This window comes from Phyllostomus hastatus, unplaced genomic scaffold (assembly GCF_019186645.2).
Source record: "Phyllostomus hastatus isolate PE091 unplaced genomic scaffold, TTU_PhHast_1.1 phas_scaffold_114, whole genome shotgun sequence".
NCBI classification, from domain to species: domain Eukaryota; kingdom Metazoa; phylum Chordata; class Mammalia; order Chiroptera; family Phyllostomidae; genus Phyllostomus; species Phyllostomus hastatus.
This window is the reverse complement of record NW_025334006.1, coordinates 497,057-610,345: the sequence shown is the minus strand read 5'-3', so window position 1 is coordinate 610,345 and position 113,289 is coordinate 497,057. Positions and strand designations below refer to the sequence as shown.

General features: G+C 51.5%; 2 protein-coding genes across 5 annotated transcripts; one reads left to right on the top strand and one right to left on the bottom strand.

Annotated features, from left to right (window-relative positions):
* The first annotated feature begins 250 nt into the window (after window positions 1-250).
* AGK (acylglycerol kinase) lies at window positions 251-72,235 on the top strand. Of its 4 annotated transcripts, none has more exons than XM_045855703.1 (16): window positions 251-292; window positions 5,275-5,378; window positions 30,305-30,344; window positions 33,199-33,278; window positions 39,745-39,820; window positions 45,735-45,827; window positions 47,425-47,457; window positions 48,773-48,867; window positions 53,905-53,974; window positions 56,791-56,870; window positions 59,476-59,533; window positions 60,842-60,989; window positions 61,423-61,520; window positions 67,212-67,282; window positions 69,202-69,286; window positions 70,303-72,005. In XM_045855703.1, the coding sequence occupies exons 2-16, from the start codon at window positions 5,278-5,280 to the stop codon at window positions 70,438-70,440; spliced, it is 1,266 nt and encodes a 421-aa protein (XP_045711659.1). In that variant the 5' UTR covers window positions 251-292; window positions 5,275-5,277; the 3' UTR covers window positions 70,441-72,005. The 4 variants fall into 4 exon arrangements, with proteins under 4 accessions (XP_045711659.1, XP_045711661.1, XP_045711662.1 ...); XM_045855705.1 differs by having other exon boundaries at window positions 272-292; window positions 5,275-5,363; window positions 70,303-72,235; XM_045855704.1 differs by lacking the exon at window positions 251-292 and adding an exon at window positions 413-431.
* Window positions 72,236-73,540: 1,305 nt separating this feature from the next.
* On the bottom strand, window positions 73,541-108,663 carry DENND11 (DENN domain containing 11). The gene is given in 10 exon segments (XM_045855597.1): window positions 73,541-79,490; window positions 81,594-81,662; window positions 82,269-82,419; window positions 82,620-82,751; window positions 83,798-83,936; window positions 85,461-85,538; window positions 85,540-85,615; window positions 95,336-95,494; window positions 96,415-96,514; window positions 108,270-108,663. Coding segments are annotated over 10 exon segments (1,368 nt in total). The 5' UTR covers window positions 108,538-108,663; the 3' UTR covers window positions 73,541-79,294.
* Window positions 108,664-113,289: the final 4,626 nt, after the last annotated feature.

Sequence of the window (113,289 nt, the reverse complement as noted above, 5' to 3'; positions counted from 1 at the left end):
CCCCTCCCCCCAGCAACCACCTCACTGTCGTCCATGTCCATGAGCCCTTTTTCCTCTTTGCTGATGTGGTGCTAGGCCCTAAAATAGAGTTGAGTGATAGATGGAAGGTTGAGTAATGAGTGCGCGAAAAATGAAGGCAGCCCCCAAGTGGCGGCCCCTGCATACCGCACCACCCTGGCGCGGCGGGAACCCGGGCCGGAACCCTAGGGCGACGGCAGCGGTTTCCCTGAAATAGGCGGAGGACGCTTGAGGGAGCACACAGGAAGGCGGGGCGGCGAGCCGACCGGCGGTGGTGAGTGCGGCGGGGCCCGAGCGGGGAGCGGGGCGCTGGGACGAGACGGGAGCGACGAGCCCCGGGCCGCGGAGCGGAGTCGCAGGGGTCGCGCTTGGTCGTGGGGACCCGGGCTCGGAGACCGGCGTCGGGGCCGCGGGTGCGGGCGGAGCCTCGAGGGCCCAGCGCCAGTGTCGCGGGGAGGACCCCGTGCGGATGGCGGGGTCCCTAGGGTCACTGAGGGAGTCAGCTGTCCCGGGTTCTGGTCCCAGAGCTGTCGCTCACTTGTGCGACTCTTATTTTATTCCTTTGGGCTTCCTGTGAGTCATTTGACAAACGGGGCGAATAGTGTCTGGTCGATTGATTGGGTTCATTCATTCCAGGTGTTTTACCTGGTTCTGTTTGCTGCAGGCGCCGTAGACAGAACCTGTATGGTGAGGGGTTCGGGGTCTAGTGAGAGAACCCCCACCTGACTGGTGAGGGGGCCCAGTACCATTAGATTTTGGCAATTCCTCGAGGGGAAAGAACACCCTGCTTTTCAGGCTAGAAATAGTCATCAAACATATACAAGTTAGACTTTTACTGATGTTGGGGAAGGAGAATTCCGTTGGGTACTTAGAAGGCATATACATTGTTAGCTGAAATATTGCACATTGGGACGACAACTTAAATGCTTACAGAGAAATTTACAGCGTGCGTTCACAGCCCCATCAGATGTGATCCTTGCAGCCTAATGAGTTCATCAAGCAGGTGGTGTGTCTTTGTTTTACTGACGAGGGAAGTGCATTCACAGCCCCTTCGGGTGTGATCCTTACAGCCTAATAAGTTAGTCAGAGCAGGTGGGGGGGGGGGCTCATTTTACTGATGAAGAAGTAGAGGCAGAGGCTGGGTGACTTGCCCAGCCAGCCACCCAGCCAGTGAGTGACAAAGCTGCAGCCAGAGTCTGGGCCTCAGGACCTTTGAACCAGCGCTTTTTACAGCACACTGGGTAGGTAGCCTGTATGTTTCCACTGTTCTTAGAACATATGGATTATTCGTTGGGTCGTGGTGACCCTTAAACAGACACACGGACTCTTAGATTGTTCTCGGACTTACTGGCATTCTTCTCGATCCCTACCCTTGGGTGATCTTATCTGCACTCACACTCGACCTCCTTCATAGCCAAGAATCCCACATCCGTATCATTCTGCATTCTACATCTTCCACCCTGTTTCTCCCAGCTTCAAATTGCTAAATTTGGACCTTCACTGGTCGTTTCTACTTGGATGCCCAACAACCATCTCAAGCTTAGCATCTCCTAAAGTGCACACACTGAATTTTTCCGGAAACCGACACTCCCAATCTAAAGATTGAAATCATTACCCGATCAGTCGCCCAAGTACGAACCTGGCTTGGTTCCTGTTCTTTCATCTTCCACAATCCATTGATCACCAAGTGCTTCCAAATTTCCTCTCTCTTTTTAAAGAGAGGGAGAAAAAACCCTTTTTAAAGTTTTTTTTTTTTTTTTTTTTTGACAGAGGGGAAGGGAGGGAGAAAGAAAGAGAGGGAGAGAAACATCAGTGTGTGGTTGCCTCTTGTGTGCCCCCCACTGGGGACCTGGCCTGCAACCCAGGCATGTGCCCTGACTGGGAATCAAACCAGCGACACTTTGGTTCTCAGGCCTGCGCTCAATCCATGGAGCCACACCATCCAGGGCCCACATTCTCTTTTATAAGGATCTCCCAATCCATCCTCTATCTCCGTTGCTCCTTCCCTTCTTCCTTCCTTTTGGTGACTAGAAGTTATGGTACTAACGTCCTACTAGTTCTCTTTAGCTTGAAGCTCAGCTTCACCCAGTCTGTTGTCCATCCTGCTAGGAAGTGATCTTTTCTATAGTTCAGATGTAATAATCATATCACTCACTCGCTTAAATCCCTTCAAGTTTTTGTAAACGTCAACATAATATCCAAAGTCCCTGGCGTGGACTCAAGGTCCTTCCTGACCTTTTCCGGGCCTCCCCCTACCTTCCCGTCCTTCACCTCTTGACCACTGTCGCTCCAGGCGTGGTGTAGTGCAGACCTCAGTTAGAGACTCGGGTGTACTTGTTACAAATGGCGATGACAGCCCAGCCAGAAGAAATCAGGGTCTTGGGGGAGTGATGCTTAAGAATCTGCATTTTATATACGTTCTCAGCATTTTAGCAACTTTTTTACTAGCGTTGGTGAGGGCTTGTGCTAGATGCTCCCTCAAACTGACCCTGTTCTCATCTACACCTGACTACCCCCTGTGTTGTCCTGAGTTCACTTTGGCTTCTTTTGTGCCTTTGTACACATCAGTCTCGTTAGCTCCTTTTTTGGTAACTCCTCCTCATTCTTCAAGACTCAGTGTCACTGTAACTCCTGGGAAGGCTTCCCCGACCGTGCACAACCGTGCACCTCTGTGTCACCTCCAGTCTACTATTAGGTGTGCCTTTGGGTTCCATTGCTGCCAGCCTGGACGGACTGGGCCCCTGGTTCACAGGAAGCTGTACTGTCTGGTACTGGTCTCGCTGTTGCTGGTGATAAGGATGTTTCTTGCCTTGGGAGGCATTTTAACCAATGGAAGTGTTAAAGAAAACAGTTATCTTGTGACACTTGTTAAAGAGTGGTAAGGTGGACTTTACTGAGGGGGCAGGGGAGAGGCATCCATCTCCATGGATGTAGAGACCACTGCAGCGGGCGTGTTGGCATAGGAGCAGGAGACGGGCTCCGACCCCACCCTGGTTCCCAGCCAAGAGCGAGGTGGAGGTCAGTGGGTGAGAAATTAACTTACAGAAAATACCAGGATACAGGGGATTCTTGTTAGAATGGCTCAGCCTGGCAGGGCGGTCAGAAAACCAAGGGTGGGTTTGTGTGTTTGCGTGTGCGTGCGGGAGTGTGCTCGCGCATGTGCTAAACCTACTCGACAGGATTCTTGCCTGAACTGGATTCTGTTAGGACAGAGCGAAACCCATGGCTGGGCTCAGACCAGCAGAGAGAGCTCAGAGGAACCTGATTACACTCAGGGCAGAAGAGAGCCTTTGTCTGCGGTTCCAGGGAGTAACAGGAGAAGTAGCATCTTCAGTGAAAGCAGCTTTTTTTTTTTATTGGTTTATTTACCGCATGCACACATAGTCATAAAAAATTCTGTTTAAATATTTATCTGTTCAGAAAATTATTTCATTTTAGAAAACTTAGAAAATACATTGTAATTTAATAAATAAAATAAATGTCGCCCATTATCCCACAAGCAAGAGGGAACTGCTTAAATTTTTGTGTGTTTATTTCTGTTGGTGTTTTTCCCATTTATATTTGTGTTTGGACATAACTGGGATAGTACCAATTATATACGGCTTTTTCGCCTGCTGATTTTACTTACCATTGTAGTTTGAGTTTTTCCCACATCAAAAATCCTTAGTGAAGAAACAGTTAATGTAGGGGAGGAAAAGTTTCACTTGACCCTCGTGTGGTCCGAAGCTGGGCCTGCAGACTAACCCGACAAAGGCAGATTAGCAGGAGCAAAGCACGCACGTTCATTTGGAGTGAGTTTTACGTGGTGACGTGGGAGACTTCAAAGGAAGTGGAAGACCCAGACAGACCAACCTGAGTATTTGGTGCTAGGTTTGATGAAGAGTGGAGGAATGTGATTGAGTAAAGGGTATGAAGTGACTGTCGCAAATGGAAAGCTTAGCAGGGCCGGCCAGCTAGGGTTCTCCTTGGCATCCCTTTGCCCAGGGAGGGAAGGATGCTCTCCTCTAGGTGTAAACAGAGCATCTTTCATGTGAGGGTTTTTTTTGACCCGTTTGAGGCCAGTAGGTAAATTGGGGAGGAGGTCAGACTGGTTCTGCTTAAAATATTCAGTATGCCAAGGTGTCATATTTTGGGGTAGCATGTCCTGAACTTCGTCACGTTCAGCAGTTAATTATTGCAAAGATGTTACGCACCAGGTCTTATTTTAGGCACAGGGGACACAGCAGTGGCCAGAGCAGTCCAGCTCCTCCCTCTCATGGGGTTGACATCCCAGTGGGAGGAGCTAGTGAACAAATTAGCAGGTGAGGATCATCGAGTGATGAGTGCTGTGAGGAAGGCAAACAGCGTAACAGCAAACACATGTGCTATCCCTTCGTATTTTAGAGAGGGGGAGCTCATTTACCTTCCACGTGGGAGTGTGCCTCTCTCATTTCATTTTGTGATCGGTGAATGTGAGCACTGAAAACATTTTATTTTATAGGTGACTATCGATAGCTCTTTGTAGTTTGCATGTCTTTGATTACTCAGGAAGCCAGACTTTAAAAAAAATTATTTATTTTTTAGAGGGGAAGGGAAGGAGAAAGAGGAGAGAAACATCGATGTGTGAGAGATACGTTGATCTCCTGCACTCCCCCAACCAGGGACCTGGCCCACAGCCCAGGCATGTGCCCTGACTGGGAATCGAACCAGTGACCTTTTGGTTCACAGGCTGGTGCTCAATCCACTGAGCCACACCAGCTAGGGTGAGGCCGAATATTTTCACGTAGCTGCATACATCTCCTCATCATTGAGTTTCTGTGCCTGTTCTCTGCTTATTCTCCTCTTGAGGGTCTAGTGTTCTCCTCTATTTTGAATAAGCTCTTACATTACTAATTTGGCGTTGAGTCTTTTATGCACACACAGCAGATTGACATGCACCCTTCAACCGTGTGTAGTGACTGTAAGAACAAAGGAAAAACAGGAAGCCTAGAATTCCCTTCTTGCCTTTCTGCACCCGCCCCCCCCCCCCAATGAGTACAAGTGATCAGAGGGGGGAACATGGAGTTTAAGTGCAAAGAAGTGGAGAGAGGAACTCCAGAAGGTGGGTGGGCAGGTGAGAAGGTCATGACGGTGGGACTGGAAGGGCGAAGATGAGCTGGGGCCCGAGAAGCCTCAAGGAGGAAGCGAGCGAGGGAAGGGACCGTGGAGGAGCCCCAGGGGCACCCCGTGCTGGCCTGGGATGATCGCGTGTGTCGTTTTTTCTTTCTCTCCCTTTAGAAGATGACTGTGTTCTTTAAAACGCTTCGAAGTCACTGGAAGAAAACCACGGCTGGAGTCTGCCTGCTGACATGGGGAAGCCATTGGCTGTACGGGAAACACTGGTAACTAGCTGAGAGTCCCCAGCCCACCTTCACTCCCACAACCAAACTGCCCCAGGAGGCCTGAGGGTGAAATCTTGTTCAGCTGTGCTTGTCTCTGTGGGGGAGCTTTGCCGGCAGAGCCCCCCGCCCCCACCACCGTCTGCCAAGGTTGAGAATAAGTCTACCAAGACATGATCTGCTTGGGGAGGAGAGGTGGCTGATCTCTCAAAGGAGAAGGGCCAGGAGCCCGTTCCTCAATGGCTTTTATTGGGTTCAGTTTGCACAGGAATACAGGTAAAGCTCATCAATCATTGTCAGGCAGTAAGGATCAAACAACAGGTAATGTTCAAAGAACTCTGAGGGCTTATTCTGAGTCAGGGTCAGTTAGCTAAAGGGCTATAACACTTTGGGAAACCGACTCATTTTATGCTTTGGACCCTTATCAGAAGATTGAGGGCATTCTTAGCAGAGCAGGTTTCACAGGATTTTATGCATCCTTCCTTAGGCCTGATCTTCCATGGGAACCTCCCAGTCCTGCCCAGGCCTGTACCGCCCTCCAGCATTGTTTCAGGCTGAAGTCAGGCAGGGGAAGTAAGGCAGCCAAGAGATTAGGAGACTTCTTGCAGACAGAATGAGGACTCAGGCTATGTCAAAGTTGAGGGGCAAGGGTCCATCACCCCCTTTTTCTGTAGCCCTGCAAGTCTTTCCCTGATGGCCCCTGTCATGACCTTGCCTGTCTTAGGTCGTCCCTCCCTTGAGGAATCTTACCTATCATTGGCTAACCGGTCATTTGCCCGGGGCCAAGCAGGGTGGGGTAAAAGGGTGCAGAGGAGGTGCCGCTACCCAGAAGATAAGCTTTGTGTCCTTAGTGGATTATGGTCCCAAGGCCTCTCTGCTCAGCCTTAGCCACAAGGGGTTACAGTTTCTGAAACCAGGGAGGGTGGTTCCCAACACGGTCTCTATAAAATGCTGTGGTGTAGAAAGAAAAATAAGTCTTCAAACCACAGACAGAGGCTTCTTGTGGCAACCAGGTCTGTAAAGTCGGAGCTATGCAGAGCTGCTCACACTGATGCTGCGGAGGATGTGCGTTGCAGCTGTGGGTTGGGGAGGTGAGCGGTGGAGCCCAGCCTAGGGAGAGAAGGTCACCTGCCATGTTAACAGTGGACTGGGACCGGGACCAGGACGGGACTGGTGTCCCCTGGGGTTTCACTCCTTCTGCTTCGTACTACAGCCTCCTGATCTACCACTCTGGTTGCCCGGCCAGACTGGTCTGCCTCCTGCAGCCCCTGGGACTGTCCTCCTGCGTCCCTCTAGCTTGGGCTCATTTAAATGAGACAAAGGCTGTCAGACCTTTTGTTTGAATAAGGAGTTCCACAGGGTCCTGGGTTTTATTAGCCTGCAGGCCTGGAGGGCGGAGAAAGCGCGGAGCGCCTCTTCTGATTTAATAGGCTACTAAGATTTAAATACACAGAGTTTTTGCATAAAAATTATACAGGTTTTCCAGAGAGCCAATCAATTTGCAGGCTTCTGGGGGATTAAGGGCTCCATCCTAAATATATAGCAAGTTCCTCTGCAATCCGGTGTCTTAAATGACTGCTTTGTCAAACAGAAGACGGGCCAGGGAGGCCTCCTGACAAAGCCCCCACGTCGGGAAGGAGACGCGTGCTGATGCTCCTGGGAGCGTTCCGTGTGCTCCGCTGTCAGATGGTTTTACGGTGCAGCACGGCGTCTAGCTTTTTGCAGCTACAGAGAAGATGAACTCCCCCCGCCCCCTACCCCGCTGCTTTCTTTCTAACTATCCTCAATGCTAAACTTGAATTCCATTAACTGGTATATAAAGAACAGACGCAAGAAGCTTAAATCTGGTAATATATAGAAAAGAAAAGGGTGGAGGAAAGGTTTTAATAAATGGAATATGACAGCCATGGTGTTTGCCTTTTCCTCCCTTTTCTAACTGTACTTGAGTCCTCAAGGAAAGGCTCCGTTAAAACACACAATTTAGCAGTAAATGTGGAGATCGAATGGGCGCTATGCAGAGATTCAGGAATCAGGCAGCGTCCCATCTCGCAGCTGAAAGGATGCGCTGAGGGGTTGTATTCAGTGGAAGGTTTTGATAGGAAGAGGGGTGGGGCAAGGGAGCAATGAACAGCAGAAAAGAGAGGATTTTTCTTGGTCCAGGATATTTGGGGGAGGGGGTGGGAGAGAAGGGGAAGGGTGTAATCCTGCCTTTTCTGACTGGCGAAGGGAGGGGCCGTGGGACAGATTGCTGGTGCCCGACCAGAATACCCCAGGCTGGTTGATTAAGACGGTGTTTCTGGGAGAGGTGGGATCTGCAGTTAGGTCAGGGGTTAAATCTACAGTTGGCATCATGGGCACAAGTGACGCTGTTTTGGACCTGGGGACACAGCTCCTCCTACCTCCTGGTAGGTGGGAACAAGGGTTTGCCATGCGGGAGGGAGCGCGCAGTCCAGGCCAAGGCAAGCTCAGTCGGGGAGAACTCCCCACCCATGGAGGGTTGCTGCTGTTCCTGTTACCAGGTGAAGATCTGAGGAAACAACCGAGTCCCCTGGTCAGGGTGTCTTTAGAGGCCCCATAATAATCTCTTGTCAGTGTGGTCTTGGCCACGTCGCTCCCTGGGCTGGAGCGTCATCCCGTGCACCGGAAGACTGCTGGTTGGATTCCTGGTCAGGGCGCATACCCGTTGGCGCACCGGTCTGGGCACGTGTGTGAGGCAGCCTGTCACTGTTTCTCTCTCACGTCGATGTTTCTCTCCCCCTCCCTGTTTCTGTAAAATAAGTAAAAACATGTCCTCCGGTGAGGATTAAAGAAAAAAGTTTGAAAAGTTCCATCATGTCTACTGCACACCAGGGGCCTCATTCTCTTTTTTTGTACAATTTTTATTTTGGTAAAATACACGTAACATAAAATTTAATATCTTAATCATTTTTTTAAGTACGCAGTTCAGTGGTATGGAATACATTTGCATGGTTACGCAACCATCACCCCCATCCATCTCCAGAATGGCTTTCATCTTGCAAAACAGAAACCGTGTGTTCATTAAACAATAATCCCTCCCCTCTACCCCCGCCCCCCCCAGTACCTGGCAGCCGCCACTCGACTCCCCGCGGCGGCCTCATGCTGAACTGGGTGTGAAACAGCTCAAACCAGACGCGTGGTGGGAGCCTGGAGGCCTCGCTTTGCCGTCTCCCCCTTGACGTTCAAGGTCACTGCTCCAAATGCAACCCCATCGTCCTGCTGCTCTTCTTGTCCTCAAACTTTCCTGCTGTGTGCAGTGGTACTATTTTGCCCTTTTTAAATTTAGCCCCCCTTTTTAAACAACAGTAAAAAACACAGAACATAAAGTACCCCCTTACATTAACCATTTTTAAGTGTGTGGCAATTGCTGTTAAGTTATTCACATCATTACCCAATAGATCTCCAGAACTTTTTCATCTTGCAAAACTGAAGCTCTCTACCCACTAAACAATAACTCCTCACTTCTCCTACCCCAGCCCCTGGCCACCTCCCTCCTGCTCTCAGCCTCTTAGTGAGACTGCTGGAGATTCCATCTATGAACCGAATCACGTGGTATTTGTCTGTTGTAGCTGCCTTATTTTATTTAGCGTGATGTCCTTAAGGTTCATCCATGTTGTAGCATGTGGCAGGATTTCCTTCTTTTTTAAGGCTGAGTGATACTGGTTATGTGTATGTCCCACATTTTCTTCATCCATTTATCTGTTGGTGGGTATGTGGGCGGCTCCCACCTCTCGGCTGCCGCGAACAGCGCTAACACAGTGCCCCGAGGTGTGCGGCTCTGTCTTCGGGGTCTTGTTTCCCATCCTTGCAGGTGGGCACTCAGAAGTGGGATTGCTGGGTCGCATGGTGGTCCTATCAGCAATTTTCTGAGGACCCTCCATACTCTTTTCCATGTCGGCTCTACCACTTTCCGTTCCCACCAGGTGCACATGGGCCCCAGTTCCTCCACGTCCTCACCGACACTCTATTTCCAGGCTCTTGATAGCGGCCATCCTAATGGGGGAGACCGGGCATCTCGTGGTTTTGACTTGCATTTCTCCAGTGATTGATGATGTTGAACATCTTTTCATATGTTTCTTGGCCACTCATTTATCTTCTTTGGACATTTAAAAAAAATAAGGTTCCTGGTATTTGGTTTTAAGTTGTTGAGTTGCAAGCATTCTCTAACCCCTTATGAGATATATAAGTCTGCAAATATTTTCTCCCTTTTCATAGGTTGCCTTTTCACTCTGCTGATTGTATCATTTGATGCACAGAAGTTTTTAAGTTTGTTGTCATTCCATTTGCCTGTTTTTGCTTTTGTTGCCTCTGCTTTTGGGTCACACCTAAGAAATTATTGCCAAATCTAATGTCATGAAGCTTTCGCCCTGTTTTCTCCCAGAATTTTTATAGTTTTAGGCCTTATATTCAGGTCTTAAATTCATTTTCGGTCTCCCCGCCTTGTGTTGTTTTGGCATCCTTGTTGGAGGTCACTTGGTTGTATGTGCACGGATTTACTCTGGGCCTCTGCTTTGTTCCGTTGCTCTGTCTTTATGCTGGTGCTACATTGTTTTGGTTACTGTAGCTCCGTAATGTGTTTTAAAATTAGAAAGTGTAAGTCTTCCAACTCTGTTCTTTTTCAAGATTGTTTTGACTATTTGGGGTCCCAGAAGATTTCATGTAAATTTTAGGATTTTTTGCTATTTCTGCAAAAAATGCCACTGGGATTTTGATAGGAATTGCATTGAATCTGCAGATCACTCTGGACTGTGTGGACATTTTAAGTGGTCCAATTTATGACATTGGGATATCTTCCCATTGTGTTTGTCTTTAATTTCTTTCAGCAGTTTTTTGTAGTTTTTAGTGTGTAAATCTTTTGTCTCCTTGGTTAAGTTATTCTTAAATATTTTATTCTATTTGATGCTATCATAAATAGGATTATTTTCATATTTTTTTCAGATTGTTCATTGTTAGTATATAAAAATACAACTGATTTTTTGCGTGTTCAACTTTGCTGAATTTGTTTATTCTAACTTTTTTTTGCATGAAATCTTTAGGGTTTTGTAGATATAGGATCATGTCAGCTGCAAACAAAGATAGTTTTAGCTCTTACTTTTCACATTGGATGCCTTTTATTTCTTTTTCTTGCCTCATTGCTGTGTAGGGCTTCCAATACTGTGTCGAATGGAGGTGCTGAGGGTGGGCATCCTTGTCTTCTTCCTGATCTTAGAGGAAAAGCATTAAATCCTTCGCTGTTGAGTGTGATGTGAGCTGTGGGCTTGTCACACGTGGCCTTTATTATGTTGAGGAAGTTCCCCTCTGTTGTCTTTTTACAAATATGAAGAATGCGAGGACTGCTGTATGACAGTGTTAGGGATGTATGCATTCAGCTGCTTACTCAGCCTGTCTCCTTGGGTGCTTCACAGGTGCCTGGCCTCAACAGACTAAAAAGTAAAATCAAAAGCTTGCCCATCAAACCCGTCCCTTCTCAGTGATTAGCACCGCTCACCATCCGACTGATTTCCCAAACTAAAAACTGACCATCATCTTCCATTTGTCCTTCATCCTTATTCCCCACATTCAGACTGTACATTCTAAGTGACTTTGCTTCTTTTAAACCTCTTACTTTGTTTGACTTCTTTTGTCTGTCCTCACTGTCGCCACCATTGTTTGTAGTACCATCACCCCGGCCTGGATTCTTACTGAATGGCTCCTGACCATCCTCTTTGCATCCGCTCTTGTCTCTTTCCAATCTGTTTTGCATACCATTGCCAGAACAGTCTTATGAAAAGTGCAGATTGCTATTGCTTTTGAGGCTCAAGTCCACAATTCTCATCAGCTTTATATGCCGTGGTCCCCTGTGGATACATCCCCACAAAACGTGTGTCCCCTTGCCACGCTTTACCTTTTAGCACGTGGGACTTCCAGGTCTTGCTGAGTGACATGTTCTTTCTGTTTCGGGGTTCCCTGGGGGGCCTTTGCACGTGCTGCTCTCTCGTGGAATGCTCTCCCTGTTTCTTCCTCCCGTTTCACATAGCAGTCCTCTGCTACTTCTCCAGGTCTCAGATCGCTTCTGCCCTCTCCAGGGAGACAGTCTCGGTTAGGCAGTTCCTACCTTCTCTTCATGGTGCTGTAAACTTCTCTGTGTAATATTTACCACCACTGTAAACTTTTTTGTTCCGTTTGTTTCTTCTCTTACATCATAAGACTAAAAAGAGCAGAAGTCCTGTTTGTCTTTTTTGGTGTTGTTCCCAAATCCCCACCCATAGGAGACAGTTGTCGCACACTTTATTTACAGAGGAAGGCACCAGCGTGAGGATGCAGGTCTGAGTCCCCGGAGGGCAGGATCCCAGTCCTGCTGATTGGCCTGGCTGGCCGGTGGTGGGAAGCCCACACTCCCAGGCCGCTGAATGCCCCTGGGGGGGATTGAGCACGACGCCCACAGCCAGGTGACTCTCTCGTGCTCCATGCATTTATTCTGAAATATCTGCAGATTTCCCGTTTCTGGCTCCGCCTTCTCCACGCTCACCCTTAGACAGCTGGAACTCCTGTTGCAAAGGGAGAGTGAAGAGCACCAGCCAGCTGTTCGTGTGTGCAAGCATTTCGTTCTTTGTCTCTGGGTGTGGCCCTCCACCCCGACCTGCATCCCGTCCCTAGCCCCCGCCCCCACCATGGTTACCCTTTTCCTCCCTTGCATCTTTAGACTCATCTTTCCCCCATTTCTCAAACTCCTCCCAGCACTCTCTCCACTGTGCATCCCCATTTACCGCTGCCCTGCCTCTCTCCGGTGTGCGCCGGTCCTGAGAGCGCGCCTCACGCGCACGGTCTCTGTCCCCACTTCAGAATAGTTGAGTGAGATTTGGTTTCTGTCCTGTCACTTGAGGGAACCTGCTCGACAAGGTCGGTGACAGCCTCCTGGTCACTACCTTGGACGGGTGCTTCTCCGTCCGTAGCGGCCACATGTGGTTCTCTCTGACCGTGTCCCCTTCAGTTTCCTGTAGGGTGTCTTGGCTCTGCTTGTCCCTTCAGTAAGTGCTGGTGTCCCCAGGTTCCGTCCTCATTCCCCGTGCTTGTCGGGTGACGGTAACCACAGCAGCATTCCCGGGTGTGGTGCTTAGGTTCCGGACTCACGATGTTGCTCCAGTCCACATCCTGTGTCTGTTGACATTCTGACTTCACAGTGTCCCTGGAGTTGTACAGTGCATCAGCCATCAGGATAGTCTTTCTTTTTTTAGATGTTTTGGGTTAAAAATTTAGATTTTTAGACAGAGGAGAAAGGAGGGAGAAAGAGAAGGAGAGAAACATTGATTGGTTGCCTCTTGTTCGCCCCCAAAAGGGGACTCGGCCCGCAACCCAGGCATGTGCCCTGACAGGGAATCGAACCAGCAACCTGTGGGTTCATGGGCTGGCGCTCAATCCACTGAGCCACACCAGCTGGGGCAGAATATTCCTTCTAAGAGACAACTCAGACCAGGTCGCTATTCCACTGACAAGCTGTAAGTGGCTCCCCCGTGCCGGGAAGACAAAGACCCGATTCCTCGGCGTGGCGGGACAGGCCCTGCCCGATTCTGCCCTTGTCTTGCTCTCGCTTGTTCACATCCCTTCTCACCCTCCCTGCGTGACCTCTAAACCCGACCTCCATGCCCCAGCAGCCTTTGAAAGAAGGCCCCTCTCCTGCTGGCCTTCGTACCTGTGTCTCTGCCCTCCCCTCCACCTGCAGCACCTTTTCTCTTCTTCCTCTGGCCCATACCTCAAAGTGTGTCACAAAACTCTGTAAAGCAATGATGGCATTATTAGAATAAGAGGAAAGAAAAACAGTATCTAATGAAGAATTGCTGGGTACCTGGTGCCGGGCGAGTCATTTCCATGTATATGGTCTCACTGAATCCTCAAAATCACGCTGGGAGAGAGGTGATACTATTTCCATATCACAGATAAGGAGATGGAGGGTTAGAGGGATTAGTAACTTGTCTTAAGTCATATGGCTGCTTATTCACGAAATTGGGATTCGGACGCAGGTTAATCATGCTCTAAATCTCCCATAATTTCTGTGCTTGTGACAGCTTTGGAGAGCAGGGCTCACTTCAGCATACAAATTGTGCTGTACTTATTAATGGCATTACCTTTTAAATGCCTTTCCTGTAACTTTATTAGAATGTCATGTTCCTATTACATTTTCAGCCCTCAGATTGAATGAGGTTCCTTTATGAAATGGAACATATTTGTTAGAATTTATTTTTTATAAAGATTTTATTTATTTATTTTAGGGAGGGAGAAAGAGAGGGTGAGAAACATCAGTGTGTGGTTGCCTGTTAAGCGCCCCTTGCTGGGGACCTGGTGCTCAACCCAGGCACGTGCCCTGACTGGGAACTGAACCGGTGATCTTTTGGTTCTCAGGCCAGCACTCAATCCACTGAGCCACCCCAGCCAGGGCGGTTAGCATTTAATATAGGTTAGCGGTAGGAACTGGACACGTGGCCCAGGGACCAAGGCACTCATCGCAAAGCCCCCTGAGTGTTTCCGGTTCTTTCTGCATGCCCTCAGTTTTCTGTATGTGTTTCAATTTATATTTTTGTCTGACTCCCCTTCTAATTTTTTCTCCTTTTTACTTACTGTTCTTTCCCTTACACTCTGCCTTTTACTTCTTTTTGTCCTTTTCTTAGTCCCCTGTTTAATATATAAACAAGTATATTTTTCTTTATTTCTATGAAAATGTTCAAATGTACAGCAGAGTTGAAAGAAGTTTACAATAAACACCTGCTTATCTGCTACTTGGATTCTAGATTTTACCATTATATTTGCTTTATTGCATATCTGTATATCTCTGCATCCCTTTCTCATTCTTTTTATTTTTTTTTATCCTCATCCACGGATATGTTTGTTGATTTTGGAGAGAGAGGAAGTGTGTGTTAGGGGGAGAGGGAGAGGGAGGGAGATGTGAGAGAGAAACATCTCTTGGTTGCCTCCTGTATGCGCCCAGACCGGGGATCAAACCCGCATCCTAGGTGCGTGCCCTGACCGGGGATTGAACCTGCAACCTTTTGGCGCTTGGGAAAATTCCCCAGCTCACTGAGCCACCTGGCCAGGGCTCAGTCTTACTTTTGATGCATTTCAAAGTAATTTGTAGACATCAGTGCCCTTCCACCTAAATACTTGACCGTGCCTATCAGTAACTAGAGTTCAGCATTTGCTTCCCTGCTTGTAAAACTTGGAGTACGGAGGATGAATCCCAAGCTCACATTTGCTAAGTTTTGTCAGACGCGCACACCTGCGTGACTGAGGTCCCCACGCAGTGCAGGTCCTGCCATCACTCTGTGTTTTCTTCACGGCCCTTTCGTGAGTTCTCGTCCTCTCAGCCCAGTGGCTTTGGGCTTCGTCCCTGTCGTCGCATTTATTTTAGTTCGTTCGTTTGGTCCTTCTGCTGCTGAGTAGTGTTCTAGGAGATAATCACCTGCCACTTATTTTAAACGTACAGGATTTCAAGCTCCTTGATCTTGATTTCAAAGATTAGTGAACATAATAATTTACATTTCTCATTTCAAATAGCAAGCGAATTGTCTTATCGTATGTATTTGACTTTTCTGTGCTTTGAAAGGAAAAGAACATCTCCTGATATAGGAATCACATGACAATAATGATAATTGCCTGTATTTTAATGTCGATTTTAAGATTTTAATAATGAACATGAAATAATAGTGTAAAGTATAGTTTGCTCTTAAGAAAAAAAGTTTTTTTTTCAACAGATTTGTAAAAAAAATTAATGTATTTATTTATATGTCCTGGCTTTATTCCATTGTTACTATATTTGTAAGTTTTCTTTTCTATTGGGAATCCTCTTGCCTTTTTCTCCCTTCCTTTAAGGGAGGAAAAACCTGGGATATGTCCCCCTCTGCATAACCCCCCTCTGTGTCCGGGTGGTGGTTGGCAGGGGCAGCCCGGACCGCCCTCAGGATGCGGTGAGGGGGAGTGAGGGGAGGAGGCGACCCATTTGCCCAGAGCGGAGAGAACTCACGTGTTGCTCCTTCCTCTTCACCTGCTGTTCCCGAGCTTGCCGGGCTCCCTAGGGGAGGTTGTGCTCAGGTTGCCTGCAGCGGTCTCTCCCTCATTCCCAGCCCTGTCAGGACACAGGCCTGCTGACAGAAGGCAGCAGAGAGGAGGCAGTCTCTGGAGTCCGACAGAACCACACTTGTGGCAGCGTGACTGTGGGCTCCTCGGCCACAGGTCCATCTGTGAAGTGGGGATGGTTACAGCACCTCATGCATGGCTGAAGGACCAGGCGAGATGACTATAAGCTCCTAGCACAGTGCCTGATGGATCTCAGGCTTCGGTAAATGCTCACGATTGTGGGGGAACGGGACGCTGCCCACGCTGCGTACGTGGGGAGTTAGAGTGAATGCGTGCTGGCAGCGGGGCAGTGAGTGAGCGCAGAGACGCCAGTGGGGAAGGAAGGAGGGGGCTGGCAGGTGGCCCAAGAAGATCTGGGTCCTTACTTGTTTCACCTTCTGTAGCAGGACAGCTCGGGGAAGCGTTGTGTTAGGACCGACAGAACTTAACTACAAAGAGGGCAGTTAAAACCAGCAAACCCAGTCAGAGCCCTCTCACCACTGGGACCGTGCCCCCGCCCATCCTGGCCTGGCTCTGCCCATGGTCCTGGCTGGTGCGCCTTGGTGCACGCAGCCCCTCCACTGACCCTCTGGGCCCGGCCGAGGACAGCGGCTCTGTCGCCGCTCAGCTCTGGCTCCTGGCTCTCAGCCTCCTTCGTTTGCGCGCTGCTGGCACCGGCTCTGCCCCCCACCTTGCCCTTGACCCAGGGCTCCCTGCTTATTTTTGTGGGCACCCGGCCTCTCAGCTTAGCAGGAATTCCTGGTACCTCCTTGAAGATTTTTAAATCCTATAAACACCATGAATTCCTCGACCTTAAACTTGCAAAGCAGAGATACTGTAGTGATGGTCCTGGGCCCACTGTCTCTACGTTTTTACTAATACTGGTTTTTTCTCCCCTGAATATAGGAACGTTAGTCTTGATTACTGTGCATGGGCTTTCATAAACGTTGGTGGCAGCTCACCTTCCAAGTCCTGTTGCTTAGAAGACGTAAAAATAAATGGCTGGGAGTTTGCCTGAGGGTGGGTTCAGTGTCGTTCAGTTTTATTGAGAACTCAGTAATAATAATGGTAATAATAGCTCACACTTAATCAGTGCTGGCCGTGTGTCACCCATGATTCAAGCACTTCACATTTATTAACTCGTTTGATCTTCCTAACTCCTTTATAAGATGGTAATTAATCTCCTAGTGGTGTGAGATTAATAGTCCCGTGCAGATGAAGGGACTGAGGGACAGCGGGAACTAACTGCCCCAGGTCACACGGAGGGTGAGGGTTAGAGCCACGATTCAAGGCCAGGTAGTCCTCATCTTAGCCACTCAAGACGGCTCCGCCGTTCAGGTGCCGGGAGAGGAAGGGACTGCAAGCTGAGGTTGCTTAGCAGAGGTTGCTTATGCCGTAAGCCCCTCGAGGTGTCCCATAGATGTTTTAATGCATGGTGTCAAACCTGGGCTCCAGCCTCCCGTGACTTTGGGCGAGTTATTCCAGCTTGCTGAACTTCACTTCTATTCGTGGCACAGTCACTCACTGCCGTATGGTGGTGACACCTCAGTGAGATCATCACAGCGCCCGGCACGTGCTAGAAGGAGTGGCTGCTTTTATTATCTGGATTAGTTACTTTTCATTCTGGAAATTTTAAGTATAAACATTAGAGAGAATGGTATAATGAATCCACACACACCATCACCCACCTTCAACAGATAGCAACATTTTACTAATCTTGTCTTACAACTTTTTTTTTCCTGGAATATCGCAGATATTCCCTCTCATGTCATTTTACCCATAAATACTTCAGCACCTTATTTCAATGAGTAAGGACTTTAAGAAACCTCAGTGCCCTTATCTTGAACCTTTCGGAGTCCACAATCTCCCGTATCACCGAACATTCCATCTGTGTGTGTTTCCTCTGGCATCGCCCCGTTTTCTGTGGCACAGGTGGGTTCTCACCGGTGTCAGAACAAGTTTCATACTTTGCATTTGGTGTCGTCTCTGAAGCCTCGTAACGCCTCCTCCCTTTTGTAGGACGGATGTGGTGTGGAGACCACACGGGTCTCTGTTGCCCCTGGACTCTGCCGTGCTCTGGATTCGCCATGCTGCTCATGGCATGCGGTGCTGTGCCGCCGTGTTGGCGTGGGGACAGGAAGAAGACTCAGTAGTGCTGATCGTCTTTATTTAAACCCGTGGCATTGTGTTCATCATGGGGCTCTCTTTGCATTTATTTTAATTTTTAAAATTTTGTATTAGAATATTTATCTTTTTTACTGTTTTGTTTTTTTTTAAGATTTTATTTATTTATTTTTAGAGAGGGAAGGGAGGGAGAGAGAGAGAGAAACATCAATGTGTGGTTGCTGGGGGTTATGGCCTGCAACCCAGGCATGTACCCTGGCTGGGAATCGAACCTGGGACACTTTGGTTCCCAGTTTACTGTTTTTTTTTTTACCCTTAAATTTTGTATCTGAGGCGTGTGCCTCGTTCCCCTCATTCCAGCCCTGGCCATGAGTTGTTTAATTTGTTCCTCTGTCTTTCCTGTGTCTTACAAACTAGGGGTCAGGTCCAGATGCTGGGCTTCGCTGGTTGAAGCATGGGCGTGGGCCAGCAGCACAGGTTACTTCTGGAGGCTTCTGAGAAATGCAGACTCTCAGGCCCAAGCCCAGACGTGCGGAGTCAGAATCTGCATTCAGCCAGAGCCCACGGGAGCTGCGTGCACGTTACCATTTGAGGAGCACCGCTCGGGCGGGGTCATTAGACTCGGGTTGAGTGGCTTTGGCGAGAACGCTTCAGAGGCACGTTGATTTCCCCTCGCTGCACCCCTCAGGAAGTCCACGTGCCTGGTTGTCCTGTTCTGGGGACGCCGAGACTGAGCAGTGGAGTCAGCTGTGGTCAGCCTGGTCCACCCGTGAGAAAGTTAAGAAGGGGGCTCCTGAGAGTTCACTAGAGCGGCCTGGTAAAGAGGAGAGCTGCGGGCGTGGATTGGAATGTCGACTTCACGCTCACCAGCCGTGCCGCCCTGGATGCGGCGCATACCCCCACGTGCCCGTCTGTCTGCCAGTGGGGAGCACAGCAGTGCCCACCGCCCTGGGCGCCCATGCAGGCTTCCCACAGAGGAAGCGCTCCCTCAGGGACAGCGCTCCTTTTCCCTTCTTACGGCTCTTCCCTCCTTGTCAGAGAAAGTGTCACAACACAGGTGTCATTTGGATCGGGCCTTGCAGAGTGAGTAGGACAGCGCTGTCCTTGGTATTAATGACTTCAGTGTAGACAGGAAGTGGAAATGCGGAGTGTGTCTTTGGAGACTGGCCAAGAATTGGACTTCATTGTAGAGCTGCATTTTTTTTTTCCAACGGGAAGTGTGAAGGTGTAAGGGTGTCTGGAGTTTGCATAGAAGAAAGGCAGGAGCCAGCGTGGCGGCCTTAGGAATAGGACGAATAAGTGGGCAGATGTGAGGTCGCGATGGCGTGAATGCCGCGCGCCTGAGCGTGGCGTGTAGGCAGAGAGGCTGCTGTCGGGCTTGGGTCTCGCTGCTTATTGGCTGTGTGACCTTCATCAAGTTTCTGAACTTGGAACCGCGCCTCAGTTTCTTCGGAGGTGACTGGGATGCTGAGATCCGTTTAGCAGGTGGTTTTGGAGTGTCTAGTGCCTGGCGAGTAGTTGACTTCTGGAAAAACGCTAGCTGTTATTACTACTGCTGGCCGAGTGGGTGTTCGGTTGAGGGAGAGGGAGGCAGGGGAATCTGTTTTTGGCGTCAGGACAAGGATGACTGGCTGTATGGAAAGAGGAAAGTTGCCAGGAGAATCGGTTGAAGGAGACAGTATTCTGTTCCCTTTTAGAGATGTTGGTTTTGGATGCTGGCAGGCTCTCCAGGGGAATTGTTAGATTCCAGGGGGAAATTAGGAGGGAGCCACACTTGACTGGACTTGTATTTTGCGGGGAGGGTTATAGATCATGGTTTCAGTAATGTCTTGTGCTTCATTTGTCAGTGTCTCTGGGATTTCAGACAAAGCAGGAGTTTTACGTGACGTCAGCCTGGAGAAGCCCCTGATGTGGCAGTCAGCGGCCTGGGCCTGGCTGGTGCAGCCGCCGCAGAGGGTAGTGAGGGCTTGCCCCCTCATGGCTTCTCTTCATTGCGGATTGTGTTATAACTTTTTAAAAAGATATTTTTTAATTTATTTTTTAGAGGGAGGGGAAGGGAAAGAAAAAGAGAGGGAGAAAAACATCAGTGTGTGGTTGCCTGTCCCACGCCCCCTACTGGGGGCCCTACCTGGCCCACCACCCAGGCACGTGCCCTGACTGGGAATCGAACCAGTGACCCTTTGGTTCGCAGACTGGTGCTCAATCCACTGAGCCACACCAGCCAGGGCTATGTTATAATTTTAAGAAAGCAGTTTGTTTGACTTCTTAGCCATTTCAAGCTTCATGTCTGTCACTCTGTGCCCAAGCAGATGCTGAGATTTGGGGTATTAATAGTTACTATTTAAAGAAGCTCATTTATGGACAGTTAAATGATATACATGCCTGTCAGCCCCGATTTGATTGGGAATCGGGGAACCTTTTTTATTTTAGAAAGATGCATTTTATTTTGTTTATTGATTTGAGAGAGAGAGAGAAAGGAAAACATCAATTTGTTCTTCCACTTCTTTATGTACTCATTGGTTGATTCTTATATGAGCCCTAACCAGGGATTGAACCTGCAACCTTTTGTGCATGGGGATGACTCTGTCCAACTACGCTGCCCGGCCAGGGCATTTAGCACAATGAAATTTCATTATGTTCCCTTTCCTTTCAACTCTTTTGTCAGATTACTTAGAAAACAGATGTTTGTTATTTTTAAAAAATCTGTATCATTGTTTTGTTTCTTCCTCATGTTTATTGGTGTGGGGGGTGCTGAGATGGAAGGGCAGGAGATACATTTAAGTTATAGTTTGTTTTGTTGATTTTACATCATTTTTAGTGATATTTATATCAATGGTTTTAGCTGCTTCCAGCACTGCAGACAGTTTTAGCATCAGCTGCGATTGTTCTAACCCCTCGCTAGGCAATAACTGGCCTCTCATATATTTTGGGTCATGGACCAACACAGATCCTGACCGTGTGATTTGAGCTTACAGGTCAGAAGTTGTCCAGATCTGCGCTGCACCCTGGGGCCCACAGTAAACATCACTCTGTGCACAGTGTTGATACAGAACAACTTGCTTGGGCGGGAGGCACCTCGTCTTCCTGAAGAGCTCTCACAACCCCTGTAGACCGGAGTACCTTGTATGTAATGGACACTCAGTGTGTGTGTGTTTGTGCCGTGTGTGCCAACGTGTAGTGGTCAGTAAAACAAAGAGCCAGGTTTTGATTGCCTAGTAAAGTTGATGTTTTATAGCAAATGGAAGAAAACTATCTGGCATAGGATGTTTAAATTGAGGTGCTGGGTGTGAGTGAACGGGCGGAGAAGAGAGCAGGAAGGAGGAGTAAATGGGCCGTGAAACATGCCAGTGGAATGCTGAGGAGAGTTATGCAGGGGTAGGAACCATCGCAAAAGCGGCTGGTGGTGGCAGCTCAGAACAGTGGCCTTTAGGGGCAGCTGGAGTCTCACCTGACGTGGTGCCGTCTGGACTTGAACGTGAACCCAGGAGCCCACAGAGACGAACCCAGCAGCCCTCGGAGATGGTCCACAGAGCTCTGCCAACTCCCTTTGCTCCTGTGAGTGTTGGGATGTTGGAGCAGGAGCAGAAACTGGTGTTTCTGCGGAAAGCTGAGGCTAGAATAAGAGGGTGAAAATAGGATAATTATGTGTTCCGGGAGGAGAAAAAGAGCAAGCTGTGAGGATAGAGGCTTCCTCCACTTCCAGTTTTCTCCACGGAGTGAGGGGAAGCCTGCAGAATCCACCTCCACCTCGGTTGCTGACAGCTTCTCTAGCACAGACCAACACGATTAGCGGGGCTGTGTGAGGGGACCCCTCAGGGGATGCCGCTTTCATTAAGTAATTTCCCGTCCTGAATCGGAGGGAGAACACGTTGTGTGGAGAAAACCTAAGAAGTTTGGAGGTGCTTACCATGTCTACAGGTAGTGGATTTTCCCGCTGAAGTACACCTCAGTCCAGGGGGGCAGATGCCGGCTTACCGTTGTGAGCATGTGAGACACAGTGGACTCTTGTATTATTGTTTTTTAATTATTGTTTCCCATAAGACAAACTGCAAGCCTACTTTTACCCCACCCTGTGTAGACTAAAGTGGTTGGGAACTAATGAGACTGGGAGAAGGGGGGTGTTGCATTTCTGTATTTCAGAGAGTAGGAAAGAAAGGCAACACATTAGCGCTTCACTGTAGCTCTTACTGAATTATTAACTATTATTATTAGCGGAGTTTTCTCATTGAGGGGAGATTGAGTCTTTGGCTTCTAAGTGCTTTTGAGTGAATGAATAGAGAGCGGGGTTGGGCTTAGTTGGGCTTTTTCCTGAGCGCACTTGCAGGAAAGAGAACAGTGCACCACTATGGTGATAACTCACGAATTGAGCTGACCGCAGATGGTGGCGTTTGCCTGTGTGCATGAGTAAACAGACCGTGGACAGACCCTTATCGGTTGCACTTTTGTCATTGGGGAAGGCCCTCAGAGAACAGAGTAGACGCAGAACCTCGAGAGAAAGAGGCCAGGCTGAGAGTCAGGAGACGCGACTCCCAGGGCCGTCTTTAGTAACTTCTGTCCGGCGCTGGACAACTCCCCAGGCGGGGCGTCTTCTCAGACCACATCGGTTACTAGTTTCCAGGCGCTCGAAGGAGAAGGCACTGCTGGACAGCACCCACCCTCCCGCACGGAGCACCCCGGACCCCTGGGGCTTCGGGACTCGGGTCGGAGCTGTGGTGCCTATGCTGCGCGTGTGTGTCCCTTTGCCCAGATGAGAATCACCGATGGCAGAGCCTGTGCTGCCCCTGGGGTGCTGTTGTGTCCTGCGGTTGGCGGGGATCCGCGTGTGCGGGGCGAGGTTGGAAACGTGGGACTAGACGACTTCTAAGGACTCTTCCAACCGTAACACTCGAGGCTTTCAGGAAGTAGAACTTGGGCTTCGGTACCTTTGATACAGGCATTTTATTTGCCTGGCTGCCGTGGGCTTTGATACTTCGACAAGGAGGTAGACAGAGGTAGTGAAAACAGGGGTTCGAGACCTGGAAGTTGCTGTAGACATTAGGAAGCTGTGGTTAACAGCGGGTAAGTTCATTGTCGGGGGTAAGTTGCACATCTCATGCTGTGAGCAGGTTAAAATGTATTTCGGCAAAGGCCCGCAGGGAGGATTGACTTTTCAGAGACGTGAGATACTGCAGTTCTTGTATCAGCTCACTCCTCAGTAGCGATTTTTACTAGATTTTCAATTTCAGTGCTCAGCCATTCATTCTTGTTAACCAAGAATAAGACTCCTCCCTCCCTCCCTATTTTAGCAAATTTAGACTTGGGGAAATGCTCTTGGCTTGCTTTATATTATTAAAAGTGTTTTTTTTTTTTTTTTGTTTTTTTTGGTGGCCTTGCTAAACAGACCAGCAACTAAAGACACCCATTCAGAGACACCATTTGACCTCAGAGCCCCGGACCACAAGGGTGGCGCACTTGCCACTTGTCCAGAGGGAAGCAGTGCCCTTGTCCTGTGTGTGTGACGGTGGGCACCGTTCGCTCGGTCTTCCTGTTGCTGCACTTTCACCATCAGCCACTGAGACCGTGGCGTTTTAATGCCGGTGACGGCCCAGGGCCCCTGTTTTCACTCCTCTTGTATGCATGCTAAGGGGCGCTGGGATGAGGGGCCGGCCCTTACTCCACAGTAATCAGTGGGTTCCTTCCTGGCCCTTTGTGCTTCCACGACACTAGGGAAGGTCTCCAGGTCCTCACGCTCAGGACCGATAAGAAGGTACAAATTCCGTAAGTAGCAGGTAACACATGATGGGGAGGCCTGGGGAACGAGCAGAGAGGTCATCCTTAGGTTGCTGGAAAGGCCAGGCCAGAAGGCCCTAAAATCCTCATAAGAACCGTTAACATTTTTACTGTTCTCTTAGAGTTTCCGGCCTCGCACACTGCCCTTCGTCTCCTAGCCATATGAGCCCTCTTTAGGTCCAGAACCCCAGGCTTTCTTCCTTCGCAGCCGGCGTCGCCCCCTCGTGGTCACGTGGTCCTGTCTTTCTCTCGGGCAGACACGATCCGCACTCCCCGCGCCTGCGGGGCCGCACTGCCCAGGTAGACCAGTGTCTGTGTGGGTGGGGAGTCGGGTGAATGGGGGGGGGGCAGTGTTCATTTGAAGAAGCCCTTTCCCTGCGCACCAGAGACTGCCTCCTCTGAGCTTCCTTTTCGTCTGTGCTCCCATCCCCACCCCATCCCCACCCCATCCCCACCGGTACGGGGGCCCCCAGTGGGCACTGCCCCCGGCGATGTCATGATGAATTATTCTGGGGAGCTCGGATAGGCTGAAGTGATTGCTGTAAGTGTGGAAACCTGAAATCTGTTTCACGTGGAGCAGAACTGTGCTTGCGTGCACCGAGGGGAAAGGCTGGTGGTGGAGACGGCACGATGTGCCTCGGGCCCGTGGCGGGAAGGACTGTGTCTAGAGAAGCGGGAGGGATCGATGGGATTTCTCGCTCCCTGTGAAGTTGTTACCGAAGTGAGAACTTAGCTCATTCTGCAGTCCTACAGCAATAAATAAAACATTTACGGCACAGAACGAATTGAGAGCATCTCATTTCCCGTGGTAGCGGGCACGTTCGTATTCTTTTAAAGCCTGGGGCTGACTGACGTCAGATTTTTTTTTCCCATTTTATAATCCAGGAGCTTCTAATTTCTTTCGGTGAAAGAATACCTGCATTTCATAGTGAGCACATCTTCGGAGACTCTGTTTGATGCGACTCCATCTCACAGCACCGCTTCCAGGTTGCGTTTAGCGTCAGCTCTCCCGGGAGACACCACGGGGTAGTGGGGAGAACACGGGCTTGGAATGGAGGCACCGTAGTTGTGTGTCCGTGTGTCTGTGTGTCCGTGTGTGTGAGACAGGGTTTTCAGCTCACTTTCAGGTTCTTGACCGTTAACACTCCGGGATTTCTCAGCTGGCCAGTCCCAGCCACTGGGATGTTTCTTGGGGTTCATCACTGAGCTGGTTTAGAGGGAACCAGTTCCATTACCTCTCCCCAAACACACACATGCGCACACGCACACACCCCTTGGGTCGTCTTGCTCTAGTAACACACCGGTGACTGTTGTAGGCTTTTTGTCCTCTTCCGTACTCACCAGGGTGATTCTTCCTCTTGCCCCTGGGGGTCGTCCCACTGAAGGACCGGCCCCGCTGATCTCTGGGTTCAAGGACGCGGAATACTCGCACAACCAGCCTTTCCTGTAGTGAGTCTGTCTCTCCTGTTCAAACGTTTGCTACTTACTACCATGCAGGTGTTCACTGAGGACCACTAGCTATACGAGTCTGTGCTCTGGAAGAGAACATGGTGACTTCTCCATGACTTGAGTTACAGTCAAGGAAGAAAGCTAAGACACTCAGTTTTGTGTGCGGCGGGGTGAGGGCGCGGGCGGTAGGTGTTTGGCCTTCTATGTCTTAAAGGCAGAGGGGATAAAACGATCAGATCCTTGGAGGGGCCCATCATCGGCACTTTTAGAAACAGCAAAACCTGCAATTTGTCGAGCGTCGAGGCAGCGTCCGGGGATGCTGGGGGATCAGGAAAATGGCGCTTACCCTGCCCCTCCCGTGTCCACCGTTTCTCCTTCGGCTCTCAGAGGCGGAGCAGTCTCCGTCCACTTGAGCCTCTGCTGGCTCTTCCCGCCTGTGCCCAGCGTGGCTCCTCCCACCGCTCTGCTCCTAAGCCGCTGTGCATCCTCCCCGGGCCCCTCCCTCTGATCACCGTGTGCGTCTTTAGCCAGCACGGCAGACTGCTGTTCCAGGGGTGTGTCTGGCTGTCCCCTAGACACGCCGCCTGGGGTCTCCTCAAGGTCTCACGCCCACAGATCCAGTTCCTCCTCGCCTGCACCTCCTCGCGCCTGTCAGCTCTGCAAAGAGCGCCACGTGGCCGCGGCAGAAACGCAGGCGCTGTCTTTGACCCCGCCCTTTCCGTTCCTTCCCACAAGCCAGCCCTCAGGTTTCCTCCTGAATATCTGCTGAGTCTGTCCTCTTCCCTCTGTCCCCGCTGCTGCCGGGGTCCTGGGGTCCGTCGTCGTCGCTGCCATCACTGACCTGCAGTCCCTGAAGGGCCCTGCCTTTCCTCTCTCGGTCTAGTCTTTCTCTGGCCAGTGCCATCTTCACCCTGCGCCCAGGAAGGTCCTTCTAAAATGGAGAGGGGGTTACTCCATCTGTTCTCTTTTTTAAAACCTTTTCACGGCCTGTCGGGTAAAATCCAGACTTTTTAAATAGCTTGAAAGGCCCTTGGTGACCCTCCTGTGCCTGACTCCTCAGACCTCCTCTTCTGCTGCCACTGCCGTGGCCGGCCACCCCCAGCTGTCCCCACCCGCCTTCAGGCTGCTGTGTCGGTCACCTTCCAACACTTGCAGGTTTTCCACACCTGGACCAGGGTTCGAACTTGCAGCCCAGGCACGGGCCCTGATGGGGAATCGAACCCTCAGCCTTACGGTTATGGGGTGAGGTTTAGCCAACTGAGCCACACCACGCAGGGAGGAACTTCTCTTTTGAAATAGTTTGCAGATAGACCATCAGAATACCTCAGTGGGAGAACTCTTTTTTTCTTTGAGAATGTTTGATTTTTAGAAATAGCTTGGTTCACAGAGTAAGACCAAGATGGTTAACACCATTTTTGATATTTAATAAAAGTATGATCACAATGAGATTTTCCTTTGTAGTATCTAAATTGATACATATTCCGGCTTTCTTACAAGTAGTACTGACAGCATATTCCTTTTGACTCATTAACATTCAGGAAACTATCAAGAAATCTTGAGTTTTGAATAGCACTCTGATAAAATCAAGCAGTGTTAGTAAGCTCAAGAGAGACATCTTTAATACTATTCTTAATCACCAGTCGACCATCAAAATGTTCCTTCTAGCAAAGAAGAATTTAGGAAAAAATGATCTGAGGTGCTGCCCCATATTCTTACACAGATTTGGGGCTGTTCTCTCTCCAGCGAGGCCACAGTGTCTGTGGCCGAAACGCATTGTGGAAGGTGGGCCCACTATGACGCAGAGAACCTGGCTCCTTCAGGGGCCTGTTCCTCGTACAAGGGAGGAGCCGCCGGGGGAAAGGACAGGGATGTAGACAGGCACTTGGCGTCTGCAGAAGCACAGAGGATGTGCACAGTGTAACCCTCAGGATGTGCTTATAGGTGCACGACTGGAGGCACAGGTTAATCCCTGAACGAGAAGACACATCCAACCCAGTGGTTGGGCGAGCAGCCGGGCAAGGTTGGAGGCGGTGAAACCCCAGGCTCGTGGGGGAGCTGGACCGGGGGTTCCAGTCCACGGGGACCGGTCACAGTGTGCAGGTCGCTGCACAGAGCCTCGTTGCAGTCTGTAGCCCAGCGGTTGCTGAGGGTTTGGTGCATTCCCTCGTCATTGTGTAGAAGGTTATGGATGTGAGGTATCGAGGCAGCTGTAAAGGGTTGTGGACACGTTAGTTATTTTAAACTAGTTCACTAGTTTGTACCCTGGACTTACCTCATCCTGTGTGTGTGTGTTTGTGTACATATGTGTATGTGTGTGTGTGTATTTGTTGATGCTACAATGATGGAGAGGGATGGGGGTGGGGAGAAGGATGCACGGCTCTCTCTGAACCCTGGGTGAGGGGGGAGAGGGGAACTTGTACAGCTAACTCCCCCTTGCCACAGGGTGGTGGTGGAGCAGTGTCACTTGGGCACGTGGGGACTGAGCCCGGCAGGAAAGGCCTTGTGAGCCGGACCTCACGAGGCCTGGTGCCCGTGAAGTCTTTGTCACAGTGCAGCAGGCACTTTGGGGGAACTGGTGTCATTATGGTTTTACCGGCACCTCGATCGTAGGTTTCAGCTGGGCGGTGTTGGTATGTGCCCTGGGACAGGGTTTTCTGGTGGAAGCTGGCCGCACGGTGGAATCTGAGGCCGCTTCTCCAGCCTGGCTGTGGAAGGAAAATCACGGAGCAGCCTTAGACGACACCTGTGGCCAAAAGCAAGTGGTTGGCTGTTTTCTCTTAGTTCAACCTTAAATATCAAAAGTCAGTTTAAATCACTATAAAGCTGCAAAATTCAAGGGCAACGATGTTATGAAAGAGGTCTAGAAAGAGAATTTAAATGAAATGCCCATTTCTCCTTTTAGTTCTTTTCTGTAAATTGTGTGTTGGTCATCTGTTCTGGGTACTAGTTTTCTTAATTTCAACCTGAGTACCAGCAGTTGTCTTGGCAGTGCCGGCAGCAGGCGTCACACGGAGAAGGTTCTGGGGCCCTGTGGGCAGTCCGCCATTGAAAGTGCTCTTACGGTGTGCACAGCAGACGCATTCTAGAGACCTTTATGCTGAATAGATACTTTGATCGAATGTTTTTATTTTTGAAAGGCAAAATTATTTATTTATTTTTGTACTTCTTAAGCCCCTCCCCTCTCACCCATTCTCCCATACTCACCCTCCCATCTTTTTATCTTTAACCTTTGGCATTTCGATTATGACGTGTGTTGGGGTGGGCCTCTTTGTGTCTGTCTCGTTTGGGACTCCCTGTGCTTCCTGGACTTGCATGTCTATCACCCCCACCAAATTAGAGAAGTTTCTTTTCATTACTTTTCAAATAGATTTCCAGTTTTTTGCTCTTTCTCTTCTTCTGGCACGCCTGTGAAGTGAATGTTGGGTTGATTAAAGTTACCCACAGGCTGCTAACACTGTCCTTGTTTTTTTTTTTAATTCTTTTTTCTTCTTATTGTTCTGATTGGTTGGTTTTTGCTTCCTGATGTTCCAAATCATTGATTTGATTCTTGGCTTCATTCACTCTACTGTTGTTTCCCTGTAATAGTTATTTATTTCAGTTAGTGTACCCTTTGTTTCTGACTGGGTCTTCTTTATGCTGCTGAGGTCCTCACTAAGTTCCTTGAGCATCCTTATGAGCAGTGTTTTGAAATCTGCATCTGATATGATTGCTTATCTCCATTCTCTTCAGCTCTTCTCCTGGAGTTTGGATCTGTTCTTTCATTTGGGTCATGTTTCTTTGTCTCTTTGTTTTGGCAGCCTCCCTGTGTTGGTTTCTATGTTATTAGGTAGAGTTGCTTTGACTCTGTGTCTTGGTGGTGTGGCCTAATGTAGTAGGTGTCCTGTAGGGTCCAGTGGCACAGCCTCCCCTATCACACAAGCTGAGTACCCGAGGTGTGACCTTTCTGTGGGCTGAGTACACCTTCCTCTTGTGGTTGAGCCTTGGATGCTGTTGGCAGGTCAATGGGAGGGATTTACCCAGGCTATTCAGCTGCAAGGACTGGCTGTGACCACTGACCACCAACCTCCTCCCTCCATGGAGGATCAGCTGTGTAGGGGCAGGGTGGTGGCGCTCCAAAATGACCTATATTGCTGTCCACTGGGTGCTCTAGCCCTGGGGTTTCCTGGGTGGTGCAGGCCCAGGTCAGTCCCAACCTGTGTATGTTGCTTAGTTTGTTTTTTAGATTCAGTTGTTAATGGTTGTGAATCTCTCGCCATATTAATGTTCATAGTTGTGATCTTCTTTTCTTAAACAAGTCCCTTTAACATTTCATGTAGTAATGGCTTGGTGATGATGAACTCCTGTAGTTTTACTTTGTCTGGGAAGCACTTCATTTGCCCTTCCATTCTAATTGGTAGCCTTGCTGGACAGGGTCATCTTGGTTGTAGGTCCTTGCTTTTTGCTTTTCATCACTTTGAATACTTCTTGCCAGTTCCTCTGGCCCGCATCAGCTAACAGTCTAATGGGAGCTCCTTTGTAGGTAACTGCGTTTTTCTTGCTGCTTTTAAGATTCTTTCTTTATCTTTAACTTTTAGCATTTTAATTACGATGTGTCTTGGTGTGGGACTCTCAATGCTTCCTGGACTTGTATGTCTATTTCATGAAAGGCAAAATTTTGCCTCATGCCACAATTTGCCCGTTAGGATATAAGTGGGTGTCTGACAGTGATACAAAAAATAAGAGGTTTAGATAAAACAGCAGCAGAAGCAACTAAACATCAGATTTGTTTCTGGTGAGTGACCTGAGCAACTTCCGCCGGGTCAGAAACATGCAGGATGGGCGCATTACCTTTCTATTGTGCCCTCCCGGACGATCGCAAACTGAGTGATTTAGCAGCACGGAGATTTATCACCTTACAGCTCTGTGGGGGAGGCGGCCAGCGCGGTCCCGCTGGGCCCAAATCCAGGTTTCGGCCAGGGCTGCACTCCTTTTGGAGGCTGTCAGGAAGAGCCCACGTCCTTGCCTTTCCAGCTTCCAGGAGGTCCCCGCGGTCCTGGCCTCCGTCCTCAGAGCCAGCACGGCTGCCTCTTTCCCACCATCCGTCTGCCGTAGTCAGACTTGCTCATCATCACAGCCACGAGCGTTTCTCTCTTCTGAGCACCCTGGAGACTTAATTCAGCTGCCCTCACAGACCATCGGAACGTGCCCGTCACCAGGTGCCACACGTACTGCCATCTGTGACGCCACAGAGCCTCGGGTTCTGGGGGTTCGGATGTGGCCATTTCGGGGGGTGTTATTCTGCCTGCCGTTATATGGAAGTCATTAACACCGTATGTCATTCGGAGGAAGTGTTTTTCGGACACGGTCGTCATTTGTCACAGGTCTTCAGGAAACCTTCATTCGGGTAGTGCGTAGGGAAGAGTTGTACATATTTAAAAGAACATTTTGTTTGGGTTTTAACCTGCTTATTAAAGCTAACATTCGTTCTCTTCTGTTTTCTCTGCTAGTGATAACCTGCTGCGGAGAGCGGCCTGTCAGGAAGCTCAGGTAAGGCCGTTCGCTGTGAACCAGTGGGAGCACCTGGTTTCCACAGTGCGGGAGATGTGCACTGTTCGGGGCGCACGCGCTGTGCCTCCCGTCCCGAGGTGCGGTGTTTGCCCACTGTCTCGGGGACGGGGCCGCGTCAGGTGGAGGGCGTGAGCCGCCTGGCACAGAGCAGCGCCCACCTCCGGAGGCCTGTCTACCGCGGGCTGAGTCCCGGGGCGCGTGGGCGGGGCTCCGGGAATTTGTTCCCTTCCACGGGCGTTCCTGAGGACGAGGCTAAGCCCTGACTCATCCCGGCCCGAAGAGCCCCCCACAGGCTGTCAGTTCAGAACAGGTGTTACTTCTCAAAGACAAACCTCCTTACAGCTGTTGGTTCCTATCTCTAAAGCTCCGCTCCCTCATCGCAGCCAGTGCGTACCACGTGCGCCCCACGTGCGCCCCGTGATAGTGCGCTTAAATCTCCCAGTATCTCGCTGTGCTCGGGACAGTGCAGTTGTGAATCCTCTCAAGGCCGAGACCGCATTTTGGTTCTTTTCGCCTCTCCAAACCTGTGCATTATACCTCGCAGGCAAATTCTGTGATTGAGTTGCCTTCTTGTTGTGTGCCATTTATGTTTATTATGGCAGAAATACCAGAAAAAGAAACAGGAAAGGAAAAAGGCATGAGGTCTGTAGTAGGAGACGCGGGTGGCAAACCTGCTGTTTGTTCCCGAAATGCTTCCATGGGTGACAGTGACAGTAGGTACCGTCAGCAAGTAAGTTCCTTTCTTTTGTGATCCCCTAACCGTTCTGAGTCTGTTTTCTGAATCTGAGCACTTGGTCGCTTGTTTTACCTCATAGGGCTCTAAGTGGTTTTGGAAATGAACTCGAACTTTGTATTCAAATCGAGGTGATCCCCTCCACAAGTTAACTTACCATTAGCAGCTGGAAAATCATAGAGGGGAACCTTTTCTGTCTCTCTTCAAGACAGGCCGGTCATGGGGTCCTCCCTTGTCTACGATAAATGCCTCTGCCTTCGTTTGAAAGTCCATTCCCTCTTACTTCTTCAGAGACTGTGTTCTCGAGTTATTTCCACCTTTTCATTTATTTACCTCTTTACGCTCTTCTTTTCTTAGAGATTTTTTTTTATTTTAGAGAGGGGAAGGGAAGGAGAAACATCAATGCGTGGTTGTCTCATGTGCCACCTACTGGTACCTGGCCCACCACCCAGGCTTGTGCCCCGACTGGGAATCGAACTTGCAACTCTGTGGTTTGCAGGCCAGCACTCAGTCCACTGACCTACGCCAGCTGGGGCTCTTCCCACTGTTCGAATTCTCTTCTTCCCAACACACACACACTTACCTTCTGTCTGATAAAAGTGAATTCATTCTTAGAATGTCCTCTAGTTACATTTCCTATTCATGCCCTTCTCTCAAGTCTAAATTTTTGAAAGAATGTGAGTTTTTAAACTTCATGTAAACTTAGCTCATCATAGTCTTACATAAACTCCTTAACCTGCTGTTGACCTGAAAGTTGAGTTGCAAGTAAGTGTTCCGGAGAGCAGAACAGAAACCAGGACGAGGGGGAAGAGTGTGGAGCTGTGGACCCGGAACTGGGTGGGCACGAGAACTTGTCAATTATATCATTTGTGGCCACACTCCAGAAAGAGTATGGATAGAACAAGAACAAATTGTAATATTTAGAGATTTGGCAGCCAAATGTTAAGGTCTAATTCAGTAAGACTGAAAACAGTAGAAATTATAATGCACCAGAGTGTCATTTTTTTTTAAACAAAGAAACAGTATGTCTTTCTGAACTATTCAGAAAAAGTTTATTTTTTTTAAAGCAAGAAATCGACAATGGTAAAAAAGGCTCTCCAGTGGACCTCAGGCAGGAGGTAGATGTAGAGTCAGCTGTTTAATGAAAATCTAGTTATTACCTCTCATTCTTCCCTTTAGGTGCTTTGTGCACCTACCCTGGGATCCTGCCTTCTGGGCCCAGACCTGCTCCCCACCGTCTGAGACGCGGAACTTTGCCCTCTGTGCCGCGTTCCTCCTCTCGTCCTTTTCCTGGACCTTGCGCTCCTGGTGGTCGCGCCCTAGATCTCCAGGCCTCGGAATCTGCCTCGTCCTCTCTCCGCGCTTTAGAGCTGACAGAGAAGGAGAAGTCAGGATTTTGGAGCTCACCGATGTAAATGCTAGGCTGTACTTTATTAACAATGTGACGTGGATTCAATCTTTCTGAATGCTGTCTTTCTAATCTCTTAAAAGGGGAAAGTTTAAGACAAGACCTCCTAGGTTTCTCAGAACGAAGAATAATGCGTGTGAAAGTGGCAAATACTAAGTACTTGGAGAACATTAATTACAGTCCTTTTCCTGTCACAGCTGATGCTACTTAGTTGTCATTCAAGGTAGCAAAGCAGCGGAGGCAGGTAGAGTATTAGTTCAGATGTATGTAAATATATGAAGATTAATTGGTAACACAAAGATTCTTCATAAATAAGCTTTAGTAATAAGTTGAAGTGGGAAAAGATCACACTCTGGAAACGAAAGACAAATGGATTAGAATCCCCTTCTGGCAGCTGTTGTCTCACTTGTGTGTCTGTGATAAACCTGGCCGTAGCTTGTGGAGAAAACACAAGTTACCTCTTGTGGGTAAAGCAGGGCTTGTTTTGTTATTAAATAACGGGACACTTTTGTGTTGTTGCTTATGGCGTTTGTGTTAATGTGAAATCATGAAAGAACATTTTTTTTTTCCTCCTAGAGTAACTATTATATCTTCTGGAAGTAAATTCTTCTGGAATGAAAGAATATATGTGATCACTAACTGAATAAAAATAAAAGGACATTCACTTAAACCTTTTCTTTGTCCCGTTCTAGGTGTTTGGCAATCAACTCATCCCTCCCAACGCGCAGGTGAAGAGGGCAACCGTCTTCCTCAACCCCGCCGCTTGCAAAGGGTAGGCGACTCGTTAAGTACGCGTTGGTGGTCTGCTGCGTGCTCAGTCTTTATAGGGGGGGAATAATCATGGGATGGCAGGCAGCTAGTTGGGTTGTTTGGAACTGGAAGACTAGGTTCAACACTCTCCCAGCAATCAGGTGTGTGTGTGATGAAGAGAGAACGGGTAATGAGGTACACCTGTAAAGCTGACTGGTGCTTAGCAGGCTTGGCTAATTGAAGTTCACTGACCATTCCAGAATTAACACCCGCAAGTAAGTCTCTCCTGCTTGGCAGCAGCCCCCTTGGGGGAGCCCCTGCCGCTGTGACGTGGGTTATTAGACCTTCTCTGTTGCAAGGCGATCAGGGATGGCCAAGCGCCCTGGGCTGGCACGGGCAGCAGCGTTCTTCCCTGGAGGAGGGAGCCTCAGCCGGGCCGGTGGGGTGGGGGGCACCCCAGGGAGAGCGCTCGCTCTTCTGGGCTGAGGAGACGGTCCACGGACAGGGGCCTAGGGCAGGGGCGACTAACTGTGTTTCTTGCTGTGTCGCAGGACCGTGAGCGGTCTGGCGGGCTGGCTGGGTCAGGTGAGGGACTGTGGGAATCCAGCTGTGAGGGATGCTTGGGACCCTGGGTGATGCTCACGTGTCCCTGTGCGTTACTGTAACAGACGTCCCACACACAGGTGTCCCACAGACAGGTGTCCCACACTGGAGTGAGGTGTCGAAGGGGGTGGGCTGTGTGTGCAGTGGGGCGAGGAGTGTGCGGGAACTCTCTGCACTCTTTTAGACAGTTAAATTTTGGGGTGACGTTGGTCAATCACAGAAGTGTCAAGCGTACAGTTCCCTCGTACCTCACCTGCGTGTTGCCCTGTGTGCTCACCACCTGAAGCCCTGTCTCCTTCATCCTCCGCCTCTCCTTCCCCTCCGGTGACCACTGTACCGTGGTCTGCGTCAGTGAGTTTGTCTGTCACTTTGTTTTATACCCCACACGAGTGAAATCAGACAGTTTTTGTCCTTCAGCATCTGACTGACTTCACTGAGCCTGAAACGGTCCGCGCCCGTCTCTGTGGTTGACAACGGCAGCACTTCATCACTTTTCGTGTCTGTCGTGGATGCCGGCGTGTGCCGCCTCCCCTGTGTTCCCTCGGCTGCGGGGGGCCGTTCGGGTGTTTCCAGCCTCAGCCGCTGTGAATGATGCTGCGGGGACACAGGGGCACGTGTATCTTTACCAATAGATGTTTCCGCGTTTTCCAGGGAGAGACCCCCGAAGAGGGCTTGCTGGGTCATGTGGTAGCTCTGTTGTTCATTTTTTGGGGAACTTCCATACTGTTTTCCACGATGGTTGTACAAATGTACATTCCCACCTGCAGTGAATGAGAGTTCTTTTTTTGTCTGTATCCTCTCTAACACTTGTTCTTTCTTTCTTTTTCCTTCTTTCTTTTTATTAATGTTCGAATACAGTTGTCTCCATTTTCCCACCACCATTTCCCCCGTGTTATTTCTTGTCTCATTGATAACCCTTCTAATAGGTGGTATCTCGTGGTTTTGGTTTACATTTCACTCATTGCTAGCGGAGTTGAGCATTTTTTAATGTATCTGTCGGCCACCTGTATGTCTTCTTGGGGAAAGTGTTCAGTCCTCTGCCCGTTTTTAATTGGACTGTTTGCTTCTTTGTTGTTAAGTTACATGAGTTCATTTTATATTTTAGATATTAATATTAAACTCTTATCAGAGGTGTCATTTGCATGTCTTCTCCCCTTCAGTTGGTTGCTTTTTTGTTTTATTGATCGTTTCTTTTGCTGTGCAAAAGCTTTTAGTGTGATGTAGTCCTGTTTACATATTTTTGTTTTTACTTCTTTTGTCTTTGGGGTCAAGTTCTTAAAAACTTCTCTGAGACAGACGAAGGTTCAGAGGTTTAGTACCTATGTTTTCTTCTATGTATTTTACTGTTTCAGTTGTCTTTAATCCATTTTGAGTTAATTTGTGTGTATGGTATTCAACAGCAGCCTAGTTTTATTGTTTTGCCTGTGGCTTTTCAGTTTTCCCAGCACCACTTATTGAACAGGCTTCCCTTTCTCCATTGTGTGTTTTTGCTCCTTTGTTGAAAAGTAGTTTCCCACAGGTATGGGTTTATTTTGGGGGTCTCCGTTCTGGTCCATTGGTCTGTGTGTCTGTTTTTCTGCTGGTACCATACTGTTTTGATTATTGTAGCTTTGTAGTGTAGTTTTATACCAGGGAGCATGATATTTCCCACTTTGTTCTTTCTCAAGATTTATTTTGCTGTTTGCGGTCTTTTAGGTTTCCATATAAATTTTAGGGTTATTCTAATTTAGAGAAGCATGCTATTGGTATTTTAATAGGGGCTGTATTGACTCTGTATATTGCTTTAGGTGGGAAGGACATTTTAACAATATTAATCCTTCCAATCCGTGAGTAAAGTATATCCTTCCATTTATTTGTATCTTGTTCAGTTTCTTTCTCCAGTATCTTATAATAGTTTTGTACAGGTCTTTTATTTCATTGGTTAAATTTGTTCTTAGGCGTTTTATACTTTTTGATGCCATTGTAAATGAGATTTTATTTTAACTTTTTCTTGTAATCATTCATTATTGGTGTGTAGAAATGCAATAGATTTCTATGTATTGATTCTGTATCCTACAATTTTACCAAAGCCATCTATTAGTTCTGACAGTTTTGGGGTGAAGTCTTCAGGGCTTTCCGTGGTATATGTGCTATCACATCATTGCAAGCGTGAGTTTCACTTCTTTGTTTCTGTGTTGGATGCCTTTTCTCTCTGTCTCGTCCGGCTGCTGTGGCTGGGGCTTCGGTGCTGTACAGCACACAGGTGGTGGTGACGTCCATCCTGGCCTTGCTCCTGGTCTTAGAGGAAACACTTTCAGCTTCTGAAAGAAGTTTCTCTTGTAATTTCTTGAGATGAAGTGTGGCTTCACAGATACAAGGACAAGGCGTGCCCTTATTTCTCTTTAATTCAACAATGTAAGATACTCACCTGCAGATTATTTAAATCGTCTCCGTTACTCTGCCTAGTTGATCCTGTCTGCACAGCTTTGTTAAAGCCACTCCTTCCCCTATAAGCACCCAGTTGCAATGCCTGTTGATCACTCTTGTTTAACAGCATCACTGCATCATAGCAGCTGTGGAGCCTAACACAACACAGTCAGAACACCCAAGATGACTCGGTAAGCAGTGGTGGTCAGTGCAGAAGTAGCACAGAACTCCTTGGGCTTCCAAGTTTGAAGGACCAGTCTGTAAACTCTTTTCTGCTCTGTCATATTGTGGGAGCTACTTCACTTAAATGCTCTGTGTACTCTTTCGTAAAATGGGAAAAGCAATAGCCCATAACCTTACAAAACTACCACTGTAACAGGTGCCTTTAGGATGCAGTGAGATCCCTTCGGAGCGTCACAGGAAGGTGGGGTGAGGGCAATACGAGCGGCTGTCACTGCTGCTGTTCACCTGTGGGCTCACGAGATTCGCCGCTGTGCTCTCCCGCCCGTCCCGAGAGTGCGTGCACCCTTCCTGCCGCCTCCTTGGCCTGTTCTAGGTCCTGTTCCTCTGGAAACCGGTAATTCAGCAACTTGTTAATTCTGATGAAGAGAAATAGACGGCAGCTGGTCTGGGCTATAATCAGTTATATTGAGTTTCTACTTCTAAGAGATACGTTTTTAAAGACTTTGTTTTTTAGGTTTGGTCACATCTGTACACGTAAATGTATTTGCATTTTTAAAGATAAATTCTTGCTTAAAAGCACACTGTCTTTATCTAAAGGCGAGGCTCGGGAAAGGCTGTCCCCCCTAAAGTGGTCGTCCCCTGAGCAAGGTGAACCCTGCACCACGCTAGCAAGCAGCCGCTCTGAGACGCTCCAGCATCGCTTTTTAAAGCTTTCACTATTTACTGCTCTGTTTTTCTCGTCTTGACTCTTCCCTGACACACAATTTACTATTTATTGTGTTGCTACATCATTATGTAGTGCTGGTTTAAAACTACATAAGAGGCTTTAAGAAATAACATAAGTGTGTGTTTATCATGAATAAATAATGCATTAAGGAGTAATTATTTTTGTGTGTGTGTGCATGAACCTGGAAATTGCTACAAGTATATACAGTTTTTATTTCCAGTGCTGTCTCACCCTTGATTGTGTAATAAATAATGCACTTCTTACTATAACACCCGGTTTTTAATCTTTTACACGGAACATTAGAAAGGAAAACAGTGTCTTCACTTTCAGAAATCTTCTGTACCCGTGGCATCACACAAAGCCATGAATAAAGACCCAAATGTTCAAGTCTTATTTCTTAGGCTCACTTAAAGGAGCTTCCAGATTTTTCTAAGTAGTTAATGTGGCGGATTGAGACTTCTTCAGAGGTTTGCTTCTCGGAGATAGATCCTATCCACCTCCAGCAGATCCTGCCTTCTCCGTCCGTCCATGATGACAGCGTCCGGGAAGGAGGGGTGCGTGCAGTGTGACTGCCCCAGCCCGCTGCCGTTGGGGCTGAGCCGCAGACACGGCGAGCTGCGAGGAGACCCCTCCGTTGAGCCTTTCGTGTTAATTCTGTGACGCGCTCAGCGCAGTGGGAAAGGCAGGGGGTGTTTGTGTAATGTGCTTATCACCCGCTCGGTTAGGCCCTTGGCTTGGGATGGTCTCTCAAACGGTTCTTGGGAACATCTATCCAGGCTTCTCAACTTCCATTTTAATTCACAATAAAGGTTCTGTGTTTTGTCTGCCATTGGTGGTGGTTCTCTTCCGTGTAGAGAATGTGGAATTTGGTCTGCACGTGTTTGTCATTGGCTAACCTTGCATCTTTCTAGTATACATCATTCTCAAGAAAGTCAAAGCAGGCATGACTGTTTAAAAAAAACTTTTTGAAAGAGAGCTGAGTAAATGTGGATGTAACAGTTAGCTGTTTGGCCAGTTGACTGTTTCAGAAGGACTGGTTTGTTTCCGACGTGATAGTTGAAAGTAGTTGGGCGAAAAGGCGGGTCTCCCGGTCGGTATGTTTCACACGTACTTGTTCAGCTTCGAGACTGCGCCGTTGGGGACCTTCGGCAACCTCTGTGTTCCTTGATTCCTAGGCTTTTTTTTTGCATCCTGTCCTGAACTGGACAAGAGTCACTATCAGAATGATGTGTGTTTTTTATTTTTTAAAGATTTTATTTATTTATTTATTTTTGGAGAAAGGGGAGGGGAGGGAGAAAGAGAGGGAGAGAAGCAGTGATGTGTGAGAGACACATCAGTCCATTGCCTCTCGCACCCCCCAACCGGGGACCCGGCCCTCCACCCAGGCTTGTGCCCTGACCGGGAATCAAACCAGTGACCTTTTGACTCACAAACCGGCACTCAGTCCCCTGAGCCACACCAGCCAGGGCTGATACTTTTAAAACACTTACACTTTTCTAAGGGCTTTTTAACTGTTTCTCTTGTTACATCATAGTCATGTCATTTCCTCTCAGAATGCACAGGTCCACATTTAGGGTGGGTCTATTCATGCGTTCATTTGCGCATTAATTCCTTAGGTTTTTAGTAAGTGTGCTCCACCTGCGCCAGACACACTCCTAGAGGCCAGGGGACGCAGGGACGTGCTCGGGGTCTGTCTCCGCAAGGCGTTGGGTCTGGTCCCGGACCGTCTAGCAAACCCCTCATCATCCTGCTGTGTGCAAGTCCCTGAGGGAGACGCAGACCCGGTGCTGGGGCAGCTCAGAGAAGGGCGGGCCCTGCTGGGAGTTTGGGAAGCTGCTGATTATCCCGTAGTTCATTTCTAACTTCTCTATCCTAGCAGACATTTGGCCGTCATGGAAAAGAATATTGCTCTCTCCAGGGATTTTACTGCAGGTTTAAAACTTAAGAAGTAAAGATAGCATTTGGAATAGTTACAAATGACGTGTTTCTCCCGCAAAGGTTGTGTTCATTGGTTAGAATTAAGCGATAATCTGTTTGGTTCGGTCTGTTCCCTGGGGCCATGTGAAAAATGGTAAACAGAGTAAATACATTCTCTCCTTCTGCCGCTGGAATACAAATAAGTTCCTTGAGGAAATAACTCATTATACTTAAATTGCAAGTATTTTTTGTCTGCTTTGTCGTGTGGTCTCTCCAGCTCCTACACCTGCCTAGCACATAGTAGGTGCTCAACAAATACTTGTTGGCTGAATCAAACATTTTTGTTTGAGTGGCTCTCTGTGTGGTGTATGTTCTTCCTCAGGAACTGCACGGGGAGCTGAGACATCCCAAATGGACACGAGCTCACTGTATCGGACAAAGCCTGAACTCCTGCAGGCCCCCAGTGCGGGCTCTGCGTCCCTGGCCAAAGACGCTCCTTTCTCATTGTTAAACTTCCTGCACGTGAACTCGTAGAGGGAGCCTGTGTGCCTTGGTCTCTTTCTTTGTTCTGTGCTGCAGAAGGTGCTTGGGCTCTTTGTTCTCCCCTTGAGAACCTGAGTTAAAATGTTTGTGTTTTTTCCTTTGTCTACAGCAAAGCACGGACTCTGTTTGAAAAAAACGCTGCCCCGATCTTGCACTTGTCCGGCATGGATGTGACCGTCGTCAAGGTGAGGCCTGCCGCGGAGCGTCGGTCTTGTCCCTGCTGCTGCGGCTTGTGACGCAGCCTCTCCTCTCGGCCGGCTCGCAGAAATCAGAGTCCCTGGAGCCACGGTCAGAGAGGTCTACGTTGCGTGCTGGTTCTGACGGTGAAAGCGGTTTTGTTTCCTTCGAGCATTGCCAGTGTCTCATTGTCAGAGGAGAGTTAGACAAGAGGCAGAAACCTGTCTCCCTCATGTGAAAGTAGGACGTGGAATTGCTATCTCTCGGAAGATGAAAATTGCTGTAGCTGCAAGAATTCCTTTTTTAAAAAAACAAAACCTGCAAGTTTGAGTAATTTCTTGCTAGCGCCACAAACCAGTAAACAGTTTTTCCTCTGGTGAGGAGTTATCTCTGGTGAGGAATTTTAAACGCTAAAGCTTCAGAGTTTGCAAGATGTAGGTAAGAAGAAAAGGTGATAAAAAAAGTTCAGGGGCATTGTGCTATCTCAGAAGATGCTTCAGGGTACCACTCTGTTGGCTTTTAAGTGACGTGTGCGTGGTGTGTACGTGGGTATGTGTAGTGGGTGGAAACCACTGCTACATGTTTGTGAGTCTGTGGTTAACCAGTTTTTAATGTTACACACTTCCATTAAATAGATCATAGCGATTAAAAGGTCAGTCAGCCCAACTTACCGTGCAGTTTCCACTCTCTCCCCCAGCGTGTCTGAGAGGTGGGGTTTCAGCTGTCTGCCTCCAGGACGGGGCGGCGGGGGGGTGGGGGGGGGGCGGGGTGGACTAACATCTGTGTAGGTTCCTGAGGTGCAGATGCCAGGCTCTGTGCATTAGGGATCGTAGGCTGGTTACTTAAGACTGATGCTGTTTGTTCTCGGGACGTTTGGTTGAACTCACAAGTAAAACAAGTAAAACCATCTGGGCCTGGAGCTTTCTTTGAGGGATTTTTTAAAATGTGTATTAAATTTCTGTAATGGCTCTGTAGATACTTAAGTTCTAATCTTCTTGAATTAATTTTGGTAAGGTCAGTTTGTCAAGGAGTTTGTTCATTTCATCAGTGTTTTCGAATTAATTGTTCATGCATCCTCTCCTGACCTTTTAGGTTCCTGTAACATCTCATGTTCTTGCTTAGTCTAGTTTATTTGTTCCCTCGTTTGTTTTTTTTCTTCCTGTCGGTAGTCTTGTGAGAGCTGCGTCCTGGCCGGGAGCCGCCTGTGCTCGGTCCCCACGCATGTGTTTGTTTCATGAATTTCCAGTTTGTCTCTGTTGTTTCTTCTTTCTACTCTCTTTGGACTTTGTGCTCCTGCTGTCCCTTTCCGACGCTGTGACGTGGGTCCTGTGTCGTTAACTCGCACCCCTCAGTCCTGCTGTGTGCGTTTAAAGCTCTGTTTCACTCCCCTTCTTCAGGTGCATTCTACAAGTTCACATGTGTAAGTTTTTCATTTCCCAATATTTTCCAATTTTCATCATGTTTCTTGTTTGACCTGTGTGTTATATGGGCATGTTTTTACATTTCTGAATTTAAAGTTTTTTCAAATCTTGATCATAATGATTTCTGATTTTCCTGTGTTTTGGTCAGAGAGCAAAATACTGAATAACTCCAGTATTTTAAAATTCACGGAGCCTTGGTGTGGCCTGCTCGGTGGTTTGTTTCCTCCGAGTCGGCTGTTGGAGATCCGGGTCTGACCGTGTCCGTTATGTGAGATCTGTCGTGTGGCTCATATCTTCTGCGTGCTCGCCGATGTTTTCCTCTGTTCTGACTACAGGGTGTTCAGAGACAGAGGTGTCAGAGATCCTCCATGTGGTTGTGGGCCTGTCTGTTTCTCTGCATAGTGCTGTCCACTTTCGCTTTTGACACCGTGAGGTCATTTGCACTCGAGTCTCTGTTTCTCTTGCACTTTGGCTCCGGCATTGAGTGACTCTCCGTGGTGCTGGTCCCGAGTCCATCTTATCTGTTACGGTTAGTAACCATACCAGCTTACTTTGGGCAGTTTTTTGCCTAGTGTAATTTGCACATTTTTTTACTTTCAGCCTTTTGTATTTTTATTTTATTTTTTTAAAGATTGTATTTATTTATTTTTAAAGGGGAAGGGAGGGAGAAAGAAAGGGAGAGAAAGATTGATGTATGAGAGACACGGATCAGTTGCCTCTCACACGCCCCCAACTGGGCACCTAGCCCACAACCCAGGCATGTGCCCTGACCAGGAATTGAACCAGAGACCTTACAGTTTGCAGGCCGGCGGCGCTCAGTCCACTGAACCACACCAGCCACGGCAGGTATTTTTATATTTTAGATGCATCATTTGTCAAGGCATGAAAACAGGACATTTTAAAAATCATTCTTTTTTTTTTTTTTTGTCTTTTGACTGGACCACTTAATCCATGAGCACTTATTATAATTGTTGATATATTTAGATTTATATCTGCACTGGTTACTATTGCCATATAACAAACTGCCTCGACAACTGTCTTCCTGCTTCCTGCATCTGAGTCTGAGCACGCGGCAGGTGGTGCTCAGAGCTGCCCCTCCACCGGTCTGGCCCGGGCTCCTCAGTGGCATGTCTTTTCATGGCTTCCTAGCTCATTATTTTTCTCACTGAGTAACATTCCTTCGCACAGGTGTACAGCTGTTTGTTTGCCTTTTTTATCTCTTGGTGGACATCTTGGTTGCTTCCAATTTTGACAGTTATGAATAAAGCTGCTATGAATATTCATGTGCAGCTTTTTATGTAGAGATAATTTTTCAGCTCATTTGGATAAATACCTGAGAGTGTAATTGAGTGTGCTTAGCTTTGTAAGAACCTGACAGGTTGCATTTGAGGTCATGCTTCCCAGCATGTCATCAGTTTCACTCAATAAACTTATAAAAATTAAAAAAAAAATAAATAAACTGCCAAACCACCTTTTCAAAGTAGCTGTGCCATTTTGCATTCCCACCAGCAATGAATGAAATTTCCATTGTTCCACATCCTTGTCAGCACTTGGTGGTGTCGGTGTTTTCGGTTTTAGCCATTCTAATGGGTATATACAGGGGTGGGCAAAAGTAGGTTTGTCTGCAGTTCTCTGGTGACATAGACTGTTGACCACCTTTTCATGTGCATGTTTTCCATCTGTGTTATCTTCTATGTGAGGTGTTTGTTCAGATCTTTGCTCTTTTAATTAGGTTGTTTCTTGTTCGTTTTCTTATTGTTGAGTTCTAAAGTTCTTTGTATCCTTTAGCAGATATGTGTCCTGCAAATATTTTCTCTTATACAGTCTTTTAAAGCTCTTTTAAAAATTATCTTAATGGTGTTTTTCACAGGGCAGAAGTTTTTAATATTAAGGAAGTCCAACTTATCAATTTTTCTCCCATGAATCTTGCTTTTGGTTGATTTGCCTAAAAACTAATTACCAAACCCAGGATCTAGATCTTCTCCTATGTTATATTCTAGAAGTTTTGTAGTTTTTTTTTTTAAATTTACATTTAAGTTTATGACCCATTTTGAGTTTGCAAAAGGTGTAAGCTTAGTGTGTTGATTCATCTTTTTGCCTGGTTACACCACTTCTTTATCCTTCCTCTTTTGATGCATTTGGAATTTTCATCTGAAGATCAGACAGAGCCTCAAATGTGTTGTGTCTGTTAATGCAACCTTTTAAATTAGGGTCTCTTAAATTGGTCAAGATCTTTTCAAATTTTGGTTCTTTCCTCCATGCACTTAATTGCATTGATTAATTTTTTGCAAATGCTTATTGAGTGCCTACTGTGAGGTATACCCTGTCTAGGTGTTGGGGATACAGTCAGAACAAAACAATCTTTTCCCATCTCTCCTGATAGAGCTCCCATGCAAAGTGTGAAAGGAAGGGGTGCAGAAAGGAAGCTCACGGATAAACATTTGATTTGTCCAACGGAGATGAATGCCAAGGAGAAAAATCAAGCAGGGTAAAGAGACTGAAAATAGGGGGGGTGTTAGTTTAGTTCCAAAGGCCAAGGACAGAGACCAGAAGGGACTGAGTGAGCGATGGGGCTGCTCCAAGACAGGAAGAACCCAAGCCTCGCACTGCGGTCAGGGGTCAGGGCGGGAGTGCACTTGGGCGTTTAGGGGGTGGGGCAGTGTGCTCGGAGTGGAAGGAGCCAAGGGAGACCACAGAGAGGATGAGGCTGGGAAGGAAGGAGGGGCAGGATTGTTGCTGTGTCTCCATGAGGTGAGCAGTAAATCACCTCCTCCCTCCGCTGTTGGTGAAGAGGTGTGTGGGAAGAGGCTGCAGGGGGGAGCCCAGAAGACAGGTCACTGAGAACCGGCCTGCACGCTGATGTCACTTCACTGAGCATTGCGCTTTGAGCCTAGACGTCGTTACTTAATTGGTAACTCATGTCATTGTACTCCAACCCATTATTTCCATACTTTCCCACCTGGTCCCCAAGAATATTATCCAATAGCTGGGCAGGTGCCTTGCTGAAAACCGGATGCAATGTCGGACTGGTCTCCCAGACGCGCCGATCTGGTCATCTGTCAGAGAGGAGGGGGAGGCGGCTTCTGAGGGGCTTCCTTCTTGGTGGCCCCATGTGGATTCCCAGTAATCATCCATTTCGGGGGCTCACAAACCATTCTTTTGATTAGGATAGGCACATCTTTTTAAAGGAATATTTGAAAATATATAAAGCCAGTCATTTCAATTTTTAGAATAAAAGCAGGACCATTGACCATAGAGCTAAGTGCTGTTAGTTCAGGGACTTCTCTTCCCTTTGTGTGAACGGACCTGCTGGCCCAGACGCTGCAGCCTGCCTGAAGTCCAGGTCTTCCATCTCTGCCCACTAGTGTGTCCGCTCTAGTGCCGGCGGGGGGAGCGCTTCCTTCTCTCAGCGTCGTCAGTCGCACCGTGTCTGTTAAAGTTCAGCGTTTGGTTTTAGAGGCGGCGGCTCAGGTGGTTCATTTACTTTACACACATAGCTGAGATGCAATATCACTGATAAAAATGGTGATGCCTCGGTACGTTTTGACTAATTTCAGTCGTCCCTGTGGTTTATGTACAGTATTTCTGTGTGCACTGGTGACCTTCTTTGATTGAGTACAGTGCCAGTCATGAACGGTTACCTTGCTCACACACAGCCGAACAGCAGCATAATGGGGGAGCTCTGATTATCCGCCCCCCAGCATTTAAAAAGTACCGTATTTTGCCACGTATAATGTGCACCCATGGTTTTGGCCCAAAGTTTCAGGAAAAAATCTTTTGTTTTAATTTTTTAAATTCATGATTTATTTATATTCAGATACTTGTTTTTTGTATTATAAAGGAATTTTAGCACTAACTTTTGAACATACTATGGCACAAGAAATTTTATGTAACAAGTAATTACAAAACACAAGAAGAGATGTGAGGTATTTCAGCTACTACCCATGTATAATTCACACCCTTATTTTCCCCTCAAAAATTTGGGCAAAAGAAGTGCACATTATACATGGCAAAATACGGTAATTTTGTTGATAAGGAAATTAAGATCCCGAGAGTTTAAAGCCACTCAGCTAAAAAAGTAGCAGAGCTGAGACTTAATCTAGGTCTCTTGGGCTCCCAAATCTTTGCTCTTTTCCTTCTGTTTCTCTTTCTCGTCTGTGTTTCCACCTGACTCCCTGCCTTCGGAGGAAAGCTGCCGGTAAGTGAGGTCCTGGAGTCCACGCTGGACTGGGGTGGCCCTGCGATGAGCCCACGGTGCGACTGAGACAGACCAGGAGAGGGGCTGATGGGACGGTTCCGGAGGTCCCTCCGGCTCTCAGGGCACAGAGCCGTGAACACCACACACACTGCTTTGTTAGCTTTCAGCGGTTCGTGTCTGTCATTCATACAGAATTTAAGAGAAGACTCAGTGTAAAACTTTACAGAAAATAGCCTGTATTTTAAACCTGTCACCAGTGGCCCCGGGATGATACATTTACCAGAGGCGTCCTTTGTGTTCCAGACAGATTATGAGGGCCAGGCCAAGAAACTGCTGGAGCTGATGGAGAACACGGACGTGATCATTGTGGCCGGAGGCGACGGGACGTTGCAGGAGGTGCGGCCCCCGTCCTCCTCTCTGAAACCACGTTGGGGGGGGGGGGGGCGGGAAGTTGGCCACAGACCCACGGCACACAGTGGGCATCGTTTAAGAAAAGGGTTCCTTCCTACCCAGGTCCCAGGATCCTTTCCCAGACAAGCGCAGCATTACGTTTTTCTCAGGTGCCCTTTGTTTGAAGTCTGATGAATTTGAGAACAACAGGAAACCAGCTGGCGGTGGGCGCGATAAGCCTCTCATGGTTTGGAGACCGCCAGTCCTGGGGATCATAGTTTCGGTTGCGAGGGATGTTCCTTGGGCAGTAAACCAGGTTCCCCTTAGCAGAGGCACCCGTTCATTCTCGCCTCACTTCCATCCCACGTTCTCTGCCCCCCGTGTTCCGATGGCGGCCCCCGCCTGTGTTGTCCACTTCCACACCCTGCTGCTCACTCGGGCCGGCGAGGCTGTGAGCGTGTTGCCTTGGAGAGCTCTTTTCCGAGCAGTAGACTGGAACCTACTGGCCCCCCCGCCCGCCACCGGATGTGGGAAACCAGCGAGGGGTGCAGCCCCCGGCGCGGGCCGCCCTCCGCGCAGTCTGTGTCCTGTGACCCCGTTCACACCGCACCTCGCTCGGATGCCCTTTTGCCTCCGCGTGGTGGTCTCCCCGGTGTTCAGCCTTCAGGAGCTGGCCCTGCAGACAGCGCACTGTTCTGTGCTTTGTTCGGCTTAGCAATCATGTGAGCCTTAGTACGCTGCTTTTAAAAAGTCTGTGCTAATGGTCTTGTAATTGTTTTAATGGCTTTTTAGTGAAGTGTGAAGACTGATGGCATGTCAGCAAAGAATGCAGCAGACCTCATGACAGCCCCCTCTGACCCTAAAAGGCACTGAGGCAGGAGGTGAAGGGAGGAGATGGGCATCAGCCTTGACTTCACAAAGTCTTCTTAAGAAAGATTCCAGTTGTGTATTCGATATAATCCAGCCATAAAAAAATATGTCCTCATGAAAAGGGAATTAGAGGGAAATGTACCCAAGTATCAACAACTGATTGATGATGGTTACTCTGCAGAGCAGGTTTATGAGGAAGTGTTTTTTCTTCAGGTAGTGTTCGGTTTTTACAAGACACAGTGGACTGTATTTTACATGTAAAAATAAGTTGTGTAAGAATGCCAGTGGAACGTATCCTTGACCAGAGGGCCCGCGGTCCCCCGTCTCTGTGCTCGTCGGTGAGCGGCGGTCTTCTCCCAGGGTAGCAGGGGCGGCCCTCTCCTGCGTGCGCACTTGACCGTGGCGCACTGGGGCCTTTGTATGATTGAGGTGAGCAGCGCGTGTGTGCCCATCTTCTAGGCCTGAAAACGTGATTTTGCTAATATAATGTGGAGAGCTGAGAATTCTTCTGTCTTCGTTTTTATTGTACAAGGGGCCTTCGGTCAAGGATAAAATTTAGTTTAGCTCTGACCCCGTTGGAGAATCCTGTGCATTTCAAGAGCCAGTACAGCTTCTGCCATCGTTTCCAGGGGGAGAACAGGAACAAGTCTGTGGTCCATGAAAATCGAATCTGGTTCTTTTATGACCAAGGAAATACATGCTGTCCATACATTTTTTTCTTTCACATTTGTAGGTTATTACTGGAGTTCTTCGGAGAGCAGATGAGGTAAGCGTTTTAAGAAGAGTCATTGCATTTCAGCTTTTATGTTTCTGTTCTCTCTTCGCTTCCTCCTCTTACCTTTTTGCCCATTTCCTGCTTGACATAGGTTGACATAGGTTGTGCGCCCGTGGATTTTGGAAAGACAAGCACGGCTCCCGTGTCCCAGGGCACCGGGTTCACCCGCGGTGGGCTCTTCTGCCTTGGGAATCCAGGGTATCCAAGCGCTTTTACCAAGAGTTGTTTAAAATACAACTTTTCTGTAAAAATCTTTTTCAAAGGATTCCTTTATAAGTAAATCGTGGCACATTCATATACTGGAAGGCATACAGACGTTAAAATGAATGAACTGCATTTATAAGTATTTACACGCTGAAATCTAAAAAATATTAAGTAAAAAAAGCAGGTTCCTGAAGTATGTTACGCATTTCTGTGAAGTTTTAAAGCTGAGAAGACAAGCGTCCTGGCAAGGATGCTGTACATGGGACAGCGAGGACGGAGAGACCCCCATGGCCTCCTCGGGAGACCGGCCCCTCTGCGGTGGGGGGAGGGGAGTGGGAGGGGAGGGGGAGAGGGGGCCTCAGGTGTATCTCCATCATTTCATTTCTCGCACCATCAGAAGCAAAGGGGTAACGTTTGTTAGATGTGGGCTGTGGATGTATGAGTGTGACATTATTTTAAACATTTTTCTGCAAGAATTTAAAATATGTTGCAGATAAAACAAGAAAGAAGACCCTTCCCAGTCCCTTGGGTAATAACAGTAGCTTGTCTTCAGAATAGTCCTCAGGGACCTTACAGTGTCTCCTTATTTGTGGTCGCTCATTCCATCGACGGCTGTGCCGTCCCCTCCTCCTGCTCAGACTGGCTGACTCGCTGCCATGTTTGGGCTGGAGATCGTTTATAAGGCACTTTCACCTGTCGCCAGTGACTGTGCATTCACTTGGGTATTCGTGGTTGGATTTTATCTGCAACCTCGTCAAACAGTGCGACAACATAATACAGCCTCTGTCACCATTGTCTATTTGTCTAATAACTTTAAGATCCCCATTTTTTTTAACCAATATTTTTTCAACCAGTTGTTACCGACGAGTACCAGAGTATTTCTTTCAAATTCAAAGTCATGTTGTCTTCACGGACCCCCTGTTTTAGAAACCGCTTACTCAGGGTTGCCCGATGGCCGGTCTAGGGGCGGGAAGGGAGACCGGGAGGTGGGCCCAGGGTCACTTCCAGTCGCTTGTCAAAGGAGGCACCCCTGTGCCTGCCTGTCCGGCATGATTGTCTGACCATAACAGTAAAACCCGCCTCTTTCTCCCCACCCCCGCAGGCCACCTTCAGTAAGATCCCCATCGGCTTCATCCCGCTGGGGCAGACCAGCAGTTTGAGCCCGACCCTCTTCGCCGAGAGTGGAAACAGAGTCCAGTAGGTTGTCGCTGCGGGCGGGGGGTGTCTGTGGCCGAGCGAGCCCGGGAGTGGACGGTTCACACGCGGGATGTGATAGTGGTTTTGTGCCTTGATAGCCTGAAACCTCCAGTCACTGGGGACCTGGACCAGAGGTTAGCCTGTCTGTTCCCCGGTCGGGCTGTGGGACTCATGTGCCCTAACCCAAGTCCCCAGGCCAGGTACGGAGATGTCGCCGATGTCCTTCTGCCCTTTGTGAGAGGGTCTCTCACAAAGAGACCCTCCCCAGACTGTGTTCACGCTTTTGGGTTGTACGAGTCTCTAGTGAAAAACAGATTGGCACTAATCATTTGTCTGTTTTAACTATACACGATGACAAATAGCAAGCTCTCTGAAAACGGAACCAGTAGCCTTGTCTTTATTATCTGGTAATATAAGTAGCTGAAACAGCGACAGGGAGTCACACCGGTGGGGCAGTGCCCACGGAGGAAAGCCCGTGGAGAAAGCAGGCAGGCGGGGCAGGGCGGGGCAGCACGGACGCCCAAGTTCAGCTGCTGTGACTCCAGCAGTGTCCTCGGGAGTCGGGCAGGCTGCTCCTGCTGCTGCTTTGCTCATTTCTGTCCAAAGCATCAGTACACCAAGCTCTGGGCTTTCCAGTAGATAGGAACCTTGAATTTGAGTCTTGAATTTGACAGTGATGAATAATATAATCTTGAACAAATTGTTTCCAGGCTCACTGTCAGTTGCCTGACCTTTAATGAAAGCGTGTTACACCTGAGGGGGGGTTAATAGATAGATGAATAGTGAATTTGTTCATTATTGAATTAATTGTTGAATAAATTAATCAGAATCTTAGGATTTCTGGTTATAACCTAGAATCAATAACAATAATAATTCTCAGGTGATTTTCTTCTTTGAAATTCTTTTCTTTGGGAATTTGTTTCGGCCAGTTTTGTGGTTTTATTTTTGCTGTTGTAATTTTAGGAGTCATCTTATATGTTTTAACAATTCTACATTAAAAAAAAAAAGCCTGGGGGGTCCATACAGCAAACACTAGGCACACACGGAGCTGTATAGCAGACCTTCCTTAAAATGCTTCTCCCACTCCCAGCCTTCATCTGGCCGGCCCAGCTCTTCGCCAGTCACCCTGAGGCCGTTTCGGGCTGCCAGACTTTCCGTTCCCAGTGTAGGCTTTCCAGGGGGCAGCAGACACGACCATGAATCACTCAGTTTTGCATATCTAAGATGAACCCTATCCGGTGGGTCCTGGTTGCTTCAGAGAGCTCGTCTGTCCCTTGGTGTGAATACAGGTGTTGGAGCTGCGTAGCCAGCACTCCCAGACGCGTCTGTGATCCAGGAGGCGGTGGACCTTGCTCCTCGGAGAACCCCTCGCCTTTCCGAAAGCCAGCGTGTGCTCAGTGTGGCCCCCTGAGGTCTGCATGGCCTTCGGTCTGGGGGAAGCTGGTTTTCCTCTGAGTTACACTAACGCTGTTGCTGCTTCTGTTTCCAACTTAAACATTTAGAAAACTTACTGCAGAGCGCACCCCAGGGCTCTTAGGTAATTAGTCTGCCCTGGGTTCGGAGCTGTGCAGACCTCCTAACATGGCCGGTGCCCGAGGCTATTGTAGGGAACAAGGCTTCGCTTCTTGTACTGCTGTCAAGGTCTGTGGTGCCAGGGTCAGTGGGGGAGAGAAGGGGATCGGGGATGTGCAGGGAACTGATCACGGAACAGTAGCTGTTCTGTGCTGTAATGCTGATTGATTTAGAACTTGCAGGTACTGCTGGAGAGTGATGAATTTAAGGTTGCATTTTAGCCGTCTTCTGCAAAAACAATTTTGGGGGAAAAATGACTATGAAAAGGCTTTTTTTATTGCAGCATTTGGTTTTAAGGTCCGTCTCTCAAAAGCACTTCCTAAGCCTGTAGCCGTGCTAGCCACTCCTCAGAGCGAGCACAGAGCTTCGGAACCCGTTCCCACGGCTTCCTCGCAGCGAACACGCTCGTTTCGGCCACACCGGCCACCGTGCTTCCTGCGTTTTCCTAACTGAGTCTCGTTTTCTAAAGGGCTGCCCACTTCACGGGTAGCATCTGTATTGGAAGGGAAAAGATGGGGTAAAGGCGTTTCAATGAAGAAGCATGAGAAAGTAAAAACAGGTGGTTTCGTGTGTTCCAGCATGCTTACTGAGCAACCCAGAACGTTACCTAAGTATTTGCATTAACGTGTATATTTGGGGGTTTTGAAGCATCTGAAGTTGTATGTAACTTTGTTGGCAACACCCATTCAAGCGGATATGACTCCTGACTCGGGTGTGCACATTTTCAGCTGGGCCGCCCCGATGGGGACGTCTGTGGGGCACAGGTCTTAGACGTGGGCCTGCCCCTGGGGGTCCCTGGTGACCCGATCGCTGTGTCTGAGGCGGCCTCACAAGGTGCAGGGAGCGCACCTTTGGGGTGAAGATCTGGAGTCAGTGTGGTCTTGCCACAGGCTTGCTCAGGATTTTAGGAATTTTATGTAATTTCTCTGAACCTCACTCCCCTCCTGCCCCCCGTATTTGTCAACTGCACAGTAATGGTACTTATCTCAGAAGATTGTTTACAAACCAAAATAAAGACTAGCCGGGTAAATATGTAATCATGCTTAGGATGATTCGCAATACAGTGAAGACTTTATGCCTATTATTGAAAACTTTTTTAGGATGGAAAATAGTAAATAACAAATAGGATGACTATATAATTACTGAGATTAGATTTTATAATTAAATTCTCTTGCAAACTGTTTTACAAAACAGTTTTTTTTTTAGTATTTTAGAAAGTATTTAGTTTTTAGGAAGTATTTTTTTAAAAAAGGAAAGAACAGCCCTGGCTGGTATGGCTCAGTGGATTGAGCGCTGGCCTGCAAACCAAAGGGTTCCTAGTTCAATTCCCAGTCATGGCACATGCCTGGGTTGTAGGCCAGGTCCCCAGTAGGGGGCGTGTGAGAGGCAACCACGCATTAGTGTTTCTCCTTCTTTTCCTCTCTGGAAATAAAATCTAAAAAAAAAAAGTACTATATTGAAATAAAAAAAAATTCTGAAAAAAGAGGAAAACATTTTATAGGTATTCCTGTCACTTACAATGAAGATGTGACTTGCCTATCAAGTTCACATTATTAATCAGAACTGTATAGAGCAGCCAATGGTGTGGCTCATTGGATTGAGCATTGGCCTGCAAGCCGAAAGGTCGCCAGTTCAGTTCCCAGTCAGGGAACATGCCTGGGTTGTGGGCCAGGTCCCTAGTTGTGGACATGGGAGAGGCAACCCATTGATGTATCTTTCCCTCTTTTTCTCCTTCTCTTCCCCTTTCTAAAAAAATTAAAGTTAAAAAAAGGAACTGTACAGAGCAGAATAAACTAGGAAGGGCTGTATTAAGAGAGAAGCTGCTCTTTTTTGAATGGAAACTAAAGTAATTTCTAAATAACTCCTGTCTGGCAGCTGTACTTAAACTCCAGACACAATACATTTTTCACTTTAGTACTAATAACAACTATATTTATTTTTCTAAAATATATATAGCAATAATAAAAGCAATGGAATACTAATATTGCGAAGCTTTTAGAAAAACCTGGACTGCTTAGGGATGAGTCCGACAAAGCATGTGTAAGATTTATATGGTGGGAACTGCAAAACACTGAAGAGAGAACCGAGGCCCACATGCGTGGGAAGACGCCTGTGTTCACGCCACTCACCATTCACGGCTCGGTAGTTGGCTGTTGGCTGTTTCTAAACGGACGCGTAAGGTCAGTGCAGTCCCAGTCAGAGTTCCTGGAGACTTGTTGAAGAAACTGGCAAGTAGAGTCGAAAATTCATATGGGAAAACAGAGGACCAGAGTAGACAGAATAATTTAGGAAAAGAGTAAAAATTTTTGAGGACTTATTTCAAGGTTTACTCTGAAGCTACAGGAACCCAAGGCAGCCTGGTGTCGGCATGAGAGGAAACAGAGAGATCAGTAAAAGAAAGTGTCTGGAATTAGGCCCACACGTATGTGGACACTTGTTTTGTTTTGTTTTGTTTTTGACAAAGGCCTTCAGGCAATTCAGTGGAGAAAGTGAACACAGCTCCGTGGTGGAGGATTACAGGGAAGGACCACGTCTAGGCTGGTTAGGGCAGGAGGAGATCCTGAGGGTGGGAAAAGGTGGGAAAAGCCAGCGATGCGGACGGTGGGAGGCAGGCTGGGCCAGGAGGGGCTTGATGTGGGTTCCCTCCTCCTCCCGGCTCCAAGGGCAAACACCTGCTTGTCCAGCCACGTGGTGATCTATGGTTTCTTTTGCCGACTGTCTGTGTGTATTAATGTGTGTCTGACCCTGGCTCGAATAGAGTATAAACTCGGGAACGGTTTCTAAGCCTGGCATAGTTTCACGTCCTGCGTCGATGTCAGTAGAACATGCCTTTTTCATGTGTGGATTTTCAGCCGACTGTCAGAATGTGGAAAGGAATGGTATTGTGTCTTTGAACAAAAGAGTCAGCAATTAAAATGAAGTACATCCTAGTAATCTTGGAAAGTAAGAGAACTGTGTTTTGGGTTCTGGACTATATTTTGCTGAGATAACTCCCATATGTCATCTCCTTTAGTTACCCTTGGGTTGTTGTTAGGGCAGTAAGAAATACTGCTTTGTGAGTTTCTTAAAATGATTGAAACACATTCTGTTGTTACCCTTTGGAGTAGCAGGGCGTTTTCCAGTAATCAGGATCAGGTGTGATGTGGAGACGCAGTGAATGTCAAGTAATTAAATGATTGGTGCCTGGTATGAACTTCTCTTTGCCAAAGCCTCCCCTTCGAGTCTGGACCAGAGCCTCCCACTGTATTTGTTGAGTAATTCTTTCATACGTCTTGGTTCTGTTTTCCCAGAGTGTCTAGAAGGACTGTGTCTCCTTTTCCTGAGCCAACTATTAGTGCTGTGGGCCGGAGTGTGTGTGTGTGTGTGAGCGTGTGTGTGTGAGTGAGTGAGTGTGTATGTATGTGTGGTGGGGGAGGTGTTGCTTATTCTTCACAACACAACCACTTCCTCCTTGGTGTCTTGCAGACGTATTACCGACGCCACACTTGCCATTGTGCGAGGAGAGACGGTCCCACTTGATGTCCTGCAGATCAAGGTAAAGTCCTCTCCTGAGTTTGAAAATGTTAACAAAGCAACACACGTAAAGAAAACAAAATGTTACCGTCGAACTGAGATGATGAAAACGACAGTCCCCCTTACCCTTTCCTACCCCAAGTACAGCTCCCCGGAGAAAAACAATTTCACCTGTTTCTTCTACTTACCACCAGTAAGTGTTTTAGTGATGCTACTTCTGAAAATCGTGGTTAAAAATACACATAGAATTTACCGTTGTAACCATTTTAAAGCATACAGTCCAGCGCTGCGAAGTCTGCGATACTAGTTTTTGATTTACCCATTTTTGACCTTATCTCCTAGCCTCTTCGTCACATCCGAGACTTTGTCTGTGTTTTCCTCCCAGTGTCGCTGTGTCACTGTTTTCAGTTCCCCTGTTGATTGCCTGTGGGCCCCGGGCGTACCCCTGCCTCGGTGGCTGTTCTGAGCACTGGAAGCGCCCGGGTGCTCTGGACCAGACCGGGCTGGTTTCTCCTCCCCCTGCCCCGTGTGCATGGGAGCTGCCTCCGTCTCCCAGGTTCCGCCGGCAGGGAAGTCCCTCTCGTGTCCCGTCTGTCCTTCGCCGGGCCTTGTCTTCCTTTGGGATTCAGGTCACTGGGTTGTCTTACAGTCTCGGCCCCCTGACGGGCATGAGAAGGGGTTTGATTCTGTAGATCATCTGGCTCTTTCTCATGTTCAGAGAGCGCTGTTCTCGGGAGCGCCCAACATCCCTAGATGGGAGCTGAGCTCCCCCTTTTCCGCCGGGTGGTCCGACGTGCTCGGGCTGAGTTGTTGGCGAATGCATGAGTTGCTTTAGGGAGATGCTCACCGGCTCTGCAGCTGCGTTGCTGAGAACCGGCGACTCCCCACAGCCACGGGCCTCCCTGGCACCCGGGCCTCGGTCTTGGGAGCCGTTCTCTGAGCTAAGGGGCCAGGACTCTCTGAAGGGCTGGTCTTCAGAGGCGGGGCGAGGACACGGCGGGGAAGTACTCAAAACTCCGAGAAGTACTCAGTACTCCTCGGGGGTGTCTGTAATGATGCCCGCCCACCTCTCACAGACTCGTGAGAACAGCTGCAGTAAACGTGACCCGCTAAAACCAAGTAAGCTTGGTATTTCCCAACTTACTACACCACCGACTCGGTCACTATTACTCTTAGCAGCAGTTAGTGCCACGTAATAACAGCTTACAGGCCGTCGGGGGAACTGCTCCTGTGGTCCGGGCAAACGCACACAGTGCTGCCTCTCACAGGCGAGAGCGCCCTTTCTCCTTCATTTCTTTTCTCTCCACGCTTCCCCTGGCTCCCCCCGATTCTTCACCGTTTCATTGGTTTTGTTGTGAATTTTATGTGCATTTCCCCCGAAGGTCCCTTGCCCCCCACACACTTGCTACACAGTCATGTGCAGCTGCTCCGCCCTGTCGTGATTCTCGATGCTGTTGGAACCTCCCGCGCGGTATTGTAGGTACTGTAGGTATTGTAGGTATTGTATCGGCTGTGTCTGACCCCCACTGCACCCGGGCGCCTTGAGAGCAGACGTTTTGTTATTGCTGGCCACTAACATATAACATGTATCTGTTAAGCAAAGGTCTGTGTGGAGCAAAAATGAATGAACGATTAGCTTAGTCTGGTGGGAAGACTCAAAGCCCTGCTCTGTCCAGCTCTGCACTTGGCCCCAGGAGACGGGTGTGTCCCGCACTGCCGGCCAGAGCGGCCTCGCCCACCCCCTTCTGCTCTCCCGTCTCTCGTTCCTTCCCTGTGCTCTCACAGGCACAGAAGGTAGAGAAGCAGACTGGCTGCTTGAGCAGGCGCACAACCAAGGACTCAGCGGCCTTGACTGTTTGTGTGTGACTCTCCCAGAAACCCCTCCCTGGGTTCGGGTGCCGTGGGAACAGGCGTGAGGGTGGGACTGAGGGCGGAGCACGCCCTCCCTGAGGACTGTTAGCCGACCGCTCCAGGCCGGCACCTCCGGGGTCAAGGATTGTCCTCCAGCTCTGAATGTCCTGCTCACGTGGCCTGAATCTTCCGCTCACACTGGAAATCGAGCCCATTCAGCCCCGTCCCCCACCTGCCCTGGTCTAGGAAACGGCGGCGTCATGTCTGGTGCTGGGAGGCTCCGGCTGGAATGTGGGGTACTCGGGCTTCAGCTGTGATTCGGAGCTGCGGAAGCCCCCCGGCGGGTGTATGTGTTACTCAGACTTGAAGGGAGGGCCATCGCGGAGCAGGAGCGCTCTGAGGTGGTGGCTGCATCGGCGCATGTTCCCTTACTGTGTATGTCCACCGCACATCTCACGGGTTTATTAGAAACTCGCTGGTTACAATATGTGTGGGCAACATTTCACCATGGAGTGTTGGGCTAGACCAGGCCACTCTGTGTTCTGACCCATGAGGATGAGTGTCTGACTGCTCTCACGTTCAGGTGACGCGTTCTAGAGAGCCAGGGTGCTGCTCGCACCTGACAGTCCTCGGCCTCCGAGGGGCACGCAGGCCCACCTTACCTGGGCCTTGGTCAAGTGTGTGGGAGCCGACATCGGTCTGAAAACCAGCCTCGCTGGGTCCTCCTCAGTCCTCAGCGTGAAGTGCATGCAGGTTCCCTCGCAGCCGATTCGTGAGGCCCAAGCACAGAAATCACTGTCACGTGGAGTGTGGTTTACTCGCGCACTCTCACTGAGCATTCACCGAGTTGATTTCTTAAATTGCGAACATCCTTTTGGATTCTGATTTGATGAAAAGGAGGTCGAGACCCTTTGCTGGGTGCTTAACCTGCGCAGAGCTCCAAGCTGCCGTAATCACTAATTCCAGTGAAACCCCTTTGTCTTCCAGGGCGAGAAGGAGCAGCCCGTGTTTGCGATGACCGGCCTCCGGTGGGGGTCCTTCCGAGATGCTGGCGTCCAAGTTAGCAAGTAAAGACTTCCTCTGTGGATGCGTGACGGTTGTCGTAAAAAGTTTTTGTCTTCTGTTCCTCTCCTCGATGTGTCAGTATGCATTGATCTTCTGGGGATAGATGTGGCGGGTCTGGAGTTGTGTGCACAACTAGTGGAGATAAAGTTCGTATCTCATTGCACAAAGGCTGGGGCAGCTCCGGCTTCCCCACACTGGCGTGGTGGTGGCTGGCGTGGTGGTGGCTGGCGTGGTGGTGGCTGGGGGGACAGGGGTGCGGCTCTGTTTCCAGACAGACTGCTGGAGGCTCAGGCTAGACTGCAGGGCACCCGGATGGCCCATCAGCCTGCTTGTCTGGGCGCCAAGTGAAAGGCACCGCTGGGGACACAGCCTGTGGTGCTGTGACAGCCCCGGGAGGTGCTCTTGGGAAGGCCCAGCGGCCTGAGAAGCCCAGGCTGCGTCGCAGGGCAGAAGGAAAGGCAGGTGCTGGCCGCATTGTGAGGTGGAAGGAACAGGCCAGCGGGGGCGGCGATCACAGGGCTGTCACCGCTGGCCCCTCACGGGAACAGACTCATTTTTGGAGACTTCGCTGTGGGACAGGAAGCCCCTGGCCTGGCCAGAGGGGCGTCCTCTTGTGTTTGCTGTTGGGAGGTCCTGGGGGCCAAGACCCCCGGGCAGGACCGAAGGGGTCCCTGGCTGAGTCTCACTCCCTCCATGGTGGATGTTCGCTTTCGCCTTTCCTTACAAACGGGGGCTGCCCATTGTAGTGCAGTGTGAACCAGCTGGGATCGATCTCACGTGTAGCTCTTAGCAAGAAACCCCTCTGTCACGTCGGAGGCCTTCCCGCCACAGCTTCTCCACGGAGACTTCTCTCGCCGCTTCACCCCGTTCGTCCTGCTGTGACGTTCGTCCTGCTGTGACGTTCCCGGTGGTGGACCGTGCAGAGAGAGAGAGAGAGTGCTGGTTTGTGTCCACACGCTGTGTCATTTGGGGTTCCACCGTCTCTGGTCTGCAGTGTGCAGGGTCGTCCTGACCCCACAGCGTGCCCTGCGCTGCATCCGTAGTGTCGGACCGTCCCAGCGGCTCGCCGAGTGGGGTCGCTCCGTGGTCCCCAGAAAAGCCTGCCGAGGACAGACGGCCTCTGAAAGGCGCTGACCAGCGGTGAGGCACCAGCACAGGCCAGGCCCCGGTTCGGAAGACCTCACACCCTTGCCTGTGTTCCGGTGGACTTCAGAACGATGAATTTTCAAATTCCGGTTACTGACACCCCAGCCAGGACTGCCCGTGGGGTTGCTGTGTGTGCTGGGGAGAACCGGTGGGCAGGCAGCGGGGGACTTCCCAGCTGTCGGCATTTGCTGTTGGCAGAGATGCGGCAGCTGCGGGCGGTTTAGGAACAAAGGTTCCAGCCGGGACGCGTTTCTCTCTGGCTGCCTCGGAGCCGGCCGTGACGTCGGCTGATCGTCCAGGTGCCCCCGTGCCCCAGGTCCTCCTGAGCAGCAGCACAGTGCTCACCTGAGCAAGAGGTAGACCGGCCCCACAGTGCTGCCTGGGTTGTCGCTGGGCTCCCAGTGCTGGCGTCCAAGGCCCCTGCTGAGCCCGCCACCATCCCTGAGCACGCAGCCACAGGTCCTTCCTCTGGGGCTGTCACCCTCAGGGTCTCCTGCGCCAAATGGGCTCTTTCCCTCTGTCCCGCATCGAAACCCCTTGCGTCGCAGCGAACCCCACGCCCTCAGTGCGGGCTGGGCTTGAGCCACGCGCTGCACTGGCGCGTCCGGCCCAGGATGCTGGGCCTCAGTGATCCCTCGGCCTTCTTCACGCTCCGCACCAATGAACAGTGGTCCGCCTAGGCCGTGTCACATGTGTTTATACAGTCTTCACTGTTTTCTGTTTCTCTTTTGGACCGTATTTTATAAAACGATCGCCCTCAAAGGCAGGAACTTGATACTCTCTTTCTTTTGCTGAAGAAGTGCAGACCGGTCAGAATCCGGGAGGGGGCGGCTGAGCTGGGCTGGCTGGCGGCACAGACGGTGAGGAGGAGTCTGCCCCACGCCGCTTGTCCCGCTCCACGCGGGCGCCTGAATCTCCCCCCAGCGGCTTCTGGGCAGCAGCTGGCGGCACGAATGGACCCTTCGTCCCGGATGTTACGTTGGCCACTTTAAAGCTGCGTGACACGAGTCGTGTGAAAGCACCTGCTTTACGACGACGTTGACCGCGTGCTGGTGTGTGAGAGAATACTCCAGTGTGTTCTGGGTTGCAGGTGACACCTCAGGGTCACCCCGCTGCACCTCCCTGTGGCCGTGTCACCTGTGCTCTGCTCCCTTTGAGTGAGGGCTTCGCCCCCGTCGGTGGCTGGAAGCTCACGTGACTGCGAGGCTGATGGAGGTGGGGATTCCAGGAGACCGATTGGCTGCCCCTGGCACAGCACGAGGCTCTGTCTGCGTGGCACGGCATTGAAATGCAGATGAAAAGCTGACTGTGATACTCTTTTATGCTAAACCAGGGTCCTCAGAGCAGCCGCTAGTGGAGGTGTGATTGATTCCAGGGGCGCCTCTGTCACGAATGCTGTCTGCTGATCGATCGATCGTTCCGTTAATATTCTAATTAGGTTTTTGTCTTCGTCTTTCTCAGGTACTGGTACCTCGGGCCTCTGAAAACCAAAGCGGCTCACTTCTTCAGCACTCTGCAGGTAAAGGCAGCTCACAGCAAGGGGCTGTGCCCTGCCTCGTTTTGTTGTTGCTCCATGAAGTAACGTTTGAGAAAACGTGTTGAAAAAATGCAAATGTTGTCACTTCGTGATGTCGCCTCTCATGCACCAACTGATCCCCTCCAATACCAGTCCAGCAGTTAATTTCTTTTTAGTATTCCCCTTCCCTTTGCCTGTTCACTCACACGGCTGCCAGACACACCTGGGACAGAACGACCTATCTCATCAGTCATTCGCATGTCTGTACCAGCATCTAGAAATGGATGGGAGGTTTGTATCTTATCATACAGGCTTACACGTGACACAGTAGGTTTCAAACTGTGCCAGCCAAATACACGCAGCGGTTATGGTGTTGGTCGGTGCCGACACAGAACGTGGCGTCGTCAGGGGAGGTCCCGTCTGTGAGTCGGAGGCGTGCTGGGTCCCTGCCGTGGTCCTCTGGGCCTGGGGAGAAGGGGCAAGATGGAGTGAGGAGGGTCAGAAGGTTACTCTTGGGTCACGCACCCCATGGAAACTTGAGAACAAGGGATCAGTCTGCCCTCAGAGGCACGTAAGCCGCAGATAGATTGGGACAAACAGAATGCGGGACGTGACGTCCCAGATGGAATGGTTTCGGTGGCGGTGGGGACCAGATGGGGCTCTGGACGTGAGTGGCTGCCGTGAGGCAGGGGTGACGTCCAGGGCTGGAGGGCAAGGCCGTTGTTTTAGTGACTCCTGCGGACAGTGGCGAGACCCAGGATGACACTGGACCTGGGCTGCCAGGTGGTAGAGACGAAAAGGCTGGAGTGTGGGCACCTTTGTCCGTGAAGCAGCCCCGAGAAGCCCCGAGCGGGCGGGGTCCGAGACACGGCGAGACCGTTCCAGCCTCCGTGTGGAATGTGGTTCCGGACGTGAGCGAGGTGTTAGATGCACCTGAACTTCGTCGGTGCCTTGTCTGTGCCACCGTCAGTGTGCCAGCGACACGTTTATCACGGGGCGGACTCTGCCTCTTTGTATCGGGGGGTTTAGACAAGTACAAGCCGTGGTGGTTAGTCCACTCCTCTCCGCCCCACCTGGCGGAGGTCGGTGGGGGCAGCAGCCCTGGGGGCATGGTTTTCAGGACAGACCCTCGATGGGGAACGAGAGCTGGAGGGTCCCCCGCTCCGCATCGGAGATAAAGCCACCCGGTGAGAGACTAGTCAGCTTCCGGCAGGTTTAGGGAGAGCACGGACCGGCCTTGGCACAGGCAGAGCTCCGCGAGATGGGAATTGTGGGCTCCTGACGGGTGTTTTCCCCTCTCCACTTTCCAAGGAGTGGCCTCAGACGCATCAAGCCTCCCTCTCGTACACGGGACCTAAAGCCAGACCTCCCAGCGTCGCCGACGAGACCCCCCCGCGGCCCTCTCTGTACCGGAGGATCCTGCGCAGGCTCGTGTCGTACTGGGCACAGCCGCAGGACGGTGAGCGGCCGGGTGGCCGAAGGTCGAACGCGCTGGTCAGGTCAGAGCCGCCCAAAGCAGACCCCCGAACCCGCGCTGGGCCTCCCCAGAGCAGGGGCCTTTCAGGGACCACCGTCGGCAGCCTCCCGTGTGCCACCGCGCACAGACCAGCGCAGTGTCCCGTGGTCACGACCACCCCGCGTCATTTGAGACAGACGGTGGCTCCCTCTCTGTCACCACCTTTCTGTACTGCCGGCTGCACTGGGAGGGTGTTTCCGGCACAGAGGTTCCGCTCGGAGCCTGGCCGTTCATCCCACGTGTGGGGGTGTGCCGTGAAGAAACGGGTGGGGGGTCAGCAGATGCGCGGGGGGGACGGAGCTGAGCCGCTGGCCGCGGGTGGCAGGCGGGAGAGGCTACCGGGAGGAACTGACCTGCATCTCGTGCCCCCACACAGCCCTCTCCCAGGAGGCGAGCCCCGAGGTCTGGAGGGACGTGCAGCTGTCCACCATCGAGCTGTCCATCACAACACGGAACAGCCAGCTCGACCTGACCGTGAGTGCACTTTTCTGTTGGACGAGCATTGGTGTCTGGGAAAGCGGACGGAGGAGGCACGCTCTCCCCGACTCAGTGCTCTCACATTTGCCCTGTGGGGCCCAGAGGGAGGTGGTGGCCCAGAAGCTCGTGGGGCCTGACCCCGGGTCTGGGCGTTGCTGGGGAGGCCCGAGGGCAGGAGGCCTTCAGGGGTGAGAGGTGAGCTGCTCTCGTTTGTCACAGGAATGAAAAATCGTGGAGCTTTCACTGGAGAAAACATCCCTTCTTTTTGTGACTATGTTAAATATGTAGGGTTAGGCCCCCAGGGAAAAACACTATATATGTTTTTATTTACACGTGTGTATGTTTACATAGTATCTGAGTCCAGCCTATTAATATGCCCTGTCCAGTGTGGTAGCCACTAGCCGCATGTGGCAATTTAAACTTAAATTAATTAGACTTAAACAAAATTGAAAACTCACTTCCTTAAGCACACTGGCCACCTCATCTGCCGGTGTGGGGGGGGGGCGGGGGGGGCTGCAGACGCCGCTCCAGCGGACGTGGAAACAGCGGGGGTTGGCCGTCTGGCCCAGCTGGGAATTGACTTTACGTTTCTAAGTGGTTGGAAGAAAATGAAAATAATTTGCGATACGCGAGAAGTACATGAAATTCAGGTTCAGTATCTGTAAGCAAGGCTGGGCGGGAGCACAGCTGCATCCCTGCACATACATGTCTTCTGTGGCTGCCTTCACGCTGCGGGGCGGAGTCGTGACGGGCTGGGTGACCCTGGAGCCTCCAGCATCGCTGTCTGGCCGCTCACGGAAGGTCTGCTGACCCCTCGGCCGGAGAAACCCGCAGCAGTGCGTGTTAATGGGAGTGCCGTAGGAAGCGCATCCTTGACTCGAGACTCATCATTGCAATCGGGCTCTATGCAGTCGGGGCAGTGTGTTCACAGTTGACCTGGTCACTCTGGAAACTGGCCCGTGGACGTGACCGTGGTGGTGAACGTGTGCGTGGGCTGGGGTGAGTGGGTGAGGTGAGCGTGCGGCACGTTTGGATTCCAGCGTTGGTATTGAGCTGTCTCCTGATGAGGAAAGGGACGTGTGTGCATTGTGTAATACAGCTCCCTTGTCTTCTGAGTTACTGCCAGCTAGACTCAGAATTAAATGTACGAAAATAGAACCATTAAAGCCCTAGAGTGAAATCTAAGGAGTAGCAATTGAAACTTGGGGAGGGAGCCTAAGGCAGAACTCATATTTTGATGCATTTACGTTTGTATAATTAAAAAAGAACCATAGGCAACATTTTTTAATGACAAGTTGGGGGACATAATCTATAGAATGTGGTAGAGTGGAAGTTAATAGCTTTTCTTTATAACTAACTCCTTAGGATAAATCCATAGGAAAATGGGCAAAGGACTAAAATAAAGAACAGGCAAAGGGCAAGAATAGGAATTCACAAAAGAAATAAAAAATGAGAAAACTAGCTGATATTTACTGAATACATACTACATGCTGTGCACTAAGAATTTTACATATCAACGCATGTAACCTTGATGTCTACATTAGTAGACAGATGTAACTCTTACCTGTGTTTAAAGGTAAGGAAACAGGCAAAGTGTTGAACATGAAAAAATGCAAACTGACACAGCAACTAGCAGGCTGCGGTAGATCAGAAAGCCCGCCGGCGTTAGGTGCTGGTGGGACAGGGCAGGACGGGCAGTCCCAGCACTGCTGATGGGCGCAGAGAGCAGTCGCCCTCCCTCAGTGGCTCCTGGGCTGCGTGTGTGAAGCACCGAGACCACAGTCCTGCCCTGGGCCGGTTGCGTGCGTTTCTAGAACGGATCCTGCAGGAATCACCAGATTAGTGCACAGCGTAGTCAGCCCCCACTTCCTGCATCGTGGGATTCTGGAAACACTGGTGCAGGCGAATGTATTAAGGTTACAACAGACAGATTCCGTTCTAGAAGAATGTCAGAAAGATACGATCTCTGATTACACACTTCCCTTTGACCCAGTCTGATCACACGTTGCTGGTGTTCTGGAGCACCGCGCCTTTCTCCGGCGGTTGGACACCAGCGGACGACTGCGTGCAGGCGTAGGTGACGGTGGCCCAAGACAAGCCCCGTGCAGAAGGCGCAGGGCTTTTGCCTCGGTGCCAGTTTTGAAAGTTGATGACACTGTGCTGTAGCAGCACATTCATTTTCTTCCTTCCACACCCCTCCGTTAAAGTAAAGTCAATAAAATATTCAAAGACAGTGAAGGTGCCAAGTGCTAGCTCCAAATGTTCATTTATCATTCAAAGCAGCGCAGGCAGAGTCTCAGAGGCGTCGGGTGTGGAGCGTGGGACGTGAGGCTCCCGGGCAGCCGTGTTTGCTGTCGTCACGGCGGCACCACACGCGGACAAGCTGATCAGGGGCCCGACTCGGCACAGTTGGGTGCAGCTGTTTAAGGCGTGCCCCTGTAGTGACTGCAGGGAAAGGCGCTCATCATGTATTGTCAGACGAACAACCGGGTTAAAGTGATTTGCACCAAGTGAACTCATTTTTATTTTAAAAAGAAGTGCTTCCACCTGTAATTGAGTTTTGTGGATGACAGAGGTAAGGCCCCAATTTTCATTCTTCCCATGCAGAAGGCGAGTCGTCCAGGCGCCACATGCTGAAGTGCTCTCTCCCCACCAACCCCGCCCTGGCTGCGGAGCCTGGCACACGTCCGGTGTCCGCACGTGCGGAAGTGCCTGCGGCGCCTCTGTTCAGTTGCGCTATTTGTCTACAGTTGTTCTGGTTCTGTGCGTCTCCTAATTAGCATTGTTTTGCAAGTCTGTTTTTTCTTATTTTTGAAGAGTCGCTTGGCCGTTCTTGACTCTTTGGCCTCTATAAATCCCTGGGAATGTTCATCTTCTTAAGTTCCACATAAAAATCTGCTACATTCATCAGAATGACATTGAACCTGCAGATCAGCATGAGAGGAAATGACGTTTCTGCGGTGCCGACTCCCCTGTCAGATGGCTGTGGCCTAGCGCCGTCTTTATTGAGACTTGTTCGTGTCTTCAATGAAGTTTTAGTTTTCTCTATAACATTTTGCCTTTTGCCGGGTATATATGCCTGGTTATCCCAACTTTCGATGTCACTGTAAATAGTATCTCCTGAAATTTCATTTTCTAACTGTCTGATTCAGTAGAAAAATACGTAATTGATTTTTTTACATTGATGCTGAATCAGCGAACTAAATTCATATTAATTATATGAAGTTCGTGGCTCCCTTTGGATTTTCTATTGACTCGGTCATATTGACTGCAAGTAGTGCAAGTTCTGCTCTTTCCTTTCAAACGCTCAGCACTCTGATCTTCGATCTGCCCTTGCTCACCACAGCGGCTGGGGCCTCAGCGCGGGGTGGAGTGGAAATCACTGTCTTACTCCCGAGGGAGAGGGAGAGCGTTCATCGCTTCACGCTTGAGTTTGATGGGGCTTTCTGTAGCTGCCCTTTGTAAGGCTGAGGAAGTTCCCTCCTATCCTGTTTTGCTAAGACTTTATCGTGAGTGGGTATTTAATTTTACCAGGTACCTTTCCTGCTTCTGCTGAGATAAGATTTTCTCATTTAATCTGTAAGTGTAGTACAACACGCTGATTTTTGCGTTTTCACTCTTTGCAAAAGACAAATCCTAGACTTGTGTGTATAACTATCTACTTATCCTCTTAGATGTCTCCTGTACATTTATTTCAGTCTCAGCCTGTCCCGAACTGAGCTGCTGACTCCGCCCCTTGAAACCTGCTTTACCCACCCTTCCCCCACTGCTGTGAACGTCCTTCCGACCTTGCATTGATTCAGGCGTCTCAGAGCCACTCGTGGCTGCGTTCTCCACACATCTGATCTTTGAGGAAGTCCTGGTGGTTCCCCCTTCCAATATGGCCAGCGCTTCACCGGACCTCCGCGCCGCCTGATCCACGTGGTACAATAGGTTCCTGCGTGGTCTCCCCTCTCCCCCGCTCCCCCTCATTCTACCCCCAGCACAGCGGCCTGCAAGGCCCTATTCAAACAAAGCCAGGTCTCCTGGCTCGGCCTGGAGCCCTCCTGGGGCTCCCAGGTCCCTCAGCCTCCCGGCCGCATCCCCCGGGATGGTCTGCGGGGCCCTACTGCTCGCTCTCCTGTCTCCCCCGGCTTCACCCCGTGGTCCCCTCAGCCACCCTGCGGCGGCCACTCTGGCCCCTTGCTGCCCTCGCGCACGCCAGGCACGCTCCCGCTGCTGTGTAGGTCGCCTGTTCCCGAGACCAGTGGCTCCCAGAGTGCAGGCCGTGGATTGGCAACAGCAGCCTCGGTTGGGGACTTGTTGTCAGAGACAAGACCTCTCGGGCCTCCCCTGTGATACACAAACGACCACCTCAGGGTGGGGTCAGAGTCAGGTGTACCAGGCCCTCCAGGTAGCCCCTGCGGGGGCTCGAGCACTGCAGCCCTGGACACGTCCGTCCGGCTGCTACTCCCCTCACCTCCTGGAGGTGTCTGCTCGGAGGCCGCCGTCTCCCCGCGGCCCGCCTGGGCCCCTCTTTAAAAAGCCACTGATGCCCCCGCTCCGTGTCCTTGACCTGGTTTGTCCCCTGATTTTTCTAATAGGCTCTGGCATAGTTGTTTCCTGCAGTACTCTGTGATGTACCATTTATGCCGTATACATCACTCCAGGATTGCTGTTTTTGTACTGATATACTCTAACATCTAATATTCTCTGTCATTTATTGTTTTAGTGTGATTGTTGTTTTGTTTTGTTGTGCTTATCCCTCAGTCTCCCTGGTAGAATGTAAGTTCTTTGTAGGCAGAAATGGTTGGGTTATTGGTTCGTTGATGTAACCCAAGCACCTGGAGGAGTTCATTCAGTAAGTCAGTGTTGAAGGGGAACTCGGAGCCGAGGCCCCTCCTTGGTGCACTGCAGCTCCCCGTGGGCAGGGAGAGCCTGCTGGGTCAGCCCTGTGACCCTCGGCAGTGCTGCCGGCTCTGGGAGGCCTGTGGGTTAGCCTGGGGAGACGGATGCCCTGCCTGTTGGTAGGGAAACAAACCTCCATTTGAAGCAGATGCAGAAAGAAGGGTTGGGCTTGAATTACAGAGGGCCCAGCTCTTACCGCTAGCCACGGGCTGCTGGTAAATCGGGGGAGCAGGAAGCATTAGAACCAAGTCTGTTTTTGTAGCTACTTCCTTGTCGCTCAAAGCTTTCTGTGGTTGGGAGTGGAAAGCACCTCAAACATGGCCTTGGCAGAATGGTCCGCTTCTCCTAAGCTCTGGCTGCACACCAAACGTGCACGTACAGCTCTTTAAAACAGGTACTTGGGCCCTGCCCACCGAGAGCCCGCTGTAGCAGGTGTGACCCCGGCTGGAGAGGCGGGGCTCAAAGCCTGGCCCGCAGGGAGGGACTGCTGGGGCCTCAGACGGCGCTCATCATTAATGCCAGAACCTCACAGACTCCCCACTCTGAGTTCTGACAAACCTTCAAACCTGAGTTTTACTTGCCATGTATAGGCAGTAAAAACCAAACAATGGAGATGAATGTTGTGGTATGTAAATTATACCTCAATAAAGGTCTTAATGTAAAAGGAAAAGGTTAAGTTGCTAAAAGTCCCCTGCATAATTAATACACAGCTTTGAAATGTGAACCTGTGGGTCTCAAAGGCGACAGCAGGCTGCAGTAGCCACAGTGTAGAGTATTGATGTTTATCTTCCAACCTCTCAGAGCACAGAAGACTTTATGAATATCTGCATCGAACCCGACAATGTCAGCAAAGGAGACTTCATAAGTATAGGGTAAGTGGATTGCAATTTCCTAACTGTGGGGCGAGTGGCCTGGGGCTTGGAGGAAATGAGGCTGAAGTCATTTGAATTGAATTGTATCGACTGAATTGTATCGTGTTGTATCCTGTTCCGAGTACCCGTGAAGTCTCTATATGTATAGGGGACTCAGCGAGGGACGCGCCTTGTTTGGGAATCACAGCTTTCTTGGTTGCATTTGGGTTGACGCGTCTAGTGCTCCTCTCTTGCTCTGGCCTTCCCTGTTCGTTTTGGGGGGATCGGAGGGGAGCAGTCGTTGCCTTTCTACGGAAGGGACCCAGTGCAGCGGGGCCCGGGGCCTGGAAGGCTGGCGTCAGGGCCCGAAGTGCTGGGTCCTGCCTCCTCCTGGCCTCCTGTTTTGGAGGCACCCTCCGTTCTCTGAGTCCTTTTCCCTGGGTGTGGCCTGGAGTGATGTGATCACCTCTGACTCTCTCGGGGTCATTTTCGGGTCTCAGGTGAGGGAATGTGCAGGGAGGGCCTTTTTCATCGTGACCTACTCCCCAGTGTCAGCTACTGTGGGTCAGTCCCCCCTTGCCCTGCTCTCCGGGTGTTTGTGAAAAACCCGAAAAGGGGCTGAGTACTTGGGACATTTTCCAGGTTTCCCTTTTCCGCTACAAAGTACGCTTTCAGGTCCCATCTGATTTGTTCAGCCCTCCCTTGGCCAGAGTTTTATTGGTTAAGGATGCTCTAGGCCCTCCCTCGGCATCATGGACCCCTGTTACCATGCCAACAGCCAGTCTGCTTGGCTGCGTTCTGTGCTCTGGCTCAGAGCTCCCCCTCGCGCCCACTGCGGGGTTAAACATCTCCGCTGGGGAGGCGGGTCTCCATGGCAACCTCATTGTCTGCACCAGCACCCTCACTACACTGTCTGTTTCTGGTGTGTTTGCCGGGTACAGAGTCTTCAGATGCTGAACAGCTGCGCCTGCAGCCATTGGTTTGTTTGCTGTGTCTGCGGGAGGCGGGAGGGGAAACACCTCCCTCCCTCGGAACAGTGTGCAGACGCCTCTCACTGTCTCAACTGGGAGTCCGACCAGTGGGGCCCGCTCTACCCCGGGCTCCTTTGTAATTCGACATCCAAAAATAGAACACCGATCGTGGTGCGTAAGTGAAGTCATCGCGTTCCTCGTTATTTTGAGCATCGGCAGCAGTGACATGGTCCCCTTTGGTCTCTACAGGAAGTGAAGTCAGGTAATGGCTCCTCTGGGTATCTGAAGGCCCCCTGAGAAGCTGCTTTAGAAAATGGATGAGGTTTCACTGATGAATTACTGTTGTCAGTCGTTGAAAAAGAATGGGCTAACTTGGATTAGCTCTTGCCCTTCCTGTACTTCCTGAGACCAGCAGTGAGGGGTGGGCTGGGTGTGGGCAGTTACTCCGCCAGTGCTACTCCAGCGCCACTCAGCGAGGGCGAGCACGGGCTGCGCCAAGCAGGCCGCTGCCATGGAGAGTCGGCAGGGAGCCTCGTGTGGAACCGGTGCTTCACGCGTGCGTAGAAAAGAAACCTCTGCCTTACACTGACATAAGTTTCTCCAAGGGTTGCCTCACTCCCAGGTACCACCAAGTAACAAAAGCTTAGTACTTCTAAAGGATTTAATTTCATTCTGTTAAACGTGGGGTCTTTAACCGCCCAGGACTTGGGCCCGTGTGGACGATGTAAAACCAGGCAGTCTCGACTGCAGGCACAGCTCTCGCCAGCAGGTCGGCCCCTCCCTCTGGCACGTGTCCCAGTGCTGAGTGAGGGTCCTCGTGGGAAAGACTACGCACAGGTCCCCATGCTGTTCAGTGGATCGGGAGCCCTCTGCTTAACCTCATCAAAAACAGAAAGAACTTGCCATGTTCTTGCCCCCCAATGCCATGGCTGGCACTGGTTTACAAACTTGTTTTTCCTCTGCTAACAGAAGCAAAAAGGTGCGAGACCCCAAGCTGCGCGCCGAGGGCACCGAGTGTCTCCAAGCCAGCCAGTGCGCCCTGCTGCTGCCCGAGGTAAGTGGGCGGGCCTGTCCCGCAGCTCTTGGGTCTTTCTCGGGTCTCCCTCTCTGTTCGCCCCCCTTCCTCTCCAGTAACAGACCCTCACTGAGGCACCTTGGATGTGCTGAGCACACTATCAGCCTCTGGGTCAGAGGAGGCAGACCTGAGAGATGACAGGACCCAATGTTCTTAAGCCAAGGTTCTCTAAAGCGAGCTTTGGGTCTCCTAAGCTCCCCCGGCCCCAGATGTAAATTGCGCAGAGTTCCTATATTATCACACAGAAAATTCTCAAATGTTAACAATGGACTCCACCTTCACACTTGTTGTGAAAGATCTGGGAGCAGTTTTCAGAATGGTGCTCCGTTTTCCTGTGCTGTGAAACGCCAGGCCTAGAAGAACAACCTGTATCAGTGGGGCAAGTTGGAAATAGCATCTCATTTATAAGGTTAGTTATTCTATTAGCAATGCCTCAGGAACAGGGTTACTCCAGGTCACCTCTGCATACTCATGGCCACTGTGTCACCGTATGCAGGAAAGGACCTCGTTGCCCCCACAGGGGTGGCACCGGAGTCTCAACACAGACGTGCCGCATTAAAGGCACAAGTTCCGACCAAGTTTTACAGGCTCTGCAGTGGGGCGTGCTCTGCCTGCGTGGGGAGCTGAGCGTGTCCTGAGGAAGAACCTTAGACGCAGGCAGGCGGCCGTCCTGGCTTGCCTAAGTGTGGGATGTGCGGTCTTGCTCACTGAGAAGGACCTGCAATGCGCTATGTGTACGAATTCCTTCCTTAAAGATGTGGCAGGACCCCTGTCTTTTAATATTTGAAAATTATAACCTTGCTTCTCAAGTACCCAAATACTCTGGTAGGAGATAAGAGGTCAGAGAAATAACAGAACCTTTTTCGTGGATGGGATGTTTCCAGAACCAGCACCGAATCAGTGACTTAGAGGGACAGAGACTCGGGCCGCCGAGAGGATGGCGGGGAGGACGACCCCGTGTGCGTGTGGCCCCCTGAACGCTGTCTCCTCCACAGGGCACCGGGGGCTCCTTCAGCATCGACAGTGAGGAGTACGAGGCGATGCCCGTGGAGGTGAAGCTGCTGCCCCGGAAGCTGCAGTTCTTCTGTGACCCTAGGAAGAGAGAGCAGCTGACGCCCAGCTCCGCTGAGTGAGCGCCCGGGGAGGGGCACCCGAGACCATGCTCGAGGCCACCGTGGGACCAAAGGGAACAGACCGGACGCCTCACCCGTCCCCACAGGGCAGTGGCTTCCCCTTCGCGCATGCTCTGACTTCCGTGAGGCAGCTGCTCCCTGCTCAGGCTAGTTCAAGGGCGTTCTCTCTCACAGCGGATGGGGAAGGGCTAGACCTCGTCTCCCGCACACGCAGCCGCTGGGGCACGCGGGACCCTAGCCTCGCCCCTCCGTCCCTGTCTGTTCCCCACGGGTGCTGCTGCTTGGTGAGCTCTGACTCTTTCTTAGCTTGTTTCCGTTCGAGCCTCAGTCCAAACAAAAGTGTGGGTGAGGTGTTTCCCTCTTCAGCCATGGCTGAAATTCTGTCAACTCCTAGTTTGTTCGAGTAGCGGTCCTTAAGTGTTGGTTTGCATGCTGAACCATCCAGGGTGCCTGTTGAGAACTGCGGGACTCGGGGTCCAGCCCAAACCTAAACAACTCAGTCCAGGTGGAGCCCGGCAACCTTCATCTTCCCCGCAAAGCAGCCGCGCTCCCCAGGCGACTGCTGCGGGCCCCGCCTCACCAGACGGCAGGGGCGAGAGGGGGGCTTCCTGGGGTCTTCTGGAAACCGCGCGCCCCGTCACGCTTTAGAGCCGGCGTCCGAAATCTGTCGAGGGAGTCAGCGCTGTCCAAGCATGTGCGTCCTGCTGTCCTGTAAATACTATTTTAAAATAAAAACTGATTCACTCTTTTAAACATACTCAGTGTAATTTAAACACACAGCAATTTGACATCACCCATGTACCAAAAAATAAACACGTTCTTCAGTAGTTGAACATTTTAAACGGACTTTCCTCCTCGTATGTTTCCGCACCCCCTTCAGCGGAGAATGCCATCGTGGTGCAGGCTGTTTTCACGCGTAAAACTGTGTAGTTCTGTGCTGACTGTGGAACATTACGGCACTGTTCTCATCAGTTGTGTGTCAGTAATCACAAGGTTTGGGTAATTAAACGTTAACTGTGTTAGAATGTTCTTCATCCTCCTTAGTTCATCTGCGCAAGAGCACGTGACCGTTGCAGCCAGGTGCCGCAGAACCCGACGCTGCGCTCCCGGTCCCGCGGTCGGTGGGCGTGCGCACGGGACGGGACGGAAGGAGTTCCCTTGCGGCAGTGTCTGCGGCTCTGTGAATCCTTCGGAGTTAACTGTCAAAAAATCGGCGATCTCAAAAATTATTAATAATGATCCCTCAACAGCCTGATTACACCTTCCCTTAGGTTGTCGAAAGCCCGGAACCTGAAACCGCCGGCCAGCCGGTCTCGGTCAGGGTTCACTCCTCACCCCGCCAGCGCCAGTCCCTCAGTGTGGGGCCCGTGGGGTGTCTTGCGCTAGAGGGGCGAGCACACGGTGGTCGGATGGGCGGGACAGACGCCTCTCTGAAGAGGCAGGGACGGTGCGAGGGGGCTGGCCGGCCATGGCTCCGGGCTCGGCTCGGCAGGTTGGCGCTAGGGCAGTAAGGTACGCCTGCGCCCACCAGCCGCTGGCAGAGTGCCGACCGCCGCCTACAGGGTCACAGAGCAGCTACGGAACGCCCGCGTGTGAGCTGCACGGAGACCGGGCTTACCTGTGTCGTCTTCGGAGCGGCATTGGAGGCCACGCTTCTGCCAAAAAAAAAAAAAAAAAAAAGGAATAAGCAGGTCCAAGCACACGGTGTGAGGGTCGCCCACTCCACACCGCCCACGGAGCGGGGAGGGGACGCGGCGGTCTGGGAAAAGTTTCCACGTGAGCCGAGCCCAGAGGATTGAGCATGTCCTGATTCTAGAACAGACTATAGGGGGCCACCCGGCCCAGAACCGGCAGCCTTGGTAGGGTACCGCACACGCGTGTGTGAGGGACTCTCATCCTCCCATTGAAACCGCGGAACTTAGGATCGGGGAGGGCTATTTAATCCAGGTGAGTACTTTTACTCACTCCAAATGTACATATGCCCTGGTTCAAACTGTTTTCCTGATTCAGACTGTTTCCTGTGAGAATGTGGTTTGCCCACTCTCACCGACTGCCCTGTGCACAGCACACGCAGGCGAGCAGAGGCCATTTCTAGGGCTGCGGGGGTAGGGGGCGGGGGGCGGGGGCGGGGGGAGGTGGGGGGGGGGAGGCGGGACAGGGGCGGGGGGGCGGGGGGGGGGATGGGCCCTCCCAGCAGCAGCCGGAGAATCCCGCCTGCCTCCTGCTGACGGCTGACCTCCCCTCCCACGGACTTCGCTCACAAGCTGAGACGGTTTCTATTACAAACATAGATGCTTTCCATTACATACAGTTTGACAGAAAGCCTTTTGCTTAACCTGTGGCCGATTTGCATGCACAGTTACGATTACTGTGTGTCTGGTGCTTTATACATGCCATTGCTTCAAGACCTGTTCTAACGACCCTGAGAAGCGGGTGACATCACAGGGGTCACGCGGCCCAGGGAGTAGGAGCCTGACTTGGAATACACTGCAGCCACCTCGGCAATTTGCTGCCTGAAAATAAGGTTAAAAATAAAACAAACTTCAGTGTCTATATACACACACACTCTATACAGGGTCCGGCACAAATAACGCCCTCCCCCCTTTTTTAAATCATCTATCACAAAATCTTCCATTACAAAATCATAAGCATGTGATTCTGTAACACATCACACTCAAGCACACCACATGACATTTTAGGTGAATGAATTAAAACCGCACTCACGCAGGCGTTACTTCTGCCGCACCCTGTATGTATTGTCATACACGTATAAAATACAGTAGATCGTCTTAAAGTTACCTTTGATGGGAAGAGACGTGAATGGAGAGGGCTCCGGTCCCCGCGGGGTTCTTTGAAAGTCGTTGATGGGACGGAGGGTGGGCCGTCCTGGCCTCCTGGTGGCACAGTCGTTCCGGCACCGGTTCCCGCTTCCTGGAGCACGTCTGTCCAGACCTGGCTCCCGGCAGGACGGGCGCCAGCAGCTCCTGGTTCCGTCCTCCTGCCCGTGGGGGGGCGAGGGCGGCGGGCTCGGCTCCGCCCCTCCTTCCTACCACAAACCTCACTCCTCGGACTCGGTGAAGGACCGCACGCAGCACACGGGTTCATGTTAAAATGTGAATTTTAATTGTAAAAAGTGTCGTCTGTAAATATAGTTATCTCCGCCCCTCTGCACACAGCTGGGTTCGGGTATATACAGACACGATGTACACAGATGGTGCTGGCGCCACGGGACAGAATCGCCGCGAGAAACATCCACTCGGAAACTCAGGCTCACCCCAGCTTGAGGCCTTTGGCGCTGTCGCCGTGGAACACAGAGCGAGACTAACACGCTTGCGAGCACTAGCACTCGGGGTAAACCCTATCAGCTGACACTGGTTTCGTAATGTGAGGTAAGGACTGGAAACAAAAATAGATTCCGTTTCTCTTATTGCTCGAACTCCGACACCGGGGCATCAGTCACAACAGAGGCGTGACATTTAAGGCGACCTCGACGCGATGCTTTTCCTGACTTGGAAATACAGGGAAACCTTTGTTCCACAGCTGACGCTGTTTCTTTTCAGAAAAGGCTTAGTTCCCAGACCCACGAAAAGTGTAGCTGGCCAGCGTGGGGTAAGGAAGGAAGTTGATTCCGTTCCCCTGTGCTCTGTCCCCTCACGTCCCCTCCTACCCTGTCTGCCCGAACGCCCAGGACCTGCACCTCCCCTCACCGTGGCTTTAGCGGCTCCCTGGACTGAAACTCTCCCCGCCGCCACCTCCGAAACTCTTTAATGCTTTTGTCTCAATTCTCCCAGAGGACGTTTTCCCTCTCACGTGAAGAAAATCAGCAATCAGCTCACTGCCCTCTGGGTAGAGTTTCCTTCTTTGGGTCTCTGGCCAATTTATAATCATGCCCTACCCCACCCCTTGCATCCCCAACCGTCCTCAGAAATCCTCAGGAAGCAGGTACGTGGATCCTCAGTCCAGACGCGCATTCCACAGCAAACGTGGTCCCACTAACCGCCTGTTACAGTGATTCAGCCAACTTCTGAATTTAGATCCTGCTACCTCTGAGAGGCCGTGCTGTGCTGAGCTTCTAGAATAAACTAAAGACATGAAGGAGAGCTTACCTTCTCCATCATTACTTACAGATTCATTAGCACTGGAAATTTCTGATTTCTTTTCTGAATGGGCAGCTTCATCCAGCCACCCGTTTTCCAACTCCAAAAGTGAACCAAAGTGCCAGTTATAAAACTACTTCTCGCACCTGCCCCCTTCTGTACGAGAGTCTCACTTAAGGTTGGGGACGCGACGTCGTCCTCCCTAGGAGGGTCAAGTGCGTCTCCTAGAGAATGCTATTGTGATTTCACAGTCTTTGTTCACTCTCCAGAACATTTAAGTTGTAAAACTTTTATGGGGGTCTCAGTTGCTTCCCAATTCCAAAACTGCCCATTTCTCCTAAAATTACAGCTTGGAAATTTCTTTCCATTTCAAGATCTGCATACTCATTTTATCACACAGTAATAATGATACAAAAATAAACTTCCATTTCTTATAAGAAAAACATGAACTGGATTCACAGTTAGCCTTTTCCCATGCCGCTCTGCGCTCCAACAGCTCCTGGGAACGGAGGTATATTAGTAACACAAGTGGAATATTAAAAGTCCATGACTTGGGAGTAAAAGGAGCCTGTGCCTCCTTGTCTTCCCCTACCTGAATCAGAAAGGGCCGTTCCTGTCCTCCGGTCCCAGGGTCCCCACACACCCCAGCCACCAGCACACTAAGAGCAGAGAAGGGCAGGGGGGAAGCTGCGGCCTGGACTTCTCTTGGATTCGCAACCCACCAGGGAGGAACCTCATGGGGAGATGAAGCTGGGCGTGCATGCTGGTCCCCAGGTGAACCGTCTTGCTCTTTCAGAACCGTCATCAACACTAAGGCAAGTTCACGGCCCGTCAGAACGCTGTCTTCTGATTTCCCCTCCCTCCTTCACCCCTGCAAGGATGAGCTGCTCCGGGACTGGAGAAAGCATCTGGAATCCATTCCCTGGGCCACGCGGTTTCATCAGAAAACAAAAACAAAAACAAAAACAACAACAAAAAAAACGGTCCCTGAGGTCCCAGCCTCTACCCAGAGTGTTCCTGTACTACCACTAAAAGGTTAATTCTTTACTGCCCTTTGCAAAAGGTTCCCCAAAGGCCTCAGTTTAAAGGTGAATAATCTCATCTTTTTATTGTGTTTGAAGGGCTTTCAGTGTATCAAGACAAATAGCCGGTTCGTCCTTGCTGCCACTGGGAGGAAAAGCAGCCGCTCGGCTAGGATTTAATTGATCTTTATCTTCTCGCTAAAAGATCACAGGTTGTTACACTGATGAATGAATCTTCCCAGGTGGTATTTAGAACTATCTGCACCCGGTGCTACAGTTCAATTCCCACCTTCATTCCCGCGGACAAAAACAAGGTTAAGCTACAGATGCAGATTCCTGTGATAAATGATTTCCACCAACACCTCGGTGAGTCCCATCCCTTCCCCGGCCGAACGGAAGACGAGGTGCCACAATGGATGACGGGTGTGGAGGCACACTCCTCCCGGTTCCCGGCCAGCACAGTCCCCAGGGCACTCGGCGCCCCACCTGCGACGCCCTCGCTGGACCAGAACCGCCCCCCCCCCCCCCCCGCGGCCTCAGCAGAGCTCCACGCTTGATGAAAGCCAAAGCTAACTCTCAACCAAGAACTTGGTGCTAATCGGCAGGAGAGAAGCCCTACTGTTTCAGACTCCTTCCAAAGGAAGAGTCCCAAGCTAGAAGACCCGCAGACATTGACAAAAAGGCTGAACGCTACCATCTGCCCAGCCGACAAACTTGGCAAAACCCACTCTACCATCAGGAGGCCCCAGGGCTGGATTCCAAGCCTCCCAAGGGCTCCTGCCACCAGACCTTCTTCCAGCATGGCCTCAGGACCAGAGGGCAGCCCAGGGGTCAGGTGGGCAGTGTTCCCAGGTGGGCACACAGCCCCCCGCAGGGCACTGGAGCAGGCTGAAATCCCCCAGGGGCACCCAGCAGCTGGGGCAGGTGGGGGTGTGCTCCAGCAACACCCCTCGGTCAGGAGACCACACCCCTCGGGAGGTCTCCAGCCCCTTCCAGGAGGGCAGTGCTCACAGTCATCATCGCTGGCCCTTCAGAGCTTACGGACCAGAAGGTAAGATCTCAAAGGATGCTCACCAGCACCTCCCAAACCACAGCGGATGGTTTCTCAGAACGCATTTCAACAGTGACAGGAAACCACATCCGCGTGGCTGCCAGCTTCTGCTGTCACCCCGAAGGGACTCCTGCCTGGCACCTCGCACACTTCTTCCCCTTCTAGAAAACCTGCGGCCAGCGATGCTGGGCTGGGCTGGGCTGGGCTGCCCCCCTGGGGCTGTGGGGAGAAGGCTGGGGGATGGGAGCGTCGGGTACAGAGGCAGCCTTCAAAGGCGACCTCCGTCTCTCAGTCAAGGCAAGAAGCACTCGGGAGTGGACAAACCCGGACAAAGGTCACCACAGAGCCAGCGGGCAGTCTGGGCAGCCAGGCGGAGGGGGCGTCACGCTGGGCTGCGGGCCTCACGAGGAGGCTGCAGTGCAGGGACGGAGCACAGGGTGGGGGCACGTGTGTTCTGCTTTGGGCGTGCGTTCCCCACCAGGGCACCTGGACCCCGGCCCTCTGCACATGGGTGAGGGTGGACGCACGGACATGCCAGACAGATGGCTGCCTGCAACGGTGTGGAGTTCAGAGGAGCCCACGATTCAAGGGGAACCACAGGAAGCCCATTTTCACCCCACGGCCTGCACCGCAGCACTTGCGAGCGCCGGGTCACACCGCCACAGGAGCGATGCGTCCGCACGCAGACAGACCACAGCAGGAGAGCTTCAACAGAGAGTTCTCCCGCCAGACTTCCCGATTCCGCAGCAGGGGGGTCGGCCTGCATCCCCCGAGAGAACCCGACCCACCCTCTCACCCCTACCTGCTCTGACCACCCACCCCACCCACGTCGGAAACCCTGGAACCTCTCGGACACCACCCCCGGCAGCCCGGACCCGGCCCCCTAAGGAAGGCCGCTCTGAGAGGCAGGAGGAGGAGCTTCCTTGTCCAGGCAGAGCGCGGTGAAGCCTCGGCCTCGACACACAGATCTTCTTTTGTAAACCAGCGTGTCACTGACGGGGCGCTGCGCCGCCCCGCAGGGGACAGAGCGGATCGGTGGCACGGCTTACACTCCAGCGGCTGGACCTGCTATGGAATCCGTGTCTCCGTGCAGTTCCACACGTGACCTTCCGAAGTCCTGAAGTCCGTGCTATGGGGCTACCGTGGAAGTGCTTCTGAGTAAAACAGCAAGCCCCACAAGGCTGGTCTCTGAGATCAGACATGGGATCGGCCCGTTCGAAAGTGACCCCTCTGCTGCGCCCGGTGGCCTGGCAGGAGCGTGCTCAGGGACCTGGGTACAGTGACGGCTGCTCCGGGGACCACTGGGCAGGAAGGGTGGGGGGAGGAGTTCTCTGTCAGCAACAGCCTCGCGCCCCAAGTCCAAATCCTAAGTGATGGCTCCCTGTGCGCCGTCTCCCCTGCCCTGACCTCCAGCGATCGCCCAGCCGGAGGGAACAGGCGGGGCCTGTGGGGAGCTGGCCGGGCCACCACCTTTTGGGGGAAAGCAGACTCTGGTCCCTGTCGCTGGGGGGTTCCCAACCACTTCCTGGGTGAAGGCACTGTCACAGTTGCTCTCTGGCAGACCTGCTGGGTCTCTGGCCCAGGCGCCCAGCTCAAGGAACGCCCTCGCTGCCGAGGAGAGGTGCGTGCGGGCCTGCGCTGAGCTGGCGCTCGGTCCCGTCAGCGCACTCAGAGCTCTTCGCTAAATTACAGCATCAGGGACTCGGCGGTCACCCCGAGGCTCTGCTAGTAACACCTCCCGAGGGCTCACCCAGATGGAGAAACACCTCCTCTGCCCTGCACCCCAATTCCTCATCTTCGGTGGCAACAGATGCCGCTCTTCAGAAACCCCCCAAGGATTCCAAGAGCATGGCTAGCCCTTAAAGGAGACGCATCTGGAAAATGAATTTGCTCAGAAGCTCCAGGGCCAGTGCTGGCCCTCAGCAGTCAGCCAACCCATCCCAGGAGGCGGGGACTCTGGGAAAGAGGGACAGCACACGGAGCGGCCGCCAGCGACCTGGAGGCCAGTCTCAGGGCTTCACGCTGCAACTTCAGCCATCAGCTGACTGACAGGCAGCCCCTCCGTGTCATCCGGCCCTTGGGGAAGCTCGTACTTGGTGTCGGAGACACCCCCTTGTCCCACCTTGAGGTCTCTCCTCACACGAAGACACAGACGTGTCCCAATGAACAGGAAAATGGATCTGATCCCAAGACGGGACTCCCAGAACCGATGAAAACCTTGTACGGTCATGGTCTGGCTTCTGCCATCGAGCCGCCCTGGCAAGGCGGCGGTCCCATTCTTGAGTACGTCGGGGGACGCAGGCCACGCAGGCTGCCTGAACAGCCCACCCCAGTGTTCCCAGAGCTCAGCCACTCCCAGCGAGCGACCTGGGGCCTCCGCCGCACCTCAGGTCACTCGGGGGGAGGAGGTGAGAGAAGAAACGTCGATGAGGACGCCGAAGACCCAACCAGGCAGACTCCGCGGGACGTGGCCGGTTCCCGAGTCCCGTGAAGCAGGACACGGAACCATAGCCGCCACCTCTCACCCTACCTGTCCGGAGCACGGGAAGAACAGAGACCGCCACAAGTACATCTGATGGGAAGTATACACAGGATTCCTTGGTGTCCACTTAGTAAAAACCGAGCGCCCCGGGCCTGGGCTGCAGTCCCGCGTGACAGCGGCTCACCGGTCCGGCCCGCCCGTCCTACGGGCAGCAGGGGTTGTCGATGACCAGCATGACGTCGATGCCGTAGGCCTCCAGCAGGTCCATGAGGAAGCTGCGGTCCCCCTGGGGGTCCAGGCCCATGCCCCGGGCGTGCTCGGCGGTCAGCGTCTTGTCCTGACTGGCGGACACCTCCAGCAGGGTCTGGAATATCCGGTTGTTTTGCTCCAGGAAAAACCTGCGTTCAAGAGGGAGACGGGGGAGGGAGGGAGGGAGGGAAGGAAAGACAAAAGCTCAGAACACGGTCCGCACGTGGGGACCACGCGACGCTGTGTTCTGTTCAGTGCCTCTTGAACTGGCTCCCCAAACCAGAAACCTTTTTTTTTTTTTTTTAAAGAAAACACGATCAAAGTTAAATGGAAGGGCTATTAAAATGCCACTAAGATTTGCAAAGAATCCACTAGCATTAATCAAGGTATAATGAGCAAAACCTCTCAGCAAGCGATGGCCTGACTGCCAAAGAGCTCCTTCTCTGTCGAGGGGTGACTAGGGGTTTAAACACAGCCTGGGGAGAGGCCCCCCCAGACTGTGTTCCCCTCTTTCTGCTTAGTCATGAGGGGAAGTTAAAAGCCAAACACCCGATGGAGCAGTTCTGCGGTCAGGACGTCAGGTGAGGAGCTGAGGGCGCCTGCGAGGCTGCCACGGACGGACGTCCACACTCCAGAGGCGGAGCTCCCAGGAGCAGGGGCGGGGCTGCAGGCACCAACACTGCCCTGGCTCGCCACCGTCCTTGGGTGGCTTTCTTGGATTTTTTACTTATGCACAGAGCATGACCTCAATGTCACCGATTGCCAGCACCACGTGAGTGGACGAGCCGCGTTCTGAAAAGGCGTTATTTCCCGCCGGGTCCCACAGAGTTCTGGGGGCTCCACAAAGGTGCCCTGCACGCACCCTGAACGCTCCGGACGCCCAGGAACTTCAGGTGCAGGGGAGGGTGTCAAACCTTGAGGAGACCGCTGGCTCTGTGCCTGATTCCCAGACACTTATTATATCTGAGGAGCTTTCTGAGTGTGCATCCGAAAGTACACTGTCTGAGAAGCCCAGTAGGGCACTTCGTACAAGCATCAACAGTAAGTTTTCAACATCAAGGCCAGAAAAGGTGCTGACCGCAGCTGCAGCTCCCCACCCCCTCCCAGGAAGGGGCCGGAAGTCCAAGCAGGAAGCCACTGCAGTTCCGAGTGCTGTGTCATCAGCTGCTTGTGAACGAAACCAATGTTCTAAGGGATGAAGGCTGGGCTCCCGCCTTGACCGCCAACAGGTCTCGGGGAAAGATCCCCGGGGGTGCAAGAGCTGAGTTTCCAGACTATTCCATAATACTCCGTGCAAAGGACCGCTCTGTTCAAAGGGAGCCACGGATGAGAAGTCCCCGAATCCCGAGCGACAAACAGAGCGTCCGAGCCGTGGACAAACCCCAGGGCCTCCCATTTTCCCTGAATGGCCTCCCCCGCTGCTTTTCCTCACTGCGCTGTGTCCCCTGCTGACAGCATCTCAGGCTCTGGGGCTGGCGGCAGGGGGCCCAGCTCCAAGTGCCCTGCGCAGTGTGAACCCAGGTGGGACTGAGTATACACCTGGTAACCTCGGGAGGGGGGCCCCCAGCGGGCCTGCAAAGCTCAGTGACCGAAAGGAACTGCACAGGATGCTCCGATCACCTCACTGGGCAGGTCCGGTGGGTGGTGACACCCCAGGTGCGTAGCTCCTGTAGAGAAGGCCAGTCTTGAAGATGGCTCTGCCCACTGTCCCCACGCAGCCAGGATAACCTACCTTTCAAATGTCAGAGTGACTCCTTTTCCAGACATACCCCTCAAAGGCACGACTGCGGCACCAGAGCACCAACCACAGAGCCCCTCCCTCCACGTTATCTCAGTCACCCAGCTCCGTGCTCTGTAAGTGCTCGTGACTAGCTCTCCGCACCCACCAATGAAAAAGAAGTATGTGCTTCTCCATTTGCCTTGTATCCAATCCCAGAGATTTCCCTGCTACGCTTTGTCCCGCCTCCTTAGTCTGCCACCAGTGGATTTCACGTAACCTTCCTTGTGTCGATTCTGATGGACAAAATAACCTGCAAACTGCCATTCTCTGGAGCACTTGAGATTTGGTCCCCAGCCATTGTTGTCACTTTGGCTCAATACAGCCACACAAACGCTCCACAGGTGCAGGCATGTCTCACACCGACCGCAGCGATAAAGGACCCCCGGACTGTGGCGTGACACGGGAGGGCTCCAGGCCCACAGCACCTAAGGGACCCTCGGGGAGGCCCCGTGGCCCAGCCCCAGCGACTTACAGCACGAAGAGGTCCTCTTCACACGGGCTGTAGTCCTCCTCCACCTCCTGGGAGTACAGCAGCGTCTGCCTGTCATGGGGAGTCCCCATCAGACTCTGTGAGCTGTGAGGACCCTCATCCGCCAGGTCATCATGCAGGCGTCTGCACAGGCCACGCCCTCCCGGGAGGGAGAGTGACCCCGAGGAGCACCCCCACCCCGACCCCGTCCAAAGGCAGGGCGAGAAGGGACTGGAAAATAATAAACAGGGCTGGTTCTGGCCCTGTGCCCACTGAGGCAAGTGACAACCCTTCCTCACCACCCATCCAACAGGGGTGAGACTGAGGCCATTTGTTCCCCAGGAAACCAAATGCAGGGACTCGCATGAGAGGAAGCACGAGCGAGTGTTCGGTGCTGCGGCGCCCACAGGAGACGTCCGTCAGGAAGGAGTTCTCCCCGCCCCCCGTGGGTCTGCTGCCCTGTCCAGTGCTCCAGGGGGATGCGGCCTCCTCACCACCCATCGCCAATGCGGCGGGCCCACTGCCAGGAGTGAGCCGTGAGGGAAGGCGCGGGTGGCACGGGTGGCACGGGCTAGACCGAGGCCCCGACTCAGAGGTCCTACCTGGGGGACGTCGGTCAGAGCGTGCGCTGGCCGTGCCTGCACCTGCCACTGCACGCCCCAGCCCGGGCCCCGCTACCTCTGCTCGTTGAGCCGCCGGTACTTCTCCCGGTCGGCACTGTTGATCTTCAGCAGGGGCTGCAGGTGGTCGTGGTGCGTCTTCACGTTCTGGTTGTCCACGTAGACGTCGTACAGCTCCCGCTTCTCCTCGAAGATCTTCTCCGTGGTGCCTGTGGGACCCGAGGTCAGGAGGTGGGAACCCCGAGGCTGTGGCCGAGGGCACCGGCCCGACCTGCCGGGGAACCCAGGAGCCGGGAGCCCGAAGCCCGTGAGCAGGAGGGCCCGTGGGGAGCTGGGACGCTGTCCTCTGCGCAGGGGCATGGGGGCAGGGGGCGGGAGGCAGCCGGGGGGTGGGGAGTGGCGTGCTCACAGGCCACATAGGACACCTCCACCTCCAGGCTCTCGATGTCGGCCACGTTCACGTAGAAGAAAGGCTTGGACTCGGGGATGGTGCCCCCGATGCCGGGCAGCGAGACGTTGGCCAGGCAGCAGCAGCAGTACACTGCGGGGGGCGGGGGGCAGACAGTGATGGGGTCAGGGGTCAGGGGTCTGTGCCTCCCAGCCCCTCCCCCTCCTGCAAGGCCCGCAGGCCACCTCGTGGCAGCCAGCCTCCCCGGATGCTACCGAGGGCTTGGCTCTGAGCCGTCCTGGTGCCAGAGGAGCAGGGGCCCTGCCCTCTGAGGAGACGGCGGGGGGCACTTTCAGGTGCCACGGCAGGCCCTGATCCCAAGACCGCTCCGCGATGCCCCACCAGACCCAGTGGGCGGGTCTCAGCCCTCACCGCAGCTGGGCTTGCATCGGACGCGGCACCGCCGACCTTGTCCACACGCTCGCCTCCCATAACCCTCCCGCCTTCCCGTCCCCGCCTCCTGACGGACATTGCACCGCAGTCCCCCCTGTCTGCCGCCTTCCCAGTTCCCGTCCCGTGCCTGCACCTTACACCCTGGCGCGCCTCTGCCCACTCCCTGTCCCCACGGGACGCCATCCGTCCCGGGGTCACCGGTGCAGCGTGAGGCCCTCTCCACTTCTTCCCCAGCCCCGCTGCTCCCCCAGGGAGCTGAGCCAGCAGCACCGGTGCCCAGTGGACACTGCGAGACGGCCTCACCGGCAGCACACGCTCACCAAGGCCAAGGTCAGCCCTCACACCACCTGCGCCTCCCTGGTCCCGTCTGGTGGCCCCACCGTCCTCGTCGTCCGAGACCGGTCCCCCATCACAGCCTCACACCCGCCAGAGTCCCACAGCCCAACCACAGCCCGTTTGTGGTCGAGCTCACCCCTCAGACACGAGGACATCTAGAGTCCACCCCCTCTGCCGGAGCTCCGACCCACCCAGACTGTCACCAGACTACGGGCACGTCACCCAGCCCGTCTGCATCGCCACCACAGCCCACGTTCGGAAACACAGATCCAGCCACAGTACTCCCAGGCTTGCAACCCGTGTCCCCCCGATAAGGCCCCAGCTCTGCTGAACTCGGTCAGCAACAGAGAGACGCAAGCAGCTTCTGCCCCGGGACCCAGGAAGAGCCCCCGGCACCAGCCTCCATTTACCTCGGTAGCACACGACGCCCACAGGAGGGGGAGAAAATATCAAAATGCGCTTTCGAAGTAAGGCGAATTTCCAGAGGATGAGGATCTGCTCTCCAAAGAACTTAATGAACTGAGACATGCAGCCAGCTGGGTGTGTGATCTGGAAGGAATCAGAGGGGAGGCGGGAGGGAGGGACAGCTTGTCAGAGGCATCCCCGCGAAAACTGTTCAACACGGGCGCGTGCAAACCCCCGCCCCCGAAAATAAGAACCCCGGAGCTCAACCAAACAGATGCAGGGATGGTTGCTACCACACAAAATGGTATTTTCCTCTTTCGGAGTCTCATCCTGAAACCAGATTTCTGTAATGCAACAGCTCCCCTGATGCTGGAGTTCAAGTTCAAGGACTGTTAACTACTTCACGCAGGAGAGAGAGGTGCCGGGGAAACAGGGCTGGACATAACTCCTTGAACGTCAGAAACACAAGTGCCTGTGAAGCCACAGGACCCCTCACCGAGGCCATGCAACGCACGGACGTTGCTGAGCACTGGGAGGAACACACAGACGAGTGAACCGTCCCAGGCTGGGGCCCCGAATGTACCGGGACCTGGCTTTTGCGCAGAAGCAGGCGTCTGTCTGCACAGGGGGCAAGACCCACGGGGCCTGCTGGTGGCCGAGCAGCCCACCGCACTTCAGCGCCTTCCGCACTAAACTCGGGGGCTGCCAGCTCCGTCAGCGTGGTACGGAGGCCCTCCGCCCGCCCGCCCGCCCGCAGGGAACTCGGAGCTCCCAGCAGCTACGTGAGCTCGGAAGTGGATACACTTCCCCAGTCGAGCCTTCAGGGGAGACCCCAGCCCCGGCTGACACCTTGGCTGTGGTCTCACGAGAGACCACGAAGCAGAGGACCCAGCCGAGCCGTGCCTGATGCCTGACGCACGGAAACTGTAAGACGACAAATACGCACTGGTTTCAACCGCAACGTCAGAGCACCCTTGGCCATGCCCTCCCTCAGTCTGAGGGCAGCCTCCCTCACTTTCTGCCGCGCCAAACACTTCAGGGGCCGCCGCCTCTTCCAAGAGGCCCTCCCGGGTCTCTCCCTTGAACTCATGGCCTAATTTCTCTGCCAGGGAGCCGAGGTGTCTGCAGAAGTATCTTAGGAAGCCCTACATGGGAGGCGGGGAAGAGCTTCGAACTCATAGTCATCTTTGTTCCCTCCCAACATCTAACACTTGGCCAGGTGTTTCGTTAGCTGTAAACAAACTTACCATAGTGCAAAGGCAAAGTACTTCAGGAAACAATACACAATAAAGCAATATCCAAAATACTGCAACTAATTAATATCAGACCCGTGTTAATGCTTTATCGTTAGCTCAAATGTCTGACCTTAAGGCATCTGAAGCAAGAATCAACAAAATCAAATCCACCCTTTCCCCCCGGGAACCCACCAGGACTGCCTATGAGTGCAGCTCTGCAAAATGATGGTGAAGTATCTAGAAGGCATATTGTTTCAGAGAACCTGCTTGATGTTTTCAAAGAACCCAAATGCTAAAGTTAGCAATGCTACTCTATCAGAAGCAGACTTTGGGCATGAGCCCAAGACATACATTCCTTATTAATTAAGAAAATAATTAAGCGCCACTGCACGCAGACACGAGCCTCGGGCGCGGGAGGGGCGGCAGACCTCACCTTCATCTCAGGGTACATGTACCGGTGGATGGATGGCAGCCAGTAGACGGGGGGCAGGCTGCCACCTCCCCCGGGACCCTGCACGGAGCACCCCCTTCTTGTCCTCGTAGAAGGCAGCCAGATGGGAGTAGTGCCCCGGCGTCTCCAGCTGGTGCCTGCAAACACACAGGTGCACAGTGAGACGGGCTGCTGCCACGGCTCGGTCCCTCGCCAGCCCCTCTCCCCCGCCCGACGGCCCCGCCATGTAGGGGCAGAAGCCCGGATCCACTGAAAAGACCCCCTTTGAAGGTTGCCCGGGATGCCTCCTCGGGAGTTACGCAAGATTCTCGGGAAAAGTTCCAGCGTGGGGTCCGATACCGCTCTGTAACTCATTCCCCTTCTCGTGGGAAACGGGCAGAATTAACGGGCTGTGACTAATGCCTTTGTTTGCGAGCGAGGTAGGCTGGGGACTGACCCTGTGGGCCTCCCAGAGCGTGGCCACGGGCCAGGAGAAGGGGTGACTTGGAAGCCCACCGATCCCCTGTTTCAGGCCCGCCTTTGTTTAGGACTCATGCTGGTCGGAGGGCTTTGTTGTTGTGAAAGAATACGAGGAAGCTTACCCCACAGTGTCTCAAAGAAGAGGAAACCATTATTGTAGGATGTCAGTCAGGACTCAGAACCTCTGCACCAAGTTATAAATAAAACGCTCAGAATCTCTTCTCTTTCCACCCCCCGCCCCCCGCTTGGGGTGGCAGGGCCTTGGCGGCGGGAGGCCCTGACCCCTGACCCTCAAACCAAGAAAGCTGCACTGAGGCCCCGGACCATGTGTACAATGGAGAACCCTGCCTCCAGGGTGAAGGCAGGGGCGCAGTGAATACTATTTGGCACTATGGTTAATGGGGGTGTTTTAAGGGTAGAACAGTGTCCCCTCCCCCACAAAAAATATGTCGGAGGCCTCAGAATGTGACCTTATTGGGAGAGAGGGTTTCATGGTGGGTCCTAAACCAGTAGGACTGGGATCTTTCTAAAAGGGAAATCTGGGCACACACAGAGACACACCCACGAGGAGGACGGCATGAGAAGATGCAGGCACGGGCCAGGAGGGATGACCTACAAGCCACGGAGGTCGAGATCGCCCGGAAACCAACCGGCCATGCGGGAGAGAGGCGAGGACAGAGCCCCCGCAGCCCCAGAGGAGCCAGCCCCGCCCAGCGCACACGGCTTCGGGCCCGGGACCCCGAGGAACCACATTCCTGTTGCTGTAAGTCACCCAGTGGCCGGTACTCAGTTTCAGCAACCCTAGGACACTAACGTAGGCAGGAACTCAAAAAGGCACTTAAAGCTTTTTATTAGTCCATTTGCATTTTCGCGGCACCCTACAATCTCCATCACGTGGAGACAAGAAAAAACCGAAATCTAGCTTTATTGGGCAAGGGGAGGCGCCCCTGCTCATAGCCAGGCCCGGACCACCGAAGACTAACATGAGCAAGCCCCCCAAACTGCTGCTGTGGCACAGACCACTCCGATGGGAGATTTTCACCACCCAGCCGGCAGCCCGCCACCCCTCACCCCCCGGAGTGACTCAGAGCTCGCGGGGCCAGGCCCTGCCGGCCCCTTCGCCTCTGCGCGATCTCAGGCAGCTCACTGAGCTTTTTGGAGCCCACTCCTTTCTCTTTCCTTAACGTGCCGACACTGCATTTCAGTGGACGCTGGCACCGCCTCGGTATTTTTCCGAGTTGTGAGCCCATGGCTCGCGCCACGCGTGACACGTCAGTCTCTCGGAGACCGAGGTTCCGTCTTCCCAGCTCTCCTGCGGCGCCCAGCCCGGGCGCTGGGAGGGCTCGGGGCCGAGGTAAACAGGGACGATTCTGGGCGAGCCCTGGGACAGACCTTCGGGCAAACTTACATTTTAGAAAGAAAGAAACCATCAACTACGTTCCAAAGACGGTTACTAAAGAGGGTTCTCCCCCAAGAGCAGCTCCCTGACTCGGGGCTCCTGCACATTCCGCCTTCAGCTTCGGGCAAGGAGGCTGGGATGGGCAGGACCCTGCAGAGGCCGCGTACTCCACTTCTCCCTTTCTCACAAAATGCTCGGGCGAGGATGGGAATCCGTGGTGATTCAGGCGTGTTTGTCCGTCCGGCTGAGCAGATGGGAGATTTCAGGTACTTTTTTGGGGGGGGTGGGGAGGGGTGTCAAATCAATGCAAGTTTGATTCATACAAAATAACACAAAGATGATTAAGTTCAAGGATGTTTTCCTTGGGACCTAAATTCCCTAAAAAGAACAGTGAGAATCATTTCACTGAATTTTTTAATTATGCATTTTCTGCATCAAAGGGGGCTGCGTCAGGGTAATTTATGTGATACTCTGTCATTTCCCAGGTTTGCTGTTGATTTGCTGTTCCAATGACCGTCTTCTGTTTGGCCACATCAAACGCTCGGCCACCAGGGGTGTCCAACCCATGGCCCTCGGGCAGCATGCGGCCCAGGATGGCTATGAAGGTGGCCCAACACAAAATCGTAAATTTGCTTACGTTTTTTTTCTGCTCATCAGTTTGTGTTAGTGTTTGTGTATTTAATGTGTGGCCCAAGACAATTCTTCTTCTTCTTCCAGTGTGGCCCAGAGATGCCAGAAGGAGGGCCTCCCCCTTGAACCAAGGTTCTAAAGGGGAGCTCTCAGTTAGAGTCCTGTAGACTCTCTGTAGACTCTAGTCCTGTAGGGTCCTGCAGTCCTGCTGCGGGACCCTGACCCCTGACAGCAGGACCTGTCCCCTGACAGCCTACGACACCCTGACTGGCAGAGCCGAACGGGAAGAACGTGAAGTGCAGACTGTGAACACACACATCAACACGGACTGGCAGTTCCTGCGTAAGTGCTGAACGACTGTGGTGTGACAGCCTCAAACTTCAAACACACTATAGATTTTGCAATAAACAGAATCGATCATCAAACCGTTCTACGAAGATACACTGAAAGGCACCGAAGCAAAGCTGAGAGTGCCAGGAGGTAAAGTGGGCGTGAAAGAGGACGCAAAAGGAGACCTTCCTGGTGATCTTACCTGTGAGGAGGCACAGATTACGACACCACCATGTGGACATGCAGGCCGAGCACCTATGGGAGATGTCCAAGAAACTTGACATTGTAACTGACGTAACCTAAGCTACTGATCTGGGGTGCCGCTTCCGGGTCACATCGAGGATCCCCAGCAGGACCAGGGACGCTGGTGGTCTCCTTAAACCCACAGCCCCTTCACTGATAACACACTTGTGTGACCACGCAGACGCCCACTGCAACTCTCCCTGCCACACCCCGCAGTCAGCCACCTGGCGTAAGAATGAGAGGTGCCCCCGTGCAAGGATGACACTCCATCGCTCCTGTGCATCCGCCCCCGGTGCCAGCCAGCCTGTGTCTGGGCTTTGCAGGTACAGAAAAGGACGCATCCCCAGGGACTGCTGGCGCAAGTCCAAAATGGTCCCACCTTCTGGAGGATCACTTGCAACTTGTATTAAATCGTACGCTGTAAATAGCCTTTGACCCAAAGATGCCATTTCTAGGAATGTGGCCAAAAGAACTGTATATGTGGATGTGAACAATCATTTGCCTACGGGGTGCTCATTTTAGACTGGTGAGAAGTAACATACCACCTAGAAGCCCCCCAAACGGCGAAGTAGTTAAATACATTGTGGTCGCCTGTGTGCTGAGATGCTATGAGCCCACCCAAATGACGGTGAGGACTGTCCATCACGACACACTGAAAGACTGACGTATCAAGTTAGAAAACTTAAACATTGAGTGATGGATTTTCCAAAAAATTACCGTGTGCATATTTACACACAGGGAGAAGACTACAAGGATATAAATGTTAACAGTAGATACAACTGGCTGGTGGGATCATACTCTTGTTTGAGTTGTCTTATTTTTCAAAGTTTGATCACTATATGTTAATTTTGTATTTAGTCTGTTTAAACATTTCATTATGGAAATTTTGAATTATGCTCAGAGTATAGAAAGAAGACAATTAATAAAACCCTCTATCGATTGATCACTTAGCTTCAACTGTGATGAATGTTTTATCAATATGGTCGTATCTGTATCCTACTCCCCCAGTCCATTCCTTTTCCTGAAATATTTTAAAGCAAGTCTCTTACCATAACACTTTACCCATAAACACTTGGGTACACATCTCTGGTGGATGAAGTCTATTTAAAAAATAACACCACCACCATGCCTGACAACATGAACAACAATAATACCTTCATTCAAATTATGCCAACAGTCCCCAAAATGTTGTTTTACAGTTAGTTATTTGAATTGAGACCTCAGCAAGGTCCAAAACTGTTGTGATGTGTCTTAATTCCTTTCATTTTACAACACTCTGTCTTCCATTTTCTGAGTTTTTTATATCATAAAGTAGCTCTCCAATATTTTCTGATGATTAAGAAACAGTTACAGAAAGGACTTTCTCACTAGAAGATACTGAAGCCAAGAGACATAATAAGTTCGTGATGTCAGAGACATCAGAGATAAGAATGAGTGTAGAACAGAGAGGTTAGGTGTCTTCAGAAACGCAGTCTGGTTCAGCTCTGTAACGTCAGGGCTGTGAGCGAGCAGGTCCCTGCCCAGACCCCGGCCTCGCTCCCGATGCCGCTCTCTCTCCCCTGCCCTGTGCCCTGCGGGTCCCTTCTCTCGGGCCGCCGGAGCCCTCTGCCATCCCCAGGCTGCAAAAGCTGTCTAGCTACAACTCACAATCTAGAAGCTGGAAAAAGATGAACGAATTCAATGAAGAAAAGAATCTGCATGACAAAAAAGGAATGCTAAACAATAAATCACGAAGTGGAAAAATATTTCCAATTTCTACCACAAAGAACAAAGCCCCCATTATACAAAGAACTTCCCAGAAATTAATTGTTAAAGGGCCAACGACCAAAAACAAACGTAGCAAAGGCTGGGAACAGTTCACGGAAAGGACACATGGCTCAGACTCAACCTCCCCGACGAGGATGGAGATGAAAATTAAAACTACTCACGTACCATGTTTTATCTAGCCAAGTGCCCAAACCCCAAAACTTTGAACTGCGGGCTGTGAGGACGCAGCAGGCCCCCGCATCACGGCAGGGCGTGCAAAACGGCGCCATCTGCACGGAAAGCAATGTGACGACATCTGTGGTCGTGACAAACACACAGACCCTCGGGACCACCACCTTCGTTCTGGGGATTTGACGTGCACGTGCTCTGCTCACATGTGGAACGATACTTGTTTGTGGGTACTCGGTGCAGCATCATTTGTAACGGCAACAGACTGGAAAGAACCAAGTGTCTGTCAGTGTAAGACCTGACAAAGAAAACACGGTTCTTTTACACAGGGCACCTTTACAACAGGAAGAAACAGGGAGGAGGCTCACTGTGGAAGACAGGAGTGATGAGAAGACCGGCCAGATGCACTGTGGAAAGAAGGGCGGGGTACCAAACACGTACACCTGCTACCTTCCGTATGAAAAGGGGGAGATGAGACTCGGCATCTGTGTTTGCGTAGACACGTACCCAGAGTCTAGAAAGAGACACGAGACTCTGACAGTGACTCTGGGGGTTAGTGGACGGATATGGGAACTGGGTAAAGACTCTTCATTGTATGTCATTCTCTTCTTCCTTTAATAACAGAACCTTCCGAATTTTAGCTGCGCACATGGCCACCAAGTTAAGGACCACAATTCCCAGACTCCCTTGCTGCTAGGCGTGGCTAGTGACTAAGGAGTGGCCAGTGGAAGGTGAGCAGAAGCCACGTGTTCCTGAGATCCCCGTTGTACTGCCCCTGTGTCTTGCCCCTTCCTGCACGCTGGAATAGGACTTGCGAACAAGCAGGTCTCTGCCATGTGGATGAAGACACTTCTCTATCATACAGCAGAATACAAGACAAAAACTGGGGTCCCAGGATGACCCTGTAAAACAGAGCCACCTACCATGCTGGAGTGCTTCTCTCCCTCAGGGACTATCATGCTAAGAAAAAAACCAAAAACTGTACTTCTGTCTTGTTTGATTCACTGTACTTTGCATGTCTTTGTTAAAGCGACTTTGCCTAACTAAAGTGATACCCAGAAATGAGTTACCACAGTGTCAAAACCACGCTGTGGCATCGGCTTACAGCTGGCAAGGGAAGGTGGTCAGAGAATGGATATTGCAGACTCTAAGGCTGGTAACCCCCTTACACTGTAGCAAAAAATGTACTAAAACCTCAGTAACTTGGAAGACAGGTCCTGTGTCACCTGAACTTGGAGCTGTAGGGGCAGCCGTGGGAAGCGGGATGCTGATTGCTTGCTCCCTGCTGTTTTTAAGTGAGCTCCTCCAAGAGTAAGAGGAAAACAGGCAAGAACTGGCAGGTTTGTAAGCAGAAGTGGAGGGAGACACAGCCCAAGGGTAGTGTATTCTCCCTGCGCTCTGCCATGTAAATTAATGGAGACTCTAATCATTTGGGACGAGAAAAACCAATTGCTCCTGTACCCCAAGTGCAGGAAATACGAATTTCTCTCAAAGCCTCTCTGGATAAATGTATTCTTGGCCAGACATGGGAGTCAGACCATTTGTAAACATGAGATTGAGGGTCCTACCTCCGGGGAGTTGCCCTTAAAAGGAGGGAGAGATGGATGGGCCGAGAACAGACACCAGTAACTAATTTGCAGGCCACCGGCCTGAAAACGGAGACCCAGAAGAGACCTTGGGCAGCAGGCTCTCAGCCCTGGAGCCAACTGGAAGCAAACGAACTGGAACCCAGTTTGGTGTTTGAGGGATCTACATAGTCACCAGCCTAAAAAGTCTGTGACTTTCCAACCCCTAAAGAAACCGCTAGCCCCCCAAATCTGCACTAGCAGAAAAGGTGTTCTAAGGCTATGCAGCCCCAAGAAGAGGTTCAGAAGTGGTCGTGGCAGGAAAGCGGCCGAGAGGATTTTGGAGAGCAGAAGCGAAGGTTCGCCAAGGAGCCTCTGCAGCCCCAGCCGGCGGGGCTGTGTTACGGTAAAGGACTAGCGATTGCATTTCGCATCTTCCCTTTTCCAGCAGGAGTTAATGTGGTGGTTTCTACTCGAGCTCCCATGTAGCATTTGGGAGGTGGGGAATGGATGAACTTGTCTGTCCTTTCACAGGGTTTGCATGGGGAGGAGGGTGACCTCATCCAGTGAGAAGGACTGCCTCACATCACACACAAGTCCCGGGTTACAGCCTGAGGCGTTCCCTGAATGAACCTCTGTGTCCCTCTTGGGGTGGCAAAAACGTCCTCCATTCGTGGGAAGGAGAGGACACATGGGAACCTCTGTAGCCAGAGGGGCAAACGGAAGCAGGAGTTGCTAATTCCGCACACCCCCCCCAAATCCATTCACCCCACTTCCTGTTTGTAACAGAAGCTCCAGGATTTTCATTGGTCATCAGGCAGCCCACCTAGGAACGACCTTTCCCGGTCCCCTCTGCTGTGGGGCGGGTCTTTGTGACCAAGGAACATGACAATGGAATGAGAAGCGATGTGGGTGACCTCCAGGTGTTCCCTCCTCCCTGTGGGCCGGAATCAGATGCAGCGGCGCTGAGTGGCCTTGAGCCTCTGAGAAGAACAGCGCGGAGGACGGGAAGCGCTCTCAGGACTTGGTGGGACACGCAGGGATGTGGCGTGGGTCCCTGAACACCCGCAGGGAAGTGCAGGCTGCCCACCCTGCACCTGCCTGTCCCTGGGCTGTCCCCGAGGAGAAGGCTCTCCTGTCTCACCTGCGTCACTGTCTCTCGGGGCCTCTGGTACCACCATTTAGCCAGGACCCTGAGTAACACCTTCATGTAATTTTAGAATGTACTGCTTGTTTGGGAAATTCGTTTTTTCCAAAACAATAATATTTTTTTAAAGTGTCAGGATCCCATTAAAATGTTTTTTTTTTTACTCTATAATATTACTTCTGAAACACAAAACTAAGTATTTCAAATAAAGAAAGGGACACATGCTGGAAGCTGTCCGCCACAGCTCCCACATGGAGAGAAACACGCTAAATGCTCAACTCCAGGGAATAACTGAGCCAACTTTCGGGCCAGCTCTAGCTTTATAAGCTATTAAAATAATCATCAAATGATAATATGGAGAAAACACACGCATAACTGGTGCCCCTGAAGAAGGGAAAACATGCGACGGAAAAGCTGCTGAGTATTTTATTACAGAAGGAAAGAAAGCTTCCTGAAGTCAAAAGTAAAAGACGTGTCTGTCTGTAGGTCCAAGGGGACAGACTATCCCAGGAAAAATAAGGAGCTCGGAAACAGCAGAGGTGAAGAAAGACTCTAAGGCCGCCAGAGAGCAGCGACTTCCCCGGGACAACAGCGGATAGAAGGCAGCACAGCGTTCCGTGCGGCCTCCCGAGCGGAAGGAAGAAAGACTCAGGCTTGGGACCCGCTGAGAGGAAAGGTCGCAGAGAGATTAAGCAGGCGAGACCCCAGGGGAGGCAGCGCCCACGATCCTTTCATGGGGGGGAAAAAAAGTGCTTCACGGCAAAATCCAACCAACCGAGAAATAAGTCAAGTCAGGAACTCAGGAGTGGAGCAAGGCACGTGGAGCCCGGGATGTGGTCGGAAACAGGCAACTGAGAGGGGAGAACTGTGGGCCCTGTGGCTCCGGAACTCCTGTCCCGGACCTCGCACTCTATAAAACGGAGCCGGGACAAGCGGGGGAGGCGCCGGGCAGGCGTATGAGACAACGGGCTCCGCCTGTCAGCAGCTGAAACACGATTTACAAACCAACGACGCCTGTCCAGAGGTTCCTGCACTTTACTGTACACGTTATTTCTCAGGAAAAATAGGGATGGAGCCATCTCTTCCTGCTTTCCATCATCTTTTTTCTTAACTTCGGGGGAACAGATCAAGAAGTAATATATCTTACTGTGAAAAAAAATTCCCTTGAAGTTTGACAATCCCTTCCGTTTCATTTCGTCTTTTCTTGACAGATACAAGTAAAATTACATATAGTTCATGAACACAGGTTGCTATTTGACCAAATTAAATCTTTATAAAATGTGAATCCTAGTTTTGCACAATTGCTTCTATTTCAGAATGGCATTCACTGCATATTGAGAATGGATATCTCTCGAGTGGTAAGATTTGGGAGGCTTTTTAAAATTCACTTGCACTTCTATATAAATTACTAAATAAGTACATTTTTTTCCACAAGCAATCGATTTCATGTTCTTTCAAAGATAATGATCAAGAAAGATTATTATATTAAAAATCAAAATAATGATAAATTTCCAAAACGCAGTATGATGCAGAGGATGAATTTTTTAAAGCACACACGTACATCCATTGAAGAGGCAAATGCGCTAAAATTTTCACAGTGCTTTAGGGTTTACGGATAGATTTCTCCCTCAAAAATCTGCAAGGAAACTGGAATGCTTACATCATGAAAAAGAATATTCAATGACTAATAAATGGCTTCGCTGGTTCTGCCAAGAACTCCCTTTCTATCACCCAACATAGTAGTAATTACCCTAAATAATAAATGGTGAGGCCTAAAAGGAGTTAAGAGTCTGTTTGCCCACCTGGGGCGAGGAGGCAATTGTTGCGGCAGAGAAAAACAAAGACCATGTGCAGGACAGCAAACTGTTTCATTAGACCAAATTGATGTCAGTAGCAGAATAACCCGAAAGCGAAATCGACCCCAGCGGTCGTGACAGTGGGAGGACTAGCATGCAGGACGCTGTTGAAACAAAAGGCCTGCACCCGAGGCGTGAGGAAGCACGGCCGTGGATGCTCTTGGAAAGGCGCCTGTTGCGTGGGCACACGACCCGGACCGCCGAGGGCTCGCCGGGGCCCCAGCTGGCGAGGCCCTGGCTGGCAAGGCCCCGGTGCCTCCCCTCCCTGCACACGCCGTAGGTGAGCCACGTACCGAACCTGGTTCTCCAGGAAGTGCATGTACCGGTAAAGCAGCGTGTAGGACGGAGACAGGATGCCCACAGACTTCATGCGCGCCCCACGCTCCAGCTCGCTCTCCACGGGCATGTTGGCGAAGCAGGCCAGGCCGAAGAAGGGCCCCTTCCGGAAATAGCTTCGAAATCAGAGACAGAGAACCTGGGTTGCTTTGTTTTTCCGTTGGAGATGCAGCCCCCAAGAAAAGAAATAACTGTGTCCAGGGCTCTATGTGAGAGCGCTTGGCCTAAAACACATACATTCCTAGAACCTCAGGGGGACAATTAGCCTAAGTTGCTCAGCCTCATGACCGAGACATCCAAGGCTCGCATGGATTATGGAGCTCGCCAAGGGCCGTCCAGCTGGAGCCAGGCCTGATCTCTGGCAAGCCTGCTGCTCCGGGCCCTCTCTCCGCTCCTGCCTAACAACGGATGACCGGGCGCACAGGTCCTCCGCGGGCCTGTCTGGAACCAGCATTCCGCCTCATCAGCATAAACCGTGTTGACCCTTTCCTCACTTCCTGGGGCTCTGATGCCTTCAAGGCAGCACGTGACCAGGGCCACAGAGTTTCCTTCCCCTTTCTCACACTGGCTGGTCGGGGTTCCAGCCCACCGAGGAGATTAAAGCCGCTTCATCACCTGTATGCTCTTCGCTCCTCCCAAGAGTCTTGATTACACTGGACTACCAACTGGCCTTACTGAAAGCTGGACTTCCCAGTTTTAGCACATAAACAGCTGGAGCTAACTGAAACTAAACCAAAACACCATGCTTTCATTGAAGCCAAAGCTCGTGGGAGGTCCAGTCATTTCTTAGAAAGGGAAAGAAGTTCTGTGGTAGTTCTTCGCTGTTTTGGGTCATGAAATCCATTGAGAACCTAATGAAAAGTAGGGACCTTCTTGCTAGAAAAACGATGTAAACACAAAACTATATATGTATTTTTTTTCCCAGGGCATTTACACACACCTCCTGCAGACCCCCAATAAGAAGCCTTATGCTCTGGGGAAAGTAAAGGGTGGGGAGGAAATGCTACAGAGGAGACTCACATCCACAAGGACTTACATGAAATCAGACTGGATTTTATGGGACCCGCTGGCCATAGACTTGAACTCCACGCCCTCGAGGTCAATGTCTTGAGGTAAACACCATTCCACCATGTTTCCTGTGGGGGAAGGGAGAACATGGGTTACAAAAACAGCAGCATGCAGAGAACGAGGCTGCGTGCAGGGAGCAGCACACACGGCTTCCCGGGAAGTGCATCGATGACTTGTGGAACTTCGATCCACCTCCACGCTGCACTGTGTGCGCACAGAAAAACATGGTACGACGTGCCGTCACAACAGCACAGTTCAGGGAATCTCCCCGGTGTGCACATGCCTGCGTAGCCAGCACCCAGACCAAGATGCGGGCATTGTCTGCACAGCGGTAGCCTCTCGAGTCCCCGCCGGGTCACCAACCCTCTCCCAAGGTGACGATGGTCCTGACCTCTAACGCCATACATTAGCTTGGCTGCTCTTAACATTCTAGAAATGTGGTCACAGCTTGCATTCTTCCACGTCTGTTTCTTTTCGCTCAATATATTTTTTGCAGGATTCATCCATGTTGGTGCCTGGAGCAATAGTTTGCTCACTGATTACTTCCACCCTATGTATGTCACACTGTTTACTTAGTTGTCGATACTAACTTAGCTTATTTTCAACCGAACGCTATTACAAATGGCACTGCCGTAGGCCATCTGCAGCACACGCGTGGCGAGGCCGTGCTCCATTGCTCAGAGCTCCCTTCGCTGCAGTTTCCCGCTGAGACTGGGAAGGCAGAAGTGAAGCAGCGCCACGCTGTGTGTTTACGTCTGGTCGGCGTGGCAGGAGCACCAGGCAGCTCACACCATGGGGGGGCGGCCAGGCCCACCTCCCCCTGGGTCCTCTTTCAGCTTTTCTGGCTCCTGAGCCAGGAGTGTGTTGGGTTCCATAGCAATCTGGGCATCAGCTTCATCAGGACACCCGCGTCGTTCAACTGGAGGCAGTGACGGACTGACCCAGGTTCCCCTCCCACCTCATCAGTTCCAGTGTGGTGCTCTCTCTCTCTCTCCCTGATTTTACTGCCTTCCGTGACTGCTCAGCCAGGACATGCCGAGCTCCATCACCAGACACAAAGACCACAGCCTCACACGGAGTCTGCCCAGCTGCCACCCTGTGCAACACCGAGTCCCTGGTTCCGCCTCCCGGCTTGCGCCTTGGCCAACTCTACCTGCACAGGTTTCTGTGGCCTGCACCACGAGATGGGCTGCTGTAAAAACATGTAAGTCACTGCAAACTAGAGAATGCCTACAACTCCCAAAGGAGTGTTTTCCAAAGTTAGGTTAACAAGGATTCTGCAAAACATAAAACACACATTTGTAAAAAAGGGATTTTAGCCAAACAACCTTTGTTTAAGCTATATAAAGATGGACACATTACTGCACTGCAAGACTTCTCAGGGCCTTTATATGTTGCTCCGTGCTGTGAAATTATGAAATGAATATAGTGTTGGAAGTTTCTGCAATTTTTTGGCCAATAATCCTATTTTTAAGGGGCATCTAGCCCTGGCTGGTATGGTTCAGTGTATTGAGTGCCAGCCTGAGAACCAAAGGGTCTCTGGTTCGATTCCCAGTCAGGGCACATGCCTGGGTCGTGGGCCAGGTCCCTGGTCGGGGGTGCACGAGAGGCAGCCACACAGTGATGTTTCTTTCCCTCTCTTTCTCCTTACCTTCTCCTCTAAAAATAAATTTTAAAAAATCTTTAAAAGAGGTGGGCATCTAAGGCATATTTCTATAGAAGGCATTTTTTTAAAAAGAAACGCTAGTATTCAAGGGGCTATAAGTTGACCCTCAGTATCCAGTCCTCCTTTCTTACAGGGAGCGGAACCAAATGACAAGCACGTTTCTCAGTACCTTCTTCGCTCAGAGGTATGGCTATGTGAGCAAATTCTAGCCAATGAGCTGTGGACAAAAGTGAGGTGGGTCGTTTCCAAAATGTGCCTTCCCATGAAGGAGAATGCCGTCCCTTCCTCCGTCCTGCTGCCTGGAACGTGGAGGTGGTGACCAGCCATCCTGAATCACGCAGGGGAGGGCTCCCCCTGCACATCGTGGAGGGGACAAAGGAGCAAGAGCCACTGCGAGTCCAGGTCCCTGGGTGACCTCGTGGATCGGAGCCCGCATGCCAGCCCTGCGCCAGCGATCTCCTGGCTGATGATACATGACAAAGAAGAACCTATCTTAAGCCACTGTTAATTTGCGTCTCTGGTATTCAGGGTTGAACCCATAACACAGAGGTCATAATGCAGCTGACCTATGGAATTGAGTCCCCATTCCTCAGCTGGTTCCCAAAGCCTTCCTCCTGGTTCCTCGGTGCCTGGCCACTCCTTAACGTACAGAAACAGGAAGAGTCGGATGGACCGAACAGCCTCCTATTCATTCCACTCTTCACATCTAGGTAGACGCCAGCCCCTCTGGGTGGGGAAGGAAGGCCCGTCAGGCTGACGGACTATGGGATGGAGCCCAGGCTCTGGAACACCACTCGGGGCAGAGTTCTCGAGCCCCCAGGGAGTGCCGCTCTGACGACACGCCCCTGGAGTGCGAGGGAAGTGGGAAAAGCAGCCCTGGCCCCCATCCCAGCCTGCTGTCTCCACCGCACTGGCCCTCTGTCTCCCCGGAGACGGACCCTCTTCAAGGCAGGGATTCTGCTTATTCCTCTCCACATCCAAACACAGCCCAGCGATTGTCACAAGACAGGCATTAAAAACTAAAGAAAACCGAAAAAAAAAAAAACAAACCCTCAGCTTTATTGATGATAGGCATGTTGTTTAAAAGTTAACTGATGGCTTAATGTTAATTTCCCTAGAGGCAATATACGTGTGGATACACCGGTGAGTGTCCTTCTGCGTAGGGCGCTGATGCACCAGTGTTAGAAGTAAAGGATCCTCATGTCTGCTTTTACTTTCAAACCGCTCAGGGGGAAGAAAGGACATCTATGTCTGTGTGTGGTCAGTTCTGATGTGCTGTTTACCGAATTGTGTCAACACAACAGATATTTTAGGGAAGAATGTGAGCAGGGGAAAGTTCACATTTGCTTATGCTATAGATTCAAGGCAATTTCCATAAAAACCTCAGCAAGTTACTTTGTGGGTATTGACAAATTAATTCTAAAGTTTATATGAAAAGGCAAGAGGCCCAAAATAGCCAAGATTACATTGGATTGACCAAAAAATCCATTTAGTTTTTTCCATAAAAGACACATTTTTCATTTCCACCAATAACTTTATTGATTTGGATATTTTGAGTACATTGGCTTTTAGTGGGTAGAGGCCAGGGGTGCTGCTAAATGCCTTCTAATGCATAAGACAGCCCCACCGCAAAGAATTATTTGGCCAGAATGTCAACAGGACCAAGAAACGTCATGAACCACTTTTGACACATTTGATCAGTCACAGCACCTTCTCTATACACAGCACAAATCTTTTTTGCATTTCAGTCATGTTTTTACCTTTCTTTAAATAATAAAGCATAATAAACAGAAAATGTGTATTTTCTTCCATCTTCAATATTAAAATGGCTACAAAAAATCACCAATTTTGATGTATTTTTAAATGCATGCTGATATGACAGCTGTTACAATACAATCTGACAAAATTGTCTCGAATGAAGTTAAAGACAACAAAGCACTACTAGAGGCACTGTATGGAAAAAACTAAATGAACTTTTTGGCTAGCCCAATATTTAAGAAAAACAGTGAGAGGACTAATAGTATTCAGTTCTAGGACTTACTACAAAACCACGGTAATCAAGAGTGTGGAACACAAGGGAAACCAAAGAAAAAAAATAGAAGACTGCACCAAACTAAAGTTTCTGCACAAAGAACTCAAGCAAATCAACACCAAGAACCCTCCAAACAATCCAATTTAAGAAATGGGCAGAGGACATGAGCCCACACCTCTCCAAAGAGGACGCACAGATGGCCAACAGACATATGAGAGATGCCCAGCATCACCGGTCATCAGACAGATGCAGGATAGAACCATAATGAGATACCACCTCACACCTGTCAGGAAGGCCATCATCTATAAACCAGCAAGCAGCAAGTGCTGGTGAGGATGAGGAGAAGAGGGAACCCTCGTGCACTGTTGGTGGGAATGCAGACTGGTGCAGCCACTGTGGAAAGCAGAATGGAGATACCTCCAAAAACTAAAAATAGAACTGCTCCATGACCCAGCTATTCCACTTCTGGATATTTACCCAAAGAAACCCAAAACACCAATTCAAAGGAATATATGCACCTTTGTGTCCACTGCTGCACTATTTACAATGGCCAAGATATGAAAGCAACCCAAGTGTCCATTAATCGATGAGTGGATAAAAAAGTGGTGGCACATATATACAATGGAGTATTACTTGGTCATAAAAAAAGAATGAAATCTTACTATTTGTGACACCATGGATGCACCTAGAGGGTATTATGCTAAATGAAATAAGTCAGTTGGAGAAAGACAAATACCATATGATCCCACTTCTATGTGGAACCTTAAGAACAGAATAAACAAACTAAAAAAAAAAAGTGAAGCAGACTCATAGACACAGAGAACAGACTGACGATTGCCGGCGGGGAGTGGGGTTGAGTACGGGGTGAGAAGGGGGAAGGGATTAACAAGTACAAACAGGTAGTCACAAAATAGTCACAGGGATGTAAGGTACAGCATGGGAGACACAGCCAATGACACTGTGGTGACTGTGTGTGGTGCCAGGTGGGTGCTTGGGACAATGGGGGAGCACTTAGTAGGGCATATGAGTCAGCTGCACACCTGAAACTGGTCCAAAACGGTATTGAACGTGAGTTTCAGCTGAAAAAGAACCCCAGCAGGTCTTGACCGTGCACACGAAAAGCTATTTTTTAAATGTGTTTTCCCTTGTAGTTTATTCCCTTCATTTTCTGACATCATGGAGTGGACGCTTAGCTCATTCTTTTTAAAACGTTTTCTTTTCTAATGTATGTATTTAGCATGTAAATTTTCTTTCATACCCCACCTTGGCTTTCTCTCTCAAATACTGAGCTAGTCCCACAGCGACTGATCCCTGAGGCAGCGATCTGACCACGGGGGACCTCCTGTCGGCTGATCCGTGATTCCGACCACGAGGCCCCCATGCAAGCGCAGAAAGCTGCCCTGAGCTGAACGGGGCTGCACGGAGCACACACGAGCGAAGCCCCCCACACAAGCCGCAGACACCCCCGGTGCCCCCACTCCCTGTGTCTGTCACCCGCCACTCCCCCCGCAGCTCTCCCTCCAGCACCTCCTTCATATGCAAACCTCCGGTCTTTTCTAACGTAAAGTGCCATGTTTTGAGTACTGATGAATTCAACCCTGGATCCTAGGAAACCTGTCGTACCATTTTTTTTTTTTAAATTTGTTTCCCATCATTTTTTTTAATGCATCACTGCCGGTTTTGAGTGATATGTCCCCGCCCCATTTTTTCCCCATAAACCCGTGACTTCTACCGCATTATTTTCACAGCGCAGTGATTCTCAGTCAATCAGAGAGACTCGCGTCGCCATCAACTGAGCCTTTTCCGCCTCCTTCTCTCTCCTGCTCCACGCCCACCCTTTCCTTGGGCCTACGATTCTTAGAAGCTCTCCCTGCACCTTATAGCAGAACACACAGTATGAGGCTGAAGCAAGTGCGGTGAAATGCCAACAAACGAAGACCTAAGGGAACGATATATAGGTTTTTACTGTAGCGTTTTTCCAGCTTTATGGAGGGTTAAAAAAAATCAACAAATTGGGGAACATAATTGAAATAACCGAGACGTGGAAAAACACAAGGTGAGATACAGGTCCCGGTAAAGGGGAAAAGCTATTGAGGCAAAGTGGCATCAGGAGGGGGTGAAGAGGCACCAGGGCTACCGGGCACCCTTCCTCGGAAACACTGCGCTCTCCCCGGGAACTGGAAACCAGCTTGCGCGCGAACCGTGCCAGGGTGTGTCCCACCTTTTGGCGTCTCTGGGCCCCACTGGAAGGGGAGAGGTGGCCTTGGGCCACACAGTGAATGCAATGCAACACGTAATCACACAAAATCTCATAATGTTTTGAGTAAATTCATAATTTTGTGCTGGGCCGCATTCACAGCCACCCTGGGCCGCACACGGCCTGTGGGCTGCAGTTTGGACACCCCCGGCACTGAGGCTGAGAGGGAAGTGATTTCACAAACGCAGCAATCCTTGGGGCGAGTCACCTAGCGCTGGAGAAACTTAGCCTCCCCACCCCTCGCCCCGCCCGCGCAGTCTGCACACCCCGAGCCCTGTGGTTTCCCAAACGTGCTCACCACACTGTGGGCACTCGGCCAGGGACCTGGGGCTGGGACAGATTCGACGGAAGGGCTCACCCAGGGGCAGTCAATCAAAGAGGGACACGTCACCATGGACCATGCCTGTTCCCCCTCGTTCTCTCTCCTTCTGTCTCCACACCCACCCTTTTCTTGGGCTACGACAGGTACCTACAGGCCCTGCCCAGCCTCCAGCTGCAAGGAGACCTTCTGGGGAGGGGTCCCCAGGGGGAACAAAGGAGGCAGCCTGCCCTGTGTACATGCAGTCAGTCACTCAGTAAATATTGGTGGAACATAACCTGGGCTCCTGCAAAGGCAAATATGTTCATGTTTAAAGGAAGTTGGACAAACAGCTTACTGGGTTGGCAGCTCAACTACCCACGGGGAGCCAGACAGCGATGCTGAGAGCCCGGCTGCGGACGTAGCTGCCGCTCCAAGGTCAGCCTGGCAGCTCTGTGTGCGGGCCTCTCGGAGCTGGTGACGTGTTACAAGCTCCTCGGCTCGGCGACACACACTCTGTCCCATCTACGCCCAGGGTTGCCTCTGTCTTCTATTTCTGCTTCACCGTGAAGTGACCGGACCCCCGGGGCACATGCGGAGTTCCTGAGCCACCATTTCTTGGGGAGAACAGGCATTAGCCCCGGCTGCCTGTGCGAAAGCTCATCTCATGTATTTAAAGTAGAAAAGGCCATGTTCTGGAGCCAAGACAGTCTCTTGCTAAGGGGAAATACACGGCTTCCTTCCTCCTCCTCGTTCACGGTCAGGTGTTTCCCAGTCAAGGGTCTCCTCCCGAGGTGAGGTCTCAGGCCGGAAGCAGCGGCTGCCTCCGCTGGAAGTCTGGGTGCGGCTCCCCGGGCCAGCTTTCCCCTCTCCACCGTGGGCCTCCGTTTCCACTGTCCCTGTGCCCTACCCACGCCCTACTTCCAGAGGGGAGGACGAGGAGTACCAGCGTCCTCGAGGTCTCTACACCACAGGGAAGAGACCTCAAGAGATGAGCTGGCTCAGACTCCGGCACCAGAAAAGTAAACAGCCCGTATCACTTGGTTTTGGTCTTGATTCGCCGCAACTATGTAATCTGAAAACCACCTAGGAGGAGGACCTACCCAAAGCCAAGGAAGAAGGAGGCAGCATCAAGAAACTTGAGGCAGGAGGAAATTCAAGTCAGCCCCAGGCCAACCCAGGGCCGACTCCCAGGGCATGCATTTCACATGGAAAACAACCTCCCACTTCCCAGGCCCTGTATCCTTTTACCCTGGGCCGTGTGGTGGGGGCAAGGAGGGCCCGCCCTGGAGACAGGCCGCCCGGGATTGCCACTGGGCTCCGTTCCCTCCTGCTCTGTGACTGGAGACGAGCTGGCAGCCCCGGCCCTCGGTTTTTCTTGTCGTCACAGAGAAGACTGTTGGGATTGAAAGCAAGGTCCTTGAAATGCCCAGCATAGTTCCCGACACACAGTAGGTGCGTAGTCCCTGGTGAGCGCTAGAATGCCCGCCCCTGGTTTACCCTCCATAGACTCTCCAGAGAAGAAGCAGAATTCACGGCGGTGAGCCACACGGGGACTTCCTTCTGAAAACCACGGCAGGTGAGTCACCAGCCGCCTGGGAAAGGTCCTGCCAGCGTGGGATTGATGAGACTGACCGCAATCCTATTTCTCTGCCATCTGATGGAAACGGCGGAGAGAGGACGTGGCCGCGTTCATCCTCCTCAGACCTTCCTGCTGGCTCTCGGAACTGGCCTTCTCCTGGTCTCCGCCCGCCCGCCAGCCACTCTCGGGACTGCTCTTCCTATCTCAACATTATCCTCCCGATTCCCCATTCTCACTCCACGTTGTCACGGCCCCACCCCAGGCTGCAGCCACTCACCGTCTGCACAAGTCAGATGCCCTGGGCGGCATCCAGGTCAGGCCCCAGACACCTCGCCTACCCTCATCCCCGGGCTGCTCCTCCGGCCCCATCGTTGGAAAGGAAACGCTCGCGCGTCATTGGCCGCGCAGAGAGGGTATGCAGATTGAAGTGCGTGGGAGTGATTTGTGTGCACTCATTTGACATAAACATGGGAGCATTCAGGTGCAGCGCATTAAATAGGTGTTTAGGTGTAATTGAGGCACTGGTAGCGACTGAGGGAGGCGCAGAGAGTAATTCATCCTTAATCAGGAGAACAAAAGGGAAAGGAACACCTTAAAAATCTCAGTGGGCTCTCTGCCCCTCCGTCACCCCCACCTCCACGCCCCAGGCCACCCCAATACAAACACACACAGGGCAGGAGTTGCCCCCACACACCCAGAAAGTAACTCTGGGGAAACTGTAGCCACTCAAAGTGGATCTCGTGAACAAACAGCCCAAGGAGAAGGAGTCACAGGTGTCCTGCACTGGGGGTCCGAAGCTTTCTCTGCCTCGGGCGTGCACGCAAGCCCTCAGTCCCGGGGCGAGGCAGCTGTGCCCCTCCACGGGGAGGGGGAGGGGGAGGGCGGATTTCCAAGCGTGACGATACCTTTCCCCTTAACTAAACAGAGGAAAGCGAGGACATTTTACTAGAAACCCACAGAACAAAATAAAAATTTTAAATCGGGGCCCTACAGAGCGGGCTGAACACATGGGAGAGCGGTACCCTCTGGCCGCCACCCTCTCCCGCCAGCTTGCGCCGCGAGCATCTGGGCCTGGTTTCAATAGCAGCTTTGTGGCCCAGATGGCCAGCACCGCCATCCGGGGGACTCCCTGCTGCAGATAAAGGCTGAGTGTGTGGATGTCAGAGTGAGAGAGTGTGTGTGTACATGCACACACACACCCACAAGCCCCCAAGTCCTCAACCATTTGTAGACCCTACACCAACCATCATCTTCCAATCATGAGTCCAGTGGAAAGAACGTCTTCTCAGATTTGTCCCTGCGGATGCCCAACCCAGCCTTCCAAACCTCGTACCTAACGGTATAAAAGAGTTACTCTCTTCTTCTGTATCCAGAAGAGTGACAGCCTCACGTATAAACTGGGTGTAAGTGGTCATCCGGTAACGGTGGGGACCAGGATCAAACGAAACAGCCTTATAGCAAAACGCCTGCCTGCGTGACGTCAGTGTCCGGGAATCATTCGCAATCCCTTCTTTCCACACTGACCGTGGCCTGAAAAACCACGAGGCACGGGGCTGGGGCCTGGCCCACACGAACCCACGCCCCCACGCGGACCGGCTGTGCCGGCCACGGCCCCGGCAGGGCGAGGGCGCCGGCCTGCTTTCATCTGTAGCCGCTGCACCTGTGGCTGACACGGGACTTTCCTCCCTCCTTCCCCTCCCTGCCTGCTTCTGCCAGAGCCACCACTGCTCAGGCAGACCCCCGCCGACGCCCCATTTCGTCTGCTGCTGTCCAGCACTTCCCAGACTGAATCTCACCCTCCCATCAACAGGAAGTCCTCACTTAACCTGGACCCTGCCTCGGGTCTTCCCAACTGAGGCTTCAGAGTGAAAGGGCCTATGACAAAACCAATTTTACCAAAGGCTAATGGACAGAAACAAGAGGTAGGTTCCTACAACCTATTTCTGGTCTCAAAAACATCATCAATTTTCTAAATAAAGGCCCCGAAAAATGCTTCAAATATTAAACATTGAAGGAAATGTTAGCTACACGTGCATTTGAGGAAGAGGAACACAAACAAGTAAAATAACTCTTTTCCAATCTGCTCGTGCCAGTTAAGGGTCGCAGGTGGCTGGAGCCTCTCCTGGCAGCCCAGGGCGCGGGTGGGAACCAACCTGGACAGGACACCTGTCCACTGCAGGGCACACTCGCAACCACACTCGCACCCACACTCACTCAGATGGGGCCATTTAGAAACGCCATTCACCTCGTGCACCCATCCCTGGGATGCAGGGAGTCGGAGCGGGGGGAGGGGGTGGCGAGACTGAAGTCCCAGGAGAAAACCCACACAGGGACAGGGAAAAATGTGACAACTCCACAGACAGCGGCCCTGGTCAGGAATCGATCCTGCCCCCCCCACCCATCAATGTTATCACAAAAGCAGTTGAATGAAACAATGTTATTGGAGGACCTGCTATACTGACCTGTAGGTGATGCGCTAGGGTATAATGAATATTATCAATTACAAAGTATCTGTTTTTGTCTAGCAGGAAGGGTTACTTTGGTCAAAAAAGAACAGCTTTTCAAACGACTGGTGTCCGGGAGGCCTAAGCATATGTGAATCAATGTGTGAATAGCATAAACATTTTTACAAATGGATTAGGAAGCACCAGTACGCACTACATACACGTACAAGAGGCTGGTACTATTTCGTGACACTTCTGCGGGAGTCACGAAAGTATGCACGTGAGGATATGCATCCGATGTCAGATTAATTTCACGGGGTGGGTCGCAGTCAAAACCACGTGAGAGCCACGGGGACGCCGCCAAGGGACAGGCAGAGTCAGAGGCCTGGTCTCCTCCCAGTGCAGGCCACTGCCGAGTCCCGCTGGTGCACACTCCCCGAGCACAGTCACATTACCTCGCGGGCACCCTCCCTGCTGCCCTGTCTGCACCCCCTTCTCAGGGTCCTTACCACGCTTCACCCCACTGCACGGCACCCACCCAACTCTCCACAGTGGGCCCCCGCTCGCCACGGCAGGACCAGGAGGGGAATCCCAGAAAGCAGCAGGTGTGCATCTTGCGCTAACAGGCCCTCCGCAGGCCAGCAACTCCGCGGGAGTTCGTGGACACAAAGGCACACCTGGGCGTTCGTAAACCGCGGAGTCATGACCTCGCCCTCCGCCTCCAAAGGAGATCAGGAAGCAACAAGCAACTCTCGGGTGAGAGGCCCCTCGCGGGCCAGGACTGGCCGAGCGAGGGATCTGTCCCCTCACTTCTGACCCCGTGAGGTCTCTCACCGCGAAAGTGCACGCTTCCTGACCGGGTGGCCCGGGTGAAGGCTGCGTGCCACCATCCTTCCGTTCTCCGGACACCAAGGGCCCACCTGAGCAGGCTTCCCCGATCTTCAGTCCGTCTCCAGCTCAGTCCCCCAATCCCATGCCCCTCCTCCCTCCAAACACCGCCCACATTAATTCCTCAAAATAATGCGATCGGAGAAAGTGACTTTGGCCGCTTAGAAAGTTCCCGAGCAGGGACAGGTGGAGAGCGGGGTGGGTGTGGGGAGGGCGGGAGCGAGCTTCGGACACTCAGTTTCAGGAGCCAACCTGCAGGGCGTTCCTCCTCTTAAAGGTGGGGGGGGGACCTTTCAGCCCAACACGCAAACAAAACAAAAGCCCGTGTGTCCGTGGCCGCAAACAGGACCCTCTGTTACTGGGGAAGCGCAAACACGGCAGTGGGGCCGGGGGCGCCGACCCCGAACCGCTGAGAAGCTGCGCGACGGAAAGCAGAGGGGGTCGGAGGGTGCAGCGAACAAAGCCCCGCGCCCCGCGCCCAGACGCCCGGACCGCACGCACTCGGCCCGCTCGCCCCGCAGGCGCCCGGCGGCGGGGTGGGGGTGCAGGTGTGTGGGCGCGCGCGCCGCGAGCCCCTCCCCCGCCACTCGCCACCCGCGGAGCCCGGTGTGGGGGCGGCGACCCTCTCCCCGCCCCGGTCCCCGAGAGGCTCTCACCCGAGCGGGGATCGAAGGTGACCACGAACACGGCCACCACCTGGTCCTCCTCCACGTCGCCCAGCTCCAGGCGCCCGGGCTGCAGCAGCACCTCGGAGGCACCCAGCTCCTCGGTCTCCCGCCTCCTCCGCGGCTCCGCGGCCACCCGGCCGCCCCCGCCGCCGCCCCAGCCCCGGCCTCCAGCCTGCAGCTCCGGGGCCTGCGGCGGGGAGACGGCGGGGCCCTCGGCCCAGCGCAGCAGCGGCGCCGCGTCGCCTCGCTCCACCATGGCGAAGCGAGGAGGAGCCGCGGGCGGCGAGGGGCGGGCGCCGGGGCGGGCTGCGGAACTCGCCTGGCGGGCCGGCCCCTGGAGCCCCGCGCTCCCGCCGCCCGAGGCCCGCACCTGCCCCGTGCGGCCCCGCCCTGCCCCCGCCGCCCTCCCGCCGGAGACGGAGTCCTCCCAGCGGCCTCCCCCGAACTGCGTGCCTGGTGTGAGAGAGCCTGGATGCCGATGCGCGCTCGGGTGTGGGAAATGCCTGGTGACCTGCCGCACATCCACCTGGATCTGACTACCTGTGCCTGGGTGATGGTGCCGTCTCACCTAGCATTCCGTGGGATAACTATCGCTGTGAATTTTATATGTCACCATTATTTTTTTAAGCCCCCCTGTCACATAGACCATGACAGATGCGCATTACATAACCCTGGGTGCGCGGCCAGACCGCCGCTGTGCTGGGAACTGAAGCACTCACGAGAGGCACGAGAGGGAGCACTGCCTGCCAGGTGCTGCTGGGCTTGGGCTGGGGTCCGGCCCGGAGTGGCATGTCCCCAGCCCCGTCTAGTGAGCCCTGGCCTCCCTGGGGCTCCCCATCCATTTCAGACTGAGTTTCCACGGAGCGTGGTGGAGGGTCACCTCTCCTTGGGGAGTCGGGGAGAGGTTGAACTAAGTCTATACGATGAAAGCAGTTCCTATTTGGGGTGGAGGGGGCTGTAAAATGCTGCATAAATAGGTTCTTTATTGTTATGTCGTAGATTTTTGGCCTCGAAGTAGCAGTCTTGGGCAGTCATTGATCATCTCCCTGGGAAGAGGGGTTAAATCTTATTGTCAGCACGTCTCTGGCGCTCGGGATAAGGGCCTGCATGAACACCCCTGGGTAACGCCCAGCGTGAACCCAGAGTCAGGTGTCTGAACAAGTCTCTCTCCTCACCATGTTCTTTCCCGTTATTTTAATAGCTATTCCTAATTCTGACTCCCCCCTCCTCTGAAAGAGTGATCCAGCCACCAGATTTACCCCAGTGGTGGAGGCACTCAAAATGCTATTGTTGTAAACCACAAAATAGGGGCTCCAGAAAGTCCTTAATTCCCAAAGACGTCAGCTTTAGGCCTGACTTGGCTCTTCCTCCCCCGAGCGACTTCAGTTTCCTGATCTTTTGTGTGAGCCCCGCCCTCCACCCCCAGGAAATAAACACCTAATACCCACACCCCAGTCAATGTTCTGTATACACAGAAGCCCCAAATGTCCAAACCCTGAATCTATCGCCTCGTCCAGTCTTCACGGACGTGCGGGTTCTAGCGCCCCGGCCTTCGTGTCTGTCTTCCAATTCCTACCGCGGCCCGTGAGGGGCGCTCACGACCCTTTGTCAGCTAAGCCAAGAGGAGACTGGTGCCTTCGTACAGCGGGCCCCTCCTGCCAGCGGTAGTCCAGTAGCTTGCACATAACAGTGCTCAAAACTATTAACGATGGCGCCCCGACCCGTGTGGCTCAGTTGGCTGGGCGTCTTCCTAAAAAGCGCAAAGAGGAAGGTCACTGGTTCTATTCCTGGTCGGGCACTTAAACAACAACTGATGATGTTTCTCTCCTTCTCTTTCTCCCTCCCCTCCCCCTCTCTAAAAATAAGTAAAAAAATGTTAATGATGGCGATGATACCCCTCTCAACACATTCACAGTCTGACCCTCAGTTACCTTCTCTGTGTCCCCGGACTCTCACAAGACGACAGGAAGGGGGCTCACTGGACTGAGTTATCGGGATGGCTCTGGCGGGAGCCCAGGGTGAGGGGCAAGGAGGGATGAAGGGCCCTCCCATTCAGGAGAATGTTGGGATAATGTTGTGTTTTTCAACGAGTTCCTCGAAAACCCCCCTACGACAAAAGTTTAAAATGAAATTATTTTGCTTTCCAAATACTAAATATACCGTCACTATATAAAATACATTATGTAAACCGAATCCACATCATCTAAATATGTCTGCAATCTATAAAAACATAGTGCGTATAAAGCATGCATTACATTAAAGTGCTTTTGGTCTGTAGTCTCACCCCCGAACCGGCCCCTTTTAAGGCTTTGCGTGTCCTGCTGCATCAGTCCCGGGATGCGGGATCTTTCACAGTTGCTGCCCGCCTCTCCGAGGTCCTGTTCTCCCCAGAGATTTACTCGTGTTTGCTTTTTGTCAGCCATTTGGGGGCGCCACCAACCCAAGCCTATTTCGGGTTAAATTCTCCGCTTGAGGTTCTTTGAATCACGCTGGCAGTACGGATTTAAAACACAAGCCAGGGTGATCCCTGGATTGTAGTCCAAATTTCTTCGCGGAGGTTCTTCCTCTGTCCACCCAACAGGAGGGCTGAGACGAGCACGGGTCCTTGCCTGGCTCTGTCCGCGTGGGCGGCCGATGGGTCCCAGTCCCACCCAGGGTGTGGTTTTAGACTCCCCATCTTGGGCCTTTTTTATTCTTAAAATAGGTGATAGATGTACATGTTTTTCTTTTCTCTGTCTACATGTAGAAACCAGGCCGCATATCAATTTCGTATCTTTACTCTCTACCATTAGAACGCAACCATTTGCTGTGCTGTTAGCACTTTTTACAGGCATCATTTTAATGGTTTCCATTATCTGTGTGTTTGCAGATTTACCTAACCGTTCCAGCTCTCCCTGCTGGAAGAGCAAGCCCGTTCCCTTTCTGCGTTGTGCCTGCAGCGCTGGCCGAGGTCCACTCTGAACTGGCAGTAGGGGCCTCTCTCGTCTGCCCACCCCTGCTGTGAGGGAGACAGACACCCCTTCGCATCAGGCTGACAGCCGCGCGGGCAAGGCAGCGAGCGGGCGAGGAATGAAATCCAGAATGAGAGGTGACAGGCAGGGCAGAAGCAATCAGCCTTTGAATCGCTGACCGTGCCAGGCTGCCGGAGATGGGAACGCCGGGCGAAACTGTGTTCGTGTTCTTGTTCTTCGGGGTCTCTCGGTGGTGCCGACAAATTGTTGACTCGCAGGTGTCTGACGGCGTCCGTTTCCTCTCACTCTTGTCCAAGTGTGACATTGCCGTTTGAAAGCTTTTTTGCCGGTTTTTCGGATGAGAATGACATTTTGTTTTAAGGGAATGTTTTGTGACGGAACCTAATCACGGTTTTGAACTGCACGCCGGGGACACGTGGTCCCTCTTCCGTCAATTGTCTGCCTGGAACGCCGTCTGCTCACTGGTCCCGGGGGGGCCTTCCGCTCTTGTCACCCCTTTGCACGGCTCCTGGAGGCGCTATGAAGAGTCATTTTTTGCCTGGAGTAATTTTTGTTAGTACCATTTCCAATTTATTGTGTGGTTTCTATACAGCCTAGTTGCTTAATGAAATACTGAAGTTCTAAATTTTATGTAGTCAAATTTAGCGATTCTTTTGGTGATTGTTTATGCTGCTTTGACATTTAGAAAGTTGGCCTACACCCAGAAATCTGATCGACGTTCAATTTTATTTTCTTCTAGGTAGTCGTAGAATGATTTTGATCTCAATTTGTTTGATGTTTATATTGATATGTGATATGAAGTGAGACTCTAAAATCTCTTATTGAATAGTTAACCGATGATTGCTACATTACTTATTAAATAAGTCTTTGATGTCCTATGATGATAATTCTCCTTTAAAGTGCAATATTAAATTGCTGATTGCTGCATCATCCTGTACACCAAAAGGATGAAGGTTCGATTCCCAGATTCCCAGTCAGGGTACATGCCTAGGTTGCAGGTGTTCAATCCCTGGTCGGGGCACCTATGATGGCAACCTATTGGATTGATTTTTCTCTCTCCCTCCCTTCCTCCCTTCCTCCCACTCCGTCTCCCTCCCTCTCTCTCTCTCTCTCTCTCTCCCTCCCTTTCTCCCTCTTGTCCTCTCTCTAAAATCAATAAATATATCCTTGGGTAAGGATTAAAAAATTATATACATCCATAATTTAAAGTTTTATTTCTTGGAAGGGTTGTCTTTTGTACTCTTTAAAAAAATCTTCTGCTCTTTTTTTTGACAATTATTTTTCTTTGTCAAATTTAAAATTACTTTATCCATTTTCCAAAAACACAAGTGGGATTTTTTTTTCCACTCAAATGGCACAAGAATGAAACGCTTACCGGAGGCACACCAACGCATTCATATAACTGAGCCACTTGATCCTGCCAGGAGCAGCCTGCCATGCAAGCGAGGACCGGGTTTCCCTGCCTCCGAGGTCTCTCTGCGTCATTAGCCAGTCAGGGCAAACCCTAGTGGCCCAGGCAGGAGTCCAGATTATGGGACAGGCTGACATGTCACTGGGTGCAATCGAGAGTGTGAATGCAGATCAAGAAAAGAATCGAATGACTGAGGACTATCCACACCCATACCTGACCCGTGAACTTAAGTCCCACGGTCGGATACTGAGGACCCACAGCCATCCGGAGACACCGGGGTTCCTGGTCCGTGCAGACTCCTGGCTTCCTTCCTGTGTTTATTTCGTGAGTCAGACTGTGTTAGCCGTCAGGCCGGCCCATCTGCACTGCTCCTGCCCGCCACTCCTCCCAGGTCATCTGGGCCGGGGGCACCAGGTGGTGCATCCCAGGCTGGAAGGAGAGTAAATCACAGACCCCAGGGGCTGAGCTCAGGTTGGTGGTGTAGGGATTAATAAAGTAGGATATATATTCACAGTCACTAAGTTACTTAAAATCAGCATATTCCTGACTTTCAGGCCTCTGAAATTTGCATTCGAGTTGAAAATCAAAAATGGGAAAACTCATAAAAGGTATCACTCTGCAGCAG

What these genes read in the sequence shown, in the direction of transcription:
- AGK (XM_045855703.1), top strand. Translation starts at nt 5,278, where the DNA reads ATGACTGTGTTCTTTAAAACGCTTCGAAGTCACTGGAAGAAAACCACG. An exon ending in CGGCCTGTCAGGAAGCTCAG is followed by an intron (nt 30,345 to 33,198) that starts GTAAGGCCGTTC and finishes GTCCCGTTCTAG; the next exon opens with GTGTTTGGCAATCAACTCAT. An exon ending in TGGATGTGACCGTCGTCAAG is followed by an intron (nt 39,821 to 45,734) that starts GTGAGGCCTGCC and finishes TTTGTGTTCCAG; the next exon opens with ACAGATTATGAGGGCCAGGC.